Source organism: Bombina bombina, chromosome 4, assembly GCF_027579735.1.
Source record: "Bombina bombina isolate aBomBom1 chromosome 4, aBomBom1.pri, whole genome shotgun sequence".
Classification (NCBI taxonomy): domain Eukaryota; kingdom Metazoa; phylum Chordata; class Amphibia; order Anura; family Bombinatoridae; genus Bombina; species Bombina bombina.
The window spans coordinates 834,258,050-834,391,976 of NC_069502.1; the positions used below are offsets into that span (position 1 = coordinate 834,258,050).

Consider the following 133,927-nt stretch of genomic DNA (forward strand, 5'->3'; position numbering starts at 1 on the left):
CCTTCAAGCCGGGCCCGAATAAGGTCTGCCCTTTGAAAGGAATGTTAAGTAGTTTAGACTTGGAAGTTACATCCGCTGACCAGGATTTAAGCCAGAGCGCTCTGCGCGCCTGTATGGCGAATCCGGAATTTTTAGCCGTAAGTTTGGTTAGATGTACTACGGCATCTGAAACAAACACATTAGCTTGCTTAAGGGTTCTAACTTTGCTCAAGGCCTCATCCAACAGCTCTGTGCGAATCGCCTCTTCCAGAGACTCAAACCAGAATGCCGCTGCAGCCGTGACAGGCACAATGCATGCAAGAGGCTGCAATATAAAACCCTGTTGAACAAACATTTTCTTAAGATAACCCTCTAATTTTTTATCCATTGGATCTGAGAAAGCACAGCTATCCTCCACCGGGATAGTGGTATGCTTGGCTAATGTAGAAACTGCTCCCTCCACCTTAGGGACCGTCTGCCATAAGTCTCGTGTGGTGGCGTCTATAGGGAACATTTTTCTAAATATCGGGGGAGGGGAAAAAGGCACACCGGGTCTATCCCACTCCTTACTGATAATTTCTGTAAGTCTTTTTGGTATAGGAAAAACGTCAGTACACACCGGTACCGCATAGTATCTATCCAACCTACACAATTTCTCTGGAATTGCCACCGTGTCGCAATCATTCAGAGCCGCTAATACCTCCCCTAGTAACACACGGAGGTTCTCAAGCTTAAATTTAAAATTTGAAATTTCTGAATCCGGTCTCCCCGAATCAGAACCGTCACCGACAGAATGAAGCTCACCGTCCTCATGTTCTGCAAGTTGTGACGCAGTATCAGACATGGCTCTCGTGTCATCAGCGCGCTCTGTCCTTAACCCAGAGCTATCGCGTTTGCCCCTTAATTCGGGCATATTATATAATATTTCTTTCATAACATTAGCCATATCATGTAAAGTGATTTGTAAGGGCCTAGATGTACTAGGTGTCTCAATCCTACGCATCTCCCGAGCGGGAGACGCAGGTACTGACACGTGAGGAGAGTTAGGCGGCATAACTTCCCCCTCGTTGTCTGGTGATAGCTTCTTTATCGGTACAGATTGACTTTTATTCAAAGCAATATCAATACAATTGGTACACATCGTTCTATTGGGCTCCACATTGGCTTTTGAACATGATGAACAAACAGTTTCCTCTGAATCAGACATGTTTAAAACAGACTTAGCAATGAAACTAACAAGCTTGGAAATCACTTTCAATAAGTTTTACAAGCAATATAAAAAACGCTGCAGCGCTTCAAAAATACAGATATAATTAAACAATTCTTAACAAGAAGTGTACTATTAGCAGAGGATTGCACCCATTAGCAAAATGATGATTAACCCCTCAATACCCAAAACGGATAAAACAGATATCAATTAAGATTTAACGCTTTTAATCACAGTCAGCACACTGTCACAGATCTGCTGTGACTGATTACCTCCCTCACAAATGAAATTTGCAGACCCCTGAGCTCTCTAGAGACGTCCTGGATCAAGGAGGAAGAAGCAGAAAGACTGTGCAATAATTTTAACTGCGCAACAAGGCGCTAAAACAAGGGCCCTCCCACTCCAATCACAACAGTGGGAGCCCTGATATAACTGTTTCCATGCAGAAAAATATGTTAGCCATGTGGAAAAAAACATGCCCAAAGCGATTTATCACCAAAGTACCTCACAAAAAACGAATAACATGCCAGTAAACGTTTTATTAAAAAACAACATTTTTCAATGTCATGCAAAGCTATCACTAAGCCTGCTACCAGCCGCTACCACTGCAGAGAAGGCTTAGGTATTATTTCAGTGTTAACAGTATTTTCTCAGTCAAATTCTAGTCCCTAGAATATAACTCGACTGTGCATACATTTATCAGCCTGATACCAGTTGCTACTACTGCATTTAAGGCTGTACTTACATCATACGGTAACAGCAGTATTTTCTTAGTCAATTCCATTCCCAGAAAATAAAGTACTGCACATACCTCATTTGCGGAGGACCCCGCATGCTATTCCCAGTTTCTGAAGTTACCCCACTCCTCAGAATGTCGAGAACAGCCAGTGGATCTTAGTTACGCCTGCTAAGATCATAGATAAAAAACGCAGGCAGTTTCTTCTTTCAAATACTGCCTGAGATAGAAAAACAGCACACTCCGGTGCCATTTAAAATAACAAACTTTTGATTGAAGAATAGTTAAGTAAAAACTCCAGCTCCTCTCGCGACCTCCTTCTTTGTTGAGGGTTGCAAGAGAATGACTGGGTATGACATGTGAGGGGAGGAGCTATATAGCAGCTCTGCTTGGGTGATCCTCTTGCAACTTCCTGTTGGGAAGAATATATCCCATAAGTAATGGATGACCCGTGGATTGAACACACTTAACAAGAGAAAACTAACTATAATACACCACTCTCCTCTTACTACGTCCATCTTTGTTGAGAGTTGCTAGAGAATGACTGGGTATGGCAGTGAGGGGAGGAGCTATATAGCAGCTCTGCTGTGGGTGATCCTCTTGCAACTTCCTGTTGGGAAGGAGAATATCCCACAAGCAATGGATGATCCGTGGACTGGATACACTTAACAAGAGAAAAGGGCCTTGAACAGAAGGTCTGGTCTTAGAGGAAGTGACCAAGGTTGACAACTGGACATTCGGATCTATATTGAAACCTAAAAAAGGTGACCTTTGTCTGAGGATTTAAGAAACTCTGGTAAATTGATCCTCCAAACATGTCTTTGAAGAAACTGCAGAAATTGTTTTATGTGCGATTCTGCTAAATGAAAAGATTGAGCTAGTACCAAGATATCGTCCAAATAAGGAAACACACGCAATACCCTGCTCTCTGATTACAGATAGAAGGGCACCTAGAACTATTAAGAATATTCTTGGTGCTATTGCAAGGCCAAACGGAAGAGCGACAAATTGGTAATGCTTGTTTAGAAAAGAGAATCTCAAAAAAACGATAGTGATCTGGATAAATCGGTAAGTGTCCTGTAATAAAAGGTAAGTGTCCTGTAAGTCTATTGTGGACATGAAGTGACCTTGCTGAACAAAAGGCAGAATAGTCCTTATAGTCACCATCTTGAAAGTTGAGACTCTTACAAAACAATTTAAAATTTTCAGATCCAAAATTGGTCTGAAAGAATTCTACTTCTTTGGTACAATGAATAGATTTGAATAAAAACCCCAGTCCTTGTACCTGCTGTGGAACTGGGATAATTACCCCTAAGAGTTCTATATCTGAAACACATTTCAGAAAGGCTTGAGCTTTTACTGGGTTTGGTACATGAGTAAGAAAGAATCTTCCCAAAGTAGGTCTTTTTCTGAATCCTATTCGATACCCCTGAGAAGTTATATTCTGAATCCACTGATTTTGGACAGAGTCTGTCCAAACTCTTTGAAATAGTTTTAGTCTGCCCCCTTCCAGAAGAACTGGCTTGAGGGCCGCACCTTCATGTAGGTTTAGGGGCAGGATTTGGTTTCTTATAGGGCTTGGATTTATTCTAATTCGGAGATGGTCTCGAATTAGAGCCAGAGGCTTAGGGGAAGAAAAGTTTTTTGTTCTCTATTCTGACGAAAGGAAGGAAAATGATTGGGAGCTTTACATTTACCCTTAGATTTCTTGTCTTGGGGCAGAAAAACTTGCTTACTCCCAGTAACAGTGGAGATAATAGAATCCAATTGTGAATACAAATATTTTTACCTTGAAAAGAGAGAGATAATAATCTAGTTTTACCATGTCAACATTCCAAGATTTAAGCCATAAAGCTCTTCTAGTTAGAATGTCTAAAGACATGGATTTGACATTGATCTTCATAACATCAAATATACCATCACAAATAAAATGATTTGTTTGTTGAAGTAAAACAAAGAGCACTGAATTACTGACTCAAGGCATGTATAGAAACAATATATAACAAATTTAGCTAAAAAGTGCCAAATCCATAGCTGAGAGTGTCTTATACAATATAAATATAAAGTATATACTTACTGTATAAGACACCCATCCACAAATAGCAGACAGCCAAACCAGTACTGAAACATATCAACAGAGGTAATGGTACAAGAGTATATTGTCGATCTATAGAAGAAGGCAGCAGATGAATCCCTGCAACCAATTTACAGAGAGCCTTATGAAAAGCTTTCCCATAGGAAAAAACATGGTATCATCAGGCAAAACTCCCTTCACATCCCTCAGACAAACACTGCACTTAGAGAGGAGCTAGGCTTCAATATGCTTAGAAGCGCCTTTCACTCAAGAAATCAAGGAGGCAAAGTTTTTAAAACTGAGGTATGAGTGAGGTTGGAGGTGTATTTATAGGCATTTGAGGTTTGGGAAACTCTGCCCCCTTATGGTAGCAATGTATAGCTCGTGGACTCTTGCCACCTATATGAAAGAAACAATATTTATAAAGCGAAAAAGTAGCAAAGTCCCAGGAATTGATGTATAAAATATCAGGTTAATTAGATCATAGTTAAAACATGAAAAAATCAGAGTAAAAGCATAGACCGGTCTAACGCGTTTCGGCTAGCTCTTGCCGTAATCATAGACCATGTCTATTGTGTGTTTTACAGAGACTTAAATACGTATCAAATTACATGTTAATCTAGATCAGCTGAATACTTAACCCTTACGTGCTGTAAAGAGAGCTCCTTGCTACAAAATGATGAAAGTGCATTATCGCATATTTATATTCAAATCACATATGTACCATTAACATATTGTATAAAAATAAATGTATTGAAGTGTCAGACACTAATAAAATCTAGGTGATAAATGAATCCCTTAACAGCAGTGATAAAGATGTTGAACATTCTTTTTAGAAAGCTTTTTAACACCATCTTTAGATATCTAATTATACTAATAGGACATTTAGTGAATTAAATACACATTACTTCGTCCTGACATTTTTGCGTTTAGTACAAATAGTCAATCAAATGTACATTGCTTAATCCTAACATAGCATAGGCTTATATACTAATGGACCTATAGATATTTTAGAAATATAGTAAAATATCCATGCTTATTTCTATGTGCATAAAAGGCATTTAGCTCCATTTGAAAGTGTTATAATGAAACACATATAGCAATGCTTAGTTATTTAAGTTTAATTTTATATTTTACATTTTAAGTTTTCCATTTTAGAGGACTAGTAATGGATACCCACTCATCATAAGCATGGAATACACCATGTATATAAACTGTGATAAATCAACAAACAAGACTATAGACTGGAGTCTACAACTCGAGAGACTAGCATATGTCAATACATGTACAATCAGATGTTGTGTTATTACATTTCTTAGTTAAGGCAATATCAATCTATACACAAATGTATATGTATAAATACATACGCCAAATACACAGAATGCATTATTCAATTATTATTTCTACTCCCAGAAATTAACAAGATCGAATTCTGAATTGTATCCACTAGGGATTTGAGTTTTTAGTCTAAAAATCCAATAGACTTCCTGCCTACCTTGTGTTAGAGATTTTTTTTTGTGTTTAAATAATTTTTATTAGAATAGGGTTCACTAGGTTACAACAAATCAAAATGTAAATTCTTGACATAGTAGACAAATAAGCAATAATACAGTATTATCAGAATAAGCATTGTCAAACAACAGTAAACCAGTGGCCCAGCTTTTTTGTGGGTGGCGAGGGGGGGGGGGAGATAGGATAAATGAGGGATAAACAAAAAAGGGAAGTATGAAGACTGTTAGGAGAGGAATGGAGAGAAAGGGGAGACATTCTGAATTCAATGAGTTGAGTTAGTACTGCACAGCTCGGTGGTTTGCTCAAGGTGGCTTATGGGGATCGGAATGTGCGCTCAAGGGAGCCAGGGGTCTGGGGTAGGGGAGGGGAGAGAATCAGGTCATACACTGACAGGTTTGTACATGTAGAGTTGATAGCTTAAAGTGATGGTTTTATGTTCTTAACTAACAGCCAATAGTTCGTATGTTTGCTTTTTTAATGTTTAATTTTTAGTACTTCGTTTTTAAACCCAGTAAACGATTCAGAGTGTTCTTCTATTGGTTCCTAAACTGCTTTAAGGGGTACTATGAGGTCTTTGCTCCCAGATAAATTGTACATTAGTTATCATCTCTTGTTTACCTAGGTAGCAGTAGTGCATTTTTTCTAGCAGTATCACATGATTAATCTCAGCTATCCATTGGGCTATTGTGGGAGTTTCTGTTGATTTCCATAGCCTGGGGATTAATCTCTTGGCACATGTCAGCATTATTAAGAAAAGCTTTTTTCTATAGGCGCAAGGGAGTTTTGGAGTATGGTTAAGGAGAATGATGTGAGGGTTTAGTGTGATTTCTATGTTTAGCGTTTCGCTCATCAGTTTAACCACTTGTTGCCAAAATATGGTTAGACTCGAGCAGGACCACCAGACATGTGCCATGGTGCCCGTCTCGCCACACCTTCTCCAACAGCTAGAAGAGGCCGTCGGGTAGATAACCCGCAGGCGGTGTGGGGTCAGATACCAGCGGGCCATGATTTTGTAATTTAGTTCTGATAGCAAGAGGGAGGTTGAGGAGGCGTGTGTGTTACGGAAACAACGTTTCAAATCTTCATCGTCTAGGTCATACGGTATTTCCTCAGACCACCTATCTAGGTAGGAAGGGCGTGTCTCAGGAAATTTATTCCTAAGGATTTTATATGCTATGGACTGGTGTGCTCTCGTGATAACAGGATTGGTACATAGTTGCTCAAATGCGGTTAGTGGTCTAAGGATATCTCTCTTGTATGGGTTGTTATGTATAGCGTGCCTAATTTGCAGGTATGCATACCAGCTATGAAAGGGGGGCCCTAGTTCTTCTTCTAGTACAGTTCTGTCTTTTATGCCCATTGGGCCTACAAAAAGGTATAGAGGAAGGTTCTGCAAGTGTCTTACTGGGTTAGTGTGAGTAAATCTACTGTGTTGTAGAAACAAATGATTGTGAAGTAGTGGGGTAAGTGGAGAAATTACAGTCGATACACCTTTGGTATGCAATATGACATAATCCCACACTTCGAGTGTAGCTCTAATGTATTCATTACGCTGTGCCAAATGTGGTCTAGTGGCTTTAGGGAGCCAGGGTAAATCTCTCATGTGTCTGGTCTGTGTTAAGTGTCCCTCTATCTGTACCCATAATTTTGCTGGAAGTGCGTGATTCCAAGAAATGATCCTTGCTAAATGTGCTGCTCTGTAGTAGTTGGTGATATTAGGAACATTGAGACCCCCGTCCTCTTTGCTAAGGTATAATGTGTTCTGTGCCACTCTTGGGCGTTTGTACGACCAGATGAATGAATTAATTAGCTTTTGTTGTGTCTTGAGGTATGAGTTTGGGAGAGCCAGTGGAAGTGTTTGGAAGATATATAGGTATTTAGGAATGATCATCATTTTAACTGTGTTAATTCTTCCAAACCAGGACAAATGTCCCTGTGAGTGCCACTTTTCCAGTAAGCTCTTGGTGCGCGATTGGAGTGCGAGGAAATTGTCTGTAAAAAGCTTGTCAGTATCATATGATATAGCTAATCCTAAGTATTGAAGTTTATCAGTTATGCTAAACCTTCCTATGTGCGCTAAATTTTCAACTTCTTGTGATGCTAAGTTGATCGGCATAAGGCCAGACTTATCCATATTAATAGAAAAGTTAGAGATTTGTTTATAGTTCTCCAACGTATCGAGAAGTGCTGAAAGTGTGGTCGACGGTGATTTTAAAGTGAAAATCCCATCGTCCGCGAACAAGAGGCATTTCTGGTCTATGTCGCCTAGTTTTATGCCTTGGATATGTAGGTTATTCCTCACTTGTATTGCTAAAATCTCTACTGTTAATGCAAATAGCAAGGGCGAGAGTGGGCACCCTTGCCTTGTGCCATTCGATATAGGGAACGATTGGGAGGTGACATCATTAATCTTAACTCTAGCGCTTGGGTTATGATATAGGGCCTGTATTCTCTTAATGAACGTTTCGGAGAAGCCAAACTTCGACAGGGTGGCCCACATGAATTGCCAGTCCACCCTGTCGAAAGCTTTCTCCGCGTCAGTGGATAGTAGGAACATCGGAGTATGGTTGTCACGGGCAAATTGCAAAGTATGGAGCAGTCTTATAGAGTTATCTTTGGCCTCCCGTCCTCTAATGAAGCCCACCTGGTCCGGATGAACTATTTTAGGCAGAACTGTATTTATGCGGTTCGCTAGGATTTTGGCGTATAGTTTCATATCTATATTAATGAGTGATATTGGCCTATAGTTGCCTACAATATCTGTAGCTTTATTTGGTTTCGGGATCACAGTTATTAATGCCTCTAATAAAGTGCTAGGGAAAACTTTACCTCGGTCTATGTCTGAGAAGAGTGAACAGAGATGAGGGCTTACTTGCTCTTGGAGGAGTTGGTATAGTTTTGCGGTAATGCCATCCGGACCAGGGGACTTCCCACCAGGTAGTGATTTGATTACCAGGACAACTTCTTTTAATGTAATAGGGGAATCTAATATTTGCCTGTCGTCTTCTGTAAGGGCGGGCATAGGAATGTCCGCTAAGAAGGAGTTCAGCTTGTGTTGTGCATCTAGCGCTGGGTCTTTTGTTATATTGTATAGGTTTGTGTAGTAGGAAATAAACTGGTTTGTGATCTCCTCAATTTTAGATGTGTGTTTATCTGATGCTACTTTAAGAGATTTAATAAAAGTAGAGTATTTCTGCTTTTTAAGTGACCTGGCTAGCATTCGACCTGCCTTGTTGCTGTCCACAAAGAATCTAGATTTAGTTGTGAGGGCTCTCATATGCGCTCTTTGTGTTAGAAATTTGTTTAGGTTTTCTCTTGCTTCATTTAAGTCAGCGAGCTTAGCGGTGGACTTTGGATCAGCTTTATGCAAAGTTTCTTGCACGGTCAATGCAGAGGTTAACTCAGAGAATTGAGTCGTATATAATTTTTTCTGCTTGGCGTTGTGTTTTATTAGGATGCCACGTATGTAGCATTTATATGCCTCCCAGTTGTTCGCGGACGACGTGTCCTCTGGTTTGTTCAGGGAGAAGAACTCCTCTGATGACGCTCTGAGCTCATCTACTACCTCCTGGCTAGTAAGCAAGGAGTCATTAAGTCTCCAATTTAATGTGTTGCGAGTCCTACCTGTCCATTGGAATGTTGTAGTAACCATACTATGGTCGGACCAAGTTGTGTGGGTTATTTTGGAGTGTATCATGTTCGAAAGGAGAGCTTGACTGCTCAGGATGTAATCTAATCGAGAGTATGACTGTTGCGGGTGGGAAAAAAAGGTATAGTCCCTCTTAGTTGGGTGTGCTATTCTCCAGGTATCAAAGAGGTTTATGGATTGTAGGGCCATATAGTTATTCCTTAGGGTGTTTTTACGTAAGTATGATCTTCCTGTTGAGGTGTCTAATGCAGGTTGCATTGGGAAGTTGAAGTCTCCTCCAAGTATAATCGGGCCTTTAGCATTGTCTATAAGAATGTTAATTAATGATTTATAAAAGTGAATGGTAGGTTTGTTTGGGGCGTATATGTTGGCAAAAGTTACCGGAGTTCCGTAGCAAAGTCCAACTAGGACAAGTACCCTGCCTTCCTTATCTACGTACCTCTGCAAGAGTTCAAAGGGAGTATTGCGTCTAAATGAGATGCACACTCCATTTTTTCTATTTGGACCTGAGTTACAATAGTGCTGGTCAAAGTATCTCTTGGATAAGGTGGGTTCTTTGTGTCTAGTGAAATGGGTTTCCTGGGTCATTACTACGTCTATTTTCCTCTTGTAGAAGTCATGGAAAGCTATGGAGCGTTTCTCAGCCGAGAGGAACCCCTTAACATTTTGAGTTGCAATTTGGAGTGTGCCCGCTCTGTTGTTAAGCTTTTGGGCCATAGTGTGGTAAAAAACGATGTACTATGATACTGAAAAAGAGCTAATCTAATCTAGTCAGTGTACTGGCTTGAGTTAGAGCAATGAAGGTGCAGTGTATAGAAGTGTGGGTATTGGTAAAAGGGTGTAAGGGGGGAGACAGCTGTGGGAGAGTTAGGGATTGAAATAAAAATAAAAATGAGGGGAATCTAGGGGGTGGAAATGCTGGGGTAGAACCTGCAGTTCAGAGTCCGCAATCTGAGCTCCAAAGTGCAGGGACTAACAATTAAGGTCTGCGGTTGTAAGTTCTAAGTTGGGGGCTTTTTTACAGACCGGGTGTCTAGGTGCTTTTGTTAAAGTTCGGTAATGCGGCTATTGTTTAATGGGAAGTATTTAGCTTAACGTGGAGCTAGCTAGTGCAGTACTTTAATCATGGCCCTCGGTCGCTTTTTGGGTACTATAGGGGAATGGGACGTCATAGTGACGTACTTTGCTCCGTAGGGCAAAGGTAACAATTTTAAGATGTTTGGTTATATATAAATAATTAAGGAACAAGATTTGGTATATTTCTTTGTTACCAGGAGCTTATGTGTTGTATGGAGCTGTCCCGTTTTATACATAGAGGATTATAATAACAGATATAACAGTTAGGTGATTATAGCAAACAATGGCAACAATAATACAACAGAGTTAGATAACAACGTCTCCTTAGTGAAAACTTTTGTTTTTATCCCTTTTTTTTTAAAAAAAAACTAGAGTTCTATAAGTAGAAACACATGTATTAATTCAACATAAGAAAACCAACATTCATTTCAGATCACATTATTAAATAATACGTTTATACAATGTGAGGGGTCTAGATGTTAAGGCAGATTAGTTGGGTCTAAGACCAGTTTGAGATCTAAGTAACTATGGTGGAAATCTATATGAACTAGGCTAAGAGGTCGCCCTTCTAACAGCTGTATATATACTCAGCCTAGGAACACTATATATACATAAAAGTCTCTTATTGGGCAGTTCAGCCTTTTATGTTATATGAGCAGCAAGACTAGGGGCACAAATGGGTAATCAAAAGTACTTATCCAATTGAGTCTGTGTCCATTGTGTCAACCTCCGTCTGTAGTAGTTGTCTTCTTTTGTTCTGTTTATTTAGCAGGTCAGGGTTTGGACGCCTTTGTGATTTAGGGCTACCCTGGATTTTCTGGTTCTCTTTTTGTGATTGGGAGTCTGCAGTAGGGGGCTGTGGAATGTTCATCATGTTGCAGAATCTGTTTATTTCTGATATAGAGGTACACTCTATCTTCTTGCCATTTTTCATTGATATTACTGACGTGGGGAAACCCCATCTGTAGGGGATATGTAGTGATCTTAAATGGGATGTTAGAAACTGAAAGTCTCTTCGTTTTTGTAATGTTCTCACCGATAGGTCTTGGTAAACCTGGATTTTGTGGCCCTGGAAACTTATAGCTTGTCGTTTTCTGGTTATGTTGTAGAGCTCTTCCTTTTGTCTGTAGTTCTGAAAATGTACTACAATGTCTCTAGGCGGGGAGTCATCTGGGGGTTTCGGACGGAGAGCACGATGTGCTCGATCAAGTGGAATAATGGAATCTTCTGAGGTCTCCTCTCCCAGTATTTCTGCAAACAGGGCCTGTAGATAATCCTGGAGTTCGTTGTTTAGAACTGACTCTGGGACCCCCCTAAAGCGCAAATTACCTCTTCTTGAACGATTTTCCAAATCGTCAATTTTGTCTTCTAATTCATTTATGTGTTGGGATTGATGTGTTTGATTTGCTGCAATTTTTGCTATTTTTTGCGCCATCACATATTCGTGCTCCTCTAATGAGTCGACTCTGTGGCCAAGGTCATTCATTTCCTTTTTCAAGTCAGCGCATTCGTCTCTGATGCACGACTTTACTTGCTCGATCAGGGCCACTATAGCCTTGTAAGTAATAGGGGGGTCATTCTCTAGTTCTTGCTCTGTGGGTGGTAAGCAGATAGGGGCAACCAAGGTGTCAATGTGGTCGCTATTGGTGGGAGCTTGTGGTGCGTTCACTGTTGTTTTTTGTACTGTCTGATCCATTTGTTTAAAGAACTCATGTACCGCTCCCTGAGTGACCTGCGGAGGTTTAAGAGCCTTATCCTGCCTGGTGTTTTTCCTCTGTGACATATTGTCTTGCTGTTGTTTTGGAAAAGTCCTCAGTAAGCGGCCAGAGACCTCTGTACCCCCCGGTGAATTTACCCTCACAGGGTGATCACGGAGAAGGAGAGTTGGGTATGACCCGTCACCACGACGTGTGACAGGAAAAGGAGTAGGGGTACAGGGTATAGATAGATACGTGACCAACTCTAATAAGGCCTAGAAGACTGCAAGAATCTGTTTTAGAACCGTTCTGTAAGTTAGGTAGAGATTTTGTGAGAAGAGGTGTTTCTTGCTTATTGCGTGGCTTAAAGCTAGCAGATTCCAGACACTGTAGTGTTTCACAAGATGTTTCGTTCGGTGTCGGTATCAAGTATATCTCCTTATGAAGCTTTAGTAGTGTGTTAACATTGTCCCAGTATATCTATTGCGCCATTTTACTTCAATCAGTCACTTTCAGTTAGCCCAGAAAAAGTTTCTGCTATGCGGGTCTAACAACTCCTCTAGCTTGATAAAATGTCTCTACCAGTAAGGCAATGTGGTGTTCTTTGTTTCACAGTGGGCCCATGTGTTCAAGTAAACAGAGTGGCATTACTTATCTCCATATACTTTATATTCGTTGCATACTTTACATACGTTACCGCCACCGGTAGTCTCCGTATATCAGCGGTGTGTCGTAGCTGTCTCCTTGGGAGACTGTGAGTCTGCTGCCTGTTGCCGATAGTGACCCCGTCTAGGGAACTAGAAGCTTGTGAGTTCAGCTCGGAATCATCCGCAGGCATGCACAGTAGTTCAGCTTACGTCCCACGCGGCAAGTGTCATGCTCTCCGTGTTAGGCCGCAGTTCCTTCTGGTTGTGCCGGGATTCAGTGTTTTACTCGGCTGTTTGAAGGGTCACGTTGTAATGTCGGCTGGGGGTTCCGACTAGATTCTCCGCTGTGTTCTCACCAAATAAAGCATTTTGTGTCGCTTTTAGTGTCAAAGGCACCCAGTCTGTACACGGAGCCTCAGTGCAGTGCGGCCATCTTAGTCGGCCGTTCGCTCCGCCCTCCAGTGTTAGAGATTTGTCTCCTCCCCTATGTGGGGTTCTAATGGCTTCTATTATATTCCAGCTAAATGAACGAACTGATTGATGGTGGACTTCAATAAAATGTCTACTTAACTCAGAGCAAGGGACCTTGTTTCTGATGTCACCCAAGTGCTCCCTTATACGTGTCCTTACATCACGTGTAGTCCCACGTATTGACCCCTGCACAGATTACACTCAGCCAAATATACCACATAGCTAGAACTACAGTTATGACATCCTTGTATATGAAAAGTTTCACCTGTTGTGTATGAACTAAAGGTGCTAGTGACATTATGATATTCACATGCTTTACAGCGGCTACTGCCGCATTTATAGCTACCATTATGTTTAAGCCAAGAACTGTCATTAGTGTGTATTTGTGTGTTTCTTAATACACTAGGTGAAAGTGAATTAGCAAGTGTATCGTTTTTATTGTAGACAAACCTACATCCATTACCAATAACTTCCTTCAGTATTTCATCCCCATACAAAATTGGGAGATATTTTTTCACATTACAAATATCATTGTACTGATTTGAATACCTGGTGATGAATGTTGGTCTGTCATCAGTCTTAACCTCTTTTTTTAGGGTGCAATAGATCTTCCCTTTTGTATTGATCAACTTCATTTTTAATTTTTGCTACCTCATTCTTATTGTAACCTCTCGCAATTAATCTATCTGCCAACTCCTTACTCTCCTTAACATAGTCATCATTTTTCGAACAGTTTCGCTTCACTCTCATCATCTGTCCTTTAATAATGCCTTTAAAGACATGCTTTGGATGTCCACTGGTAGCATAAAGTAATGCATTACCAGCTATGGGTTTACGATATAATGTTGTATTTACACATTTATATTGAGAATCCCCACACAATGTTATATCTAGAAAATTAATTTCTATTTTATTCCAGTCCTTAGTAAAACTTAATCCCATTGTATTGGTGTTTAAATGTTTAACAAATTTATTAGCTGTAGTTCATCTGCCTCCCACCTATTATAAGGTCTTCAATAAATCTATTATATTGGATTATATATTCACGAAAGGGATTTGCATCTCCATAAATGAAGGTTTCTTCGAACCATCCCATCACTAAATTTGCGTATGAGGGCGTAAATTTTGCCCCCATCGCAGTCCCTTGTTTTTGTATGAAGTGGTCATTTCCAAAAATAAAACTATTATGTTCAAGAAGAAATTTAATAATCTTTAGTACATAGTTTTTAAAATCAGCACTAAGTTTAGCATTTTTATCAAGATAGTATTCTATGGCCTGTAGAATGCGGTATTGAGGAATATAATATAGCGTCTATAGTAAGCCAACTATAGTTTTCCTTCCAAGTATAATTCTTAAAGATATTAAGTATATGTGTGGTATCTTTTACATAGCTGGTTAACTTGAAAACATATGGCTGCAGTACATCATCGACCCATTCAGACAGGTCTCCCTTTGACATTTTCAAGTCATTTGTGTGTTTTTGGTAGGTGATAGAATGCAGCCGTTCTCGGATGTTCAACATATAGATATTCAAAAGTAGATTGATCAATGAAGCCATTTCTTCTACCTTCACTCAGTATTTAAAAAAAATGTCTCTGGAAATCTATGCGCGGGTTATAGCTAACTTTCTCATAGACATCTGTATCATCCAATTGTCTATAAGCTTCAGCTACATACCAGGTCTTATCACAGACCACTATACTACTGCCCTTATCGGCTTGTTTTATCACGATATTATCATTTTTTTTTAGGGCTACCAATGCTTCTCTTTCTTTTTTAGTGAGGTTATTGTTTTTTGTTGATGTAATTCAGTTAGATCCTCAACGACCCTTTTTTGAAACAATTCAAGTTGTTTACCCCTGGACTGCAGGGAATAAAAACTAGATTTACATTTAAAACCCACATGTTTATCTTTGCTCTCTTCTCCTTCTGAAGCTGGTTCCCCTTCAGATATTAGCTGTTCAAGATCGTTGCGTGCGCAAAGATCCTGAAAAGTAAAATCATTTATCCTGTCACTTTCTGTAGCATTTTTCTGATTGATGTCAGGTTCTAAGATTCTATTCTCTTTAAAGAAATGTTTCTTCAATGTGAGTGATCTGACGAATTTATTAGTATCCAAAATAGTCTGAAAGAGAACGAAATCCCTTGAAGGGCAGAAATTTAGTCCATAACTAAGGACTTTACGTTCGGTCTCGCTCAGACTACAGGAGGATATGTTAATTACTGTATTTAAACATATTTTCGATTGCTTTTGTTTTCTCTTAGGGGATACCTTTCCTGTTTTTTCTCCATTACAGTTTGTTCTGTTTGGGTTACCTGTACTCCCCCTCCTTTGGGTACACCTGAACCCTCCCGAAAAACCTCAGTGTGTGTTCTATCTTTGGGTTTGGCTCCTTGTTCAGTAGTGCATAGTTGTGTGCCCTCTGCTTGAATATTTTCATTAAAGTGGGTATTAATATCCGTTGTTACTTCTAAATTAGTACTTAACTCGACAGGTGTATTATCCCAGTCAGATGCTGAACTACCTTCTGAGTTAGAAAAGTCTGTTCCTGAGGCAGAACCCTCCTCATCTGTGAAATTACGATTATCTGTATTAAATCTTACTTTTTTTCTCCAGCGTCTATTTTTCTTTTGTGCTGGTATGCCCATGTTAGTTGTATCTTCCTTTAGATGGCTAATATTTTTCTCTTGTGTCTGTATAGAATTTTTTTGATTAGTCTGTATAGCTCTTCTAAACCTCCTACGCCACACATAGACTGTTTTATTAGCATAATCTTTACTGTCTCTCTGATACTTAGTGTATTTTGTTTTCATTATGTTACGTTTAGTGGCTTCAATTGTCTCCTGCAGTATGGTATCAAACTTTACATATTTTTCATCATGTCTAAATTTACTAAGTTCTTTCTGCAAAGCACAGATCTCTTCTTTATATTTAGACATTAAGGCAGTCTTATGTTTAATCAAAAGTCCCATCAATATAATGGAACATTCGCTCAGAATGTCATTCCACTCTGATATGAAATCCTGGTCATCTGTCTCAAATGTGGGGAACTTTTGTAATCTCAACCCACGTGGTATCATTCCTTTAGCAATATATTTAGTAACTGTCCTATTATCTATACGGAGTCTAAGTTCCTTTAATTTATAGTCCTCAAGTATAGAAAACAAATCTCCCAGTCCAGCATTTTTTTTTTAAATTTTAAAACAAGTTTTATTGAAGATAAAATAAAATGGTATACAGACAACATGTAAGCTCTTGTTTGAGTAACAGTTGAAATTTTACATACAAGGTAAAACAAAACAAACTGAGCAATGAAGTCAAGTCTTCACAAGAAGAAATAAAAGTAAGTGTTGTAAGGCATTGGGCTCCTTTTAACGTATGAAAAACACAATTACAAAGGGAGCCAGAGAATATAGTGATACAAATAGAGGAGAGGGGAGAGAAGAGAGACGGAGGGGGGAGAAGAGAAAGAAGAAAAGAGAAGAGAAGAGAGAAAAAAAAAAGGGGAAGGGAGAGGGTGAGGATATGGCTGAGGGGGTTAAATGGTTCTATTCCAAATTGCTTGTATCATCTCATGGGTAGCAAGGTTGTGGGTTTGGAAATAGTGGAATTTTTCAAGGGCAATGAGGTCTGATACTTGGGCTTTACAGTCTAAGAAGGTGGGGGTGTTTTGTGTTTTCCAATGTCTGGGGTTTAACTTTTTGGCCGTGTTTATCATTATTAGCCAGAGGGCTTTGTGTGCCATGGTGCTGGTTTTGGGGATTGATCTAAAGAGAAGGGACTCTATATCGATCTGGATTTGTGTGTTTAACAATTCTGAGGCCTCATGAGAGATATCCCTCCAGAAATGTTTTAGTTTCGTGCAGGAGCACCAAAGGTGGCGAAGAGAGCCCTCAACGCCGCAGCCTCTCCAGCATGAACTTTTGAGTTTGGGGAAGATTTTGTGGAGCCTGGCTGGAGTGAGGTACCATCTACAGAGAAATTTTGGGTGCATTTCTTGGATTTGAGCGGAAACCGATGAACTTTTGGTAATAGCGAAGGCCTTTAGCCATGATTTTGCATCAAAGTCTACATCGATCTCTTTGCTCCATGCCACAGTATGAGGGGAGAGTGTCTGCTTCTGGGACCCCCAGGATTTTATAGAGTAAAGAAATGAGCCGATTAGGAGCGTTAGCAGTGTTACAGATTTTCTCGAACTGTGTCAGCTCCCTACTGAATTGCTTTTTGTGTTTATGATGGGAGATGTAGTGAAGAAGTTGGGAGTAGTGGAGCCATGAAGAAAATATATCGCCATGTGTTTCCTGTAGGCTTGTTAGGGATTTAAGCTTACCTTTGTCTATGAGGGAGTGGATGGAGTTTGATTTGAGGCTATGAGGATTTTTAATTTTGGATCCTATTCTATGGTAGGGAATGTCAGGGTTTTCCACAAAGGATGTTAGGGGACTGTGCCTTGACGAGATATGGGTGCTAGTAGCTATTATTTTGTCCCATTCTGTGAGTGTTGCTGAGACAATTGGGAAGTTGTGTAAAGTTTTGGGTCTGTGGATAGGGGGAGTCCAGGCCAAGGACCCCATGTTGTTAAGTTTAAATATGTCTATCTAGGTCAACCCAAGCCTTACCATTGGAGTTGTGAGACCATTCAACAATGTGTTGGAGCAAGATAGCTCTTCTGTAATTTACTAAATTGGGTACCCCCAGGCCACCCCTGTCTCTTCGGAGATACATAGTTTTTTTTGGAATTCTTGGCCTAACCTCCGCCCAAATGAATTGTTCGATTATGCCTTGAAGTTGCTCTAGAAAGCCTCTCTGTAGGGGGATAGGAAGCGTTTGGAGGATGTACAGAATCATGGGTAGGACATTTATTTTGACCACCCCTATTCTTCCCAGCCAAGTGAGCGGTTTATTTCTCCATGTAGATAAATCTCTAGCTATTGTTTGTTTTAGGGTGAGATAATTGAGTTTAAATAAGTCTTGTGGGGAGGCTGAGAGGAAGATTCCCAGGTATTTAAGTTTCTGCTGGGCTATTGTGACATTAAAGTTGTTCTTGAGGAATTGGATGTGGTGTTGTGGGGTGTTAATGTTGAGGAGTTCGGATTTGCTAAGGTTAAGACTAAAATTGGATATAGAGCCGTAGGCTTCAAGTTCTTTAAGCAGAGCAGGTACAGAGCTCTCAGCCTCAGTTAGAGTGAAGAGAATATCATCAGCAAAGAGAGCCTGTTTGTGGTGATTATCGCCTACTTGGAGCCCTTTGATAAATAACAACACACTAGGTCTCAACTTCACTCACGAATCCAGCACAAATTCTATCAACTATCTAGACATAGAAATAGAAATTAAAAACAAACTAATCACAACTAAAACCTATTTTAAAAAAACTGATGCCAATAACTACATACACAATAAAAGCTGCCATCTAAATAAATGGAAAACAAATATTCCCAAAAATCAATTCACTCGTATTAGGAAAAACTGTTCAGACATAAACCAATACTCTACTCAATCAGAAATTTTAAAACAAAGATTCATTGAAAAAAGATATAATATCCAATCACTAGATAGAACACAACTAGAGGTAAAAGAAATGGATAGAAACTCAATACTTGCACCCAAACAAAAGCCAGAAATTAACCCAAAAATAAATGATCCATTGTTTATACCGTTCATAACACAGAACAATTCACAACATTTTGAAATAAAAAAGATCCTAAACAAACACTGGCATTATATAAAACAAGACCAAGTATTAGGACATAAACTAAAAAACCACCCAGACATCATTTTTAAGAAAGCAAAAAATCTTAAAAACATAATATCACCAAGTGAATTCAAGAAAAAGGTTTCCCATAACCACAACACAATTGATCTTAATAATGAAAAAGTTGAAGGTTATTTCCCTTGCATATCCTGCAAATCTTGCAAACATAGTAGCAAGATAAAAACCATAGAATCTACTAATAATAATCAATACATCAATATCAAAGAAATTATACGCTGTTCTGATAGGAATGTTATATACTGCATACAATGTTTATGTGGTTTACAATACTTTGGTCAAACTAGCCGTATGCTCAGAGACCGCATAAGAGAGCACCTTCATCATATAGAACATAAATCAACCAACACTAACTTATACAAACATTTTACTGAACATCACAATGGCAACACCCAAGACATGAAATTTTGGGGAGTTAAAAAAGTTTTCCTCAATCCTAGAGGTGGTAATTTAGAAAACCTCCTACTTAGAAAAGAAGCGGAGTACATCTACTCCTTTAAAACTCTACACCCACATGGGTTAAATATGGAGTTCGATCTGAATTTTATAATCTGAATTTTATAATCTAAATTATCAAATTTAAGTGTCTATTTATATACTGCGATAATTAGTTAACTAGTATACTTTAAAATATATCACATTTGAAAAAATATTGTCATAATATTATATTAAAATGGACTTCAACAAAAGTTCCATAAAGAACAAAAATACCTGAGACTCCAAACTACAAGCATCTAAAACAGAGCTAAGATTAGCACTATATCTCAACCTTTTTTTCCCAAGTGATCACATTACCTGATTACATATATCCCATTGTTTTGTTTTATCAAACAACAATTTAGTAAGAGGGCACACTCACAAATTTCACCAGATAAAGCATTAGATCACATTTCAAATATTTCAAACTGTTTAACACTTATCACTAACAACTTGTCTATCTTGTAATACACGCTAATAAATGTGAAAAAAATGCTCTAAAAATTGGAGCTAGGATTGGTCACAAATTGACCAATCACTACTCACCTACACCTTTAAAAATGACCGCGAACACTCTCAGAGGCATCTTGATAAAGGCACCCGCCGAAACGCGTAGATTTGCCCTCCTGAGTGTGCACCCTCTTTTGATGCTATATGCCCACACTGTGGGATGTTGAACTTATAAGCGGATTCACCATAACTAACGTTTGAACGCTGACAAACGCAAAAAAGAAGCAATTCACTACAAAGAACCTCTACGGACAGATAAAATTGTCCCGGTCCTCAGAACCTCAAAGTAAATTTACCTGTATCTGAAACTGATATCAGGATCCAAGATAATATCATCCAGAAATACCACAAGCCTCTTAGAGACTCCAGCAAACCCTGAACATCAAATTCACCATATTAATAGGGTAAACAGTCTCAGAGACCAACGATCACGATTTTAACCAAAGACCCAAATACCAACAAACACTACAAGCCTCCTAGAGACTCCTGCAAACCCTATACATCAAATCTACCAAAAACAGGGTAAAAAGTCTCGGAGACCAACGAGTCCTTCCTTTTATCAAATATCAAACACCACATCTACAAGTGAAATTGGCAAAGAAACCTTAAGCACATCGATTTCTCCAGATATATCCAATATAGAAACACCAATTGTCTCTCCTCTTAAAAGACTTGCAAAAATTTGAAACAACGTTACAATTTTTCTTTTCATAAGTTGCAATTTTTGACCTTTTAAGATAAAGAGCGTCTTAAACATAAGACTGTCATCTATTTCCTTTTGTCTCCTCAACGGCCTATCCTGGACATATACTAAGGCCATTTTAAAAGTTTTTTATCCAAGACAAAAACGTGAGTAAAAGTAAAACATTCATATAAAAAACTTTCTAAACAAAAAACGAATTCAATCAAATTAATTGATCAGACTATATGAACAAATTGAAAACAAATCAAAAAGACTGTTCATAATTCTCCAATGTTGTCCTTATATTAATTGTATATTGTTTTTAATGTTTTAAAGTATTAGAGCTCTATACTTACAATTCTAACTTGTTTTAAGTGTTTTAAATAAATACTATCTATATATAAGCTTCATTACTTTTAATTTCATTTCTACTGTGATAATACACATAGTGAAAAACACTCTGACACAACTTTCTTAACCCACACCATAAGCTCCCCTCACCTTGGTTAATTCACGTTTCTTGTTTTAGGGTGAGATAATTGAGTTTAAATAAGTCTTGCGGGGAGGCTGAGAGGAAGATTCCCAGGTATTTAAGTTTCTGCTGGGCTATTGTGACATTAAAGTTGTTCTTGAGGAATTGGATGTGGTGTTGTGGGGTGTTAATGTTGAGGAGTTCGGATTTGCTAAGGTTAAGACTAAAATTGGATATAGAGCCGTAGGCTTCAAGTTCTTTAAGCAGAGCAGGTACAGAGCTCTCAGCCTCAGTTAGAGTGAAGAGAATATCATCAGCAAAGAGAGCCTGTTTGTGGTGATTATCGCCTACTTGGAGCCCTTTGATAGCATGGTTTTCTCTGATTTTTTGTGCCAGGATCTCTATCGAGATATCGAACAGGAGAGGGGAGAGCGGGCAGCCCTGTCTTGTGCCGTTTTTGATGTCAAACGAGTCTGATAGGTTGCTGGCGTTGGGATTTGAATAAAGGGAGAGTGTCATATTAATAAAGGCCTCAGGATATTCATTTCCTGCATAGCTCTTTTTAAAAAAGACCATCTGACCCTATCAAAGGCCTTTTCCGCGTCCGTTGAAAACAGGACCAGCGGAGACCCCTCTGTTTTGGCTTGAGAAATCAGGTTCAACACCTTGGTGGTGTTGTCCCTTGCCTCCCTCCCTGGGACAAACCCGACTTGGTCATTCGATATTAGGTGGGGGAGAACCTTATTGAGCCTGTTGGCAAGGACCTTAGCTAGAATTTTCATATCAGTATTGATTAGTGATATGGGTCTGAAGTGTTTGGGGCTAGTGCGGGGTTTGCCCGGCTTGGGAATAACAGTGACATGAGCTTCTAGGAGGGATCTAGATAGATAAGGGAGTTCTCTTAGTGCGTTGAAAATATGGAGCATGTGGGGGATCAGTATATCTTTGAGGGTTTTATAGTATCTGGGGGTAAAGCCGTCGGGACCAGGGCTTTTTCCCGATGGGGAATCTTTAATGGCCTGGGTTAATTCCTCTACGGAAATGGGGGAATCTAAACATTGAGCTTGCTCTGTCAATAGTGAGAGTAGGTTTAATCCCTCAAAAATACCGGTTAGTTGCCTCTAGCAGGGGTGCGTCTATATTGTATAGTTTGGAATAAAATGAGTGAAAGGCTGCCACAATCTGGTCACTGCTCTTGAGAACAGCATTATCTTTTGTCAAGATGGAGTGGATGTGAGTGTTTAGTTGCTTTCTGCGTAGACAGCGGGCTAAAATTTTTCCCGGTTTATTACCTCCATCAAAATAGTATTGCCTTAGGTAGAGAGCTTTCCTTTGGTGGGCTTCTATGAGGTGTTTCTTAAGGGAGGATCTGGCCTCAAATAAACGAGTTTTGAGGGACGCGTTGGAAGGGTCTTTTTTATGTTCAGCTTCTAGAGAACTGATTTGGGTTAGTAGGGAGGAATATTTTTCTCTATTCTGTCTGTTGATTTTGGCTTTATGTTTGATGAAGCTGCCACGAATAACAGACTTATGGGCTTCCCATTCGGTGAGAATCGAGCTAGAGGAGTGCGAATTGAGGCGGAAATATTCTATTAACTCAGTCTGGATGTCTTTTAGGATTAATGGGTCGTCTAGTAGAAAGTCGTCTAGTCTCCAAGTTCTAGAGGTGATTGGGAGGTCTGGCCACAATACTGTGCATGAGATCGGAGCATGGTCCGACCAAGTAATTGTGCCGATGTCGCTTTGAGTAGTTATGGAGAGGCCGTTAGAGTCAGTGTAAATGTGGTCGATGCGGGTGTAGCAGTTATGAGGGGCTGAGAAGGTGTAGTCTTTTTGGGTGGGGTGTAAAGTTCTCCACGTGTCATGGAGAGTGAGGCTAGCTAAGGTGGCTTTAATTGCTTTCAGGGTTTTAGGAGGGGTACGGGAAATACCCTTCGACGAGTCAAGAAGGGGATCAAAGGAGAGGTTAAAATCGCCTGCTAAGTATGTTACCCCTTTTGCATTTTCCAGAAGTTTGGTGGAAACCTTTTTAAAGAAGGGGGTTTGTGTATGATTGGGCGCGTAAATATTGGCGATTGTGATTTGGTGGTTGTAAAGTGTCCCTGAAAGAATCAGATATCTGCCGTCAGTGTCTTTTTCTATGTGAGAGACTTGTAAAGGGAGGGATTTGTGGATCCGAATTCCGACGCCATTCTTCTTGCGCGGACCGAACGCGAAAAAGGCAGTGGGGTAGTGAGGGTTGTGCCAATTAGGTTCTCTATCTCTTTGAAAGTGGGTTTCTTGATTAGGAGAATTTGGGTGTTTAGTTTATGCAATTCCTTCATGGCAATGGATCTCTTACCGGGGCTATTAAGTCCCTTGGCGTTGACGGATGTTAATTTGAAAGTGTGTTCCTGGAATCTACTGTGTTTAGCCATTTTAGGATGGGGAGAGGGTAGAGGGAGAGAAAAAAAAAAAGGTGCTAAAGAGAAGGGGGCAGGACAGAGGAGAGAGCGAAGGAGAGAAGGCAGGGGAGGGAGAGAAAGAGAGTGTTTGAAAGCAAGGGAGGATAAATAGAAAGAGTTAGGGCAATCAAGGTTATTTACTAAATTAAGAAAGGAAGAATTGAGTTGGGGGAAGTAATCCCAAGACCAGTTATATGTGTTCTTGAAGATTAAGAGTGATAATGGTCTACCTGACAGGTTGGGGGGTAGGGGGGGTTAGATGGAGAGGGAAGGGGTTTATACTGAGGGCTAGAGGGGTGAGTGGTGGGGGGGAAGGGGGGGCTAGCTCCGTGTGGCTATTGCTTATGAGGGTAATAAGGAAGGGCAAGGGGGAAAAACCAAGGCCAGGGTTAACAGAGTGGAAGGATAGAGAGGGCGACTAGAGTATTAGAAGGTCTGGTGGGTAACCCCGTGAAACCAGAGTTGGTGGATTGTAATACAGGTGGAGTTTTGCACAGGGGTAGAAGAAGAGACAGGGGGTGGGTTTTCCATCATGCATGTGATTCTAAAGGGATATTAGGCGAGGACAAAGGAAGGGTGAGGTTTGGGGAAGGTTTGAGACCATGTGGGAATCGATGGGGTACCGACATTCAAGCAATATATTAATCAATATTAATCATATATAGACTAATTGCATAATTAGAAACACAAAGAGAGGAAAAAGGCAACAACAATAATTATCACATTATCAGATAAAACTAAACAATGAGCTGGTAGGAGACCGCAAACCTGAACTAGGTAAAAAACTCAGTGGTTATGTAGGAAGGGGCTGGAAACGTAGAGGTGTCGGAGGGTGGATGATGGTGACAAGGTTAGAGGCTTCTTACGTAAGTGTCTGTGGTGAGAAATAGGTCTCTACAACAAAACACAGGTCTAGGGGTAAAACTGTCAACTGGTGTCAACGTCGTGAAGTAGATTGAGGGGGTGTTATTAATAGGAGAGAGAATTGCGGCCGTCCTGAGTTGTCAGCTTGTGTGTGCAAGATTATAAAGCCCCTTGGTAAGTTCGTTAAAGGATTAGAAAAGAAGTGTCCTGTTAGCTCTTGATGCGCAAGGTAGCATTGACCTATTCGCTAAAGTTTAAACTAGGACTACCTAACAGAGTGGGCTCTGTGATGAAAGCATTAAATGTAAATTAGACATATTGATCTGAAGTCTGCGCTGGAGGGATCTAGGCCTAGTGTTCTAATGTGAGGTCGGGGGGCTATCTTAGAGTGTAGATGTGTGGATCGTAGGGGCAACAGAAAGAAGATAGGGATAGCTTAAAGATAAATGCAGCCATAATTAAACCAGAGTGCAACATCTTAATGACACAGAATTCAAACATAGTAATAGCGGTATAATTAACGTGTCATATAGAAAGGTGAATACAAAAGAGAACAAAACATTGTTATTAAGTTTATACTGCACCAAGTCCAGGATTGCCATCGTCCCCAGATCCCGAGAAGGAGGGTATTGACAGTTCTCTGAAGAAAAAAGCAGGATCAGTTCCCGGTCTATAAGTGACAATTTTGTTGTTATAGTTCACTATTTTGGAGACCGGGAAACCCCATCTGTAAGGAATCTTATGTTCTCTGAGCTGTGAGGTGATGGAGGAAAGTTCTCTCCTCTTCTGTAGCGTAGACTGGGCTAGATCAGAGTAGATATGGATCTCCTCTCCAGCATGGAAAATATTCTTCTTGATTCTAGCGCAGCAGAGGATATCTTCTTTATCTTTAAAACTTGAGAACCTGACAATGATGTCCCGAGGAGGGGCTTTTGGTGGAGGCTTCGCCCTCAAGGCTCTGTGGGCCCTTTCTAGTGGTATATCTGGGGCCGTAGGGCTGTCCTTAATAATTTTGAAAAGGGCTTGCAAATATCCCTCTAAGGCCGAAGGTGAAACTGTCTCGGAGACCCCCCTGAATCTTAAGTTGTTTCTACGGCATCTGTTTTCCAGATCCTCTAATTTTTCATTCAAGATAGAAAGCTTGTCTTTGTGATCGCTGATAATTGCAGCATTATTTTGAATCTTAAGGTTGGTGGGGTTTTGCTTTTCTTCTAGGGCTTGTACTCTGCGGTCTAGAGCACCCAGGTCTTTTCTTAGATCTCCAAAAAGTGATCTCATCTCATGAAGCACCACACTGATGTCCTCTTTGGAGGAGAGCTGCTTGATATCTTGTTTGGTGACATAGGAGGAATGATCCATTGTTGGAGTGGTATCTTGAACAGCTTTCTGTGTGTCAGACATGGTGGCGTCAATTGGCTCAGGGGGGTATCTCTTAGAGTAAGGTATTGTTTCAGAGTTTTACCTGTGCTTTGTACACTTGGCTTGTTGTGTTTTTTGCACGGCATTACCCAGATGGTGGGGGTAATTGTGTGGCCAGGTGAGAGGATATTCAAGAAGCCCTAGTGAGAGAGGCTCGTAGCAATTGCTTAGCTTAGTGGTAAATAGTCAATAGGTTCGTGCATGGGTAGAATTGGTGAGAATAGTTCCCTCAGTGGAAGCCCTGGGCCTGATGCTGTCTAGGTGGAAGCTTGCTGTTAAAGGACAAGTCCAGGGAGGAACCCCAAGCCAAGGATAAGGTGGTTAGAATGCCTTATAGAAGATTGCGCCCTTTGGGCTGTATGGAGACCGTTAGTTTGATCTCGGGTTGCAGGGGCTCTGTTACACAGTTAGTAGGTCAGAGTGCGGTATTAACACCGCATGTCTGGCTGGCAAATACTCGGTGCTAAATCTTGAGTGCGCTCTGCAATGGGTTCACCCGACCCAGTAGCGGCTGCGAGGCTTGCTGTAAAAGGATAAGTCCAGGGGAGAATCCCAGGCCCAGGGTAAGGTGGTAGGAAGGCCTTATATGGAGTCGCGCTCTCAGGGCAGTATGGTATCCGTTAGTTTGATCTCAGGTTACAAAGGCTTTATTTCACAATAAGCAGGCCAGTGTGAGGTCTGGCAGGCAGACCCTTGCTGCTAATTTTTGAAAGCGCTCGGCAGTGGGCCCACGTGGCCCAGTAAAGGCTGTGAGACAGTTGAGGCTGTATGGCTTAAGTGCTGGCCACCGGGTTCGCTGCCAGCGTCAAAGAAGCAAGGTACCTGTGAGACAGTAAATCGGTGCCTGTTTGCCTCCGTCGGGCGTCTGTGTTGTGACCGCTCTCGCGGCACTGGGACTTCTAAGGCCTTGATTGGTCCTGGGATGTGTCGTGGGTGGTGTGCGGCAAGTAATCAGCCTCTCTCCTCTAACCCGAGGTGTCGGGTTGCTTCCGATGCATAGGGGTGAGATGTGGGGAAGGATTGAGGGGAAAGAGGTCAGGTAGAGGGGATGAAACTGACTTGGGATTTAGGAGCCCTCTTAGAACGCGGCCATCTGCAAGCGTGGCCAGACTCCACCCCCCAGTCCAGCATTTTTAATGCAAACTTTTGATAAATCATCCAATTCTATGTCATCCAAGTCCCAGTCGTCATTAGTGCTTAAAGAGTAGTATTGTTTATCAGCAGCTAGCTCCATCTCAGAGCAAGTAATGGTATTGTATAAAAATCAAAGTAATAGAAAGTATATGTATATATTAACTTTCTTTCTTTATAACAAAAATCGGCTGAGCATATACTTATATCAGTGAAAGTTGCAAACGCACTGATATTTGCTGTTATATGACCAAAGTATCATCCATAAAGAGCGTTAAATGAGGAAAATGAGTAAATATAAACAAAACATATTCATTTGTAATAAAGTCTTATACTGTGTATTTATTGTAATTTTTTAAAATAGATATTCCTATATACCGTATTTGCGCGATTATTAGATGACCCTGAATAAAAGACGACCCCCCCAAACTTTCATGTATCAGGGAAAAATGTTTTATATATTTTTTCAGCAATGACATTATAGCACTTTAGTATAAGCAATCACACTTTCTATTTCAAATCAATATAGACACATGTCCCAATGCTGAGCTGTGTGAAGAGAAGTGCAATTCTCAAAGTATTGTAAGAAATACCAATATTGTTAAGTTACCACACATACCGGTATATTATCTGATAGCCTACAGTCTGTGTGCACTTCTCTTTACATTATATGTTGCCTGTAGGACCCCACCCAGTCATTGGTAAGTCTATAATTCCTTTTTGCCCTGCACCCTCCATCAGGTAGGCTTTCCCAGGAAACAACAGACTTAGAAGGTCAGTGCATAGCAGGGTGAATGGTAATGCGCTAAACAGTTTATACGTTTGTGAAAACAGGTAATAGAAGCGCTTTCTCACCCGGTTCCTGGAAATGTTTGCATGTCACCGCAGCTCCTGTGCTGTATGCTCTTCCTGTTCCTCCTCCAACATGGCACCTCTGTTAAGCACTTCTCAAATTTGAAAGTAAAACAACCTTGATTATAAGACAAGGTCATTTTTTCAGAGTATTTTTTTTTCTGAAAAAAAACTTGTCTTATAATCGAGCAAATACGGTATATATATAATATATACACACACACCTCATGTATATACAGTTAGGTCCGTAAATAATTGGACATTGACACAATTGTCATAATTCTGGCTCTGTACGACACCACAATGGATTTGAAATTAAACAACCAAGATGCAAGTGAAGTGCAGACTTTCATCTTTAATTCAAGAGGTTAAACAAAAATATTGTATGAAACGTTTAGGAATTGCAACCATTTTCATACACAGTCACCAAATTTCAGGGGCTCAAATGTAATTGGACAAATCATAAATAAAATGTTCATTTTTAATAATTCATCGAGAATCCTTTGCAGGCAATGAAGTCTGGAACGCATGGACATCACCAAACAACCAAACGTTGGGTTTCCTCCTTTGTGATGCTTTGCCAGGCCTTTACTGCAGTGGTCTTTAGTTGTTGTTTGTCCGTAGGTTTTACTGCCTTAAGTTTTGTCTTCAGCAAGTAAAATGCATGCTCTATTGACTGGTCCATTGCATAATATTCCACTTCTTTGCCTTAAAAAACTTCTGGGCTGCTTTCACAGTATGTGTTGGGTCATTGTCGATCTGTAAAGTGAAGCGCCATCCAATCACCTTTGCTGAATTTAGCTGACTCTGAGCAGACAATATATCCCTATACACTTTAGAATTCATGTGGCTGCTTCTGTCACATCATAAATAAACACTAGTGACCCATTGCCATTGGAAGACATGCATGCCCATGCCATCACACTGCATCCACCGTGTTTTACAGATAATGTGGTATTCTTCAGATCATGAGATGTTCCAAATCTTCCTCATACTTTTTTCTACCCATCATTCTGGTACAGGATGATCTTAGTATCATCTGTCCAAAGAATACTGTTCCAGAACTGGGCTGGCTTTTTTTTTTTTAGATATTTTTTGGCATAGTCTAATCTGGCCATTCTATTCTTGAAGTATATGAATGGTTTGCACCTTGTGTGAAATACTCTATATTTGCTCTCGAGAAGTCTTCTCTTTATGGTACATTAGGATAATAATATGCCTACCTCCTGGAGAGTGTTCTTCACTTGGCTGGATGTTGTGAAGGGTTTTTTCTTTACCATGGAAAGGATCCTACAATCATGCACTACTGTTGTGGACTTCCAGGCCTTTTTGTGTGCAGAGCTCACCAGTGTTTTTTTTTCTCAGAATGTACCAAATTGTTGATTTGGCATCTAATGTTCCTGCTATCTCTCTGATGGATTTCTTTTTATTACAATTTAAATAAACAAGGTTGTAAACAAAACAGTGAGATATTTGTTTCTCAACTCTATAGTCAAAACTTTTGTGGATCTATAGTTATATTAGGCAACATTTCTAAAATAAGCAGAAATTAAAAATAACATGGAGGCTCCAGGTGCTCTCTTGACTATTCAAAACTACATAGGGACCCTGGACCCCCCCAGATGGCAAATACACTGGGTTACACAGGGTGGATAAAAAAATTAAATAGGGTTTATTTTTATTTTTTTAAATGCTTTTTGAGGAAAAAAAAAATCTATAGTTGCTATTCAAGATACATTATAATCCAAAGGTTATTCATCCTGAAATATAGATTAGTTTTAATTATATAGCAAGATGCTGTTTATTCATTACTGTAATGTTTTTTATTAATTAATTCCATTAATCTATTCACAATATCATGCTCTCCAAAAGGTTTCTGTCAGATTATTTTGGACAATTTTTCAATCTTAATGATATTATCACGATTCATTTTTTAGTTCTCGTCCTGGGAACTTGTGTCTGCAGAAATAACATGCACAGCAAAATGTTCTAAAAAATGAACATACAGAGTTGATAAATAGACTTTAAAGGGACATAATTATGAAAGATAACTTTTGGGTTTTAGATAGAACATAACATTTTTAGATTTACTTATATTATGATATTTGCTTTATTCTCTCGGAATCCTTTGTTGAAGGAGAGCAATGCTCTACTGGGGACTGTCTGAATACAATGGGTGAGACCGTGACAAGCAGCTAGCTCACAGTAGTGCATTGCATCTGAGTGAGCCTACCTATGCAGGCTTTTTAACAATGGATACCTAAAGAACAAAGAAAATTAGCAAAAGAAGATAAGTCAATTGGAAAATTGTTAAAAATTCATGTTCTTTCTGAATCATGAAACTGTAATTTTGACTTCACTTTCCTTTAATGTCATTGCTCCCCTGCAAATCTATGTACACAGAATCAACCCATACTAGGTTTAAAGCTCACTGAAAAGAAGATTGTTTGGAGTGGAATAGATTTGCACAAGGACCTAAGTGTGAGGAGGGAGGGGCAAGGATTAAAAATGAAAAATAATATTATTATTATTAAACTATTTATATTGTTATTATTAATTTAATAATTTTCCTCCTTCCAATAAAGTACAGGTGAAAAGTTGATCAAATGTGAAGGATTAATCAATTAAACTGGAGATAATTCACCTCCAAATAATTTCCTTCATTTCAATGATCTATCTATGCATATCTAATGTTATATAACCAATTTAGTAATAGCCTGGTATAACTATAAACAAATAATCTGAAAACTTATTCTAAAAATGAAAACCATGATTTAAATTGGTCTTACGAACTAGTGATTTAAATCATAATTTTTAAATCAAATCCACCCTGGGGTCACCTAATAAATGCTTGAGGTGCAGAAGGGACCTCAAACAGCTCCAAAACTGCATGCCCCAGGGGGTCATCATCAGGATTTGGTATTGTGTGTGTGACAACTACCATATTATTGCTTTGCATTTAGGAGATTAAACTCTGATTTCTTTTAATATGTGTTTTCTGATACCTAATAAGATGTGATTTCAGAGTAAAACATTTCCCACAGTCAGAACATAAAAATGCTTTCTCCCCTGTATGAATTTTCTGATGCATAATAAGAGTTGATTTCAGAGTAAAACATTTCCCACAGTCAGAACATGAAAATGCTTTCTTCCCTGTATGAATTTTCTGATGCCTAATAAGATATGATTTCTGGATAAAACATTTTCCACAGTCAGAACATGGAAATCCTTTTCCCCCCTGTATGAATTTTTTGATGCATAAGAAGAGTTGATTTCTGAGTAAATTATTTCCCACAGTCAGAACATGAAAATGCTTTCTCCCCCGTATGAATTTTTTGATGCATAAGAAGAGTTGATTTCTGAGTGAAACATTTTCCACAGTCAGAACACGAAAATGCTTTTTCTTCTGTATGCATTTTCTGATGTGCAATAAGATTTGATTTCCAAGTAAAACATTTCCCACAGTCAGAACATGAAAATTCTTTCTCCCCTGTATGAATTTTCTGATGTTTAATGAGATTTGATTTCAAAGTAAAACATTTCCCACAGTCAGAACATGAAAATGCTTTCTCCCCCGTATGATTTTTTTGATGCATAAGAAGAGTTGATTTTTGAGTGAAACATTTTCCACAGTCAGAACACGAAAATGCTTTTTCTCCTGTATGCATTTTCTGATGTGTAATGAGATTTGATTTCCGAGTAAAACATTTCCCACAGTCAGAACATGAAAATGCTTTCTCCCCTGTATGAATTTTCTGATGTGTAATGAGATTTGATTTCAGAGTAAAACATTTCCCACAGTCAGAACATGAAAATGCTTTCTCCCCTGTATGAATTTTCTGATGGCTAATAAGATATGGTTTCAGGCTAAAACATTTCCCACAGTCAGAACATGAAAATGCTTTCTCCCCTGTATGAATTTTCTGATGGCTAATAAGATATGGTTTCAGGCTAAAACATTTCCCACAGTCAGAACATGGAAATCCTTTTTCCCCTGTATGAATTTTTTGATGCATAAGAAGAGTTGATTTCTGAGTAAAACATTTCCCACAGTCAGAACATGAAATTCCTTTCAACCCTGTATGAATTTTCTGATGTGTAATGAGATTTGATTTCAGAGTAAAACATTTCCCACAGTCAGAACATGAAAATGCTTTCTCCCCTGTATGAATTTTATGATGCACAAGAAGAGTTGATTTCTGAGTAAAACATTTCCCACAGTCAGAACATGAAAATCCTTTCACCCCTGTATGAATTTTCAGATGTGTAATGAGATTTGATTTCCGAGTAAAACATTTCCCACAGTCAGAACATGAAAATGCTTTCTCCCCTGTATGAATTTTTTGATGCATACGAAGAGTTGATTTCCGAGTAAAACATTTTCCACAGTCAGAACACGAAAATGCTTTTTCTCCTGAATGCGTTTTCTGATGACAAATAAGATTTGATTTCTGATTAAAGCATTTCCCACAATCAGAACATGAAAATTCTTTTTCTCCTGTATGCATTTTTTGATGAGCAACAAGAATTTTTTTACAGTTAAAACATTTCCCACATATAGGACAGGAAAATGGCTTTTCTCCTGTATGAATTTTAAGATGTTTAAAAAGATGTGATTTCTTAAGAAAACATTTCCCACATTCAGAACATAAATTTCCCACATGGCTTCTTTGATTTTGAAGATGTAAAGAAGCATCTGCACTCTGATCATGACTAGGATTATTGCAGTTTGTGAATTCACCTGTCAATAAGAAACACAATGGGAGTAATGTTATTAATTGCATAATTATTTTATCATCAAACTGTTCTGATATAGTCAGTCCCCTACACTTGTAGTAGACACTGTGACAACTAGACCTTTTCCATGCTAAGGCTTAAGGACAGTTTACTGGACATTAGGGGCTATTTCTAAGAATTCACACTTAGTCAAAGACTGAACTAACCTTAATATAATGTTGTTGTTTTTCTACCTAATATATCTATTCCTTTTAAAATTGTGTCCACAGAAACTTTTAGTAATATAAAGATTAGTTTATGGACTAAACTAATTATAACTACTGCTTTTGTGCTTGTAGTTAAAACAAGGATAACTCTAGAACAACAAAACAAAGAAAATGGTGGTGTAGTATATCTAAGCAATATATAAAATCTTCATCAGAGAGAAGAATCTTACTCACGTGTCAACTACACCTTCTGGGATAATCATCAGCTCCCCAGCCAGCTGTATTACTTGGACAATTATTTTTATCAGGTATTTGTAGAGCTCCAGCAGGTTCTGCAGCGCTATGAACATAGGTGGTATATAAAAAAACAAGCTGGTGCTGCGCTTTCTATGTGCCTATGTTGGAGTTTCCGTTGTATTTTAATGGAATAATAAAGTATTGTTTTATTTTTCATCAAGAGGAATCCAGCAATTCTTTATTTCTTTGAACTGTATCCAGATGATTTGGATTTCTCCAGAGACGCTGTTTCCTCAGCTGAATACACCGAAACAGGTGAGACACAGGCAAATCAGCTGTGATTTCTGGTGATCCGGTTTCTCCCTAACTGCTCAGGCTGAGTGTGCGAAAAAGCAAGTGTGCCGCACAAGGAGGAGGAACTCCGAGACTGAGACGTTGTTCCCTCTGTTTACATGCCGAGACAGGTGAGAGACTGACTAGCAGGGATTCCATTCATTCGGCTTCTACCTATTTGCAAGCACTGAGATTCAACCACTACAGGGGAAGTAATCCAGCCACTAGCAGGTAAGATATAGTTTAAACTTTTATTGGGAATAAGGGGTCATTGCAACCACAGGGCACGTAAGAGTGTGCATTCACAATAGTGGATATTGTAGTACTATTAGTCCCTCCAACTGTTTTTGTACATTACAATGTGACAATGACATATCAGACCCAGCCTGTGGAAGTTAACTCATTGCCCTGTGCGTGTAACAGGGTGTGTCTCACTAAACTGAATGAAGGGAGAGACAGGAGCGTGCAGGGACGAGAGGAAAGGAAAGGATCCTGTACTAGTGAGAGCTTTTGGGAGACATCAGAGAAGGAGGGGTCAGGCGGCCATTTCAAAATGTCCAGATGAGATCTAGTAAGTGTATTTTCTGCCAAAGTTTATTTAGATGAAAATTGGGCTACAGTTTACTGTAAAGATCGTTAATTGACTAATCTAAATAAGTTACAGTAATTTTTGGGTTGACCATCCCTTTAAGGGAATAGCAGTGGAGATAAGGTAGGTTAGTGTAGGTTGTATGCGTCCCTGAATAGTAGACTCTTCAGGGAGCACTTGAAGATTTTAAAACTAGTAGAGAGTCTTGTGGAGCGAGGCAGAGAGTTCCATAAAATGGGAGCCAGTCTGGAGAAATCTTGTAAACGGGAATGTGAGAAGGTAACAAGAGAGGAGGAGAGGAGGAGATCATTAGCGGAGCAAAGGGGGCGGGGGGCAGAGTATCAGGAGACAAGATCTGAGATGTAGGGGAGAGCAATGCAGTTAAGGGCTTTGTGTGTCAGAATGAGAATTTTGTTTTAATCCTGGAGGCAAGAGGAAGCCAGTAAAGGGGTTGGCAGAGAGTTGCAGCAGATGAAGAGCAATGTGTAAGGAAAATGAGCCTGGCAGAGGCATTCATTATGGATTGTAAAGGAGCTAGGAAGCAGCTAGGGAGACCAGAGAGGATGGAGTTGCAGTAGTCGAGTCGGGAACGGATGAGTGGATTAAAATCTTAGTTGTGTCTTGTGTAAGGAAATGTCTAATTTAAGTGATGTTTTTAAGGTGGAAGTGGCAGGGTTTAGCCAAGGACTAAATGTGAGGAGTGGAAGAAAGATCAAGTGTGACCCCAAGGCATCAGGCATGTGAGGTTAGGGTAATGGAGTTATCAACAGTTATAGAGACATGGGGGTGGAGATTTTGGAAGAAGGGTGGAAGATAAGAAACTCGGTTTTGGAGAGATTTAGCTTGAGGTAGTGAGAGGACATCCAAGATAAGATACGAGAGAGACAGTTAGTGACACGGGTTAGCAAGGAAGGAGATGGTGCTGGTGCAGAGAGGTAGATTTGGGTATTGTCTGCATACAAATGATAATGAAACCTGTGAGACTTTAATAAGGAACCTAATGAGGATGTGTAGATTGAGAAGAGAAGGGGACAGAGAACAGAGCCTTGCAGTACCCCAACAGAAAGGTAACGGGGCAGAGGATGCCCCAGAGAAGGCTACACTAAAGGTATGGTTAGACAGATAGGAAGAGAACCAAGAGAGAGCTGTGTCGCAGATGCCAAAGGGTTGGAGGGTATGGAGCAAAAGAGGGTGGTCGACAGTATCAAAGGCTGCAGACAGATCAAGGAGGATAAGTAGAGAGAAGTGGCCTTTGGATTTTGCAGTAAGTAGGTCGTTGGTAACCTTAACAATTGCTGTCTCTGTTGAGTCAAGGGGGCGAAATCCAGATTACAGTGGGTCAAGGAGGAAGTTTAATTTAAGGAAATGAGATAGGCGTGCATATACTAGCTTTTCAAGAAGCTTTAAGGCAAGAGGGAGTAGGGAAACAGGGAGATAGTTGGATGGGGAGGTTAGATCAAGAGAAGGTTTTTTGAGGATAGGTGTGACTAATGCATGTTTAAGAGATGTGGGAACTATACCAGTGCTGAGGGAGAGGTTGAAAATGTGTGTGAGTATAGAGGTAAGGGTAGAATAGAGGGAGGGGTGTAGTTGTGAGGGGATGGAGTCGAGCTGACAGGTAGTGAAGAGAGAGGATAGTAAAAGGGCAGAAACTTCTTCAGGGGCAAAAGCTACATTTATGGCTATGTGGGTTTTGAATGATTGTGGACCAGTAGTCTGTTGAGAGCTGATTTCATTTCTGAAGGAGTCTATTTTGTTGTTGAAGTAACTGGCAAAATCTTGAGCTGAGAGAAAAGTTGTGGTGGGAGGTGGGGTTGGGCAGAGAAGAGTATTGAATGTGGAGAACAGACATTTTGGGTTTGAAGAAAAAAAACTAAATTTATGCTTACCTGATAAATGTCTTTCTTTTGCAATGTACAGAGTCCACGTATTCATCCTAACTTGTGGGATATTGTCCTTCCTGACAGGAAGTAGCAAAGAGAGCACCACAGCAGAGTTGTCTATATAGCTCCCCCCTTAACTCCACCCCCCCAGTCATTTGACCGAAGGCCAAGGAAGAAAAGGAGAAACTATAAGGTGCAGAGGTGACTGAAGTTTACATAAAAAAATACCTGTCTTGAATAGACAGGGCGGGCCGTGGACTCGGTACATCGCAAAAGAAAGAAATTTATCAGGTAAGCATAAATTTTGTTTTCTTTTGCATGATGTACCGAGTCCACAGATTCATCCTAACTACCAATACCAAAGCTTTAGGACATGGATGAAGGGACAAGACAGGAACCTAAACGGAAGGCACCACTGCTTGCAAAACCTTTCTCCCAAAAATAGCCTCCGAAGAAGCAAAAGTATCAAATTTATAAAATTTTGAAAAGGTATGAAGCGACGACCAAGTCACAGTCTTACAAATCTGTTCAACAGAAGCATCATTTTCAAAAGCCCATGTGGAAGCTACCGCTCTAGTAGAATGAGCTGTAATCCTTTCAGGAGGCTGCTGTCCAGCAGTCTCATAAGCCAAACGGGTGATGCTTGTCAGCCAAAAGGAAAAAGAAGTCGCAGTAGCCTTTTGACCCCTACGCTTTCCAGAATAGACAACAAACAAAGAAGATGTTTGACGAAAATCTTTGGTTGCCTGCAAATAAAATTTCAAAGCACGAATCACGTCCAAGTAGTGCAACAGACGTTCCTTCTTACAAGAAGGATTAGGACACAGAGAAGGAACAACAATTTCTTGATTGATATTCCTGTTAGTAACAACCTTAGGTAGGAACCCAGGCTTGGTATGCAAAACCCCCTTATCAGCATGGAACACAAGATAAGGGGAGTCACATTGTAATGCAGATAGTTCAGAAACTCTTCGAGCTGAAGAGATAGCAACTAGGAACAAAACTTTCCAAGATAAAAGCTTAATAGCTATGGAATGCATGGGTTCAAACGGAACCCCCTGAAGAACTCCAAGAACTAAATTTAGATTCCATGGCGGAGCAATAGGTTTAAACACAGGCTTAATTCTAACTAAAGCCTGACAAAAAAACAGAACGTCTGGAACATCCGCCAGACGCTTGTGCAACAAAATAGACAGAGCAGATATCTGTCCCTTTAGGGAACTAGCTGATAATCGTTTCTCCAATCCCTTTTGGAGAAAAGACAAAATCCTAGGAATCCTGATTTTACTCCAGGAGAAGCCTTTGGATTCGCACCAAAAAAGATATTTACGCCATATCTTATGATAAATTTTCCTGGTAACAGGCTTTCAAGCCTGAATCAAGGTATTTATGACTGGCTCAGAGAAACCCCGCTTTGATAGAATCAAGCATTCAATCTCCAAGCAGTCAGTTGCAGAGAAATTAGATTTGGATGCTTGAATGGACCTTGAATCAGAAGGTCCTGTCTCAATGGCAGAGACCATGGTGCAAGGGATGACATGTCCACCAGGTCTGCATACCAAGTCCGATGCTCTCTCCTGTTTGATTCTGGCAATCAGACGTGGAAGGAGAGGGAAAGGTGGAAACACATAAGCCAGGTTGAACGACCAGGGTACTGCTAGAACATCTATTAGTACAGCCTGAGGATCCCTTGACCTTGAGCCGTAACGAGGAAGTTTGGCATTCTGACGAGACGCCATCAGATCCAACTCTGGTGTGCCCCATAGCCGAACCAGCTGAGAAAACACCTCCGGATGGAGTTCCCACTCCCCCGGATGAAAAGTCTGACGACTTAGAAAATCTGCCTCCCAGTTCTCTACACCTGGGATATAGATCGCTGACAGATGGCAAGAGTGAGCCTCTTCCATTGGATTATCCTTGAGACCTCTATCATTGCTAAGGAACTCTTTGTTCCGCCCTGATGATTGATATAAGCCACAGTCGTGATGTTGTCCGACTGAAACCTGATGAATCTGGCCGAAGCCAGCTGAGGCCATGCCTGGAGAGCATTGAATATCGCTCTTAATTCCAGAATATTTATCTGTAGGAGAGCCTCCTCCAGAGTCCACAAACCCTGAGCTTTCAGGGAATTCCAGACTGCACCCCAGCCCAGAAGACTGGCGTCTGTCGTCACTATAACCCATTCTGGCCTGCAGAAACACATTCCCTGGGACAGATGATCCTGTGACAACCACCAAAGAAGAAAGTCTCTGGTCTCTTGATCCAGATTTATCTGAGGAGATAAATCCACATAATCTCCATTCCACTGATTGAGCATGAATAGTTGCAGTGGTCTGAGATGCAAGCGAGCAAACGGAACTATGTCCATTGCCGCTACCATTAGTCTGATTACCTCCATACACTGAGCCACTGACGGCCGAGGAATGGAATGAAGAGCTCGGCAGGTGGACAAAATCTTTGATTTCCTGACCTCCGTCAGAAATATTTTCATGTCCATGAGTCTATCAGAGTCCCTAGAAATGAAACTCTTGTGAGGGGGGAAAGAGAACTCTTTTTTTACATTCACTTTCCACCCGTGAGACCTTAGAAAGGCCAACATTAAGTCCATGTGAGACTTGGCTAGTTGGAAGGACGACGCTTGAATTAGAATGTCATCTAGATAAGGTGCCCCTGCTATGCCCCGTGGCCTTAGAACCGCCAGAAGGGACCCTAGCACCTTCGTGAAGATTTGCGGCGCCGTGGCCAACCTGAAAGGAAGAGCCACAAACTGATAATGCTTGTCTAGAAAGGAGAACCTGAGGAACTGGTGATGATCTTTGTGGATAGGAATGTGCAGATACGCATCCTTTAAGTCCACGGTGGTCATATATTGACCCTCCTGGATCAATGGTAAGATAGTCCGAATGGTCTCCATTTTGAAAGATGGAACTCTTAGGAATTGGTTTAGGATCTTGAGATCCAGAATTGGTCTGAAGGTTCCCTCCTTTTTGGGAACTATAAACAGATTGGAGTAGAACCCCTGCCCCTGTTCTGCTTTTGGAACTGGGCAGATCACTCCCATGGTAAAAAGGTCTTCTACACAGCGTAAGAATGCCTCTCTTTTTGTCGGGTTTACAGACAATTGAGAAAGATGGAACCTCCCCCTTGGAGGGGAATCCTTAAAATCTAGAAGGTATCCCTGGGTTACAATTTCTACTGCCCAGGAATCCTGAACGTCTCTTGCCCAGGCCTGAGCAAAGAGAGAGAGTCTGCCCCCTACTAGATCCAGTCCCGGATCGGGGGCTACCCCTTCATGCTGACTTAGTGGCAGCAGCAGGCTTTTTGGCCTGTTTACCCTTGTTCCAAGCCTGATTAGGTCTCCAGGTTGGCTTGGATTGAGCAAAGTTCCCCTCTTGCTTTGCAGCAGGGGAAGAGGTAGAGGTACCACTCTTGAAGTTTCAAAAGGAACAAAAATTATTTTGTTTGGTCCTTGTCTTATTTGACTTATCCTGAGGGAGGGTATGACCCTTCCTTCCAGTAATGTCTGAAATTATCTCTTTCAATGCAGGCCCGAATAGGGTCTTAACTTTGAAAGGTATGGACAAATACCTGAGCCTACATCACTAGCAGTCACATCTGGATGAAACAACTCATTCACATCTGGATGAAACAACCCATGAAATGACATTAGCACAACAGTAAATACAACCTGTGTCATACAGTAAAGGGAGTTAGCTGACTCAGATCTTTCTTTCACTCCTCACATTCAGTCCTTGGCTAAAGCTTGCCGCTTCCACCTTAAAAACATCTCTAAAATGAGACACTTCCTTACACAAGACACAACTAAGATCTGAATCCACTCTCTCATTCTTTACAGTCTCGATTACTGACACTCTGTCCTCACTGTCTCCCCACCTGCCGCCTAGCTCTGTTACAATCCATAATGAATGCCTCTGCCAGACTCATCTTCCTTACACGTCGCTCTTCATCTGCTGCACCTCTCTGCCAATCCCTTCACTGGCTTCCTCTTGCCTCTAGGTTCAAACACAAAAACATAATTTATGTAAGAACTTACCTGATAAATTCATTTCTTTCATATTAGCAAGAGTCCATGAGCTAGTCACGTATGGGATATACATTCCTACCAGGAGGGGCAAAGTTTCCCAAACCTTAAAATGCCTATAAATACACCCCTCACCACACCCACAATTCAGTTTAACGAATAGCCAAGAAGTGGGGTGATAAAAAAAGTGCGAAAGCATATAAAATAAGGAATTGGAATAATTGTGCTTTATACAAAAAAATCATAACCACCACAAAAAGGGTGGGCCTCATGGACTCTTGCTAATATGAAAGAAATGAATTTATCAGGTAAGTTCTTACATAAATTATGTTTTCTTTCATGTAATTAGCAAGAGTCCATGAGCTAGTGACGTATGGGATAATGACTACCCAAGATGTGGATCTTTCCACACAAGAGTCACTAGAGAGGGAGGGATAAAATAAAGACAGCCAATTCCTGCTGAAAATAATCCACACCCAAAATAAAGTTTAATAAAAAACATAAGCAGAAGATTCAGACTGAAACCGCTGCCTGAAGTACTTTTCAACCAAAAATTGCTTCAGAAGAAGAAAATACATCAAAAAGGTAGAATTGAAAAAGTATGCAAAGAGGACCAAGTTGCTGCTTTGCAAATCTGATCAACCGAAGCTTCATTCCTAAACGCCCAGGAAGTAGAAACTGACCTGGTAGAATGAGCTGTAATCCTCTGAGGCGGAGTTTTACCCGACTCAACATAGGCAAGATGAATTAAAGATTTCAACCAAGATGCCAAAGAAATTGCAGAAGCTTTCTGGCCTTTTCTAGAACCGGAAAAGATAACAAATAGACTAGAAGTCTTTCGGAAAGACTTAGTAGCTTCAACATAATATTTCAAAGCTCTAACAACATGCAAAGAATGCAATGCTTTCTCCTTAGAATTCTTAAGATTAGGACATAATGAAGGAACCACAATTTCTCTACTAATGTTGTAGGAAATCACAACTTTAGGTAAAAATTCAAAAGAAGTTCGCAACACCGCCTTATCCTGATGAAAAATCAGAAAAGGAGACTCACAAGAAAGAGCAGATAATTCAGAAACTCTTCTGGCAGAAGAGATGGCCAAAAGGAACAAAACTTCCCAAGAAAGTAATTTAATGACCAATGAATGCATAGGTTCAAAGGGAGGAGCTTGAAGAGCTCCCAGAACCAAAATCAAACTCCAAGGAGGAGAAATTGACTTAATGACAGGTTTTATATGAACCAAAGCTTGTACAAAACAATGAATATCAGGAAGAATAGCAATCTTTCTGTGAAAAAGAACAGAAAGAGCAGAGATTTGTCCTTTCAAGGAACTTGCAGACAAACCCTTATCTAAACCATCCTGAAAAAAATTCTCGGCATTCTAAAAGAATGCCAAGAAAAATGATGAGAAAGACACCAAAAAATATAAGTCTTCCAGACTCTATAATATATCTCTCTAGATACAGATTTACGAGCCTGTAACATAGTATTAATCACAGAGTCAGAGAAATCTCTTTGACCAAGAATCAAGCGTTCAATCTCCATACCTATAAATTTAAGGATATCAGATCCTGATGGAAAAAAGGACCTTGCGACAGAAAGTCTGGTCTAACGGAAGAGTCCATGGTTGGCAAGAGGCCATCCGGACAAGATCCGCATACCAAACCTGTGAGGCCATGCCGGAGCTACCAGCAGAACAAACGAGCATTCCTTCAGAATCTTGGAGATTACTCTTGGAAGAAGAACTAGAGGCGGAAAGATATAGGCAGGATGATACTTCCAAGGAAGTGAAAATGCATCCACTGCCTCCGCCTGAGGATCCCGGGATCTGGACAGATATCTGGGAAGTTTCTTGTTTAGATGAGACGCCATCAGATCTATTTCTGGAAGTTCCCACATTTGAACAATCTGAAGAAATACCTCTGGGTGAAGAGACCATTCGCCCGGATGGAACATTTGGCGGCTGAGATAATCCGCTTCCCAATTGTCTACACCTGGGATATAAACCGCAGAGATTAGACAGGAGCTGGATTCCGCCCAAACCAAAAAAATTTGAGATACTTCTTTCATAGCCAGAGGACTGTGAGTCCCTCCTTGATGATTGATATATGCCACAGTTGTGACATTGTCTGTCTAAAAACAAATGAACGATTCTCTCTACAGAAGAGGCCAAAACTGAAGAGCTCTGAAAATTGCACGGAGTTCCAAAATATTGATCGGTAATCTCACCTCCTGAGATTCCCAAACTCCTTGTGCCGTCAGAGATCCCCACACAGCTCCCCAACCTGTGAGACTTGTATCTGTTGAAATTACAGTCCAGGTCGGAAGCACAAAAAGAAGCCCCCTAAATTAAACGATGGTGAACTGTCCACCACGTTAGAGAGTGTCGAACAATCGGTTTTTAAAGATATAAATTGAGATATCTTTGTGTAATCCTTGCACCATTGATTCAGCATACAGAGCTGAAGAGGTCGCATGTGAAAACGAGCAAAGGGGATCGCGTCCGATGCAGCAGTCATAAGACCTAGAATTTCCATGCATAAGGTTACCGAAGGGAATGATTGTGACTGAAGGTTTCGACAAGCTGAAATCAATTTTAGACGTCTTTTGTCTGTTAAAGACAGAGTCATGGACACTGAATCTATCTGGAAACCCAGAAAGGTTACCCTTGACTGAGGAATCAATGAACTTTTTGGTAAATTGATCCTCCAACCATGATCTTGAAGAAACAACACAAATCGATTCGCATGAGATTCTTCGAATGAGAAGACTGAGCAAATACCAAGATAATCGTCCAAAATAAGGAAATACCAAAACCCCGTTCTCTGAATACAGAAAGAAGGGCACCGAGAATCTTTGAAAAAAATTCTTGGAACTGAGGCTAGGCCAAACGGTAGAGCCACAAAACTGAATGCTTGTCTAAAAAGAGAATCTCAGACACTAAAAATGATCTGGATGAATCGGAATATGCAGATACACATCCTGTAAATCTATTGTAGACATATAATGCCCTTACTAAACAAAAGGCAGAATAGTCCTACAGGAACCATCTTGAATGTTGGTATCCTTACATAACGAATCAATATTGATAGATCCGGAACTGGTCTGAAGGAATTGACCTTCTGTGGTACAATGAAGAGATAAAATAAAACCCTAGTCCATGTTCCAGAACTGGAACTGGCATAATTACTCCAGCCAACTCTAGATCTGAAACACATTTCAGAAATGCTGAGCCTTGCTGTGTTAACTGGGACACGGGAAAGAAAAAAATCTCTTAGCAGGAGGCCTTAACTTGAAGCCAATTCTGTACCTTTCTGAAACAATGTTCTGAAACCAGAGATTGAGAACGGAATTGATCCAAATTCCTTTGAAGAAAACGTAATCTGCCCCATACCAGCTGAACTGGAAAAAAGGGCCGCACCTTCATGGGTACTTAGGAGCTGACTATAGGTTTCTATAAGGCTTGGATATATTCCAAACTGGAAAAAGTTTCCAAACTGATACCGCTCCTGAGGATGAAGGATCAGGCTTTTGTTCCTTATTATGAAAAAAAGAACGAAAAAAATGATTATTACCCTGGACAAAAAGGGAAAACAACGTTGACTTAGAAGGCATATCAGCATTCCAAGTTTAATCCATAAAGCTTTTCTAGCTAAAATAGCTAGAGACATATACCTGACATCAACACTAATGATATCAAAAGATGGTATCACCAATAAAATTATTAGCATGTTATAAAATAATAATGCTATAAAATTATGATCTGTTACTTGTTGTGCTAAAACTTCTAACCAAAAAGTTGAAGCTGCAGCAACATCCGGTAAAAATATAGCAGGTCTAAGAAGATTACCTGAACATAAGTAAACTTTTCTTAGAAAGGATTCAATTTTCTTATCTAAAGGATCCTTAAATTTAGTACTATCTGCCGTAGAAATAGTAGTACATTTTAGCAGGAATAGAGACAGCCCGAAACCTTAGGGATTTTGTCCCAAAAAACTCTAATCTGTCAGATGGCACAGGATATAATTGCTTAAACGTTTAGAAGGAGTAAAAGAATTACCCAAATTATTCCATTCCCTGGAAATTACTTCAGAAAAAACATCAGGGAGATTAAACACTTCTGGAATAACTACAGGAGATTTAAAAACCCTATTTAAAAGTTTGGATTCAGTATCAAGAGGACCAGAATCCTCTATATCTAAAGCAATTAATACTTCTTTAAAATAAAGAATGAATAAATTCCATCTTGAACAAATACAAAGATTTATCAGCATCAACCTCTGAGACAGAAACCTCTGAACCAGAACAACCATTATCAGTATCAGAACGATGATGTTCATTTAAAAAATTCATCTGAAAAAAAGAGAAGTTTTAAAGGACTTTTATGTAAACTAGAAGGAGAAATAACAGACATAGCCTTCTAAATGGATTTAAAAAATAAAATCTCTTATGTTTATCAGGAACACTCTGAAATTTAGATGTTGACGGAACAGCAACAGGTAATGTAACAGTACTAAAGGAAATTTTATCTGCATTAATAAGTTTGTCATGACATGCAATACAAACAACAGCTGGAGAAACAGATACCAAAAATTTATAGCAGATACACTTAGCTTGGTAGCTCCAGCCCCGGCAGTGATTTTCCTAAAGTATCTTCTGACTCAGTTGCAACGTGGAACATCTTGCAATATGTAATAGAAAAAACAACATATAAAGCAAAATTGAACAAAATCCTTAAATGACAGTTTCAGGAATGGGAAAAAAATGCCAGTGAACAAGCTTCTAGCAACCAGAAGCAATAAATAATGAGACTTAAATAATGTGGAGACAAAAGCGACGCCCATATTTTTTTAGCGCCAAACAAGACGCCCACATTATTTGGCGCCTAAATGCTTTTGGCGCCAAAAATGACGCCACATCCGGAACGCCGACATTTTTGGCGCAAAATAACGTCAAAAAAATGACGCAACTTCCGGCGACACGTATGACGCCGGAAACGAAAATAATTTTTGCGCCAAAAAAATCTGCGCCAAGAATGACGCAATAAAATGAAGTATTTTCAGCCCCCGCGAGCCTAACAGCCCACAGGGAAAAAAAGAGTCAAATTTTTGAAAGGTAAGAAAAAATGATTAATTCAAATGCATTATCCCAAATATGAAACTGATTGTCTGAAAAATAAGGAAAGTTGAACATTCTGAGTCAAGGCAAATAAATGTTTGAATACATATATTTAGAACTTTATAAACAAAGTGCCCAACCATAGCTTAGAGTGTCACAGAAAATAAGATTTACTTACCCCAGGACACTCATCTACATGTTTGTAGAAAGCCAAACCAGTACTGAAACGAGAATCAGCAGAGGTAATGGTATATATAAGAGTATATCGTCGATCTGAAAAGGGAGGTAAGAGATGAATCTCTACGACCGATAACAGAGAACCTATGAAATAGACCCCGTAGAAGGAGATCACTGCATTCAAATAGGCAATACTCTCCTCACATCCCTCTGACATTCACTGCACGCTGAGAGGAAAACCGGGCTCCAACTTGCTGCGGAGCGCATATCAACGTAGAATCTAGCACAAACTTACTTCACCACCTCCATCGGAGGCAAAGTTTGTAAAAACTGAATTGTGGGTGTGGTGAGGGGTGTATTTATAGGCATTTTAAGGTTTGGGAAACTTTGCCCCTCCTGGTAGGAATGTATATCCCATACGTCACTAGCTCATGGACTCTTGCTAATTACATGAAAGAAATTCTAACTCTGACATACAAAGCCCTCAACTGCGCTGCTCCCCCCTATATCTCAGACCTTGTCTCCAGATACTCTACCTCCCGTCCCCTTCGCTCTGCTCATGACCTCCTCCTCTACGGTTACCTCATCGCACTCCAGTTTACAGGACTTCTCCAGACTGGCTCCCATCTTGTGGAACTCTCTGCCTCGCTCCACAAGACTCTCCCCTAGTTTTGAAAGTTTCAAGCGCTCCCTAAGGACTCGACTGTTCAGGGATGCATACAACCTATGCTAACCTTACTTTATACCAGTTCCACTCCTCCATTGCTATCCCCTGAACCCCCTTAGCATGTAAGCCTAAGAGTCCAGCTGTCTGTAGATCACCTTCTTAAGAGCTGACTACAAGAGTGCAACTCTTGGCAGGGCCCTCTACCCATTTGATCCCTATAATTGTTTTGTTGTACTCCGCATTTGTTTATAGCACTGCGGAATCTGTTGGCGCTCTACAAATAACCAATAATAATAATCCCTCAGACACATCATACATGTACATTCACCTGTGCCCTGTATCCCTCAGACACATCACACATGTACAGTCACCTGTACCCTGTATCCCTCAGACACATCACACACGTACACTCCCATGTGTCCTGTATCCCTCAGACACATCACACAAGTACACTCCCATGTGTCCTGTATCCCTCAGACACATCACACAAGTACACTCCCCTGTGCCCTGTATCCCTCAGGCACATCACACACGTACACTCACCTGTGCCCTGTATCCCTCAGAAACATCACACACGTACACTCACCTGTGCCCTGTATCCCTCAGAAACATCACACACGTACACTCACCTGTACCCTGTATCCCTCAGAAACATCACACACGTGCACTCACCTGTGCCCTGTATCCCTCAGACACATCACACACGTACACTCACCTGTGCCCTGTATCCCTCAGACACATCACACACGTACACTCACCTGTGCCCTGTATCCCTCAGACACATCACACACGTACACTCACCTGTGCCCTGTATCCCTCAGACACATCACACACATACACTCACCTGTGCCCTGTATCCCTCAGACACATCACACACGTACACTCACCTGTGCCCTGTATCCCTTAGACACATCACACACATACACTCACCTGTGCCCTGTATCCCTCAGACACATCACACACGTACACTCACCTGTGCCCTGTATCCCTCAGACACATCACACACGTACACTCACCTGTGCCCTGTATCCCTCAAATACATCACACATGTACACTCACCTGTGCCCTGTATCACTCAGACACATCACACATGTACACTCACCTGTGCCCTGTATCCCTCAGGCACATTACACACATACACTCACCTGTACCCTGTATCCCTCAGACACATCACACACGTACACTCACCTGTGCCCTGTATCCCTCAGACACATCACACATACACTCACCTGTGCCCTGTATCCCTCAGACACATCACACATGTACACTCACCTGTGCCCTGTATACCTTAGGCATATCACACACATACACTTACCTGTGCCCTGTATCCCTCAGACACACGTCACACTAGTACACCTACCTGTACTTATATTGTCACATATTTCCTGCTTTGCAGCTTCTGGCATATTTGCTAGCCCCTGATCTTCTGTTTGTTCTGTGTTACATAAACTTTTAGCATCTTTTTCACCTGAAAAAATATCAGTAATAGAAATAAATAAATGATTCTTTGCATCGTATCTTTGCAAAAGTTAGTTTAAAACAAATGTGAAAAACAGTGTAATTTAAGTTAAATAAACCTGAGCCTACATCAGTAGCAATCACATCTGGAAGAAACAACCCATGAAATGACATCAGCACAACAGTAAATACAACCTGTGTCATACAGTAAAGGGAGTTAGCTGGGAATCAGTTACTTTACTTGCTACAAATACAGCCTTATTGTAACCAATCAGAATTCCCATATGAGACATATTACAGGGTTCTGAGGTTTTGAAAATAAAATGCATTTTCTATTGGTTATTAAAACCAACTATAGCCCATTTAATTATCTTGACTTGTATTGCCTGTGTGAGAGAGAGTACCACAGTGATATGATCGAGACATCAGATATATAAAGGGATTTATATAGTTCAAGACAAAAGTATTTTCTAATTATTTAATAAAAGAGTAAAAATAATAGAAATAATGCAAGTTATCAAGTTTAACCTTTTCACCACTGAGCCATTTCATACCCTTGTGCTGAAGCAGTTTTCAGTCTTTTGCATTCATTGTATTTAGAATTCAGCCCTACATAAGTTATATCACAATCACCACAAATAACAGGTGAGTTTTCATCTATGTGTTTTATTGAGGGGGAATAGGGACTCTAAAAGTGAGACACGTGACACATACACTCACCTGTGCTATTCTAGTTTTTCAACAGCCCCTGGAAACATGCACACAACACAATCTCCCTCACACACACAGTAAAATCCTGATTATTTTATACAAACATATACAATATTAGAGAGGGGATCGCAGTCTCTTACTAAGGGTCAGATTACAAGTGGAGCACAATTTAACGCTGCGCTAGAAGTACGTTTTTTGCGTGGGTTGCGCTCATATTAGGAGTTGAAAGTAAACTGTTTTAGCTCGTACGCTAACCCGAAGAGCATAAAAAGGTGAAATCAGGATATTGTGCATGCGATAACCTATTCCTCCATAGCAGTTAATAAGCAGGGGGGGGGGGTGGGGGGGGAACCCTGCTGGCGCACAAACCTGACCCCATATTCTCAAGTGCTCTAACATGACACGAAAATATAAATTTTTCACATTCCTATGTTCAACACATGTTTGCAGGGAACACACAGTTCCCCATAGGCTGCAATGTAGAGGCACTTTTCAGTGCCTTTTTTTCGAACATCCCCTAATTTTTATTTATAAAACCTGCTTTGAGCAGTTATTATTTTACAAATTAAAGATGCTCATCAATTTATTTTAAATACTTAACCTTATTTGGGGGGCAATTGGGGAAAATTCATAAAATTAACCAGAGATCTGATCTCTGGTTAATTTTATGAGCACCAATTGCTACCGCAAGCTTGTAATGGCTGGATATTTATCATGCCCATAAACGGCAGATTTCCCCATTTACAGGCACACAATATATTAGCCCTCCACTTGTAATATAGCCCTAAATATGAATATTGCATAAATAGGTTTTTACATGTTTTCTTCTACTTAACTGCAAAGGGCTCCAATGCACATATATATATATATATATATATATATATATATATACACACACACACACACATATATACACATCTTTAGACATGTATAAGTATGTATCTTTATGTTAAAGCCCTTTGCCTGTATTTTTTCTAACAACCGAGACCTTGGGGTCGATTTAACAAGAGGCAAATGGCCCCTGTTCCCCTTGTTTCAGCTCGCTGCTCCTTAACTGTATCGCCACCTCTGAGCGGCGGACAGAAATCAACCAGATCCTATACGATCGGGTAGATTGACACCCCCTGCTAGAGGCCGATTGGCTGTGAATCTGCAGGGGGCGGCATTGCACAAGCAGTTCACTAGAACTGATTTTGCAATGATAAATTCAGACAGCATATGCTGTCTGCATTCAGCAATGTCTGGCAGAGTATCATGTCCGCCAGACATTGGTAAATTGGCCCCCTCATATCTTTTGAGCCCTTATAAGTTTTTTGTGCAATATTTTTTTTAATTGTTTTTATTTGATGATGTTATGAGCGTTGTCACAGATACCAGACCGCCAAGGCTACCCCCACCCCCCTACTACATGGCTCATTCAGTTATACATACATTTTGGCCCGTTCATGGCCTAAGGGGATCTCCCAGGCTCTTGCTATATGTTGGTTGTGCTATGTGTACTTGGTCAGGAAAGAGCGGATATCTGACCGGGAAAACCCTTCTAGGCTAGTCGGGCTACTGGAACTGCCGACTGGCCGCACCACACAGCGTCGGTTACCCCCCTAACCACTCACCGGCTGGCCGGGCTCCTGGTCAGCCGCATTAAGCCGGACACCCGCTAACTTTACCCCCGGTTGCTCCAGTGGCCCTTTGCCCCAGAGCTCCGCTCTTTTGGGGATTGGTAGCCCCTAGGGAGGACAAGAGGTGGGGGAATTACCGGGAGGAGAGCTACTTTGGAAACTGGGGTTTTGGACACCCCTACCCCCCTATATGTAACGGCCTGTAACTCCGGTCCCCAGAAACAAATCACACCTGTGGCATCTGGGGACAGAGCGTTTTCAAATGACACCCTGGAAGTTCCGCCGCTCTCCTGGGATCACCCCGAAAACACCACCTCTGTGTACTGGGACTCTGTGGGACTATGGCTGCTATGGCTGACGCCAGCCTGTCTAGAGGGGCGGGAATTGCGGGAGATTTGGGAGTGAGATAAGACCCTGTGTTTGTGTATAAAAGGAGTGCGTGTTTCCCAATAAAATCAGTTCTTGTTTTCACCTGAATGCTAGTCTGTCTAGTTATTTTGGGTGGGGATTGCTATAATCAATTTCCTCACTACATAGCGGCTTGTTCCAGGTTGTGGGTGTCAGAAGGAACCGTTTGGCAGAGCTACCTAGTCGGGGTAGCCAGAGTCCGCCACTTTCTCTGCTACATAGCGACCTGTTGTCAGGGAGAGGAAGGACCCTCTGGCAGAACTACCCAGTCGGGGGAACCAGAGTCTGCCACAAGGTGGAAGCCTGAATACTGGTGTTGTCAGGTATAAGGCAGGGCTACTGGCTGTAATCACTTGGCGGCTACACAGCTGCAGTCGGCAGGGAGGAAGCAGGACCCTTTGGACGGAGCTACCGAGTCAGGGTATCCGTCACAAGGGAGAATTTACTTAGTAATCATTCTAGCGTACTTTCAACTTCTAATACGAACGGATGCCAGCAAATAGCTGAGATAAAATTCCTTATCACTCATATATAAATGTTAACGTAATCGTAATCTGGCCCTAAATGTATCTAAAATAAATGTTTCACCCACAGGCTGCATCCCTGCATTTGCTTGTGTGTCTTCACAGCTCATTAAAATATGCAATTCAACTGCGTACACTATTGCACATTTTCAAAGTCATTGCTGCTGCCACTTCTCAACTGGGTATTTATCACTAATAATAATTAGTTGGTTCTGTCTTTCATGCTGTAATGTCCCTTTAATTTTTTCCATGTAAAAATAAATATTACAAACATGTTTCTCTGCTGGTCATTCACATGTATTATAGAAGGTTCAAGTACAATGCCCCTTTAACTCAAAATATACAGACAGGACATACAGATGAGTAGATCATATAGTGCTATGGGATTTATTTTATGCTCCTAAATACTCCTAATACTGATGTATCTGCAGCTGATCAGATGACAATAGTAATGATTACACTTTGGCAGATATAAATGACAGCAGCTGTATAGGGCTTGGGTGTCATATGATGAGGATAAATAAACTCTACAAATGTGACAGTCAGTGAGTATCAGGCTATATTGTACTGTGACACTCAGTGTGTGAGTGAGGTGACACCCTGACTGGTGATATACAGGGAGTGCAGAATTATTAGGCAAATGAGTATTTTGACCACATCATCCTCTTCATGCATGTTGTCTTACTCCAAGCTGTATAGGCTTGAAAGCCTACTACCAATTAAGCATATTAGGTGATGTGCATCTCTGTAATGAGAAGGGGTGTGGTCTAATGACATCAACACCCTATATCAGGTGTGCATAATTATTAGGCAACTTCCTTTCCTTTGGCAAAATGGGTCAAAAGAAGGACTTGACAGGCTCAGAAAAGTCAAAAATAGTGAGATATCTTGCAGAGGGATGCAGCACTCTTAAAATTGCAAAGCTTCTGAAGCGTGATCATCGAACAATCAAGCATTTCATTCAAAATAGTCAACAGGGTCGCAAGAAGCGTGTGGAAAAACCAAGGCGCAAAATAACTGCCCATGAACTGAGAAAAGTCAAGCGTGCAGCTGCCAAGATGCCACTTGCCACCAGTTTGGCCATATTTCAGAGCTGCAACATCACTGGAGTGCCCAAAAGCACAAGGTGTGCAATACTCAGAGACATGGCCAAGGTATGAAAGGCTGAAAGACGACCACCACTGAACAAGACACACAAGCTGAAACGTCAAGACTGGGCCAAGAAATATCTCAAGACTGATTTTTCTAAGGTTTTATGGACTGATGAAATGAGAGTGAGTCTTGATGGGCCAGATGGATGGGCCCGTGGCTGGATTGGTAAAGGGCAGAGAGCTCCAGTCCGACTCAGACGCCAGCAAGGTGGAGGTGGAGTACTGGTTTGGGCTGGTATCATCAAAGATGAGCTTGTGGGGCCTTTTCGGGTTGAGGATGGAGTCAAGCTCAACTCCCAGTCCTACTGCCAGTTTCTGGAAGACACCTTCTTCAAGCAGTGGTACAGGAAGAAGTCTGCATCCTTCAAGAAAAACATGATTTTCATGCAGGACAATGCTCCATCACACGCGTCCAAGTACTCCACAGCGTGGCTGGCAAGAAAGGGTATAAAAGAAGAAAATCTAATGACATGGCCTCCTTGTTCACCTGATCTGAACCCCATTGAGAACCTGTGGTCCATCATCAAATGTGAGATTTACAAGGAGGGAAAACAGTACACCTCTCTGAACAGTGTCTGGGAGGCTGTGGTTGCTGCTGCACGCAATGTTGATGGTGAACAGATCAAAACACTGACAGAATCCATGGATGGCAGGCTTTTGAGTGTCCTTGCAAAGAAAGGTGGCTATATTGGTCACTGATTTGTTTTTGTTTTGTTTTTGAATGTCAGAAATGTATATTTGTGAATGTTGAGATGTTATATTGGTTTCACAAATAATTGAAATGGGTATATATTTGTTTTTTGTTAAGTTGCCTAATAATTATGCACAGTAATAGTCACCTGCACACACAGATATCCCCCTAAAATAGCTATAACTAAAAACAAACTAAAAACTACTTCCAAAACTATTCAGCTTTGATATTAATGAGTTTTTTGGGTTCATTGAGAACATGGTTGTTGTTCAATAATAAAATTAATCCTCAAAAATACAACTTGCCTAATAATAATTCTGCACTCCCTGTAATGTACAGCACTTACAGACAATAAGCTATAAAAAACATAATTTATGCTTACCTGATAAATTTATTTCTCTTGTAGTGTATCCAGTCCACGGATCATCCATTACTTGTGGGGTATTCTCCTTCCCAACAGGAAGTTGCAAGAGGATCACCCACAGCAGAGCTGCTATATAGCTCCTCCCCTCACTGCCATATCCAGTCATTCGACCGAAACAAGACGAGAAAGGAGAAACCATAGGGTGCAGTGGTGACTGTAGTTTAATTAAAATTTAGACCTGCCTTAAAAGGACAGGGCGGGCCGTGGACTGGATACACTACAAGAGAAATAAATTTATCAGGTAAGCATAAATTATGTTTTCTCTTGTTAAGTGTATCCAGTCCACGGATCATCCATTACTTGTGGGATACCAATACCAAAGCTAAAGTACACGGATGATGGGAGGGACAAGGCAGGAACTTAAACGGAAGGAACCACTGCCTTCCCAAAAACAGCCTCCGAAGAAGCAAAAGTGTCAAATTTGTAAAATTTTGAAAAGGTGTGAAGCGAAGACCAAGTCGCAGCCTTGCAAATCTGTTCAACAGAGGCCTCATTTTTAAAGGCCCAGGTGGAAGCCACAGCTCTAGTAGAATGAGCTGTAATCCTTTCAGGGGGCTGCTGTCCAGCAGTCTCATAGGCTAAGCGTATTATGCTCCGAAGCCAAAAGGAGAGAGAGGTTGCCGAAGCTTTTTGACCTCTCCTCTGTCCAGAGTAAACGACAAACAGGGCAGATGTTTGACGAAAATCTTTAGTAGCCTGTAAGTAAAACTTCAAGGCACGGACTACGTCCAGATAATGCAAAAGACATTCCTTCTTTGAAGAAGGATTAGGACACAATGATGGAACAACAATCTCTTGATTGATATTCCTGTTAGAAACCACCTTAGGTAAAAACCCAGGTTTGGTACGCAGAACTACCTTGTCTGAATGAAAAATCAGATAAGGAGAATCACAATGTAAGGCAGATAACTCAGAGACTCTTCGAGCCGAGGAAATAGCCATCAAAAACAGAACTTTCCAAGATAAAAGTTTAATATCAATGGAATGAAGAGGTTCAAACGGAACTCCCTGAAGAACTTTAAGAACCAAGTTTAAGCTCCACGGGGGAGCAACAGTTTTAAACACAGGCTTAATCCTAACCAAAGCCTGACAAAATGCCTGGACGTCTGGAACTTCTGCCAGACGCTTGTGCAAAAGAATAGACAGAGCAGAGATCTGTCCTTTTAACCCCTTAATGACCACAATGTATCCTGTATGTCACTGGTCGTTAAGGGTTTTTTCAGGACATAATAGCACAAGTCTAGCAAGAACACGCTATTAATGCTCTCCCTCCAGCAGGCTTTGTGGAATAGAGCAGTCTCAACGCTGGTGGCAAGACCGCGCTATAAAACAAACAAGTCCCCAAAAAAGGCCAGTGACATACAGGGTACGTCGCTGGTCCTTAAGGGGTTTAAGAACTAGCTGATAAGCCTTTGTCCAAACCCTCTTGGAGAAAGGACAATATCCTAAGAATCCTAACCTTACTCCATGAGTAACTCTTGGATTCACACCAATAAAGATATTTACGCCATATCTTATGGTAGATTTTCCTGGTGACAGGCTTCCGAGCCTGTATTAAGGTATCAATGACTGACTCGGAGAAGCCACGCCTTGATAGAATCAAGCATTCAATCTCCATGCAGTCAGTCTCAGAGAAAGTAGATTTGGATGATTGAAAGGACCTTGTATTAGAAGGTCCTGCCTCAGAGGCAGAGTCCATGGTGGAAGAGATGACATGTCCACTAGGTCTGCATACCAGGTCCTGCGTGGCCACACAGGCGCTATCAGAATCACCGATGCTCTCTCCTATTTGATTTTGGCAATCAGTCGAGGGAGCAGAGGAAACGGTGGAAACACATAGGCCAGGTTGAAGAACCAAGGAGCTGCTAGAGCATCTATCAGCGTTGCTCCCGGGTCCCTGGACCTGGATCCGTAACAAGGAAGCTTGGCGTTCTGGCGAGACGCCATGAGATCCAGTTCTGGTTTGCCCCAACGATGGACCAGTTGAGCAAACACCTCCGGATGGAGTTCCAACTCCCCCGGATGAAAAGTCTGACGACTTAGAAAATCCGCCTCCCAGTTCTCTACGCCTGGGATGTGGATCGCTGACAGGTGGCAAGAGTGAGACTCTGCCCAGCGAATTATCTTTGAGACTTCTAACATCGCTGGGGAACTCCTGGTTCCCCCTTGATGGTTGATGTAAGCCACAGTCGTGATGTTGTCCGACTGAAATCTGATGAACCTCATTGTTGCTAACTGAGGCCAAGCTAGAAGAGCATTGAATATTGCTCTTAACTCCAGAATATTTATTGGGAGGAGTTTCTCCTCCTGAGTCCACGATCCCTGAGCCTTCAGGGAGTTCCAGACTGCGCCCCAACCTAGAAGGCTGGCATCTGTTGTTACAATCGTCCAATCTGGCCTGCGAAAGGTCATACCCTTGGACAGATGGACCCGAGAAAGCCACCAGAGAAGAGAATCTCTGGTCTCTTGATCCAGATTTAGTAGAGGGGACAAATCTGAGTAATCCCCATTCCACTGACTTAGCATGCATAATTGCAGCGGTCTGAGATGCAGGCGCGCAAATGGCACTATGTACATTGCCGCTACCATTAAGCCGATTACTTCCATGCACTGAGCCACTGACGGGCGTGGAATGGAATGAAGGACACGGCAAGCATTTAGAAGTTTTGATAACCTGGACTCCGTCAGGTAAATTTTCATCTCTACAGAATCTATAAGAGTCCCTAGGAAGGAGACTCTTGTGAGTGGTGATAGAGAACTCTTTTCCACGTTCACTTTTCACCCATGCGACCTCAGAAATGCCAGAACTATCTCTGTATGAGACTTGGTAATTTGAAAGCTTGACGCCTGTATCAGGATGCCGTCTAGATACGGAGCCACCGCTATGCCTCGCGGTCTTAGAACCGCCAGAAGTGAGCCCAGAACCTTTGTAAAAATTCTCGGGGCAGTGGCCAACCCGAAGGGAAGAGCTACAAATTGGTAATGCCTGTCTAGAAAGGCAAACCTTAGGAACCGATGATGATCTTTGTGAATCGGTATGTGAAGGTAGGCATCCTTTAAGTCCACTGTGGTCATGTACTGACCCTCTTGGATCATGGGTAGGATGGTCCGAATAGTTTCCATTCGGAATGATGGAACTCTGAGGAATTTGTTTAAGATCTTTAGATCCAAGATTGGTCTGAAGGTTCCCTCTTTCTTGGGAACCACAAACAGATTTGAATAAAATCCCTGTCCTTGTTCCGTCCGCGGAACTGGATGGATCACTCCCATTACTAGGAGGTCTTGCACACAGCTTAGGAATGCCTCTTTCTTTATCTGGTTTGATGATAATCTTGAAAGATGAAATCTCCCTTGTGGAGGAGAAGCTTTGAAGTCCAAAAGATATCCCTGAGATATGATCTCCAACACCCAGGGATCCTGAACATCTCTTGCCCATGCCTGGGCGAAGAGAGAAAGTCTGCCCCCCACTAGATCCGTTTCCAGATAGGGGGCCGTTCCTTCATGCTGTCTTGGGGGCAGCAGCAGGCTTCCTGGCCTGCTTGCCCTTGTTCCATGACTGGTTAGGTTTCCAGGCCTGTCTGGAATGAGCAACAGTTCCCTCTTGTTTTGAAGCGGAGGAAGTTGATGCTGCTCCTGCCTTGAAATTTCGAAAGGCACGAAAATTAGACTGTTTGGCCTTTGATTTGGCCCTGTCGTGAGGAAGGGTATGACCCTTGCCTCCAGTAATGTCAGCAATAATTTCCTTCAAGCCAGGCCCGAATAAGGTCTGCCCCTTGAAAGGAATGTTGAGTAATTTAGACTTTGAAGTCACGTCAGCTGACCAGGATTTAAGCCATAGCGCCCTACGCGCCTGGATGGCGAATCCGGAATGCTTAGCCGTTAGTTTAGTCAAATGAACAATGGCATCAGAAACAAATGAGTTAGCTAGCTTAAGCGTTCTAAGCTTGTCAATAATTTCATTCAATGGAGCTGTCTGGATGGCCTCTTCCAGGGCCTCAAACCAGAATGCCGCTGCAGCAGTGACAGGCGCAATGCATGCAAGGGGCTTTAAAATAAAACCTTGTTGAATAAACATTTTCTTAAGGTAACCCTCCAATTTTTTATCCATTGGATCTGAAAAAGCACAACTGTCCTCAACCGGGATAGTGGTACGCTTTGCTAAAGTAGAAACTGCTCCCTCCACCTTAGGGACCATCTGCCATAAGTCCCGTGTAGTGGCGTCTATTGGAAAAAAAAAATCTAAATATAGGAGGTGGGGAAAAGGGCACACCGGATCTATCCCACTCCTTGCTAATAATTTCTGTAAGCCTTTTAGGTATAGGAAAAACGTCAGTACACACCGGCACCGCATATTATCTATCCAGCCTACACAATTCATCTGGAATTGCAACTGTGTTACAGTCATTCAGAGCAGCTAATACCTCCCCAAGCAATACATGGAGGTTCTCAAGCTTAAATTTAAAATTAGAAATCTCTGAATCAGGTTTCCCCGAGTCAGAGATGTCACCCACAGACTGAAGCTCTCCGTCCTCATGTTCTGCATACTGTGACGCAGTATCAGACATGGCTCTAACAGCATTTGCACGCTCTGTATCTCTCCTAACCCCAGAGCTATCGCGCTTGCCTCTTAATTCAGGCAATCTAGATAATACCTCTGACAGGGTATTATTCATGATTGCAGCCATGTCCTGCAAGGTAATCGCTATGGGCGTCCCTAATGTAATTGGCACGATATTATCGTGCGTCCCCTGAGCGGGAGGCGGAGGGTCTGACACGTGGGGAGAGTTAGTCGGCATAACTTCCCCCTTGACAGAACCCTCTGGTGATAATTCTTTTATAGATAAAGACTGATCTTTACTGTTTAAGGTGAAATCAATACATTTAGTACACATTCTCCTATGGGGCTCCACCATGGCTTTCAAACATAATGAACAAGTAGGTTCCTCTGTGTCAGACATGTTTAAACAGACTAGCAATGAGACTAGCAAGCTTGGAAAACACTTTAAAACAAGTTTACAAGCAATATAAAAAACGTTACTGCGCCTTTAAGAAACACAAATTTTCCCAAATTTTGAAATAACAGTGAAAAAATGCAGTTACACTAACGAAATTTTTACAGTGTATGTAATAAGTTAGCAGAGCATTGCACCCACTTGCAAATGGATGATTAACCCCTTAATACCAAAAACGGAATAACAAATGACAAAAACGTTTTTTAAACAGTCACAACTGCCACAGCTCTACTTTTTTTTTTTTTTTTTTATATAGTTGTTTTTTATTGGGTTTTCAACAGCATAAAAGAAACATACAATAGCATTAAAACCAATTGTTGAGCATGACAGGAATCATACACATTACAAACAGGACTGGTGGATAAGATAAACTCCCAGAGTCCAGTAGTCAAGTATGCAGTCCATGTGAGAATTAGTCCATTTATCTGAGCTTAAAGGTTGGCAACGCGAGAAAATATAGTTCCAGAAATAGTACTCATTTCTATAAGTGGACTGCCACTTGTAAATAGTAGTGAAGAAAGTATGGCTGACCAAGCCTCTGCTTGGCAGCCTTGTCTGGTGTGGACAAAGATTAAATTGAAAAACCACCAAAAATTAAAATACATAGATCCCAATAAATCAACCAAGGAAAAAATAATAACAATAACAGAATAAATTACAATATCGATAAATAGACCTTGTGCACTCGGGTGTGGAGACGGGCATCGCAATGGCTCTGAATAAGCTTGTTCGGGAAATTAATGGGGAGGCGCTTTCATGGTTAACCTACCATGGGCTCAACTGGGTGTTGATCAGTTGGGCTGACTATGATTTATATCTATCTAGCTCCCAGAGGAGTAACATGTTCTCATAGAAATCTAATTTGCCAATTTGAAGGTAATGGAATCTTTCTAATATCAAGTCAGAGTTGACCAGTTTCTTCCATTCGCTAATAGTGGGGATTTTAGTGGATTTCCAGCATCTGGGTATCATTTGTTTCGCAGTATTTACCAAAATGTAGAATAACTGTCTACGGATTTTACATGTTATTTGGGGAGTGTCGTGTAGAAGGGCCGTTTCTATGCTTGGGAGGAGTTGTGTGGCAAGAACTGCGTTAATTTCTCGGAAAACTGCTGTCCAGAAGTTTCTTATGGGCACACAATCCCACCATATATGAGCCATACTTCCAGGCTGGCTACAGCCTCTCCAGCATGCATCTGAGCTGCCTCTAAAAATACGCTTAATTTTGGTTGGGGTTAGATACCAGCGGGTAAAATTTTTTATGTTTGTTTCCTTCGCTCTTGAGGAATGTGCGGAGCGTGATAAATTCTCGAATCTATTATGCCAGTCTCCTTTACTTGTGGTTGTGTCTAGCTCCCTGTCCCATCCTGCAGTGTACGAGGGTAATCTCGGGAACCTATTTTCCAACACTAGTTTATACAGAGTGGAAACAGATCTAAGAGCCTTTAGATCGCTCAGGCAATATTGCTCGAATTTTGTTAAGGGTCGCAAGAAGTCAGCTTTTTGTTTGTGTGTGAGTATGAAATGTCTCGCTTGATGATAGTTGAACCAGGAGGTAAAGAAGGGGAGAGAGAATCGATTTGTTGTTTTGGCATTAGCTTATTATTATCTAGCAAGGTATGAATCCGTATTAAAGGATCTTGAGGTGTGTGTAAACCCCTTTCCTGTATGAGTCCCGGCGGGAATTCCGGGTTGGACAACAGGCTTGTGAGTGGAGAGTATTTTGAGGAAATTTTTGGAAGCGCCTTGAGGATAAATCGCCAATCCCTCCACGTCTCGTTAGAGATGGAAGACGTTGATATTTTATGGTTCCCCAATGCTTGAGAGTTCCAGCATTTGCTACCTAGGTGGTTTGTGTCTGCCATGTAAGTTTCTATCTGCACCCAACCCTTAGGTTGGTTCCCATTAGAGCTACACCATTCCAACACCCGTTGGAGAGATATCGCTAGCTTATATGAGTGGAGGTGAGGCACCCCCAGACCACCTAGGTCTGGGGCTTTATAAATCGTGCTTTTATTAATGCGTGGTAGCCTGTGTCTCCATATATAGTCATTCAGTATTTTTTGCAAGATGTCTATTTCTCTAGAGATGTGTTGGGCTGGTACTGTCTGAAGTATGTACAGTGCTTTGGGTAGCAGGACCATTTTTGCTGCCTGAATTCTCCCTAACCACGAAATATTCTTTAAGAGCCAAGAGGAAGTCAGGGATTGGAAGTCACTAATGAGTTCATCATAGTTAAATTTACGCGTTAGTTGACTGTCAGGCGTCAGATAAATTCCCAGGTATTTAAGGCGACTGGTTTGTACCTTCAGGGGGCAAAGGGCTCTGATGTCCTCTAGCATCCGTTGGGGGATCATAACCGGTAAGAATTCTGATTTTGTCATATTAATGGAAAAATTGGAAGCCTCACCAAAGGAGGAAAGTTCCGACATCACATGCGTGATAGAGTTGAGAGGGTCTGTCAATGTCAGTAAAAGGTCATCTGCATAAATGGTAGTTTTGTGTTGTTTAGATCCTACTGTTATTCCTTTAATAAGCAAGTTCTCCCTAATTCTGATTGCAAGGGGCTCTAGGGATATTATAAAAAGCAGCGGGGAAAGGGGACAGCCTTGCCTTGACCCGTTCCTTATTTCAAAAGTTTCAGAGAGTGTCCCATTTACCCTGACCTGCGCTGTGGGATTAGTGTAGAGGGCCATGATTTTTTGAATGAATTGATTTGGGAAATTAAAACGTCCTAAAGTCGTCTGTAAGTAAGTCCAGTCAAGTCTGTCAAATGCCTTCTCGGCGTCAGTGGACAAAAAGAGGGCTGGTGTTTCGGTCTTAGATACAAATTCTATAAGGTTAAGCACTTTCACGGTGTTGTCTTTAGCCTCTCTATTGGGCACAAAACCTGATTGATCCTGATGAATGATTTGTGGGAGAATTTGGTTTATGCGCGTGGCCAGAATTTTAGCATACAGTTTTAAATCAGTGTTAAGGAGGGAGATAGGTCTGAAATTGGCAGGGTTATCAGGCACCTTGCCTGGTTTCTCTAGTACTGAGATATGTGCTTGTAGGATGGTGTCAGGGAATGTGGAGCCGTCTGCTATCTGGTTAAATAAAGAGGTTAAATGTGGGACCAAGTATTTTGAAAAGGTTTTATAGTATAGACCTGAGAACCCGTCCGGGCCTGGTGCTTTATTAGGTTTTAGGGTATGTATTGCATCCAGCACCTCTTTAGAAGAAATTGGTTTATCCAGGGATTCTCTTTGCTCTTCACTTAGCTGGGGTAATTGTATGCTAGAGAGATATTGGTGACATACTTGGTTATGGGACGTGTCTTTCCTGTCTGGGAATAGGTTGTATAACTTATGATAGAAAGATTGGAATGCTTCAGCAATTTTATGGGTGTCCTCAAGGTGCTTCCCCGATTTGTTTTTTATTGAGTGTATATAGGTCTTTTGTTGTCTGTGTTTTAAGGCTCTTGCAAGCCATTTCCCTGCCTTATTACCCTCTCTGTAGAATGTCTGCTGGAAAGACAATAGTTGTCTCCGAGAATCTATGTGCAGGAGTTTATTTAATTGGTCACGCTTACTAGTTAGGTCGACCATAACGTCAGTGTTTTCTGGGGATTGTTTGTGGAGGTAATCTAAATCTGCAATTTCTTTAGCTAAAGAGGAAAACTCCTCTCTCCTTTTTTTTTTCAAATAAGCTTTGACTTTGATGAGTTCTCCTCTTATTGTGCTTTTATGTGCTTCCCATAATATGGGATAGGATATATCCGGTGTGTTATTTATGGTGAAATAGGATTTAATGAGTTTGGCTAAGTGTTTTACTTGCTGTTTCCCCTTGAGAAGTGACTCATCTAGGCTCCATTGATAGGGCCTAAGTGGGGCTGAGGGCCAGGCTATGTCACATGAGACCAGTGAGTGGTCTAACCAGGTAGTATGCCTAATCTCAGCTGTTTTCAAGAAGGATAGAGAGAGATGGTCGATGAAAATGTAATCCAGCCTAGAGTAGCATTTATTTGGGGATGAGAAAAAAGTGAAATCTGATTTCAGGGGATTTATGTATCTCCAAGTGTCGTGAACCCCTAACAGTTTAAGGTTTTTCCATATGTTTTGCATACGCAGGATTTTTTGTCTGGTACATGGGTTGGAGCAATCAATGTGGGGGTCTAGGGGAACATTTAGGTCTCCTGCTATAAACAGAGAGCCTTTGGTTTGTGCTAGAATGGAATTGGTGATAGTATGGATAAATTTGCTTTGGAATCTATTAGGTGCATATAAGTTTACCAAAGTGATAGGCTTGCCATAAAGGAGGCCCGTCACGCATAAGTACCTACCCTCTTTATCATGCTCTACGTGAAGTTTGCTAAAAGCAATTGACTTATGGATTAAAATGCTTACCCCATTGATTTTCTTAGTGGGGTGGGTACTATGAAAATGTTGCGGGTAGTTAGATGAGAAAAACTTAGGTATGTGTTTGGTTTTAAAATGTGTCTCCTGGAGCATCAGGATATGATCTCCCTTCCTAGATAAATCTAGTAATGCCATCCTACGTTTGTTTGGACAGTTCAGCCCTTTCGCATTTTGGGTTAAGATAGTGAGGGTCTGATCTAGTGTTTTATGTGGTGTAACCATTTTTAGACTTAAAGGTGCCATAACTAGACATTACCTCCATGCTCTGCCCACCTCCCCACTCCGAATGCACTTGTATACGCCAATGGTCCATTGCAATCTCGATAACAAAGAAATAAGAAAACAAAAAATAAAAAAGAATTAACAAACAAATATAATAACATTTTACCCCTTTCCTAGGTGAAAGGGTAGAATACATAATTTTACCTAAAGGAGAATTTATCTCCCATCTGACTGAGAACATATATATCACAACATTAGACTTACAACAATATGGTAGTACAACCTCCTGAATTTAACTACTAGGCTGCATGTTAAAGGTTGAACAGCAAGGACTAAATGTTGAAATGGCCAATAGGCCCCTGAAAATGAGAAGGTGATAAACACATGTAAACATATAACAACTTTCTTATAAGGCTAATTGGAGAACAAAAATCTCTAAACTCTAAACAACCTAATGTAGGCATAACAGTATTAACTTGGTTGTCCTGGATCGTCAGCTATCTCGTGACAGTCCTGTGACGATTATCCCTTAAAAAGGGAGTATTAGCTTTGACCTGTACACAATACTGTAACATAGGAAAAGCAGAAAAAAGGATACAGCCTGGATGGCTCATGGACCTGCTCTTTCTAGTGAGGAGTTTTGGCTGCCCACATTCATTTTGCGTGTTTTTCTTTGTTGCACCTGCTGCCATTCTTGCCTCTGTGGGAGGGAGTTATTGCTTGGCCTCAGATTGTGTTGCTCCTGTGTGTCCTTCAACTCCTCTATCTCTGGAGGGATGATGTCCAGAGCCTTGCAAATCTGGCTGACATCTCCTGGGTTGGTGCATATGAATCTCTTTCCTTGCCAGGGTATGATTAATTGAAAAGGGAACCCCCATCGATATGGGATGTTAGACTTCCTGAGAAGTGCGGTGAGGGGTTTAAGTTCCCTTCTTTTGAGGAGAGTTCTCTGTGATAAGTCTGTGAAAAATTGAAGATCAGCATTTTCATATTTGACAGGTTTCTGGTCGCGAGCTAGCTTCATAAGTTCTTCTTTAACTTGGAAGTTTGTGACTCGCACAATTATATCCCTGGGTGGTTGCGAATCTAATGGCTTTGGTCGTAGAGCCCTATGGGCCCTGTCAATATCAATTTTTATGCGTGACTCTGTTTGTTTCAGTGAGTTGAACAGGTCTTGTAAGTATTGCTCTAGGCCAGAGGGAGGGATGGATTCAGGGACGCCTCTGATTCTGATATTATGTCTTCTGTTCCGATTTTCAGCGTCATCTATTTTGTCTTCCAGGCCTAGTATAGTGTCATTTTGTTTGTGGATAGTAGTATGTAAGTCCGAGATTGCTGAAGAGTGAGCGTCCAGTGTATTTTCAGCTGCCTCCACTCTGTGTCCTATGTCCGAAATTTCTTTCATTAGCTCACTTATTTCCTCTTTGATACACTGCTTGACCTGTAACACCAGGGCAGAAAAATCCTTTTTCGAGGGCAGCGAGTCGAACAGGGCTTTGGGTACTGTAATAGAGTCAGCTGTGGTTTCAGAATCCGAGTCTGAGTAATAGAAAGCTGTAGCAGAATCCTGATCCTCAGCGGGATTGAGGTTTGTAGATTTGGCCTCTGCTGCTTTAAAAAAAGCGTTAACTGAGGGGGTCACATGGCTCCTCTGCTTTTGTGTCGCATCTTTTTTATTAGATTTTTTGGTAGACATGTTTACCCTGATTAAAAACAAAGACACTGTTTAAGCGTACCCTTTGTGATAGGTATTGCCTGATAGAGGTCAGATGATTGTTATATGTTTTGAGCAAAGCTTGTAGAATCAACTACAGGTGTGGCCTGAAAAAAACTGCTGTGATTGCAAAGAGAGTCACCTCCATATGAAAAGCTGTAAAGCGTGCTTCCTAGCTTGCAGCCAAGTGTTACTTCAATTATTTTTGAGGCAGTACAGAAGATTAGAATGTGTTAGCAAAATAAACATGTATATACATGTATTTTAGGAGCGATTATGTTTGCATGACATGTTAGATCCCAGGTAGAAAATCAAGTGGAGCTGAACAGCGTGCTTTCATTTTGTGATGCTGCGTCATTTCAAGCCTCTCTGGCCCTGTTTAGCTATGTATGCTAGGGGAAACTTTAGAAAACCTTGCCGCTACATTGAGGGACTTTTCTAATACTCTCCTCTCTCCCTTTGAATGATTCTTGTCCCAAGAAATTAAATTTAGTCCCCCTTATATGTGGGCCTCCGCTCTGTGCGTGTAAGTTGCGTTAAGGATTATAGGGCCACCACGCCTCTCATATAGGTGACCATGCCGGGGCAAGTAAGTAAATGTCCGTTATGGGATTAATCCGGATCGCTTACCCGCTGCCTGTCTCCTCATTGTAGTCGGATGCGATTGTGTGTGGCGGCAAAGGCTGCAGCTGGGCTCTGATGCACTTAGGCCTGTTCCGTTGCGCGGCGTGTCGCCTGTTGTTGAGTATAGCACCGGTTGAATTTTGGCTTCACATTTGATTCACCTCTCTATTATAGTGCTGGACAGCACTTTTGGGCCAAACTTTTCCCCCGGTTAGGAGAGAAAACGTTGCTCAGTCAGAAAGGGCTCAGGAGCACACTCAAGCCGCGGCCATTTCCCTGGCTGGCTCGCTCCGCCCTCCTCTACTGTGGCTTTTTACCTCCCTCAATACGACTTTTGAAGCCTTTTGAGCCCTTCAGAGAAGTCCTGGATCATGCAGGAAGAAGCTGGATGTCTGTGTCTGTAATTTTTGCTGTGCAAAAAAATGCCAAAATAGGCCCCTCCCACTCATATTACAACAGTGGGAAGCCTCAGGGAACTGTTTCTAGGCAAAATTCAAGCCAGCCATGTGGAAAAAACTAGGCCCCAATAAGTTTTATCACCAAACATATGTAAAAAACATAATTTATGCTTACCTGATAAATTTATTTCTCTTGTAGTGTAGTCAGTCCACGGGTCATCCATTACTTATGGAATATATCTCTTCCTAACAGGAAGCTGCAAGAGGATCACCCAAGCAGAGCTGCTATATAGCTCCTCCCCTCACATGTCATATTCAGTCATTCGACCAAAACCAGACGAGAAAGGAGAAACCATAGGGTGCAGTGGTGACTGGAGTTTAATTAAAATTTAGATCTGCCTTAAAGACAGGGCGGGCCGTGGACTGACTACACTACAAGAGAAATAAATTTATCAGGTAAGCATAAATTATGTTTTCTCTTGTTAAGTGTAGTCAGTCCACGGGTCATCCATTACTTATGGAATACCAATACCAAAGCTAAAGTACACGGATGAAGGGAGGGACAAGGCAGGAACATTAAACAGAAGGAACCACTGCCTGAAGTACCTTTCTCCCAAAAATAGCCTCCGAAGAAGCAAAAGTGTCAAATTTGTAAAATTTTGAAAAAGTGTGAAGTGAAGACCAAGTGCAGCCTTGCAAATCTGTTCAACAGAGGCCTCATTTTTAAAGGCCCAAGTGGAAGCCACAGCTCTAGTAGAATGAGCTGTAATCCTTTCAGGAGGCTGCTGTCCAGCAGTCTCATAGGCTAAACGTATTATGCTACGAAGCCAAAAAGAGAGAGAGGTAGCCGAAGCCTTTTGACCTCTTCTCTGTCCAGAGTAAACGACAAACAGGGAAGAAGTTTGACGAAAATCTTTAGTTGCCTGCAAATAGAACTTCAGGGCACGGACTACGTCCAGATTATGCAAAAGTCGTTCCTTCTTTGAAGAAGGGTTAGGACACAGTGATGGAACAACAATCTCTTGATTGATATTCCTGTTAGTAACTACCTTAGGTAAGAACCCAGGTTTAGTACGCAGAACTACCTTGTCTGAATGAAAAATCAGATAAGGAGAATCACAATGTAAGGCAGATAACTCAGACACTCTTCGAGCCGAGGAAATAGCCATCAAAAACAGAACCTTCCAGGATAACAGCTTGATATCAATGGAATGAAGGGGTTCAAATGGAACGCCTTGAAGAACGTTAAGAACTAAGTTTAAGCTCCACGGCGGAGCAACAGTCTTAAACACAGGCTTAATCCTAGCCAAAGCCTGACAAAAAGCCTGAACGTCTGGAACTTCAGCCAGACGTTTGTGTAGAAGAATAGACAGAGCAGAAATCTGACCCTTTAACGAACTAGCAGATAAGCCCTTTTCTAAACCCTCTTGTAGAAAGGACAATATCCTAGGAATCCTAACCTTACTCCATGAGTAACACTTGGATTCACACCAATATAAATATTTACGCCATATCTTATGGTAAATTTTTCTGGTAACAGGCTTCCTAGCCTGTATTAAGGTATCAATAACCGACTCCGAGAAGCCACGCTTTGATAGAATCAAGCGTTCAATCTCCATGCAGTCAGCCTCAGAGAAATTAGATTTGGATGGTTGAAAGGACCCTGAATTAGAAGGTCCTGTCTCAGAGGCAGAGACCCACGGTGGACAGGACGACATGTCCACTAGGTCTGCATACCAGGTCCTGCGTGGCCACGCAGGCGCTATCAGAATCACCGAAGCTCTCTCCTGTTTGATCTTGGCAATCAAACGAGGAAGCATCGGAAATGGTGGAAACACATAAGCCATGTTGAAGACCCAAGGGGCTGTCAGAGCATCTATCAGCACCGCTCCCGGGTCCCTGGACCTGGATCCGTAACAAGGAAGCTTGGCGTTCTGGCGAGACGCCATGAGATCCAGATCTGGTTTGCCCCAACGATGAATCAGTTGAGCAAAGACCTCCGGATGAAGTTCCCACTCCCCCGGATGAAAAGTCTGGCGACTTAGAAAATCCGCCTCCCAGTTCTCCACGCCTGGGATGTAAATCGCTGACAGGTGGCAAGAGTGAGACTCTGCCCAGCGAATTATCTTTGAGACTTCCAACATCGCTAGGGAACTTCTGGTTCCCCCTTGATGGTTGATGTAAGCCACAGTCGTGATGTTGTCCGACTGAAATCTGATGAACCTCAGAGTTGCTAACTGAGGCCAAGCTAGGAGAGCATTGAATATTGCTCTTAATTCCAGAATATTTATTGGGAGGAGTTTCTCCTCCTGAGTCCATAATCCCTGAGCCTTCAGGGAGTTCCAGACTGTGGCCCAGCCTAGAAGGCTGGTGTCTGTTGTTACAATCGTCCAATCTGGCCTGCGAAAGGTCATCCCCTTGGACAGATGTGGCCGAGAAAGCCACCATAGAAGAGAATCTCTGGTCTCTTGATCCAGATTTAGTAGGGGGGACAAATCTGAGTAATCCCCGTTCCACTGACTTAGCATGCACAATTGCAGCGGTCTGAGATGCAGGCGCGCAAATGGTACTATGTCCATTGCCGCTACCATTAAGCCGATTACTTCTATGCACTGAGCTACTGACGGGTGTGGAATGGAATGAAGGACACGGCAAGCATTTAGAAGTTTTGTTAACCTGGCCTCTGTCAGGTAAATTTTCATCTCTACAGAATCTATAAGAGTCCCTAGAAAGGGAACCCTTGTAAGTGGTAATAGAGAACTCTTTTCCACGTTCACCTTCCACCCATGCAACCTCAGAAATGCCAGAACTATCTCTGTATGAGACTTGGCAGTTTGGAAACTTGACGCTTGTATCAGAATGTCGTCTAGGTACGGAGTCACCGCTATGCCTCGCGGTCTTAGTATCGCCAGAAGTGAGCCCAGAACTTTTGTAAAGATTCTTGGAGCCGTAGCTAATCCGAAGGGAAGAGCTACAAACTGGTAATGCCTGTCTAGGAAAGCAAATCTTAGGTACCGATAATGATCCTTGTGAATCGGTATGTGAAGGTAGGCATCCTTTAAGTCCACTGTGGTCATGTACTGACCCTCTTGGATCATGGGAAGGATGGTTCGAATAGTTTCCATTTTGAATGATGGAACTCTTAGAAATTTGTTTAGGATTTTTAAGTCCAAGATTGGTCTGAAGGTTCCCTCTTTCTTGGGAACCACAAATAGATTTGAATAGAATCCTTGCCCGTGTTCCGTCCGCGGAACTGGGTGGATCACCCCCATTAGTAAGAGGTCTTGTACACAGCGTAGAAACGCCTCTTTCTTTATTTGGTTTGCTGATAACCTTGAAAGATGAAATCTCCCTCGTGGAGGAGAAGTTTTGAAGTCCAGGAGATATCCCTGAGATATGATCTCCAACGCCCAGGGATCCTGGACATCTCTTGCCCAAGCCTGGGCGAAGAGAGAAAGTCTGCCCCCCACTAGATCCGTTTCCGGATAGGGGGCCCTCTCTTCATGCTGTCTTAGGGGCAGCAGCAGGTTTCTTGGCCTGCTTGCCCTTGTTCCAGGACTGGTTAACTTTCCAGCCCTGCCTGTAACGAGCAACAGCTCCTTCCTGTTTTGGAGCAGAGGAAGTTGATGCTGCTCCTGCCTTGAAGTTACGAAAGGCACGAAAATTAGACTGTTTGGCCTTTGATTTGGCCCTGTCCTGAGGTAGAGCATGGCCCTTACCTCCCGAAATGTCAGCTATAATTTCTTTCAAGCCGGGCCCGAATAAGGTCTGCCCTTTGAAAGGAATATTAAGCAATTTAGATTTAGAAGTCATGTCAGCTGACCAGGATTTAAGCCATAGCGCTCTGCGCGCTTGGATGGCGAATCCGGAGTTCTTAGCCGTAAGTTTGGTTAAATGTACGACGGCATCAGAAACAAATGCGTTAGCTAGCTTAAGTGCTTTAAGCTTGTTCATAATTTCATCCAATGGAGCTGTGCGAATGGCCTCTTCCAGAGACTCAAACCAGAATGCCGCCGCAGCAGTGACAGGCGCAATGCATGCAAGGGGCTGTAAGATAAAACCTTGTTGAACAAACATTTTCTTAAGGTAACCCTCTAATTTCTTATCCATTGGATCTGAAAAGGCACAACTATCCTCCACCGGGATAGTGGTACGCTTAGCTAAAGTAGAAACTGCTCCCTCCACCTTAGGGACCGTCTGCCATAAGTCTCGTGTGGTGGCGTCTATAGGAAACATTTTCCTAAATATGGGAGGAGGGGAAAAAGGCACACCAGGTCTATCCCACTCCTTGCTAATAATCTCTGTAAGCCTTTTAGGTATAGGAAACACGTCAGTACACACCGGTACCGCATAGTATCTATCCAACCTACATAATTTTTCTGGAATTGCAACCGTGTTACAATCATTCAGAGCCACTAATACCTCCCCTAGCAATATGCGGAGGTTCTCAAGCTTAAATTTAAAATTAGAAATCTCTGAATCCAGTCTCCCTGGATCAGATCCGTCACTCACAGAATGAAGCTCTCCGTCTTCATGTTCTGCAAACTGTGACGCAGTATCTGACATGGCTCTCACCTCATCCGCGCGCTCTGTCCTTAACCCAGAGCTATCGCGCTTGCCTCTTAATTCTGGCAATTTAGATAATACTTCTGTCATAACAGTAGCCATGTCTTGCAAAGTGATTTGTAAGGGCCTCCCTGATGTACTTGGCGCCACAAAATCACGCACCTCCTGAGCGGGAGGCGAAGGTACTGACACGTGAGGAGAGTTAGTCGGCATAACTTCCCCCTCGTTGTCTGGTGATAATTTCTTTACATGTAAAGATTGACTTTTATTTAAAGTAACATCAATGCAATTAGTACACAAATTTCTATTGGGCTCCACATTGGCCTTTAAACATAGTGAACAAAGAGATTCATCTGTGTCAGACATGTTTAAACAGACTAGCAATGAGACTAGCAAGCTTGGAAATACTTTTCTAAATAAATTTACAAGCAATATAAAAAACGCTACTGTGCCTTTAAGAAGCACAAAAAGCTGTCACAGTTGAAATAACAATGAACCAAAATAGTTATAGCAACCAATTTTTCACAGTAAATGTATTAAGTTAGCAAAGGATTGCACCCACCAGCAAATGGATGATTAACCCCTTAATACCCAAAAACGGATAACAATTTAATAATTAACGTTTTTATCACAGTCAAAACACACTGTCACAGGTCTGCTGTGACTGATTACCTCCCTCAAAATGAATTTTGAAGACCCCTGAGCTCTCTAGAGACGATCTGGATCATGGAGGATGAAGTAGACAGATTGTGACTGAATTTTTACTTTGCAAAAAAGCGCTAAAATAAGCCCCTCCCACTCATATTACAACAGTGGGGAAGCTCAGATAACTGTTTCTATGCAGAAAACAAAGATGGCCATGTGGTAAAAATCATGCCCCAATAAGTTTTATCACCAAGTACCTCACAAAAAATGATTAACATGCCAGTAAACGTTTTAAACATACATTTGAAAAGTTATGAAGTGTTATTAATAAGCCTGCTACCAGTCGCTTTTACTGCAGTTAAGGCTCATACATTATTTCAGTATTAACAGTATTTTCAGAGTCAATTCCATTCCTTAGAAAAATACATTCAGTGTATACACACTCATCAGCCTAATACCAGTCGCTATCACTGCATTTAAGGCTGAACTTACGTTACATTGGTATCAGCAGTATTTTCTCAGTCAATTCCATTCCTCAGAAAAATAATTTACTGCACATACCTCATTTGCAGGGGGGCCCTGCATGCTATTCCCCTTTTCTGAAGTTACCTCACTCCTCAGATGAGAACAGCCAGTGGATCTTAGTTACGTCTGCTAAGATCATAGAAAACGCAGGCAGATTCTTCTTCTAATGCTGCCTGAGAACAAACAGCACACTCCGGTGCCATTTAAAATAACAAACTTTTGATTGAAGAAATAAACTAAGTTAAAAAACACCACAGACCTCTCACAGTGACCTATCTTTAGTTAGGCTGCAAGAGAATAACTGAATATGACATGTGAGGGGAGGAGCTATATAGCAGCTCTGCTTGGGTGATCCTCTTGCAGCTTCCTGTTAGGAAGAGATATATTCCATAAGTAATGGATGACCCGTGGACTGACTACACTTAACAAGAGAAAACGATTAAACATGCCAGCAAACGTTTTAAAATACACTTTTATAAGAGTATGTATCTCTATTAATAAGCCCGATACCAGTCGCTATCACTGCATTTAAGGCTTTACTTACATTACTTCGGTATCAGCAGCATTTTCTAGCAAATTCCATCCCTAGAAAAATATTTTAACTGCACATACCTTATTGCAGGAAAACCTGCACGCTATTCCCCCTCTGAAGTTACCTCACTCCTCAGAATATGTGAGAACAGCAAAGGATCTTAGTTACTTCTGCTAAGATCATAGAAAACGCAGGCAGATTCTTCTTCTAAATACTGCCTGAGATAAACAGTACACTCCGGTACCATTTAAAAATAACAAACTTTTGATTGAAGAAATAAACTAAGTATAAAACACCACAGTCCTCTTACGACCTCCATCTTAGTTGAGAGTTGCAAGAGAATGACTGGGTATGGCAGTGAGGGGAGGAGCTATATAGCAGCTCTGCTGTGGGTGATCCTCTTGCAACTTCCTGTTGGGAAGGAGAATATCCCACAAGTAATGGATGATCCGTGGACTGGATACACTTAACAAGAGAAAACAGGCAATACCCCATAAAACAGAAGACACATCACACACGTGTACTTACCTTCATTGTCACACATGTGCACTTACCTTCATTGTCACTGTCACACACGTGCACTTACCTTCATTGTCACTGTCACACATTTCCTTCATTGCCAGCTGACACGTTACACTCAGATCTTCTGTTTTAACATATACGTCAGTATTAATGTCATCTGTAAGAACATTTATTGCAGACAATATTTCATGGTTTAGGATTTTATTTCACCCCAAAGGCAACTAATGTTTAACACAGTAATGGGTTCTTAATTGCCATACACTTAAAGGGAGCATCTACTTGAAAATTGTTATTGTTTAAAAAGATAGACAATGCCTTTATTACAAAATTCTAGTTTTACATAACAAACACTGCTATATTAATATACTTTTTACCTCTGTGATCACCTTGTATCTAAGTCTATGTAGATGGCCCCCGTATCTCAGTTTATTTCACAATCTTGCATTTCAACCAATCAGTGCTGTTCCTGCATAATTATTATTCTACACGGGAGTGAGCACAATGTTATCTATATGACTCACATGAACTAACACAGTATGGCTGTAAAAAGCTAATAAAAGGCACAGAGATAAGAGGGGCTTAGAAACAGGTAAACTGGGGTTATAAAGTATATTAATATAACAATGTTATCCATATGACACACATGAACTAGCACTGTATGGCTGTAAAAGGCTAATAAAAGGCACAGAGATAAGAGATGGCCTGCAGGGGCTTAGAAACAGGTAAACTGAGGTTATAAAGTATATTAATATAACAATGTTGGTTTAGCAAAGCTGGGGAATTGGTAGTAAAGGCGTTATCTATCTTTTTGAACAAAAAAAAAAAAAAAGTAGATTGTCCCTTTAATATTTGGTGCATATTGAGGTTGATCAATAACATAAAAAATGTAATTTTATTAGATTTGTACGTTCAGATGTTCCGTTAAATATTTCAAATATATTGCAAATTTGAAGGTACGAGTATGAAGCATAAACACCCAAAACATATTTCAGAACTGAAAGGAACATTCCAGCCAAAATTAGAATCCACATGGGTGCATTTCAGTTATGAATAGAAGCATCTTTGTAATATAGATGTACAGGTAAACCTCACTTTACAGCGCTTCGCTAATACAGCGCTTTGTGGAGCTAAAGGTTCAACCACCAAGGATTTTGAAAAAGTGCTGTAATCTTCGTGAGATTGAGAGAAAAGTGACTGGCACCATTGTGTTATGCACAGTTCACTCTGTTTACAGCATCACAGTGCAATCTGTGTCTCAGTGCTATAGTCTGGCAAATTTTACTACAGTAATTGTCACTATTTTACAGGTACAGTATTTATTGAATACTGTGCTGTGCTAGTGTTAAACTAAACGTAGCGCTATTGCACCCCTAATAAATGTTAGTTCAAACATATTTTCAAGTTTTTAAAAGCACTGGCAGGTGAAAAGAAAGCTAAAACCGCCTTGTTTCACTTTAAGGCGGGTTTGACTTTACAGCGGTGCTCCGGTTCCTAACGCGCTGTATGAGCGAGGTACACCTGTATTAGCAAAATTGCTTCTAATAAAAGCTATAGCTGTTTCAAACATGTATTTAAAGGGACACTAAACCCAAATTGTTTCTTTTATGATTCAGATAGAGCATGCAATTTTAAACAACTTTCTAATTTACTCCTATTATCAAGTTTTCTTCATTCTCTTGCTATCTTTATTTGAAAAGCAAGAATGTAAGTTTAGAAGCCGGCCCATTTTTGGTTCACAACCTGGGTTGTGCTTAGTGATTGTTGGCTAAATGCACTCACCAATACATGAGTGCTGTCCAGTTATATGAACCAAAAATTATCTGGCTTCTTAGATAGCAAGAGAACAAAGAAAAATTGATAATAGGAATAAATTAGAAAGTTACTTAAAATTGCATGCTCTATCTGAATCATTAAATAAAAAAACTGGGTTTAGCATCCCTTTAAGTATGCCCCATGCACCAGCATTTCAAACACAGCACTTGTTCAGAGAACCTAAGGTGCTTTTACCATCTGGTAATGACTCAATTTGTTAATTGCTGACATGATACAAGCCCCGCAGGCGCTATGAGCAGCTGCTGTATTTAAAATGCTGGTGCACTGAGAATATCTAGCTATGCTTCACATGCACGAGCGGAGACAAATGCTAACACTAAAACAGTGATAACTTTTACTATAGGTATTTTTGCCAATATATTTATATTGCTAATATGTTTCTATTCAAAGATGTAACTAATTTATGTGCTTTTACATTTTGACCAGAATGTCCCTTTAAATTTACATATAATAGTCTGTAGATTAAATAATGTCCCACTACTGTCATCGTATTTATTCCTATATTTAATCTTTATTAATGGCCCAAATGTCTAAGTTCACAATAAAATAAGAGTTTTCAGAAAACCATTTAATGAACTAGAAGTGGGATACAGAGGGCACATGTGTGTATCATTTACATGAAGCAGAGGGTGAGAGAGTGCATGTGTGTGTACCATTCACATGAAGCAGAGGGTGAGAGAGGGCATGTGTGTGTACCATTCACATGAAGCAGAGGGTGAGAGAGAGCATGCGTGTGTACCATTCACATGAAGCAGAGGGTGAGAGAAAGCATGCGTGTGTACCATTCACATGAAGCAGAGGGTGAGAGAGGGCATGTGTGTGTACCATTCACATGAAGCAGAGGGTGAGAGAGGGCATGTGTGTGTACCATTTACATAAAGCAGAGGGTGAGAGAGAAGGGAAGAGAGGGCATGTGTGTGTACTATTGACATTAATCAAAATTGAAAGAGAAGAGAGGGCATGTGTGTGTATCATTTACATGAAGCAGAGGGTGAGAGAGAAGAGAATAGAGGGCATGCGTGTGTACCATTCACATGAATCAGAGGGTGAGAGAGAAGGGAAGAGAATGTGTATGTGTGTGTGTGCCATTTACATGAAGCAGAGGGTGAGAGAGAAGGGAAGAGAGGGCGTGTGTGTGTGTGTGTGTATCATTTACATGAAGCAGATGGCATGTGTGTGTATCATTTACATGAAGCAGAGGGTAAGAGAGAAGGAAGAGAGGGCATGTGTGTGTGTGTATCATTTACATGAAGCAGAGGGTGAGAGAAAAGGGAAGAGAGGGCATGTGTGTGTGCCATTTACATGAAGCAGAGAGGACGAGAGAGGGAAGAGAGGGCATGTGTGTGTACCATTTACATGAAGCAGAGGGTGAGAGAGAAGGAAGAGAGGGCATGTGTGTGTATCATAGGGTGAGAGAGAGAGAAAGGAAGAGAGGGCATGTGTGTGTATCATTTACATGAAGCAGAGGGTGAGAAAGAAGAAAACAGAAGGTGTGTGTGTACTATTGACTTTAATCACATTTGAAAGAGAAGAGAGGGCATGTGTGTGTATCATTTACATGAAGCAGAGGGTGAGAGAGAAGAGAATAGAGGGCATGTGTGTGTACCATTCACATGAATCAGAGGGTGAGAGAGAAGGGAAGAGAAGGTGTATGTGTGTGTGTGCCATTTACATGAAGCAGAGGGTGAGAGAGAAGGGAAGAGAGGGCATGTGTGTGTGCCATTTACATGAAGCAGAGGGTGAGAGAGAAGGGAAGAGAGGGCATGTGTGTGTGTGCCATTTACATGAAGCAGAGGGTGAGAGAGAAGGGAAGAGAGGGCATGTGTATGTGTCATTTACATGAAGCAGAGGGTGAGAGAGAAAGGAAGAGAGGGCATGTGTGTGTGTCATTTACATGAAGCAGAGGGTGAGAGAGAAGGGAAGAGAGGGCATGTGTGTGTGTCATTTACATGAAGCAGAGGGTGAGAGAGAAGGGAAGAGAGGGCATGTGTGTGTGCCATTTACATGAAGCAGAGGGTGAGAGAGAAGGAAGAGAGGGCATGTGTGTGTGTATCATTTACATGAAGCAGACAGTGAGAGAGAAGGGAAGAGAGGGCATGTGTGTGTGCCATTTACATGAAGCAGAGAGGATGAGAGAGGGAAGAGAGGGCATGTGTGTGTATCATTTACATGAAGCAGAGGGTGAGAGAGAAGGAAGAGAGGGCATGTGTGTGTGTATCATTTACAAGAAGCGGAGGGTGAGAGAGAAAGGAAGAGAGGGCATGTGTGTGTGCCATTTACATGAAGCAGAGAGGACGAGAGAGGGAAGAGAGGGCATGTGTGTGTATCATTTACATGAAGCAGAGGGTGAGAGAGAAGGGAAGAGAGGGCATGTGTGTGTATCATTTACATGAAGCAGAGGGTGAGAGAGAAGGGAGAGGGCATGTGTGTGTATCATTTACATGAAGCAGAGGGTAAGAGAGAAGGAAGAGAGGGCATGCGTGTGTGTATCATTTACATGAAGCAGAGGGTGAGAGTGAAGAGAAGAGAGGGCATGTGTGTGTATCATTTACATGAAGCAGAGGGTGAGAGATGTAGTGTTGTGCTTACTTCCTGGTTTGGTCAAAAGGGCCATTGAGGCTTCCATACAAAGATGATGTCATCAAGTGGGCTGTGCTTAGAATCAGTACAGTTCAGAGAAGCCATCTTGTGACAGTTTGTGATGCAGTTATAAAGTACAAGGATTGAACCTGAGCTTTGACAATTGCTGATACTAATAAATGTAATGTCAGCTACAGATCACTGCAGAGGATACAGCATCAGCCAGTCAGGAAGAGTAAGAACTGTCAGTTACACATTATAAGTTATATTGCAGTTATACAGTTAACAGTTATAAGTTTCCCTGGATTACTATAGTGCTGCATACACAGTGTACAGGACTGCTAATATAAGGAGTGCAGCAGCAATTCATTATAAAGGACTATATATATATATATATGTATCTATCCATATTACTGTGTGCAAATCTACAGGAGCACCTTGCTATGTCATGCAGTGAATAAAGTGCCAGTTTACATTTAGAAGTTGCAAGTGCATCATTCATATAAAGAGTTAATGTTTGCTATGTAAGGACATTACAAGAGAGAAGGAAGAGAGGGCGTGTGTGTGTGCCATTTACATGAAGCAGAGAGGACGAGAGAGGGAAGAGAGGGCTTGTGTGTGTACCATTTACATGAAGCAGAGGGTGAGAGAGAAGGAAGAGAGGGCATGTGTGTGTATCATAGGGTGAGAGAGAGAAGGGAAGAGAGGGCATGTGTGTGTATCATTTACATGAAGCAGAGGGTGAGAAAGAAGAAAACAGAAGGTGTGTGTGTACTATTGACTTTAATCAAAATTGAAAGAGAAGAGAGGGCATGTGTGTGTATCATTTACATGAAGCAGAGGGTGAGAGAGAAGAGAATAGAGGGCATGTGTGTGTATCATTTACATGAAGCAGAGGGTGAGAGAGAAGAGAATAGAGGGCATGTGTGTGTACCATTCACATGAATCAGAGGGTGAGAGAGAAGGGAAGAGAATAGAGGGCGTGTGTGTGTACTATTTACATGAAGCAGAGGGTGAGAGAAAAGGGAAGAGAAGGTGTATGTGTGTGTGTGTGCCATTTACATGAAGCAGAGGGTGAGAGAGAAGGGAAGAGAGGGCATGTGTGTGTGCCATTTACATGAAGCAGAGGGTGAGAGAGAAGGGAAGAGAGGGCATGTGTGTGTGTGCCATTTACATGAAGCAGAGGGTGAGAGAGAAGGGAAGAAAGGGCATGTGTGTGTGTGTGTGTACCATTTACATGAAGCAGAGGGTGAGAGAGAAGAGAAGAGAGGGCATGTGTATGTGTCATTTACATGAAGCAGAGGGTGAGAGAGAAGGGAAGAGAGGGCATGTGTGTGTGTCATTTACATGTAGCAAAGGGTGAGAGAGAAGGGAAGAGAGGGTGTGTGTGTATGTCATTTACATGAAGCAGAGGGTGAGAGAGAAGGGAAGAGAGGGCATGTGTGTGTATCATTTACATGAAGCAGAGGGTGAGAGAGAAGGAAGAGAGGGCATATATGTGTATCATAGGGTGAGAGAGAGAAGGGAAGAGAGGGCATGTGTGCGTGTGTACCATTTACATGAAGCAGAGGGTGAGAGAGAAGAGAAGAGAGGGTGTGTGTGTCATTCACATGAAGCAGAGGGTGAGAGAGAAGGGAAAAGAGGGCATGTGTGTGTATCATTTACATGAAGCAGAGGGTGAGAAAGAAGGAAACAGAAGGTGTGTGTGTACTATTGACATTAATCAAAATTGAAAGAGAAGAGAGGGCATGTGTGTGTATCATTTACATGAAGCAGAGGGTGAGAGAGAAGGGAAGAGAATAGAGGGCGTGTGTGTGTACTATTTACATGAAGCAGAGGGTGAGAGAAAAGGGAAGAGAAGGTGTATGTGTGTGTGTGCCATTTACATGAAGCAGAGGGTGAGAGAAGGGAAGAGAGGGCATGTGTGTGTATCATTTACATGAAGCAGAGGGTGAGAGAAAAGGGAAGAGAGGGCATGTGTGTGTATCATTTACATGAAGCAGAGGGTGAGAGAGAAGGAAGAGAGGGCATGTGTGTGTATCATTTACATGAAGCAGAGGGTGAGAGTGAAGAGAAGAGAGGGCATGTGTGTGTATCATTTACATGAAGCAGAGGGTGAGAGTGAAGAGAAGAGAGGGCATGTGTGTGTATCATTTACATGAAGCAGAGGGTGAGAGAGAAGGAAGAGAGGGCATGTGTGTGTATCATTTACATGAAGCAGAGGGTGAGAGAGAGAAGGAAGAGAGGGCATGTGTGTGTGTATCATTTACATGAAGCAGACGGTGAGAGAGAAGGGAAGAGAGGGCATGTGTGTGTGCCATTTAAATGAAGCAGAGAGGATGAGAGAGAGGGAAGAGAGGGCATGTGTGTGTATCATTTACATGAAGCAGAGGGTGAGAGAGAAGGAAGAGAGGGCATGTGTGTGTGTGTGTATCATTTACAAGAAGCGGAGGGTGAGAGAGAAAGGAAGAGAGGGCATGTGTGTGTGCCATTTACATGAAGCAGAGAGGACGAGAGAGGGAAGAGAGGGCATGGTTGTGTGTATTATTTACATGAAGCAGAGGGTGAGAGTGAAGAGAAGAGAGGGCATGTGTGTGTATCGTTTACATGAAGCAGAGGGTGAGAGAGAAGGGAAGAGAGGGCATGTGTGTGTACTATTTACATGAAGCAGAGAGTGAGAGAGAGAAGGGAAGAGAGGGCATGTGTGTGTATCATTTACATGAAGCAGAGGGTGAGAGAGAAGGGAAGAGGGGGCATGTGTGTGCACTATTTACATGAAGCAGAGGGTAAGAGAAAAGGAAGAGAGGGCATGTGTGTCTATCATTTACATGAAGCAGAGGGTGAGAGTGAAGAGAATAGAGTGCATGTGTGTGTATCATTTACATGAAGCAGAGGGTGAGAGAGAAGGGAAGAGAGGGCATGTGTGTGTGTATCATTTACATGAAGCAGAGGGTGAGAGAGAAGGGAAGAGAGGGCATGTGTGTGTGCCATTTACATGAATCAGAGAGTACGAGAGAGGGAAGAGAGGGCATGTGTGTGTATCATAGGGTGAGAGAGAGAAGGGAAGAGAGGGCATGTGTGTGTATCATTTACATGAAGCAGAGGGTGAGAAAGAAGGAAACAGAAGGTGTGTGTGTACTATTGACATTAATCAAAATTGAAAGAGAAGAGAGGGCATGTGTGTGTATCATTTACATGAAGCAGAGGGTGAGAGAGAAGGGAAGAGAGGGCATGTGTGTGTATCATTTACATGAAGCAGAGGGTGAGAGAGAAGGAAGAGAGGGCATGTGTGTGTATCATTTACATGAAGCAGAGGGTGAGAGAGAAGGAAGAGAGGGCGTGTGTGTGTATCATTTACATGAAGCAGAGGATGAGAGAGAAGGGAAGAGAGGGCATGTGTGTGTGTATCATTTACATGAAGCAGAGAGTGAGAGAGAAGGGAAGAGAGGGCATGTGTGTGTATCATTTACATGAAGCAGAGGGTGAGAGTGAAGGGAAGAGAGGGCATGTGTGTGTATCATTTACATGAAGCAGAGAGTGAGAGAGAAGGGAAGAGAGGGCATGTGTGTGTATCATTTACATGAAGCAAAGGGTGAGAAAGAAGGAAACAGAAGGTGTGTGTGTACTATTGACATTAATCAAAATTGAAAGAGAAGAGAGGGCATGTGTGTGTATCATTTACATGAAGCAGAGGGTGAGAGAGAAGGAAAGAGAGGACATGTGTGTGTATCATTTACATGAAGCAGAGGGTGAGAGAGAAGGGAAGAGAGGGCATGTGTATGTATCATTTACATGAAGCAGAGGGTGAGAGAGAAGGAAGAGAGGACATGTGTGTGTATCATTTACATGAAGCAGAGGGTGAGAGTGAAGAGAAGAGAGGGCATGTGTGTGTATCATTTACATGAAGCAGAGGGTGAGAAAGAAGGAAACAGAAGGTGTGTGTGTACTATTGACATTAATCAAAATTGAAAGAGAAGAGAGGGCATGTGTGTGTATCATTTACATGAAGCAGAGGGTGAGAGAGAAGGGAAGAGAGGGCATGTGTGTGTATCATTTACATGAAGCAGAGGGTGAGAGAGAAGGAAGAGAGGGCATTTGTGTGTATCATTTACATGAAGCAGAGGGTGAGAGAGAAGGAAGAGAGGGCATGTGTGTGTATCATTTACATGAAGCAGAGGGTGAGAGAGAAGGAAGAGAGGGCATTTGTGTGTATCATTTACATGAAGCAGAGGGTGAGAGAGAAGGTAGAGAGGGCATGTGTGTGTGTGTCATTTACATGAAGCAGAGGGTGAGAGAGAAGGGAAGAGAGGGCATGTGTGTGTGCCATTTATATGAAGCAGAGAGGATGAGAGAGGGAAGAGAGGGCATGTGTGTGTACCATTTACATGAAGCAGAGGGTGAGAGAGAAGGAAGAGAAGGCATGTGTGTGTGTGTGTATCATAGGGTGAGAGAGAGAAGGGAAGAGAGGGCATGTGTGTGTATCATTTACATGAAGCAGAGGGTGAGAGTGAAGGGAAGAGAGGGCATGTGTGTGTGTATCCTTTACATGAAGCAGAGGGTGAGAAAGAAGGAAACAGAAGGTGTGTGTGTACTATTGACATTAATCGAAATTGAAAGAGAAGAGAGGGCATGTGTGTGTATCATTTACATGAAGCAGAGGGTGAGAGAGAAGGGAATAGAGGGCATGTGTGTGTATCATTTACATGAAGCAGAGGGTGAGAGAGAAGGAAGAGAGGGCATGTGTGTGTATCATTTACATGAAGCAGAGGGTGAGAGAGAAGGAAGAGAGGGCATTTGTGTGTATCATTTACATGAAGCAGAGGGTGAGAGAGAAGGGAAGAGAGGGCATGTGTGTGTGTATCATTTACATGAAGCAGAGGGTGAGAGAGAAGGAAGAGAGGGCATGTGTGTGTGTATCATTTACATGAATCAGAGGGTGAGAGAGAAGGGAAGAGAGGGCATGTGTGTGTGTATCATTTACATGAAGCAGACGGTGAGAGAGAAGGGAAGAGAGGGCATGTGTGTGTGCCATTTACATGAAGCAGAGAGGACGAGAGAGGGAAGAGAGGGCATGTGTGTGTATCATTTACATGAAGCAGAGGGTGAGAGAGAAGGAAGAGAGGGCATTTGTGTGTATCATTTACATGAAGCAGAGGGTGAGAGAGAAGGAAGAGAGGGCGTGTGTGTGTATCATTTACATGAAGCAGAGGGTGAGAGAGAAGGGAAGAGAGGGCATGTGTGTGTGCCATTTATATGAAGCAGAGAGGACGAGAGAGGGAAGAGAGGGCATGTGTGTGTACCATTTACATGAAGCAGAGGGTGAGAGAGAAGGAAGAGAAGGCATGTGTGTGTGTATCATAGGGTGAGAGAGAGAAGGGAAGAGAGGGCATGTGCGTGTATCATTTACATGAAGCAGAGGGTGAGAGAGAAGGAAAGAGAGGGCATGTGTGTGTATCATTTACATGAAGCAGAGGGTGAGAGAGAAGGGAAGAGAGGGCATGTGTGTGTATCATTTCCATGAAGCAGAGGGTGAGAGAGAAGGAAGAGAGGACATGTGTGTGTGTATCATTTACATGAAGCAGACGGTGAGAGAGAAGGGAAGAGAGGGCATGTGTGTGTGCCATTTAAATGAAGCAGAGAGGATGAGAGAGGGAAGAGAGGGCATGTGTGTGTATCATTTACATGAAGCAGAGGGTGAGAGAGAAGGAAGAGAGGGCATGTGTGTGTGTGTATCATTTACAAGAAGCGGAGGGTGAGAGAGAAAGGAAGAGAGGGCATGTGTGTGTGCCATTTACATGAAGCAGAGAGGACGAGAGAGGGAAGAGAGGGCATGGTTGTGTGTATTATTTACATGAAGCAGAGGGTGAGAGAGAAGGAAGAGAGGGCATGTGTGTGTATCATTTACATGAAGCAGAGGGTGAGAGAGAAGGAAGAGAGGGCATGTGTGTGTATCATTTACATGAAGCAGAGGGTGAGAGAGAAGGAAGAGAGGGCATGTGTGTGTATCATTTACATGAAGCAGAGGGTGAGAAAGAAGGAAACAGAAGGTGTGTGTGTACTATTGACATTAATCAAAATTGAAAGAGAAGAGAGGGCATGTGTGTGTATCATTTACATAAAGCAGAGGGTGAGAGAGAAGGGAAGAGAGGGCATGTGTGTGTATCATTTACATGAAGCAGAGGGTGAGAGAGAAGGACGAGAGGGCATTTGTGTGTATCATTTACATGAAGCAGAGGGTGAGAGAGAAGGGAAGAGAGGGCATGTGTGTGTATCATTTACATGAAGCAGAGGGTGAGAGAGAAGGAAGAGAGGGCATGTGTGTGCATCATTTACATGAAGCAGAGGGTGAGAGAGAAGGAAGAGAGGGCATTTGTGTGTATCATTTACATGAAGCAGAGGGTGAGAGAGAAGGTAGAGAGGGCATGTGTGTGTGTGTCATTTACATGAAGCAGAGGGTGAGAGAGAAGGGAAGAGAGGGCATGTGTGTGTGCCATTTATATGAAGCAGAGAGGATGAGAGAGGGAAGAGAGGGCATGTGTGTGTACCATTTACATGAAGCAGTGTGTGAGAGAGAAGGAAGAGAAGGCATGTGTGTGTGTGTGTGTGTATCATAGGGTGAGAGAGAGAAGGGAAGAGAGGGCGTGTGTGTGTATCATTTACATGAAGCAGAGGGTGAGAAAGAAGGAAACAGAAGGTGTGTGTGTACTATTGACATTAATCGAAATTGAAAGAGAAGAGAGGGCATGTGTGTGTATCATTTACATAAAGCAGAGGGTGAGAGAGAAGGGAATAGAGGGCATGTGTGTGTATCATTTACATGAAGCAGAGGGTGAGAGAGAAGGAAGAGAGGGCATGTGTGTGTATCATTTACATGAAGCAGAGGGTGAGAGAGAAGGAAGAGAGGGCATGTGTGTGTGTGTGTATCATTTACATGAAGCAGAGGGTGAGAGAGAAGGAAGAGAGGGCATGTGTGTGTGTATCATTTACATGAAGCAGAGGGTGAGAGAGAAGGAAGAGAGGGCATTTGTGTGTATCATTTACATGAAGCACAGGGTGAGAGAGAAGGAAGAGAGGGCATGTGTGTGTGTATCATTTACATGAAGCAGAGGGTGAGAGAGAAGGGAAGAGAGGGCATGTGTGTGTATCATTTACATGAAGCAGAGGGTGAGAGAGAAGGAAGAGAAGGCATGTGTGTGTGTATCATAGGGTGAGAGAGAGAGAAGGGAAGAGAGGGCATGTGTGTGTATCATTTACATGAAGCAGAGGGTGAGAGAGAAGGAAGAGAAGGCATGTGTGTGTGTATCATAGGGTGAGAGAGAGAAGGGAAGAGAGGGCATGTGTGTGTGTGTGTATCATTTACATGAAGCAGAGGGTGAGAGAGAAGGAAGAGAAGGCATGTGTGTGTGTGTGTATCATAGGGTGAGAGAGAGAAGGGAAGAGAGGGCATGTGTGTGTATCATTTACATGAAGCAGAGGGTGAGAAAGAAGGAAAGAGAAGGCGTGTGTGTACTATTGACATTAATCAAAATTGAAAGAGAAAAGAGGGCATGTGTGTGTATCATTTACATGAAGCAGAGGGTGAGAGAGAAGGGAAGAGAGGGCATGTGTGTGTATCATTTACATGAAGCAGAGGGTGAGAGAGAAGGAAGAGAGGGCATTTGTGTGTATCATTTACATGAAGCAGAGGGTGAGAGAGAAGGGAAGAGAGGGCATGTGTGTGTATCATTTACATGAAGCAGAGGGTGAGAGAGAAGGAAGAGAGGGCATTTGTGTGTATCATTTACATGAAGCAGAGGGTGAGAGAGAAGGGAAGAGAGGGGGCATGTGTGTGTACTATTTACATGAAGCAGAGGGTGAGAGAGAAGGGAAGAGAGGGCATGTGTGTGTGTGTCATGTACATGTAGCAGACGGTGAGAGAGAAGCGAAGAGAGGGTATGTGTGTGTATGTCATTTACATGAAGCAGAGGGTGAGAGAGAAGGGAAGAGAGGGCATGTGTGTGTACTATTCACATGAAGCAGAGGGTGAGAGAGAAGGAAGAGAGGGCATGTGTGTGTATCATAGGGTGAGAGAGAGAAGGGAAGAGAGGGCATGTGTGTGTATCATAGGGTGAGAGAGAGAAGGGAAGAGAGGGCATGTGTGTGTATCATTTACATGAAGCAGAGGGTGAGAAAGAAGGAAACAGAAGGTGTGTGTGTACTATTGACATTAATCGAAATTGAAAGAGAAGAGAGGGCATGTGTGTGTATCATTTACATGAAGCAGAGGGTGAGAGAGAAGGGAAGAGAGGGCATGTGTGTGTATCTTTTACATGAAGCAGAGGGTGAGAGAGAAGGAAGAGAGTGCATGTGTGTGTATCATTTACATGAAGCAGAGGGTGAGAGAGAAGGGAAGAGAGGGCATGTGTGTGTGTGTACCATTTACATGAAGCAGAGGGTGAGAAAGAAGAGAGGGCATGTGTGTGTACTATTCACATGAAGCAGAGGGTGAGAGAGAAGGGAAGAGAGGGCATGTGTGTGTATCATTTACATGAAGCAGAGGGTGAGAGAGAAGGAAGAGAGGGCATGTGTGTGTGTATCATTTACATGAAGCAGAGGGTGAGAGAAAAGGAAGAGAGGGCATGTGTGTGTATCATTTACATGAAGCAGAGGGTGAGAGAGAAGGAAGAGAGGGCATGTGTGTGTATCATTTACATGAAGCAGAGGGTGAGAGAGAAGGAAGAGAGGGCATTTGTGTGTATCATTTACATGAAGCACAGGGTGAGAGAGAAGGAAGAGAGGGCATGTGTGTGTGTATCATTTACATGAAGCAGAGGGTGAGAGAGAAGGGAAGAGAGGGCATGTGTGTGTATCATTTACATGAAGCAGAGGGTGAGAGAGAAGGAAGAGAAGGCATGTGTGTGTGTATCATAGGGTGAGAGAGAGAAGGGAAGAGAGGGCATGTGTGTGTATCATTTACATGAAGCAGAGGGTGAGAGAGAAGGAAGAGAAGGCATGTGTGTGTGTGTATCATAGGGTGAGAGAGAGAAGGGAAGAGAGGGCATGTGTGTGTGTATCATTTACATGAAGCAGAGGGTGAGAGAGAAGGAAGAGAAGGCATGTGTGTGTGTGTATCATAGGGTGAGAGAGAGAAGGGAAGAGAGGGCATGTGTGTGTGTATCATTTACATGAAGCAGAGGGTGAGAAAGAAGGAAAGAGAAGGCGTGTGTGTACTATTGACATTAATCAAAATTGAAAGAGAAAAGAGGGCATGTGTGTGTATCATTTACATGAAGCAGAGGGTGAGAGAGAAGGGAAGAGAGGGCATGTGTGTGTATCATTTACATGAAGCAGAGGGTGAGAGAGAAGGAAGAGAGGGCATTTGTGTGTATCATTTACATGAAGCAGAGGGTGAGAGAGAAGGGAAGAGAATAGAGGGCGTGTGTGTGTATCATTTACATGAAGCAGAGGGTGAGAGAGAAGGGAAGAGAGGGCATGTGTGTGTATCATTTACATGAAGCAGAGGGTGAGAGAGAAGGGAAGAGAGGGCATGTGTGTGTATCATTTACATGAAGCAGAGGGTGAGAGAGAAGGAAGAGAGGGCATGTGTGTGTATCATTTACATGAAGCAGAGGGTGAGAGAGAAGGAAGAGAGGGCATTTGTGTGTATCATTTACATGAAGCAGAGGGTGAGAGAGAAGGGAAGAGAGGGGGCATGTGTGTGTACTATTTACATGAAGCAGAGGGTGAGAGAGAAGGAAGAGAGGGCATGTGTGTGTGTGTCATGTACATGTAGCAGACGGTGAGAGAGAAGCGAAGAGAGGGTATGTGTGTGTATGTCATTTACATGAAGCAGAGGGTGAGAGAGAAGGGAAGAGAGGGCATGTGTGTGTACTATTCACATGAAGCAGAGGGTGAGAGAGAAGGAAGAGAGGGCATGTGTGTGTATCATAGGGTGAGAGAGAGAAGGGAAGAGAGGGCGTGTGTGTATCATTTACATGAAGCAGAGGGTGAGAAAGAAGGAAACAGAAGGTGTGTGTGTACTATTGACATTAATCGAAATTGAAAGAGAAGAGAGGGCATGTGTGTGTATCATTTACATGAAGCAGAGGGTGAGAGAGAAGGGAAGAGAGGGCATGTGTGTGTATCTTTTACATGAAGCAGAGGGTGAGAGAGAAGGAAGAGAGGGCATGTGTGTGTATCATTTACATGAAGCAGAGGGTGAGAAAGAAGGAAACAGAAGGTGTGTGTGTACTATTGACATTAATCGAAATTGAAAGAGAAGAGAGGGCATGTGTGTGTATCATTTACATGAAGCAGAGGGTAAGAGAGAAGGAAGAGAGGGCATGTGTGTGTATCATTTACATGAAGCAGAGGGTGAGAGAGAAGGGAAGAGAATAGAGGGCGTGTGTGTGTGCCATTTACATGAAGCAGAGAGGACAAGAGAGGGAAGAGAGGGCATGTGTGTGTACTATTCACATGAAGCAGAGGGTGAGAGAGAAGGAAGAGAGGGCATGTGTGTGTATCATTTACATGAAGCAGAGGGTGAGAAAGAAGGAAACACAAGGTGTGTGTGTACTATTGACATTAATCAAAATTGAAAGAGAAGAGAGCGCATGTGTGTGTATCATTTACATGAAGCAGAGGGTGAGAGAGAAGAGAATAGAGGGCATGTGTGTGTACTATTTACATGAAGCAGAGGGTGAGAGAGAAGGGAAGAGAATAGAGGGCGTGTGTGTGTACTATTTACATGAAGCAGAGGGTGAGAGAGAAGGGAAGAGAATAGAGGGCATGTGTGTGTACTATTTACATGAAGCAGAGGATGAGAGAGAAGAGAGGGCATGTGTGTGCCATTTACATGAAGCAGAGGGTGAGAGAGAATGGAAGAGAGGGCATGTGTGTGTATCATTTACATGAAGCAGAGGGTGAGAGAGAAGGAAGAGAAGGCATGTGTGTGTGTATCATTTACATGAAGCAGAGGGTAAGAGAGAAGGAAGAGAGGGCATGTGTGTGTATCATTTACATGAAGCAGAGGGTGAGAGAGAAGGAAGAGTGCATGTGTGTGTATCATTTACATGAAGCAGAGGGTGAGAGAGAAGGAAGAGAGGGCATGTGTGTGTGCCATTTACATGAAGCAGAGAGGACGAGAGAGGGAAGAGAGGGCATGTGTGTGTACCATTTACATGAAGCAGAGGGTGAGAGAGAAAGGAAGAGAGGGCATGTGTGTGTACCCTCTGCTTCATGTAAATGATACACACACATGCCCTCTCTTCCTTCTCTCACCCTCTGCTTCATGTGAATAGTACACACACATGCCCTCTCTTCCCTTCACTCTCACCCCTCTGCTTCATGTAAATGATACACACACATGCCCTCTCTTCCCTTCACTCTCACCCTCTGCTTCATGTAAATGAGACACACACATGCCCTCTCTTCTCTTCTCTCTCACCCTCTGCTTCATGTAAATGACATACACACACACACCCTCTCTTCCCTTCTCTCTCACCCTCTAATTTATGTAAATGGACCACACACATGCCCTCTATTCCCTTCTCTCTCACCCTCTGCTTCATGTAAATAGTACACACACACGCCCTCTATTCTCTTCCCTTCACTCTCACCCTCTGATTCATGTGAATGGTACACACACATGCCCTCTATTCTCTTCTCTCTCACCCTCTGCTTCATGTAAATGATACACACACACATGCCCTCTCTTCCTTCTCTCTCACCCTCTGCTTCATGTAAATGATACACACAAATGCCCTCTATTCTCTTCCCTTCTCTCTCACCCTCTGCTTCATGTAAATGATACACACACATGCCCTCTCTTCCCTTCACTCTCACCCTCTGCTTCATGTAAATGAGACACACACATGCCCTCTCTTCTCTTCTCTCTCACCCTCTCCTTCATGTAAATGGCACACACACACATGCCCTCTCTTCCCTTCTCTCTCACCCTCTAATTTATGTAAATGGACCACACACATGCCCTCTATTCCCTTCTCTCTCACCCTCTGCTTCATGTAAATAGTACACACACACGCCCTCTATTCTCTTCCCTTCACTCTCACCCTCTGATTCATGTGAATGGTACACACACATGCCCTCTATTCTCTTCTCTCTCACCCTCTGCTTCATGTAAATGATACACACACACACATGCCCTCTCTTCCTTCTCTCTCACCCTCTGCTTCATGTAAATGATACACACAAATGCCCTCTATTCTCTTCCCTTCTCTCTCACCCTCTGCTTCATATAAATTATACACAGACATGCCCTCTCTTCTCTTTCAATTTTGATTAAAGTCAATAGTAAAACACACACCTTCTGTTTCCTTCTTTCTCACCCTCTGCTTTGTTTTATACCGTATTAATTCTTTTTTCCAAATATGAAAGCATCTGATTTATTTGTCTATTTTTTTTTATTGTTACGATTATGTTTTCAGATGTTATTATTCTTTGTTCATTCTCCAAGGCACCCTGCGTGGTGAGCTGGAGAAGCAAAATGTCAGTTTTGTTTTGCGTACTGTTGGATTATAAATAAATGATTTAAAAAAAAAATAAAAAAAAATTATACATTTAAAAAAAGAAGAATAAAAAAACTGTTTGGACTATATAAATGGATCATCTACAAAACATTTATGCAAAGAAAAATCTATTGTATAATGTCCCTTTAACAAAACAAACTGATTTTATTCTTTATTAGAACTAACAGTACACACACATGCCCTCTATTCTCTTCAATCTCACCCTCTGCTTCATGTAAATGATACACACACATGCCCTCTCTTCCTTCTCTCTTACCCTCTGCTTCATGTAAATGATACACACACATGCCCTCTCTTCCTCCTCTCTCACCCTCTGCTTCATTTAAATAGTACACACACATGCCCTCTCTTCCCTTCTCTCTCACCCTCTAGTTCATGTAAATGATACACACACATGCCCCCTCTCTTCCCTTCTCTCTCATCCTCTGCTTCATGTAAATGATACACACACATTCCCTCTCTAATTTTCACTCTCACCCTCTGCTTCATGTAAATGATACACACACACGCCCTCTCTTCCCTTCTCTCTCACCCTCTGCTTCATGTAAATGATACACACACATTCCCTCTCTAATTTTCACTCTCACCCTCTGCTTCATGTAAATGATACACACACACATGCCCTCTCTTCCCTTCTCTCTCACCCTCTGCTTCATGTAAATGATACACACATGCCCTCTCTTCCTTCTCTCTCACCCTCTGCTTCATGTAAATGATACACACACATCAGAGGGCATGTGTGTGTATCATAGGGTGAGAGAGAGAAGGGAAGAGAGGGCATCTGTGTGTATCATTTACATGAAGCAGAGGGTGAGAAAGAAGGAAACAGAAGGTGTGTGTGTACTATTGACATTAATCAAAATTGAAAGAGAAGAGAGGGCATGTGTGTGTATCATTTACATGAAGCAGAGGGTGAGAGAGAAGGAAGAGAGGGCATGTGTGTGTATCATTTACATGAAGCAGAGGGTGAGAGAGAAAGGAAGAGAGGGCATGTGTGTGTATCATTTACATGAAGCAGAGGGTGAGAGAGAAGGGAAGAGAGGGCATGTGTGTGTATCATTTACATGAAGCAGAGGGTGAGAGAGAAGGAAGAGAGTGCATGTGTGTGTACCATTTACATGAAGCAGAGGGTGAGAGAGAAGGAAGAGAGGGCATGTGTGTGTGTGTATCATTTACATGAAGCAGAGGGTGAGAGAGAAGGGAAGAGAGGGCATGTGTGTGTGCCATTTACATGAAGCAGAGGGTGAGAGTGAATAGAAGAGATGGCATGTGTGTGTATCATTTACATGAAGCAGAGGGTGAGAGAGAGAAGGGAAGAGAGGGCATGTGTGTGTACCATTTACATGAAGCAGAGGGTGAGAGAGAAGGAAGAGAGGGCATGTGTGTGTACCATTTACATGAAGCAGAGGGTGAGAGAGAAGGAAGAGAGGGCATGTGTGTGCACTATTTACATGAAGCAGAGGATGAGAGAGAAGGAAGAGAGGGCATGTGTGTGTATCAGTTACATGAAGCAGAGGGTAAGAGAGAAGGAAGAGAGGGCATGTGTGTGTGTATCATTTACATGAAGCAGAGGGTGAGATTGAAGAGAATAGAGGGCATGTGTGTGTACTATTCACATGAAGCAGAGGGTGAGAGAGAAGGGAAGAGAATAGAGGGCATGTGTGTGTACTATTCACATGAAGCAGAGGGTGAGAGAGAAGGGAAGAGAGGGCATGTGTGTGTATCATTTACATGAAGCAGAGGGTGAGAGAGAAGGAAGAGAGGGCATGTGTGTGTATCATTTACATGAAGCAGAGGGTGAGAGAGAAGGAAGAGAGGGCATGTGTGTGTATCATTTACATGAAGCAGAGGGTGAGAGTGAAAATTAGAGAGGGCATGTGTGTGTACTATTTACATGAAGCAGAGGATGAGAGAGAAGGGAAGAGAGGGCATGTGTGTGTACTATTTACCTGAAGCAGAGGGTGAGAGAGAAGGGAAGAGAGGGGGCATGTGTGTGTACTATTTACATGAAGCAGAGGGTGAGAGAGAAGGGAAGAGAGGGGGCATGTGTGTGTACTATTTACATGAAGCAGAGGGTGAGAGAGAAGGAAGAGAGGGCATGTGTGTGTATCATTTACATGAAGCAGAGGGTAAGAGAGAAGGAAGAGAGGGCATGTGTGTGTATCATTTACATGAAGCAGAGGGTGAGATTGAAGAGAATAGAGGGCATGTGTGTGTACTGTTAGTTCTAATAAAGAATAAAATCAGTTTGTTTTGTTAAAGGGACATTATACAATAGATTTTTCTTTGCATAAATGTTTTGTAGATGATCCATTTATATAGCCCAAACTGTTTTTTTAAATGTATATATATATATATATATATATATATATATATATATATATATATATATATATATATATATATATATATTTTTTTTTTTTTTTAAATCATTTATTTATAATCCAACAGTACGCAAAACAAAACTGACATTTTGCTTCTCCAGCTCACCACGCAGGGTGGCTTGGAGAATGAACAAAGAATAATAACATCTGAAAACATAATCGTAACAATAAAAAAAAAATAGAAGACAAATAAATCAGATGCTTTCATATTTGGAAAAAAGAATTAATACGGTATAAAACAATAAGCGCCTTATTTAGCCCTTATATTACTTCATATAAAGATAATCAGATAATATGTCAATCAGGCTTAAAATAACACTACAATAGCTAAAGATACACTGTTGGGGTATATATATATATATATATATATATATATATATATATATATATATATATATATATTTATATTTATATTACCTATAAATAGCAAAAGATGAGAAGAAAAAGGAAAGAAAAAAAAAAAGGATGTTTCTCTATCTAGGTTCTTTTCAATAACAAAAATAGGGGAACTAAGAAATAGTCTAATATCTTGTTTAACTATTTATCCCTTTAATTTATTCCTTAAACCGAAGGGGTTAGAACTTAATAGGTGGCGTGGTGTGAGGCACAGCAGCTTAGGGCAGGACAAAACAAACAAAAAGACACAAGAGGAGAGAGGGAAAAAAAAAAAGGGGAAAATCCCTCCCATCTCTGCTCCATCACCGGTGCCTGGTATATTTAGTACCAATCTGCTGGAAAAACATTAGATAGAACTAAGGATTCAAAGTAATCGGTTCTACGGAAATTATATATAAGAGAGAATTGTATACCCGGTGGATAGGTTAGAATAACATTAAGCCATTTTGAGAAGAAATCTTTTGTTCTTTCTCTATGTAAAGCTGATATGTTTGCTTGTTCAAATACTATCTGGAGTAAATATAATTTACAAAACATGGCATAGAGGGCGCCTTTTTTGCTTTTCCCAGTTTTTTAATATAAGATTACGGCCTAAGGCAATGGCAGTATTGATAAGGTTCGTATTTATTTTTTTGATATCTGTGAATAGGAAAAAAAAAATCTCTAGATTTCAATTTAATTTTACCTTCTAAATTCTTGTTTATCCAAAATTGTACTATTTTCGGGCACGACCAGAAGCAGTGTATTAAATCTGCTCTTAGATTACAGGGAGTGCAGAATTATTAGGCAAATGAGTATTTTGACCACATCATCCTCTTTATGCATGTTGTCTTACTCCAAGCTGTATAGGCTCGAAAGCCTACTACCAATTAAGCATATTAGGTGATGTAGCATCCTCTGTAATGAGAAGGGGTGTGGTCTAATGACATCAACACACTATATCAGGTGTGCATAATTATTAGGCAACGTCCTTTCCCTTGGCAAAATGGCTCAAAAGAAGGACTTGACAGGCTCAGAAAAGTCAAAAATAGTGAGATATCTTGCAGAGGGATGCAGCACTCTTAAAATTGCAAAGCTTCTGAAGCGTGATCATCGAACAATCAAGCGTTTCATTCAAAATAGTCAACAGGGTCGCAAGAAGCGTGTGGAAAAACCAAGGTGCAAAATAACTGCCCATGAACTGAGAAAAGTCAAGCGTGCAGCTGCCAAGATGCCACTTGCCACCAGTTTGGCCATATTTCAGAGCTGCAACATCACTGGAGTGCCCAAAAGCACAAGGTGTGCAATACTCAGAGACATGGCACAAGGTAAGAAAGGCTTGAAAGACGACCACCACTGAACAAGACACACAAGCTGAAAATGCAAGACTGGGCCAAGAAATATCTCAAGACTGATTTTTCTAAGGTTTTATGGACTGATGAAATGAGAGTGAGTCTCTGATGGGCCAGATGGATGGGCCCGTGGCTGGATTGGTAAAGGGCAGAGAGCTCCAGTCCGACTCAGACGCCAGCAAGGTGGAGGTGGAGTACTGGTTTGGGCTGGTATCATCAAAGATGAGCTTGTGGGGCCTTTTCGGGTTGAGGATGGAGTCAAGCTCAACTCCCAGTCCTACTGCCAGTTTCTGGAAGACACCTTCTTCAAGCAGTGGTACAGGAAGAAGTCTGCATCCTTCAAGAAAAACATGATTTCATGCAGGACAATGCTCCATCACACGCGTCCAAGTACTCCACAGCGTGGCTGGCAAGAAAGGGTATAAAAGAAGAAAATCTAATGACATGGCCCTCCTTGTTCACCTGATCTGAACCCCATTGAGAACCTGTGGTCCCATCATCAAATGTGAGATTTACAAGGAGGGAAAACAGTACACCTCTCTGAACAGTGTCTGGGAGGCTGTGGTTGCTGCTGCACGCAATGTTGATGGTGAACAGATCAAAACACTGACAGAATCCATGGATGGCAGGCTTTTGAGTGTCCCTTGCAAAGAAAGGTGGCTATATTGGTCACTGATTTGTTTTTGTTTTGTTTTGGAATATCAGAAATGTATATTTGTGAATGTTGAGATGTTATATTGGTTTCACTGGTAAAAATAAATAATTGAAATGGGTATATATTTGTGTTTTGTTAAGTTGCCTAATAATTATGCACAGTAATAGTCACCTGCACACACAGATATCCCCCTAAAATAGCTATAACTAAAAACAAACTAAAACTACTTCCAAAACTATTCAGCTTTGATATAATTAGTTTTTTGGGTTCATTGAGAAACATGGTTGTTGTTCAATAATAAAATAATCCTCAAAAATACAACTTGCCTAATAATTCTGCACTCCCTGTATTGCATTTTGGAACAGTTATTACTTGCGTCATTACACCATTTAGAGACTTTCCATGGAGTTAAATACGCGTTATTGAGCAGCTTTAGAAGGGGATTCCTTCCAAGAAATAGGACATGATAGCAGTTTTCATCCACTTAAAGGTTAAATTTAGTACTTCTGACGAAATATCATTGTATTGATTACTCCATTTCTCTACCAAATGATTGGTTATTAATTGACCTTGTTTTGCAAGCATAATTTTATATAGCAGAGCTATGCTATGGTTACCAATTTTATAACTTGATATGTAAGATTTAATTTGCGCCCATCAGTAAGATCTGCATTTGATTTTCTAATTCCCGTTATAAAGTGTCTTATCTGAAGATAAGCAAAAAATTCTTGTTGGATAAACTAAATTCCCTAGCAATGTCTTCAAAAGATCTCATTTGTGAGAGATTATTTAAACATTGATAGACATAGATCAGCCCCTGTTGGGTCCATCTGTTGTAAATCTCACAAGATAGAACGGGTATAAATTTTCGGGTTGCCTTGAATCGGAAGGTATGGCGACAAATTCAAAATTTACCTCTAAAATTATATTCAATTTTTTGCCACGCTTCAATAGAATTATATATTATCTTCATGCCTTTTGATATTATTAGGCAAATGGGTTGCCGTGCAGTGGAGAAGAGCTTGTAATGAATAAGGGGCACATAAATCCTTTTCCAGAGAAAAAAAGTGTAAGGTAGTTAGCTTTCGCTTAGCCATCAAAGGCGAAGCGAGCTAAATTTGCGATATTATACTTTTTGATATCTGGAAAGGACAGACCCCCATTTTCTGGTCTAAGGGTTAATTTTGAATAGATCAATAAATGTCTCTTATTACTCCATATAAAAATTAGTACATTCTCTGTTAAATCTCCTGATATCTTGGTTCGGAATAAAATAAAGGAACATTTTGCATGATGTACATTAACTTCGGAAATAAAATAGTTTTAATAATCATTCACCTTCGCGGATAAGGAACATGGGAAAGGCACTCCATTGTTTCAATTTTTCAGTTGCTTTTCTAAAAAGCAAGGCATAATTTAATCTATACCATTGGGTAAGGATCAATATGAATACATATCCCTAAATATTTATTACTAGAGGATTCCTGGAAAGGGATGTTCTTGGATACTTTTTTTAGTTTTTATATATCCAAAGGATTTCGGATTTACTGGTGTTAATTTTATAACCCGAGAAGGAGCTAAACGTGTCAATAATGTTGAGAGCCTTGGGTATGTTTAACTTAGAGTTTTTGATAAATAATAGGAGGTCATCTGCATAAAGAGATAATACTAGTTTTTGCCCTCCCATCCTAATTCCTTGCAATTCCTCTCGTAGATAAGTAGCCAGGGGCTCTATTGCCACGTTAAATAATAACAGGGAGAGTGGGCAGCCTTGTCTCGTTCCTCTGTGTAATATAAAATCCGAAGTCTGGCTCCCATTTATTAATAAGGAAGATCTAGGATGATCATAAATGGACTTTACAAAATGGCAAAAATAGCCCGAGAACCGAATTTTCCCAGAGCTGTAAATAAATGATCCCAACCCCCGGCGTCAAACGCCTTTTCGGCATCAATTGTTATTAACGCAAAGTCTTGGCTGTTTATCGGTTTAACATGGAATTTGTTCCACAAATGTTCTAGTGTCAAGAATACTTTGCGGATATTCTTAGTTATGGATCTTCCAGACATGAAGCCAGTTTGATCTGAATGAATGATGGGTTCAAGACATATTTTAAAACGATTTGAAATAATGTATGTCAATAGCTTGTAGTCTATGTTGAGTAGTGAGATGGGTCTATAAGATGTAGGGTCTGAAGGATTTTTGCCTTTTTTTAAGATCAGAGATATAATAGATTTTGAAAATATTTAGACATGGTTTGGCCCTGAATATAATAATTATTGAAACAATTGAAGCAGCACATCCCACAAGGTCTATTTTAAGTATTTTATACCAGTTCAGCTGGAATCTGGTCTGTGCCTGGAGCTTTATTACATTGGGCGTGATTTATAGCTTCTGTTATTTCCTCCTTGGTTATAGGTCTATTTAGGGTAGTAAGCAAGTCTCTAGGTAACTCAGGTAACGCGACTTTATGCCAAAAAGAGTCTTTATTATCTATATTAACTTCTTGAGGGGAATATAGTTGTTGATAGTATTCTAAGAAAACTTTTTTAATACTAGTTTGGTCTGTAACTCTATTTACTCCATCCATCACTGCTTCTATTGTATTCACTTTTCTCCTAGCTTTATCTAGTCGTGAAAGAAATTTGGCCGATTTACCATACTGGCCTCTGTACTTAGCGCTTAACTTTATCTCTTCCGCTATTGTTTTCTGTCTAAGAAAAATATCCCTTTCTGTTTTGGCTGTCCTATATCTATCTCTGGATCGTTTAGAGGGTTCATTAATATATTTATGGAATAAGTTCTGAACCTGTCTAGATAACTGGATTTCTCTTTCTTGTCATTTTTTTTTCCTACTTATGTAGGCTTTGATCTCACCTCTTAGGTATGCTTTGGAGGCCTCCCAAAAAATTTCTATTTTTTCTTTGTACGATCTATTTAAATACACAAAATCCCTCCATTTGCTTTTTAACCAATTACCGAACTCCGAATCATTTATTAGGTATTTTGGAAAGAAAAAAATGATTCCCTTCACCTCTTTGATGTGATGTTAGAGATATGTCTACTGAGATAATAGCGTGGTCCGAAATAATAATATCATGTATCTCCGTCTTAACTTCTGTTTTAATTATTGAACTAGAAAGGAGAAAAAAAATCTATCCTGGACAAAGAGCCATAAGATTTAGAGTCACAGGTGAAGGCCTTCCCATCTGGATGTTGTATCCGCCAGATGTCATGGAGTTTCAAAGTTTTATTAATTTGTTTAAATATTTCCGCCTTCTGTTTAGGAAATGAAGAGTTTTTTTAGCTATATCTGTCTAATACTTCTGTCGGTATCAAATTAAAATCTCCTGCCAGAATTAGATTTTGACCAATGTAGTTTGCTAGCTGATAGGTTAAATTGTTCCAAAAGGCGGGGTCAAATTTATTGGGACCGTACACATTACAGATAATCACCGTTACCCCATTTATTTGTAGCTCTAGAACTGCCCATCTCTCTTGGGGATCTAAAATTGTAATTAGTAATATTTATATGATAGATTTTTATAGATCAGAAATGCCCACGCCTCTTTTCCATCTGGAACAGGGGGTGGCTAATCACCATCCCCAACCCATTTGCTGCGAAGTTTAGCAGCTTCCTCTGCTTTTAAGTGCGTTTCCTGTATTAATGCTATATCAGGATTATATTTACCTAGTTGTTTAATTATAGTTTTTCTTTTGATTGGGGAGGTGATGCCACCAACGTTCCAAGAAAGACATCTAATATTTCCTTTCATGAGGGTGATTTAATCTATCTATATATCCGTAAGGTGCCGGGAGGGAGAGAGGGAGGGAAAGAAAAAAAAAAAAAAAAAAAAAAAAAAAAAGGAAAAAGGGGAGAGGATAATATGACCACCACTTACACAGATAACTTGAGAGAAAATAGAATAATAATAGAATAATAAAATAAAAAAACTTTCAATGCCATGTTTATATATACAATTACTTGCTTCAGTTGTTTTTCTCTTGAATGGGTTATGTCGCCTGAGGATCTTTAGCATTACCTCTTCAGAAACACAATCTCATACCAGTGTATAATTTATTTTTAAATAACATTTGCTTTGATTTTCAGACTCCTAACAAGCCCCAAACTTTTAGGAGAATACTGATGTATACCTACTCCAGCCTACTCCTGTTTGTGTAAAGGGTCTTTTCATATGCAAAGGGAAGGGGGCGTGTCTGATATTTCCCACTTGCAAGTGGGTGTTCTAGCTACCTTTTTAACAGAGCTAAACTGGGAGCTTCTAAGTAACTTTTTAAATGGTTTTATACTGAATTTTTAAATCGGTATCTGTGCATATTTATAGTAGTTACAAATATAGTCTGTATCTAAGAGGATAGAGACTAGAAGAATGCACTTGAGTAGCACTTGAGTTCCTATAAATGATATGAGGTTTGTATGAGACTTAAACCACTCACTAGGAGTCAATGGGTCAAAAGGAAAATTAAAACATAACTTTTATTAACTGAACATCAAATAAAAAGTATATGAAGTGTACGTGTTGTGCGTTTTAAAACACATCATAGCAGCTTTGTAAATATAAGTGGCTCTAAATATCAAGGAAATCAGTTGTCTAGGACTAGAGATATAGGTGGATTGTATAAATACTGATTAATGTAAATCTATCTAACTGATAGTTTTCTTATCCACTATAGTGATATCCAATACTATGGAGTTGTTACTCTATCTGATAGGATAATCCTGTGTTAAAAATGGATACAGGATTTGTATCAGTAAAGGATACTGGTAACTTAAAGTATTAAAATATGTTTGCACCTTCCATTGTCATAGTGGATGAATTTCTAAATTGAGCTCGATATTCTTAAATTATTACTTCTATTATGCTAGGTTATATTTTTTTGATATGTGTATAAAGCAACAGCATATATTTATTCAATACTCCATTTTTCCATTCATAAATATATTGCACTAGCTCAAATAGCTAGAATTTATATATATCAATATATACTGTTTAATTAACCTGTTGTTATAACAAGAGTTTTTTAATGTATAAGGCTCAAGTTTATATCTGGCATGTACAGGTGCTTGGTGTACTTTAACCAACTTGGATCTCCTGATAGCCTGCACATCGCTCCGTCATTGAGACCTATTTCCCAAGTGCACCATAAAAGCATGATCACCGCATAACTCTGCCAGAGGGGCCCAGCCTGTGGTTGACAACTACAGAGAAGTTACGCTTCAGAAGACAGAATAACAGCTGAATACAGCCACTGAGGTCGCCGATCTCAAGGTAACTAAGCAGAGTGATTGCACAGGACAGCGACCTCAGTCAGGCACATTGCAGAGCTGCCGTAACATTGATCACAGGCTACAAGTGAATATACACTAAAAATCAAGCAATCCCCCAACGCTGCTCAGAGTAGGACACGCATATATCCTGATTGCCTCAGACACCAACCGTCACAAGTACCATCCATTATGGAGACTTCCATCAATAACATGTAGCGCAGCTTAATCATCATCAGCAAGCTCTCACTCTGGAGATCAGATCTGCCTTTCACTCGTTTCAGGACAGGACAGATCAGAGGTAGAAATGTCAGATGACAGCAGCCAGTTTACCTCTGATTCCCCAACCCTAAGTCAGCTATCTGAAGTCGCTCAATCTGAAGGAGACACAGCTGTTCCTGAGTCATATGAGGCAAGAGGACGGTCTAATAAATATATATATATATGAGAGCTCCTGGCCAGCTCTCAAAGTGACATTTCCGGAAAGATCACATCCCTGGCCCATTTACACCTCTTCTGCTGAACAAACAGCGTTGCTCATGTTTATATGGAATGACTTGGACTTTTGCACAGTATATGACTCCCAGAAAAAATAGTCCGCCTGCCATCCCCAAGAAACTAACCTGAACAAGAACTTTCAACGACTGTTTGAGATCTCTTATGTGAGAGCAGGAGTGGGATAGCTTAACACAGTTTAGATGTTATACCCAACTGACATATGTTACTCAAGAAATCATTTCTATTTTGTTCCCCAATGTTAGGGGGTTATTAAATCATTGCTTTATAATCTTCTTAATATTTGATTGACTGAGACTCTTTTCCTCCTTTCCCTGATCCTAAGGTTGTATAAATCTACCTTTCGTGGTGATGTATATTATGAGAATTTGCAAAGTTTAATGAGTATAAATATCCAGTTATCCTTGCACTTTTATATTTCTGTGTGTTATTGCTGGCTGCCTGACATATTTGCCTTTTAGAGCTCTGTTAATTTTCTTAGAAGTATTGTTTGATTATAGAACCAATAGATTAGCACTAATAACTCAGTATAAACTAATGTGTGTTGCGCTGCTAGCGGCCGGGGTGGCAAGACAATCCTTCTTACACTATCCTAAGTCTGTGGGTGCTAATATGTTTGTAAGAGCTCTGAGAATAATTATTGTCTGTGCGGTAGACCGGCTCACAACTTGATGTTTTGGTAGAAGCTTAGTTGTAGGGTCAGCAATGCTTTATCATAATATAATAAATACCCTAGCGCTTACCTTGCAGCAGTTTACTACTTTAGGGTAATTGTAATGCATTTAACTCAATTCATCTCTATAGCTTGATGAGCCACAACCCCATTTTTCCTATATCTCACCCTATCTTATACTGTTTAATAGGTCATTGAGATAATGCTATTCTGATAGTTATTCTATCTGCATAATTTACACCCTCTAAGTGCTTAATTACTTAATGATATGTATAGGGATGTCCTAGTTATATAGACTTCTGTATGGGAGAGATATTGTTACCTGCTACTATATGTCTACTTACGACAGCCACTGTGATGCCAAATGCAACTCTTAATATCTTCAACGTTAACATGTGGTGCCTAGTATTGTTTTTAGACGCCAGAATCTCTAACTCCTTAATGTAGCATTATTTACCCTAACGGAGTGCAAGTATATGAGGACTGCTTATTATAAGGCTACACAACATCATTAGGAGACTCCTATACATGAACATGGCACGTATAAAATAGCTTTCAATATGTATTTGTGAAAGATTCCAATAGGTTTATCCTGCTTTAGGGGACATGGCCTCACCAAACAGTATCTCTCTAATCCAGAATTCTGTTAATCAAGGTGTTTATTCCTAAATAGTTTAATGCAGTCAGCTCGTGCGCAACTAAGTTTTTCTATACCAGTTCATTGTCCTCTCTAGTACTTTAAGATTCTAAAGTGACCGTATATATATTTAGAGCTTCCGTTTTTATACTCAGTGGAGCACCTCCCCCCCCCCCCCGTTTGACTAAGATTTTCCTTAAAACAGAGACAATACTCTTTATTATTTAGTCTTTATTCACCCATTATGGTGAATTTCTCTGCGGTATTAATCTGCTATGTTGTATTTTATAGTAAAACTTGTATCTCTCAGTTAAAGGGACAGTCAACACCAGCATTTTTGTTTTAAAAAGATAGATAATCCCTTAATTACAGTTATAATTATACATGTTTTACCTCTGTACAATAGAGAGGAAAGGACCTCCCAAAAGGCTACACATATAGCACTCTATGCCTGGACTTGTATGTAGAGAAGTTGGGAAAGTTAAAACATAACTTTTAATACAATATTTTAAAATAAAGGATCAATTAAAATCAAACCAAAGAACTGAGGGCCCATTTCCCCTAGTATTAATATTAAGCCTTTGATATGTAAATAATAATAATGGGAAAGTGCACGGGTGGGCTTTCTAACTCCAAGACCACTAGCTGGAGATACCACTGAGACTAGAGTTAATAGTGTAGAGCTATCTTGTATTTCTACAGACGATAATGTTTAAAATTATTAAGTATAATACAGATCAGAGCTCATAGTGTTGTCTCAGGTGATCTTGTCTTGTAACATCAGTTAAGGATATCAGTAGAGTTTGTGCAATCTAGATGGTGATATGTTTATGTAGACAAAAAGCCTTCCATATTGACTTGGCATTAAACATTAATTTGAGCCACTTTGGAGTCATCAATTTATGGCAAAGTAAATCCTTATTTGTGATTGTGTTATAATACCCAGCTATTATAGGCTGTAGTATTGTATGCTTAAGAGTTGGGTGTCTGTACTTTATTATTTTTTGAAATTGGTGTAACACAGATTAAAGCTCAAAATGTTGAGTCAGGTAATACTATCATGTTATGTGACATAAGTTTAAGATATCAGAGGTGTTAAAATGGGGGGTTATAGAGCTTAGCATATTATAGACATATTTACTAAATAGTGACCTTACTAAAACAACCTATCTAGCGGGAGTAACTACCGCAGCATCCAGACTGCTGATCTCCACAGCGGGGATGCTCACGAATTCAGTTTGCAATACTGAGACCGCATTAAGCGGCAACTACAATGCTTATGTTTACGCGCTCTCTACTCTAAAAATACTATTGAGTTAATCATCAGTAGACTTCTACTTTAACTATTAACAGTACTCTAGTGGTTATACTCTATGATACTAGCATTAAGAGTTAACAGATAGCGTGATATGTTTGGGGTCTAAACTAATCCTCAACATCTTCCTACGTTAACTATACACACCGGCTATACACCGGTACTATAATAGACCATCTAAGATAATTACAAAAAACTAACCGGCAAATATTTGCTGCCAAACCAACTTATTTCATATAGAGCAGCTTGCTGGCTGGAAATTTTCTAACCGGAATACATACCAGTAAAATAAGACAATCTAACCTATAAATATTACTTAGCCATTTACTGGTATTTCTTTACTTTAAGTATTACTAGCATTTAAGTGGTTATATACTTTTGTGGAATTTACATTAGAATCAATAACCGGCGACATCTGTTTGTGGTTCTATTTAATCCGTACATTTTCTATGAACATAATGCATACCGGACATACACCGGTACCATAATAGACCTTCTAAGAAAACTATTATATTTAAAACGAACCGGCAAACATTTATTGCCAAATTAGTTCATGATTCAACAAGAAGCTTGCTAGCTGGAATCTATGAACAGGATTACATACCGGTAAAACAAGTAAAGGAAGATTTTAGTATTTTCAAACCCTAATTATATACACTTTATTCTGGTAATAAAGAGACACTAATATCTAGTAGAGCTCTATTATTAGAATAGCACTATTATTGTGCTGATATCAATACAATTCAAACTATAAAGAGTGAAAACGAGCACTTTTGTCACCGTGAAAATTCTAGTCTACTACAGTCATGTATATTCAAACTGTATCATTATGCTGATTACAGCAACATCAAGTCGTGATACTGAATACCCTAGTATTTAACATCGCTATATAATCACAACTAACACTGCCTTAGACCAAAGATTTCAAAGTGGCTTGAATTGAAGTTATGTACCAAAGCAATATAAATAAAAGGTTGATGCTTGTTTAAATAAACCATGTTAACACCTCTGATATCTTAAACTTATGTCACATAACATGATAGTATTACCTGACTCAACATTTTGAGCTTGAATCTGTGTTACACCAATTTCAAAAAATAATAAAGTACAGACACCCAACTCTTAAGCATACAATACTACAGCCTATAATAGCTGGGTATTATAACACAATCACAAATAAGGATTTACTTTGCCATAAATTGATGACTCCAAAGTGGCTCAAATTAATGTTTAATGCCAAGTCAATATGGAAGGCTTTTTGTCTACATAAACATATCACCATCTAGATTGCACAAACTCTACTGATATCCTTAACTGATGTTACAAGACAAGATCACCTGAGACAACACTATGAGCTCTGATCTGTATTATACTTATAATTTTAAACATTATCGTCTGTAGAAATACAAGATAGCTCTACACTATTAACTCTAGTCTCAGTGGTATCTCCAGCTAGTGGTCTTGGAGTTAGAAAGCCCACCCGTGCACTTTCCCATTATTATTATTTACATATCAAAGGCTTAATATTAATACTAGGGGAAAGGGGCCCTCATTTCTTTGGTTTGATTTTAATTGATCCTTTATTTTAAAATATCGTATTAAAAGTTATGTTTTAACTTTCCCAACTTCTCTACATACAAGTCCAGACATAGAGTGCTATATGTGCAGCCTTTTGGGAGGTCCTTTCCTCTCTATTGTTCAGTATATTAAATACTGCACAGCACCACTTTTCTGAAAAAATTATTACTGTAGACACGTTCTATGTATTGTGTCAGCTAACTTTAATATAGAAAAGATTGCCATTGTGGTGCCACTGTATTTGTAGTATGTTTTACCTCTGTAATTACCTTGTATCTAAGCCTCAGCAGACTGCCCCCTTATTTCAGTTCTTTTGACAGACTTGCATTTTAGCCAATCAGAGCTGTCTCCATGGTAAATTCACGTGCATGAGCTCAATGTTATCTATATGAAACACGTGAACTAATGCCCTCTAGTGGTGAAAACCTATCAAAATGCATTTAGATTAGAGGTGGCCTTCAAAGTCTAAGAAATTAGCATATGAACCTCCTAGGTTTAGCTTTCAACTAAGAATACCAAGAGAACAAAGCAAAATTGGTGATAAAAGTACATTTATTGCATGATTAAGGGAAGGAGTTCCCGAAACGTTGCATGTGTTTGCTGTGCTAAATAAACTTGTTTGACTTCACCATTGCTGCCACATTATTTGGAATCCTTTTGATAAAAGTAAATTGGAAAGTTGTTTAAAATTACTGTCCCTTTAAGATAATGTTATTACTCTAAGTTGTCCAGACTAAAGTATCACTCTACTAGGCAGTATATCTGGATAAAGAGGTACTAGGGTATCCTTCTAAAAAATATAAAAAATCTAAGGTATCAATGTAAGACCTGAAATGTATATATGAGTGACTTACTAGCATTATAATATACCATATTTATGCCATACCTCCGGTGTTCTTTCTGGGGAATTTGATAAGTTAATCTTGAGGTTGCTCATGTATCTTATTCTTATTTTTATGTTTTCTCTTGTTTTTCATTTCTACATCAGTTTGTCATCATATTGTGAGAATAATATTCAGGATGTAATACTATGAATATTGTATGGATAAATACCTTAATAAAAAACTTTGATTATGAACATTGGTGTATACTGTCCTTTTAAATGGATATGAAACAATTTATATATATTTAAATGTATTCAATTAAGAACAAAATAAAGCATCTGTTTTGCACTTAAACATTTACATATATAAAATGAATATACAAATTGATTTAACAGTGATTCCTATTGATCCCTTTAACTGTGTTTTTATTATTTTTGTTGGGTATACAACTAGTTTATAATCAGACAGCTCATTAGATCACACACAACGGATTCACTGTAGATTTGCTCTGTGTCAGTCACGTCAGTAGTGTTTGTGCACTTCCTCAGTAAGATATTTATTACTACACAGCGTTACCTGAGCTCTCATTTCCTGGGATCTCCTTAGTCCTTAGTGCTTGGTGAGTCTCCATCATGACGTCCTTGTAAAGCTCCTTGTGTCCCTCTATATACTCCCACTCCTCCATAGAGAAATACACAGCAACATCATCACACTTTATAGGCACCTGAAACACACACAACTCATTCAGCGCTGACACAGGGACTGGTTCTGTCACACACTTTTACTGAAAGAGCCAGGATAATGTTACTGAGAACATACAGAGGCACAGACAAAAGGCAGGAAACACACAGGGTCAGATGGGTCAGTAAAGGGAGTCACTGTGTATAAGTCACATTCCCCAGCATTACTCACCTCTCCGCTCAGCTGTTGAACGCTGCTGTGGGAGGGCCTCTTCTTCACAATGGTGTATTCCTATAATACATATGAGAAAGATCAGACTTCATTTGCCTGGACTAACAAGTTCTTGTTTACTTCTCCCGATCATCACAAAACATATAAATAAATAAAATATAAATGGATAATTTTGTGGGACCTCTATGATAAAAGCTGCTAAAGACTGAGGACATGAGCTCAAGAAAATTTACATTGCTAGAACATTTTTAGAGGGTGTGATGGGGGGGGCAAAATGTTGAGCCCTTGATTGATAGGGGGTTCCTTCGGTGCTGTGGTAACTTCGATAAGTTTTTGCAATAGAGGACATGTAGTAGGGCTTTTTATGAGTGGGTTTTTTCTTTATGGTGGGAGGGGTCTTGGATGGTAGGATTAGTATATTTTTTTCTGCGGGGAGAGGATTTGTGTTGGAGGGTTGTGCAGGTGAGTGAGCTTAAATGGACAATCTACTTGATTTTTTTTTTTTTTTATTATTTAAAAAGATAGATTACGCCTTTACTACCCATTCCTGATCTTTGCATAACTAACAATGTATATGACACTTTATAACCACTAAACCTTTAAATCTCTGCCTGTTTCTAATTGACTGCAGGTCACCGCTTATCTCAGTGGTTTTTATTAGCTTTTCACAGCAAGACAGTGCTAGTCAATGCATGCCATATAGATAAACATTGTGCTCACTCCTGTGGAGTTATGTCGGAACCAGCACTAGTGGGTGAAAATGCAAGTTTGTAAAGAGCACCGAGATAAGGGGCAGTCTGCAGAGGATTAGATACAGGTAATAATAAAGCAAAAAAGTATATTTGTATAACAGTGATAGTAATGCAAAACTGGTGAATCTTTTTAAACAATATCAATTTTCAAAGTAGAATGTCCCTTTAATTTAGTGTTAGTAAGATGGTCTGGTTAAACTGAAGTTAGGGTTAGTGAGATGGTCTGGGTGAGATGAAGTTAGGGTTAGTGAGATGGTCTGGGTGAGATGAAGTTAGGGTTAGTGAGATGGTCTGGGTGAGATGAAGTTAGGGCTAGAGAGATGGTCTGGGTGAGATGAAGTTAGGGCTAGTGAGATGATCTGACTGAGATGAAGTTAGGGTGAGATGGTCTGGGTGAGTGAGATGGTATGGGTGAGATGAAGTTAGGGTTAGTGAGATGGTCAGGGTGAGATGAGGTTAGGGTTAGTGAGATGGTCTAGGTGAGTGAGATGATCTGGGTGAGATGAAGTTAGGGTTAGTGAGATGGTCTGGGTGAGATGAAGTTAGGGTTAGTGAGATGGTCTGGGTGAGATGAAGTTAGGGTTAGTGAGATGGTCTGGGTGAGATGAAGTTAGGATTAGTGAGATGGTCTGGGTAAACTGAAGTTAGGGTTAGTAAGAAGGTATGGGTAAGCTGAAGTTAGGGTTAGTGAGAAGGTATGGGTGAGCTGAAGTTAGGGTTAGTCAGATGATCGGGGTGAGTGAAAGTTACGGTAAGGGAGATGAAGTTAGGGTTAGTGAGATGGCACAAAGTGCAGTCTCACTAGCCGGTGCGCATGGTTAGCTGAGAGACGAGTTCCATTGGTACCGGGTATGATCTATCAACATCCACGTTCTCTCCAGATAGCAGAGTGTTTCAGGTTGAATATGCAGCTAAAGCAGTTGAGAACAGCAGGACGGCCATTGCTATCTGGTGTAAGGATGGTGTTGTGTCTGGGGCAGAGAAACTTGTTCTGTCTAAGCTCTATGAAGAAGGTTCAATTAAAATGATCTTTAATGTTGCTCAACATGTTGGAATGGCAGTGCTGGACTCCTTGCAGATACCCGATCCTTAGCAGATATAGCTAGAGAAGAAGCTTCCAACTTCAGGTCAAACTACGGTTATGATATCCCAATAAAGCACCTTGCGGACAGAGTAGCTATGTACATGCATGCTTATACACTGTACAGCGCTGTCAGACCATTTGGCACAAGTTTCATGATGGGATATTCCAATAAAGATGATGGTTGTCAGCTGTATATGATTGATCCATCTGGTATTTCCTATGGATACTGGGGCTGCTCTATTTGTAAAGCCAAACAGGCAGCCAAGATAGAAATAGAGAAGCTTCAGATGAAAGACATGACCTGCCGGGAAGTGGTCAAACAGGTGGCGAAAATAATCTACATTGTATATGATGAAGTAAAGGACAAATCTTTTGAGCTGAAGCTGAGCTGGGTTGGAAAAATAACTAACGGAAAACATGAAGTTGCTCCCAAAGATGTCCGGGAAGAAGCAGAAAAATATGCAAAGAAATCTTAAGAAGAAGAAGATGATGATTCGGATGATGACAACATGTAACATTTCATAGCTTCAGCTGTACAAGAACTTATTTTTGTATATAAATTTACAGCACTGGACAGATTGTGTCAGACTGTTTCTGGAAAGGTTTTGTTATTTGCTCATCTTTTATCTCACAAGTAAAAAAAAAAGCTAACGTGCAAAAAAAATAATAATCTGTTAGTGAGATGTCTGGGTGAGATAAAGTTAGGGTTAGGAGATGGTCAGTCTCGGTGAGATGAAGTTAGGGTTAGTGAAATGTTCTTGGTGAGGTTAAGTGAGATGATCGGGTGAGCTGAAGTTAGGGTTAGTAAGATAGGTCTGGTGTATCAGAAGCAGCACAGTAAATAGGACCAGTGTCACATGACATTACCCAGAAGCTCTTACCTCTCCGGTCAGCAGGCAGATGATGCCCAGGGCCTGACTCAGGAACTGCTCTGCCATCTGCTTCCTGTATTTGTTCATCTTGTTTATCGTCAGTGACTGAGTCTGATGCTATAAATGTGACACCTGCAAGAAGAAAGGAAGACGGTTAATGTGAGAGATCAAAAATAATGAGAGCTCTTTCTGTATTTTTATTACAGTAAATAGATGATTAAGTGATATTAAACATGTTTATTTCACTTATGAGCAATCTAACAGAAAATTGTGGGGCCCCTTACTTAACCATTGATCAGCCCCCCTCCCTTGACATGTTTAATTTTTGACCAAGTGACTAAAATGTATATATGCACTTTATTCTTAAGTGCAGTCAAACTTGGAAATGTTTTAAAGGTAGTAACACACAGACACACATAAGGATTCACATATAGACACTCTAGCAAACACGCAAAGAAACACACAAACAATCTCAGACACAGACACTCAGCACTTGTTTACATTGACCTGACAAGTAATGAGGTAGACTACAGTTTTGTCAAAAAAGGAGATTTACAAGACAAAATATGGAATTCTGATTATCTTTTTGTCAAGGAAGATGCCATCTATATGATGACAACAGCATGCAGTGGCTGAAAGGAAGGGACCTGAACTGCCTAAACAATAATTTAAAGGTTAAGTGGTGGATTGGTGACTTCCAGAAAGGTCTCAGTCTCAAAGTCTGTGAATAATCAGCAGTAAGGTAAAAATGTCCTAAAAAGGAACAGACAATGGACACACACATAGACACAAACTTGCTCATACACCCAAGGAAACACCCACCTAGACAGCCTCAGAAAACACACAAAGACATATACACTCACGGATACCCACAGAAAACACACAAAGACATACACACACACACACACACACACAAATAGAGACACCCACAGAAAACACACAAAGACATACATACACACACACCCTCACAGAGACATCCACAGAAAATGCACAAAGATAGACACACAAACCCTCACAGAGAGATCCACAGAAAAAAAAAACATGCACACTCATAGAGACACCAACAAAAGCATAAAGACATAAACACAGACACCCACAGAAACACTCACAGGAGGTAAAATTTCTGCATATTGCCATCCCCTAAAAAAAAAACAGTGTGTGACATGCATGATAAAAGAAATTAAGAGATCACTTTTTAAAGAATCATATTTGTATTTGTGCAAACAAAAATACTTCTGTGAATTCAAAATTGTACATTATTGATCTGTCAGAATGGGTAGATGAAGAAAAGTACTTTTGAAAGGTTGACATATGTTTGGGGTCCCCCCCTATTTGTCCCAACCAAGAGCACCACTTCAAATCTGGTGTACAAATGTTCCCATCTGTCAGCTGTACTTATGGATTTTGAAAATGCTGTACTCTATATTGTCTTGGTGGAACCATAAGCTGTGGCACTAGGTCTCATACCATTAAATCTGGTTAAATGCAGTATTTAGGCTTGTGTGTATGTATTTCAAAATTAGGTCAACTGTAGTGTAAACTGAATAGTGTTAAGTTAACCTGTCTCATTTCAAACACTGAGCAATCTTAGCCTGGGAGAATAACATGTTATGCAGATGTAAAAATCTTAGATAAAATGCCTCCTGACATCTGGAAAGTCCTTGCAGAAAGAGGCAGTAAACTGGAATGTAATATATATATATATATAAAAGGGCACCTACCATTTGTGTATTGAGGAAGAAACATTTCTGCATGGTTTTAAATATAGAATTTCATAAATACACTGCTGCATATTGCAAAAAAAAAAAATGTGCTTTTATGGACCCCTGGCCCCACCACACAACTACCACACTGAAGTTACAATCTGAAATTGCACAAATAAATAAAAAAAACATTTACTAAGTAAGTCCTACCTACTCTGCAAATGAAAGTGATCTGCTGTCTGACTCAGGCACACACTGTACAAACTGAAATGCCAAGTCTGTCTTACACGGTGCATAGTGGTTTAGTGCACACTCAGAAATCCTCTCAAATGCTAATGCTTTACTCCTTGTAATGACATTTCCCATGCTCAATAGCACTCTGCTGTAGCGCCCTCTGGTGGCTGCCAAAATTTATTTTTAAATAATAGGTGTGCTTGCCTCATGGGGCCCGCCTGGCCCACTGACAGGAGTCACCCTATTCACCCCCTGATGGCGGCTCTGCGTGTGACCAGATGCATATGCAGCAGATAACAAAGTGATAAAATGTGACAGTCTTTATATAGCATGTTTGACCCATTATGGGGCATCACATTTATTTAATACCTTAAAGGGCCCAGTAAATACAGTAGAGTTGCATGATAACAAGACAATGCAATAGCACTTAGTCTGAATTTCAAATGAGTAGATTTTTTTCTGACACATTTCAAAGCTATATCTATTTCCACTCCCCTTGTATCATGTGACAGCCATCAGCAAATCACAAATGCATATACATATTTTAGTGACTTCTTGCACATGCTCAGGAGCAGCTGGTGACTCAAACGATCATGAATACAAAACATTTTGTTTATCAAAGTAAATTAAAAAGTGTTTAAAAGTGAATCGCCTCTATCTGAATCATGAATGTTTAATTTTGACTTTAGTGTCCCTTTAAAGCTCATTAGAAGCAAATAAGGTGACTGTACACAGGAATATGCAATGTTATCTGATAAATCAGGAAGCAGATGTAAAACACTAAGTGCCCACAGCCACTGGTTTCCAGGCATCCTGTAATTTATGGGATTATCCCCAAACTGGTAGCTATGTCCTGCCTGCCACCTTAGTTCTTCATCTGCCCCAAATCATATAACCCACATAGTACCTTGATCATAGGATAAAATTACAAATTATGTGAGACTGCTAAACTGAGGACACAACAAATACTGGACACCAAGTAAGTATTTGCCCTACTACATGTGCTGCAAGACTGGTCCATAATTATACCTACTACCCTCTGAACAGCTGTGCTTGTGCTTCATTTATATTATATTTTTTTGCATTACTCTGGGATGTGGTTTCCTCTTCATATTAAGTTAAATGGCTTTCATGTCACCCTTTACTTTTCACCTCTCTTAAATTCATAAAGATGAGTCATAAATGGTCAATTATAGCAACAGTAATAATATAATATCTAACTAGCAAAAGAAACATTTTTTACAAACTTTTTCCCAAGTTATGTCCCATCCTGTTTTGGGCAACATGCAGACTGACTTCCTGTGACCCCATCACATATATCAAGTAATAAATATACAATTATTATAAAACAGGTCAGACTTGTACCTATCACCCTAACACCGAGAGACTGTGCTTCTTCAAGTCCTCACACCCTCAAATACAGCTTGTTCAATTGTATCAGCCCCCTCCACACTGTAAGTCCCTATACAGACTCTCAGCCCCTCTCTGTCTCACACCCCAGTCCCTGTACAGAATCTAAGCCTCCTCACACCTAGCTTCCTGTTCAGAATTCGCAGTCCTCCTCCTGTCTCACACGTCAGTCCTTTTACCAGATTCAGACCTCTCTCTCAATCCCAGTCCTGTACTGGTTCTTAGCCCCCCTTTGCCCTCACACCTAAGCCCCTGTACATAGTTCTCAGACCCCACTGTCTCACCGCCTAGCTCCTGTACTGGCCTGTACAGTCCCTGTATACACCCCCTCCTTCCCTCTAATTCACTCCCCAGTCCCTTTGAAGTCTCTCAACCCCCTTCTGTCTCACACTCCATCCCATGTACAGGCTCTCCGCCCCCCTCTGTCTCACACCGCAGCCCCTGTACAAGTTTATTTGACCCCACTGCCTAGCTCCTGTACTGACCTGTACAGTCCCTGTATCATCCCCTCCCCTCTGACTTCACTCCCACGCCCCATTTGAAGTCCTCTCTCAACCTCCCCCCCCCCCCCCCATCTGTCTCACACTCCATTACCTTGTACAGGGTTTCAGCCCCTCCTGTCTCACACCTCAGCCCCCTGAACAGGTTCTTAGTCTCTGGCTCTCTACACCCCCAATACCTGTACAGGTTCTCCAGCCCCCCTTGTCTCATAATCCCAGCCCTATACAGACTCTCAGCCCCCTCTGTCTCAAACCCCAGTGTAGACTCTCAGCCCCCTCTGTCTCACACCCCAGTCCCTGTGTAGACTCTCAGCCCCCTCTGTCTCCACACCCCAGTCCCTGTGTAGACTCTCAGCCCCCCTCTGATCTCACACCCCAGTCCCTGTGTAGACTCTCAAACCCCCTCTGTCTCACACCCCAGTCCCTATACAGACTCTCAACCCATCTGTCTCACACCCAGTCTCTGTGTAGACTCTCAGCCCCCTCTGTCTCACCACCGCAGCCCCTATACAGACTCTAAACACCCCTCTGTCTCCACACCCCCATCCATTGTACATGCTTTCAGCCCCCCTCTGTATCACACCTCAGCCCCCTCTCTCTGTAATCTCTCCCACACCACACTCCTGTATTGGGTTCACAGCCCCCCTCTGCCTCTCACCTAACCCCCTGTACAAGATCTCAGCTGTCCTCTGTCTCACACCCCAGCCCCTGTAAATACCCACAGCTCCCCTCACACCCCAGCCACTGTATAGACTCTTAGCCCCCCTCTGTCTAACACCCCAGCCCCCTGTACAGATTCTCAGACCCTCTCTCTCACACACCCCAGTCCTGTACTGGTTCTAAGTCCTCCTCTGCCTCACACCAAAGCCCCTGTACACAATCTCAGTCCCCTCTGTCTCACAGTCTAATCCCTGTGCAGACTCTCAGCCCCCTCTGTCTTACACCTCATACCCTGTACAAGACTCTCAGTCCCACTCTCTCTCACAGCCCAGTCTTTGTACTGGTCTCAGCCCCCTCTGTTTCACACCTCATACCTGTACAAGTTATAACCCCCCCTCTGTTTCACACCCCCAGTCCCTGTGCAGACTCTATGCCCCTCTGTCTCATACTCCAGCTCCCCTATAGACTCTCAACCTCTTTTGTCTCACACCCCAGCCCCTGTACAGAATATCAGCCCTCCCCTCTGTATCACACTCCCAGTACCTGTACAGACCATCAGCCCTCTTACACCCCAGCCCTGTACAGGACACTCAGCACCCCTCACAGCTCAGCCCCTTTATAGATTTTTCAGCCCCCCCTCTGTCTCACACCCAAGTCCCTGTACAGACTCTTAGCCTCCCTCCATCTCACATCCCAGCTCCTGTGGAGACCCTAAGCCACCCTCACAACTCAGCCCCTGTATAGATTCTCAGCTACTCCTCTGTCTCACACCCAAGCCCCTATAAAGACACTCAGCCTCACTCCATCTCACACCTCAGCTCCTGTAAGGACCATCAGCCCCAATCACACCCCAGCCCCTGTAGTCTCGGTATTGGTTCTCAGCCCCCCTCTGCCTCACACCTAAGCACCTGCTAAAGTATCTTAGCCCCCCCCCCTCTGTCTCACACTCCAGCCCTGTACAGATTCTCAGCCCTCCTCACATCCCAGCCCCTTTATAGACTCTCAGTCCCCTCTGTCTCATACACCCCTGCCCCTGTACAGACTCTCAGCCCCTCTCACACCTCAGCTCTGTAGAGACTCAGATACCTCTCTCACATAGACACCAGTCACTGTATTGGTTCTCAGTCCCCCTCTGCCTCACACCTAAGCACCTGTACAGTCTCTTACCCCCCCCCCCCCATCTCACACGCACACACCAGTCCCCTGTATTGGTTCTCAGCCCCCCCTCTGCCTCACACCTAAGCCCCTATATAGTCTCTCACCCTCCCCCCTCAGGTTCTCACCCACCCCACCCTGTCTCACCCCCCCCCCACCGTCTCACACACCACACTCCTGTCTCACCCCCCAGCCCCTATACAGACTTTCAGCCCTCCCCTCTGTATCACATGCCAGCCCATGCTCAGCCCTCCTCACATCCCAGCCCCTGTATAGAAACTCTCAGCCTCCTCTCTGTCTCCACACACCCCAGCCCCCTATCAGCCCCTCTCTCTCTCACATCCCCCCAATTATATACTGGTTCACAGTTCTCCTCTGCCCCACACTAAGCCCCCTGTACAGAATATTAGTCCCCTCTGGGTCAAACATCAGCCCCTCTCTGTCTTACCCCCCAAGCCCTGTACAGACCCAGAGCACCGCTGTCTCACATCCAAGCCTCAGCCTGTACAGATACTCACTCAGCTCCCCTCTGTCTCGCACATAAACCCCTCCTCCTCCACTTAACCCCTCTCTCTCCGCATCCACAGCTCACCCTCTTAACCCACAGTCCCCCACCTATAGGCGGTTAATGTTAGTTGTCACGCTTCCTTAAATCACATATATTACCTGGTAGTAGCTAGATCCAGTCCGGTTAAAGGACAGAAGAGGTGAGGTCACTGCAGTATCGTGGCTTCTGTGAGTTCACTGGTCCTTTTGCTGCAAGGGATCTAGCTGCTACTCGAGGATAAAGTACTGGAACTTCTGGAAGGAGGCTGTGTGTGTGAGGCAGAGGTATCCTCTTTATAATATTTATCTGTAAATAATGCACTGGTGAGGTATTTGTATATCAGGCAATTGGTATATCTATATAATATTCTATACCTGTAGATAAGGTACTAGGATTATTGAACAAAAGTATCAACCTTGGGACCCCTCCTCTTCTACCGGACGTGACGCTATGCATACAGCTTCTGCTGCACTGCATGCTGGGAGTAGGTTCGTGGTTTCCTGCTTGAAGATCACGCTGGTACGAAAGCTGGCAATTGTATCCTGGGATTTATAGCACTTTCCCCATGTTTGTTTCCTGGGATGTGGACTCTCAGCTGCCCTAACAACCAAGTCAGTAAATCAGATATAGCCTGATGCGTGTCATATGTGTGCAATGTTGTTTGTGTATAACAGTATTAGTGTGTGTAACTGTGTTTATACTGTGTGTGTGATAAATGTGTAGCTAATTGCGGGAGGGAGCAGCACAATTCTACTGTTCTACATGATATGTAGCTCCATATAAGGTCTATAAACTATGTATTTTGTTCTTTATATTAGATAGCGGAGAAGTGCAGTACATATTAGATAGAGGGAATATTATATATGTATATTAAGTACTGGGGAAGGGGGTTTGTGTGCGCTTGTGCAGAGGGAACCTCTCTATAGTATATGTCTGTATATAAGGTACATGGAGGGGCTTTTTGTGATGCATAGTCAAAGGACTATTATGATGTAAAATTACATAGTGACTCTGTAATGCTATTTCACCCCCCACACATAGGTTAGAACGTCTCTACTAAGGTTTTGTAGAAGTTGGCTCTGTTTGAGTGAGAGGGGACCTGTCTCTGATAATATGTACTGTATATCTATAAGGTACTGGGGAGGGGTCTGTATGTGTGAGAGGCAGAGGGAACGTCTCTATAATATATATCTGTATAGAAGATACAGTGAGGGGTCTGTGTATATGTTAGGTAAAGGGAACTTCACGTGTGTGTGTGTGTGTATATATATATATATATATATATATATATATATATATATATAATATATATATATATATAGGGCTGGGCGATATGGGCAAAACAAAATTGCATTTTTTTTTTTTTAAAAACGCAATTGCGATTTCATCACAATTTTTTTTTATAAATGACTATAACGCTTCATTTTGCATTATAAAATTATTTAACACTACATAATCTTAATGTACATGTTTCTCAAGCCCAATACACTCTTGGAGCATAAAATACAAACCACAAAATAGTTCAAATAAAATTTGCTGCCTGTGATTAAATAGTAGCCACTAGCCAGTTATTAAGGTCTTATGACACACAACATTGTCATGTTTTCTGAACAAGAAGAAAAAATGGGGTTTATTTAGCAGCGCTAAAAAGCTAGGAAATGATGATACCAATCTAATTTAAGTTTTATACAATCTTGTTTATTTAAAAATTCTTAGAACACATAAAAACAACAGCAAATGCTATTCCTAATTAATAAAGGGACGTCTCCCTTATACAACACTTATAAAAACAGTCTAGAACCATATATTGATAAACCCTAGAATTCCAGGTATAAAGGAATTAATTCTCTAGATAACATATGGCAAGCAACAATTTTATAGCATAAAATGGTGAATGAATATTTAAAAGGCACAAATGTATCAATCCTAATATATTAAAAGCAATAGATTCAGCGCTAATTTTCAAATTGATTCAACTGTAATTAGAAAGTCGAGCGTAACAGCTTTGGTTCAACTGTGGTTAGAAGTTGAGCGTAACAGCTTTACAGTTCTTCAGTAACAAATACCGTTATAAAGTGACACAGTTACTTTCCCTTGGACATATAATTGGCTCAGGTGTGCTGGATAGTTAAAAAGGCAAAAACAGCCGTTTTTCTGATTTAGGTGCCAAAACAATCGTGGTTAATGGAAATGGTTAATTTAACATATGAATACCTTTATGTCTTTAAAGTTCAGTTTGCATGTTTTAAAAACCGTAGTGCAAATTAGTGTAGAGGTACCTTAATCTGTCCCTGGTTGCAAACCGCTGATATTCTTCACTGTGAGGGATTCACAGACTGTTAGTTCCTGGTGCTTCTGATAAGTCACCTGACCTTCTCTTTGATTCAGAGGTCAGGGGTGATGACTCCATTCTGGTGATGTAGTTATCCTTTTTTTGTTTTACCTTTCTTCTTATAGCCCAAATATTGTTTTCATCTGGGTTCCCTCAGACTTCTTAAGGTATGAAGAACTCTTTGGTCAGTGTTTAGCAGTAACACCGTATTCCCCTGAAGTAACCAAAGGTAGATTTTAACTTGCAGGGTCAGGAGAAAAGTTTTAAAGTTGCAGGGTCACACAAGCTTTGTGACAGTAGTAAATGATGTTTAGTAGAGTGTAGCAGGTCCCATAAACGTGTTTCACTCTTCTGGGCTTTATCTTTATCTTGATAAAGCCAGAAGGTGAACGCGTTGAATGGACCTGCTACACTCTACTAACTTCATTTACTACTGTCACAAAGCTGTGTGACCCTGCAACTTTAAACTTTTCTCCTGACCCTGCAAGTTAAAATCTACCTTTGGTAACTTCAGGGAATACGGTGTTACTGCTAAAGGTAGATTTTAACTTGCAGGGTCAGGAGAAAAGTTTAAAGTTGCAGGGTCACACAGCTTTGTGACAGTAGTAAATGAAGTTTAGCTAGAGTGTAGCAGGTCCCATTCAACGCGTTTCACCCTTCTGGGCTTTATCAAGATAAAGCCCAGAAGGAGTGAAACGCGTTTAATGGGACCTGCTACACTCTACTAAACTTCATTTACTACTGTCACAAAGCTGTGTGACACCTGCAACTTTAAACTATTTCTCCTGACCCTGCAAGTTAAAATCTCACCTTTGGTTACTTCAGGGAATACGGTGTTACTGCTAAACACTGGACCAAAGATTTCTTCAAACCTTAAGAAGTCTGAGGGAACCCAGATGAAAACAATATTTGGGCTATAAGAAGAAAGGAAAACAAAAAAAGGATAACTACATCACCAGAATGGATCATCACCCCCCTGACCTCTGAATCAAAGAGAAGGTCAGGTGACTTATCAGTAGCACCAGGAACTAACAGTCTGTGAATCCCTCACAGTGAAGACTATCAGCGGTTGCAACCAGGACAGATTAAGGTACCTCTACACTAATTTGCACTACGGTTTTTAAAACATGCAAAACTGAACTTTAAAGACATAAAGGTATTCATATGTTTAAACTTAACCATTTTCATTAACCACGATTGTTTTGGCACCTAATCAGAAAACAGGCATGTTTTTTTCCTTTTTAACTATCCAGCACACCTGAGCCAATTATATGTCCAAGTAAAGTAACTGTGTAACTTTATACGGTATTTGTTACTGAAGAACTGTAAAGCTGTTACGCTCAAACTTCTAATCCACAGTTGAACCAAAGCTGTTAACTCACTTTCTAATTATAGTTGAATCAACTTGAAAATTAGCGCTGAATCTATTTGCTTTTAATATATTAGGATTGATACATTTGTGCCTTTTAAATATTCAATTCACCATTTATCCTATAAAATTGTTGCTTGCCATATGTTATCTAGAGAATTAATTCCTTTATACCTGGAATTCTAGGGTTTATCAATATATGGTTCTAGTCTGTTTTTATAAGTGTTGTATAAGGGAGACGTCCCTTTATTAATTAGGAATAGCATTTTGCTGTTGTTTTTATGTGTTATAAGCATTTTTAAATAAAACAAAGATTGTATAAAACTTAAATTAGATTGGTATCCTCATTTCCTAGCTTTTTTAGCGCTGCTAAATAAACCCCATTTTTTCTTCTTATCCACCATTTAGTTCTCTTTGAGGGAAGAACTTTTTTAGCAGCAGGAATCCACCTTTAGGCGCTCCTATCACACTACGCATGTTTTCTTGAACAGTCATTCTAACTGTGGACAGTGGTATGATTAATGTGTATATATGTATATGTATATATATATATATATATATATATATATATATATATATATATATATATAATATTTGTTTTCTTCTTTTTTTAAAATTTTAATTTGACTGAAAATGAGCCCTTCTCCTGTCCAGGAATCCATTACAGGCATATAGCAGTAGGGGTGGGGGCTGCTCGTTTCAGAAATGCTGTGCCTTGCTGATATAAAATACATTGTAGATGCAGTTAAGTTACCACAGCACTAATAGCAGAGGGGACTGCAGTTTTAGCCTTTTTGGGAGCCGTGGGGTTAACTGCATCTGCTATGTATTTAAAGCCGTTTCTCAGAGAGCAGGATATTGTGTGGGAGGTTCCATAATGTTTACATACCTAAGTTTCAGACTGCAGACGTCCCTAGGAGGAAATATAAGTAAGTGGCTTTCTCTGCTCTTCATTCCTGCATGGGCTCCTTTTAGATTTCTAGATTGATCGGCTGCTTCTCAGAACAGAAAGTGAAAGTAAAAGAGCCATTTTACAATGTGTGCTAAAAGTAACCACTAGATGGAGCTGAGTTTGCAAGAAATCACAAATAAATGAATGCATTACAGCCACTTCTAAAGGAATTTTTTATGTAGGAAAAATTTGCTACTCCTCGCGGGTTTAAAATCGCAGCGATAATCACGTTTTTAATACCAAAATATCATGTATAGAGCGGCTTACTCACCAGGGTCATAGGAACCAGTAAGGAGTGTCAGATTACTGACCAGTTCTCACCCGTGTTCTTGTATAGGGCTGAGTAGTCTTCAGTTAAGTGGCCGTTAGAAGCAGTGAATCCGCCCGCCGGCTGGTTGTTGGTCTGGAGCAGGCCCGTAAGCAGGGAGCACAAAGATGGCGGGTGTTCGCGCCTTATTTACAGTTTTGCGCACCAAGGAGTCCCGGTCGAGTTATCCCCTGATCTTTAGGGGCCAGATGTTTCGGCACACACCGCAGTGCTGTCCGTGCCTTGAGAAGGTGTAGAGGGTGAGTATGGGCGCTCTCGGCAGAAGCCTCTCCAGGGTCGGTAACCAGGCAGGACTTTCGTTCAGATGCAGCCTCACCCGCTCAGAGAATGTTGGTAGTGGGTAGCTCCGGAGCGGATCCCCGGCCCTCCAGAGCGGTGCTGGCAAGAGGGGACTGGCGGCAGGTGATGGTTGTCAGAGGAGCAGGCTGCTACTCCGGAGCGGAGCCCCGACCCTCCGGAGTAGGGGGACAGTAATAGCCAGCAGTTGAGGTCCAAATCAGCTTGTGCCCGTCGAGTTCAGATCAGCTTGGGTGGTGGTAGTAGCGGGTGAGCTGTGTCCGGAGGTCCAGGCAAGTTTGAGTGGTAGTGGGGATGTCCGGGGGGTAGATCTCCGATCTTCCAGGCTGAAGCTAATGGCGGCCTGTGCTCTCAGCAGTGGCACTGCTGGTAATCGGCTCCGTGGTCATCTTAGGTCAAAGTGGCTAAAAATAGGGCACCATACCAAGGTATAATGTCTCCTCCACGACAGCTAACCACCCAGGTGGACTTTGAGGCCAAAATGTATACTTAGTATAGCTTTTTTTAGCTTATTTTAAACTATTAGTCTGAGGAGCTCGGCATACACACATCCATCCAGTACAGTGGCTAACTCCGCCCCCCTTAATCACGTTTTTAAATTGCATATGCGATTAATCGTGCAGCTCTAAAAATAAATATATATATATATATTTATATATATATATATATAATATATATATATATATATACCGTAAGCTCATCAAGTTTATTTTATTTAAAATGTTTAGTTTTATGTAATGAAATAACTTTGCAATATATTTTCATTCTTTATTTTGAACTTTTTTGTGTCGTCTGGTTCAGAAAATTAAGCAATTTCTAATTCTATGAACTTAGATGCACCCTGCTGACTTCTCAAGGCTAACTCAGCTACATATGTCTCTAAGTGGCATTATCATATAACAACTGCACTTTATACTAACATTATGACTGTAGCTAGCCTTGTTGTCTCTAAATAAAGAAAATGATGGGTGGAGTTTGGCTATTGAAAAATAACTGCTGTAAAAAAAGGATGTTAATGTTAGACTTGGCTGATATGTTATTCTATAGCAACACAACAGGAATGTCCTGTAATTACAAGTTGTTTACTGTCTTTTTAAAGGGACATTATACACTCAAACATATGGGCTAATTAAATAAAGCATTAAAAGAAAATAAAAGTTTTTAATTAACATGTGTTATCTATTTTGCTGCTTAAAGTGAAGGTCACTTTTCATGTGAAAGTGCCCGGTTTTAGAAAAACTATTAAAAACTGGCACTTTCATTCATGAAAATTGACATAGCACCGTATTTTAAAAATTCTTACCTTGTTCTTCTGAAACGAAGGATCGGCCTTCTGAAACGATGCCCCGCCTGCTGCTTCCTGGTTTACTTACCCAGCAATGGCGAAACTGGCTTCCTCCAATCATGGCATTGCCTCATGCAATGATTACCCCGGGGGGAAGGCCGTGATTGGAGGATGTCAGAATCGTCATTGCTGACATATGAAGAGGCTTGCGACGGGCTGGTGAAGCACTGGAGCGGCTTCAAGAAGAAAAGGTAAGTATAGTTAAAAAAAAAAAAAAACGGCTGAAATGTCAATTTTCAGGAATGAAAGTGCCCTTGTTTTTAATAGTTTTTTTAAAAAACAGGCACTTTCGCATGGAAATTGACCTTCACTTTAAGGTCCTTAAAATGATGTTAAAGTTTGAAGTCCTCTGACTTCATGAGAATACGTTTGTAATACCCAGTAGCTGAGAAAAAAGAGAATAATATGGAGTCTAAAAAGAAACCATAAAATTCAAATAACACAGGCGCTAAGCAGCTTAAAATAGAGAAATTTAAAAAATAATAATTATTGAGCATATAACGCCAAATATATGTGCGAGTGATAACACCTGGTGCGAACTGGATAGACCAAAAAGTGCTAACAACAAAGGAATAAAAAGTGTATAAATTTAATTACATAAGTGATAAAAGACAAAAAATATATTTTAGCAAACATGATAGCGCTGATCAGACGCAATATTGAAGTGTAGTATACAAACAGCAACAATGTGTCATAATATACAATGCAAATGTAACATTATATAGAGTGTGGTTGTAATCGATCTCCTGATGTGATTCGATTATGGCGGTTTTCTAGGAATAAGCCCAGAATTGAAGAAGGATTTTAATCTTCAGTTGGAGCTGGAACGAGATGAGGAAGACCAATAAAACGACAGAAAAGGCAACAGCATAAGGTTAACACTTATACTTACACCGGAGGTCGGTGGTTTAGTCCTATATGTTCCTCTCAGTGGCATAAATCTCCAAACCGCGGGGAAGCAGCAAATTCAGCCCAGCAAGGATAGTTGCAAACACCTTTGTACACAGGTAACTGGGAAACTGCACCTACGGAGGCCAGAGAAGAAACAAAAACAGAGCAGAAGCAACGCGTTTCAACCCGTAAGCAGGGGTCTTTTTCAAGCTCCCAACGATAAGTAAGTATGCTATATATAGCCGTTGCAATCAGGCTATTGGTTAATTGCTTTAGTGTGCGTATATTCGGAAATCATTTTTCAACACTACTATTCATAAATATCAGTTAACTCAATGGTTTAACATATCTATTTCATGTGCTGTATCATACTTAAAAAACAAATTCATGTATATATATGCACGTCTTTTGAGATGCACAACTCTGGTTATACCCAATCGCACCAAAAGCTCATCGAACATACAAAGAGGCACCATACGCAATACAAAATGTTTGCCGAAAATTGAATTATATTTTAAAAATTGCTAAAACAGGTATATTAAAAAAATATATATAAGAAATTTTTATATAGAAAAAAATATATGTATAAAAAATATATATTAGCAACAATAGAAAAGATATATTTTGAGGGAAACAGCAGATGACCCTAGAAAGATATAAATAAATATAAACTAGGGTTATAGATAGAATAGGGGGTCAGTCGTTTAGGAAGCAACCAATATCGAAATCGACATTCAGACCCTGGGGTTTGTAGAGTTTTTAAATCAAAGATCCATTTACTTTCTCTTTTTAAAAGATCATTAATTATATTTCCTCCTCTCCATTTCTTTTTTACCTTTTCTATTCCTAGGAAAGGAGAAATGGCTTAAATTCCCGTTATTGCAAATGCCAAAGTGTTTTAGCAATTGTAGGTCTTTATTTCTTTTGAGTGTAAAGTTTTCTATAGACCACATATGTTCCCTAATACGCGTACGTAGGGGTCTAGAGGTCTCGCCTGTATATTGGAAACCACATTTGCAAGTTGGTTAACACTGTTCACAGAATTTTTTGTACTGTGTGTGGGGGCCAAAATAGTCTTGAGATTTTTAGTTTTTTTTATAAACTATTTGTGGTCTAGGTGGAAGGACAGGACCTAGTATTTCATCATTTTTAAGTAATTTCCAATGCTTGTTCAAACTTTTCTCTAGCAAATTTTTATTTTGACTATAGTTTGTGATAAACGGAATGAATGTCTGCTCCCTCCCCTCTCTATCTTTGTGAATAGTGTATGCGGTCTGTTTGCATTTGGGGATTAATAAGGAATTTCTGTCAACTAATCTGACCTCATTGAGAGTTTTGTCTATATCACTTTCCCCATACCCTCTCTCTATGAATTTTTGTTTGACCATATTTGACTGATTTTCAAAATCTGTCAAATTTGTGCAGTTTTTACGAATACGCAGAAACTGCCCTTTAGGAATATTATCCAACCATTTTTTGTGGTGGCAGCTTGTGTAATGTATGTAGCTGTTAGCATCAACTTTTTTGAAAAACGTTCTGGCATTTAATTCATTGTCCTTTACAAAGATTTACCCATACATTGTCCTTTACAAAGCTTTTACCCATACATTGTCCTTTACAAAGATTACCCATACACGTGACAAAACACTATCAACTTTCTTGATTTGGAAATCTTTGTAAAGGACAATGAATTAAATGCCAGAACTTTTTTCAAAAAGTTGATGCTAACAGCTACATACATTACACAAGCCTGCCACCACAAAAAATGGTTGGATAATATTCCTAAAGGGCAGTTTCTGCGTATTCGTAAAAACTGCACACATTTGACAGATTTTGAAAATCAGTCAAATATGGTCAAACAACAATTCATAGAGAGAGGGTATAGGGAAAGTGATATAGACAAAACTCTCAATGAGGTCAGATTAGTTTACAGAAATTCCTTATTAATCCCCAAATGCAAACAGACTGCATACGCTATTTCACAAAGATAGAGAGGGGAGGGAGCAGACATTCATTCCGTATTATCACAGGACTATAGTCAAAATAAAAATTTGCTAGAGAAAATTTTGAACAAGCATTGGAAATTACTTAAAAATGATGAAATACTAGGTCCTGTCCTTCCACCTAGACCACAAATAGTGTATAAAAAAAACAAAAATCTCAAGACTATTTTGGCCCCCACACACAGTACAAAAAATTCTGTGAACAGTGTTAACCAACTTGACATAAAAGGCAATAGTCTATTGGGCTTTTACCCTTGTTTAACTTGCAAGTCTTTTGAGCATTCAAGTAAATGTAGAGAATTTTAAATCAAACGTAACAGGAAAATCATATAAGATAAAAGATCTTATCAGATGCTCTGATAGTAATATTATTTACATCATCCAGTTCAAATGGGGTTTGCAATATACAGGCGAGAGCTCTAGACCCCTACGTACGCGTATTAGGGAACATATGTGGTCTATAGAAAACTTTACACTCAAAAGAAATAAAGACCTACCAATTGCTAAACACTTTGGCATTTGCAATAATGGGAATTTAAGCCATTTCTCCTTTCTAGGAATAGAAAAGGTAAAAAAGAAATGGAGAGGAGGAAATATAATTAATGATCTTTTAAAAAAGAGAAAGTAAATGGATCTTTGATTTAAAAACTCTACAACCCCAGGGTCTGAATGTCGATTTCGATATTGGTTGCTTCCTAAACGACTGACCCCCTATTCTATCTATAACCCTAGTTTATATTTATTTATATCTTTCTAGGGTCATCTGCTGTTTCCCTCAAAATATATCTTTTCTATTGTTGCTAATATATATTTTTTATACATATATTTTTTTCTATATAAAATTTCTTATATATATTTTTTAATATACCTGTTTTAGCAATTTTTAAAATATAATTCAATTTTCGGCAAACATTTTGTATTGCGTATGGTGCCTCTTTGTATGTTCGATGAGCTTTTGGTGCGGATTGGGTATAACCAGAGTTGTGCATCTCAAAAGACGTGCATATATATACATGAATTTGTTTTTTAAGTATGATACAGCACATGAAATAGATATGTTAAACCATTGAGTTAACTGATATTTATGAATAGTTGTCATATTCCTGTAGCTTTAAGAACTAAGACCAACCCACTCTTTCACCTCCCTTTAAAGGTGTGATCAGTACACCTGTGCTTTGCTTGATAATTGAAGTTTGTAGTTCCCACTCTGCTTCAAGCTCTAAAGCTAAAATCTACAGATCCTGCTTTTGTACCTGTTAAAGGAAATCCTTGTTGTCATTTCTCCAGCTTCTAAACCTAAGAAGTATTTCCTGCCGCTTTACATTTCAGGAAACAGACTTTGGCAGCAACTCTTGCAAGTCTGTGTTAACTCTGCAGTCTGATTTTCCAGCCAGCTCCGTTACTGAGTGTTTACCTCTACCAGGAAATAAGAACAGCTTCCCTGCGGTGATACATTTTGACTCAGTGCCAACTTCGCTCTCTGCAGTTCTAAACTCACTCGCAAGTATCATTAATTTTTATATACAATTGTCTCTAGCTGTATATTTTCTTATCCAAAGATCTGCTGGCATACAAACTGTTAAAGTGCACACAACTGGTTAAATCTGTCTCTCTCCTTCTCTCTGTATCACACACTCTGCCTGCTGTAACCTGATACCTCTTGATATATGGACATTGCAGACTGCAAATCAGTTTCTCACTTCTTAGCTTAACTAAAAAGAGACTTTGCTATAAAATTCTGCTTTTCTCAGACAAGTACCAATAAGCTGCTTGTTTGCTGCAGTCTATCTTTAAAGAACACAACTCTTTTCAAGTGTGTAAAATATACAAAGGCTTCATTTCATCTGTTTTATTCACTTTATTTTGATTTTGTAAAGTGTTATAAAAAGAACTTGTACTAAGTAAACCAGCTATCTCCCTTGGTAATAACCTTTTTGTATAAGCCTGTTTTACTTAAGGTTCTCTGGGAATAGCTACATTATACAAGCTTATAACAGAATTATCAAGCCATAAAGAAATTTACTAACATATATACATTATAGTTTAAAGCTTGTATATAAAAAAAAATAAAAAAAAATAAATCATGGATCCTGCCTCAATGGCAATTGAAATAGCTTCCTTAAACCAGAAAGTTGAAATTTTAGCACAAGGTTTGACTGAAGTTAAAAATGAAAACCACACCCTGAAGAGGTTAATGAATGATTTCTTTTCAAGGAAAGAGGCTGATCACCCTGAACCACAGGTTAACCCTCCACGTATTTTTTCTGGTGAAAGAACACGCTTTCGTGAATTCAGAAATGCATGCATGTTGATGTTTTCCATGAAGCCCAGGACATATTATACTGACAAGATCAAGGTTTGTACTAACATCTCTTATCTAACTGGAGATCCCCGTTCGTGGGCTGATAAGTTTTATGAAACTGATGATCCTATTTTGAATTCTATCAGTGAATTTTTTAAGGAGATGGCTGTCTTATATGAGGATTGCAACACCCAGTTAACCACAGAAACAAATTTGCGCACCCTGAAGCAAGGCAAACGTCCAGTTGAGGACTATGTGGCAGATTTTCAGCTCTGGGCTACAGATTCACAGTGGAATACTGTAAGTCTAAAAAACCAATTTCGTTTAGGTCTCTCTGAACATCTTAAGGATGAGATCTCTCGCATTGAACCTCCAGACACCATGGAATCCCTCATAAAGATATGCATAGCCATGGACAGACGATACAGAGAGAGGAGAGCTGAAAAACAACACCCTGAGACTTACCTCAAAAGGTTTACACCCTCTCATTCTGAAAAGACCTCCACAGCCCCTGTGCTCATGGAAATTGGGGCCATCCGTGGACCATTATCCCAAGAAGAGAAACAGAGAAGGAGGATATCAAACCTCTGTATGTACTGTGGGAATAAAGAACACAGTGTCTCTTCCTGCCCTATTCTGAACCGGCAAAAAAGGGGTAAGATTCTTATAGTTAACCCAAATACTGATAACATTCATGAATCACAATTAACTTTCACATTGTCTTTACAGTGGGACCAGCATCTTCTCAAGACTGAGGCGCTGATTGATTCTGGAGCTTATGGAAGCTTCATTGACAAAACCCTTGTAGATACTAATAAAATACCTTGTGTGCAAAAGCAAACCCCTATCTATGTGAAGGTTATTGATGGCTCTACTTATTTAAAAGGCCCAATCACACACCATACTGTTCCTTTACTTGTCTCTTGTAACATGGGTCATACAGAATACATTACGTTTGATATCATTCCTAGCTCACTACACCCCTTAATATTGGGTTATCCTTGGTTAAGAAAACACAACCCTCAAATAGACTGGAGCAGTAACACATTAACTTTCTCTTCTCCATACTGTTCTGCTACCTGTTTTCCCTGTGTGGAAATCAAAACTCTACACCCTCATATACCATTGCAGTATTCAGACTTTTCAGATGTATTTGACCTTAAGGAAGCCGAAAATCTACCTCCACACAGATCTTATGATTGCCCCATTGATACTAAACCTGGGTCTATCATACCGTTCGGCCGAATTTTTTCACTCTCTCAAAAAGAATTAAAATTTCTCAGAGAGTACCTAGACGATAATCTAAGGAAAGGTTTTATTTCTACCTCAACCTCTCCTGCAGCAGCGGGCATATTCTTTGTCACAAATAAAGATGGGACCTTACGCCCAATCATTGACTACAGAGCATTAAACTCTATTACGATTAAAAATAGGTATCCACTTCCTTTAATACCTGAATTACTTGAACGGTTAACAGATGCAACCATTTTTACCAAACTAGATTTGAAGGGAGCATACAATTTAATCAGGATAAAAAGCGGTGACGAATGGAAAACAGCATTTAGAACCCGTTATGGTCTCTTTCAATATAATGTTATGCCATTCGGCTTAACTAATGCTCCGGCCACATTTCAATTTTTCATAAACGATATTTTCAAAGACTTAATGGATGTGTGTGTTGTAATATATCTAGACGATATTTTGATATACTCCAAAAATCTAACTGATCATGTAAAACATGTAAGATGGGTTTTTTCTAGATTAAGAGAACATCAGCTATACGCCAAGGCTGAGAAATGTGTATTCCATGTAAAGACAATAAAATTTTTGGGTTACATAATTTCCCCTAACGGTGTAAACATGGATCCAGAGAAGGTTACATCCATACTCAAATGGCCTGTACCTACCTCTGTGAAATCACTTCAGAGGTTTCTAGGCTTCTCTAATTTTTATAGGAGATTCATCAAAGGATTTTCATCCATTGTCCAACCTCTAACTAAGTTAACCGGTAAGAATCGACTCGTATGGACTGTAGAAGCCCAACAAGCTTTTGAGCATTTAAAAGAATGTTTTACTTCAGCTCCTATCCTACAGCTTCCTAATCCAGAATTTCAATTTGTGTTAGAGGTTGATGCTTCTACTGTTGGTATTGGTGCTATTCTCTCCCAACAACAAACCGATACTTCAGTCCTACATCCTGTAGCTTTTTACTCTCGACTCCTGTCTATAGCTGAAAGGAATTACTCCGTGGGGGACCTGGAACTTCTAGCTATCAAATGTGCCCTGGAACACTGGAGACACCTACTGGAAGGGACACTCAAACCTTTTACAGTTCTTACAGATCATAAGAATTTACAATATCTTAGAAAAAACAAGACCTTGTCATCAAGACAAGTCCGATGGTCTTTATTCCTGGACCGATTTAACTTTCAGATCACATATAGACCAGGTTCAAGGAACATCCAAGCTGATGCTCTTTCCCGTTCTTTCATTAAACATAATGAAAAGGAAGAACAACAAACAGTTATACCGTCGACCAAGTTTATAGCTGTAACTTCTAGCCTACAAAAAGACATTTTATTAGCTTTACTAAAAGATTCTACCATTCCATCATGCTGCGTAAAGGACACCACTTCAGGTTTATACTTCTACAACAATTTGTTATACGTTCCTCCTTCTGTAAGAAAGGAGATCCTACATCTACATCATACGAACCCTATGTCCGGTCATCCTGGAATCACTAAAACCCAGGATTTATTAACAAGGAATTACTGGTGGCCTGGTTTAAGACAAGATGTAGTTACCTTTGTGTCAGATTGTCATGTATGTGCAGCTTGCAAAAAAGAACACCACAGACCTTTTGGTTTACTAAAACCATTACCTATACCTGAAGTCCCTTGGACCATGATTGGAATGGACTTCATAGTCGAATTACCACCATCTAATTCATTCACAACCATATTAGTGGTTATAGATCATCTAACTAAACTCTCATTTCATACCTCTTAAGAGAATTCCAAACGCTCTCACAACAGCTAAAACATTCTTTGATCACATCGTGAAACTCCATGGTTTACCGACCTCTATAGTCACTGATCGAGGGACTCAGTTTACATCCAGGTTTTGGAAGGCACTATGTAAATTGTTAAGAATCTCCTCAAGAATGACAACAGCATTTCATCCCCAATCTAATGGCCTTACTGAAAGACTGAATCAGACTTTGGAGCAATACTTAAGGTGTTATATCTCACAGAACCAGGATGACTGGGTTGAATGGTTACCGCTTGCAGAGTTCGCATACAACAATTCCATCAACTCTTCTACTAAAGTTTCACCCTTCTTTGCCACTTATGGTTACCATCCAACCACTGTACCCAACTCCATCTCCACCTCGAAATCACCTTATGCTCTGGATTATGTCTCTAATTTGAAACAAACTATGACTTCCCTAAAGATTCACTTAGAGAAATCTAAATGTACCCAAAAGAGTTATTTTGATAAAAAACATCTAACTCCACCTCAATACTCAGTTGGCGATAGAGTTTGGCTCTCAACAAAAAACCTCAAATTAAAGGTACCAAGCAAAAAACTGGCTAACCAGTTCATAGGTCCGTTCAAGATAAAAAGAATGATCAACCCTAATGCAGCGATTCTTGATCTACCTGTATCTTACAGGATACACCCATCCTTCCATGTTTCTCTATTTAAACCCTATCAAGGATCTGATGTTTTTATTCCTCCAGTCATCAAGGACTCTCCTCAGCTGATAGAAGATCAAACGGAATTCGAAGTGGAATCAATTCTGGATTCGCGCCGCCGGGGTAGAACAATTGAGTATCTGGTACATTGGAAAGGGTATGGTCATGAGGAGGATTCTTGGATACCCCTTAGGGACTTACATGCTCCCCAATTACTCACATCCTTCCATCGTCTACATCCTGACAAACCAGGTTTGGATCCGGGAAGGGGGCGCCCCTGAAAGGGGGGATCTGTCATATTCCTGTAGCTTTAAGAACTAAGACCAACCCACTCTTTCACCTCCCTTTAAAGGTGTGATCAGTACACCTGTGCTTTGCTTGATAATTGAAGTTTGTAGTTCCCACTCTGCTTCAAGCTCTAAAGCTAAAATCTACAGATCCTGCTTTTGTACCTGTTAAAGGAAATCCTTGTTGTCATTTCTCCAGCTTCTAAACCTAAGAAGTATTTCCTGCCGCTTTACATTTCAGGAAACAGACTTTGGCAGCAACTCTTGCAAGTCTGTGTTAACTCTGCAGTCTGATTTTCCAGCCAGCTCCGTTACTGAGTGTTTACCTCTACCAGGAAATAAGAACAGCTTCCCTGCGGTGATCCATTTTGACTCAGTGCCAACTTCGCTCTCTGCAGTTCTAAACTCACTCGCAAGTATCATTATTTTTTATATACAATTGTCTCTAGCTGTATATTTTCTTATCCAAAGATCTGCTGGCATACAAACTGTTAAAGTGCACACAACTGGTTAAATCTGGCTCTCTCCTTCTCTCTGTATCACACACTCTGCCTGCTGTAACCTGATACCTCTTGATATATGGACATTGCAGACTGCAAATCAGTTTCTCACTTCTTAGCTTAACTAAAAAGAGACTTTGCTATAAAATTCTGCTTTTCTCAGACAAGTACCAATAAGCTGCTTGTTTGCTGCAGTCTATCTTTAAAGAACACAACTCTTTTCAAGTGTGTAAAATATACAAAGGCTTCATTTCATCTGTTTTATTCACTTTATTTTGATTTTGTAAAGTGTTATAAAAAGAACTTGTACTAAGTAAACCAGCTATCTCCCTTGGTAATAACCTTTTGTATAAGCCTGTTTTACTTAAGGTTCTCTGTGAATAGCTACATTATACAAGCTTATAACAATAGTAGTGTTGAAAAATGATTTCCGAATATACGCCCACTAAAGCAAATTAACCAATAGCCTGATTGCAACGGCTATATATAGCATACTTACTTATCGTTGGGAGCTTGAAAAAGACCCTGCTTACCGGTTGAAACGCGTTGCTCTGCTCTGTTTTTGTTTCTCTCTGGCCTCCGTAGGTGCAGTTTCCCAGTTACCTGTGTACAAAGGTGTACAAAGGTGTTTGCAACTATCCTTGCTGGGCTGAATTTGCTGCTTCCCGCGGTTTGGAGATTTATGCCACTGAGAGGAACATATAGGACTAAACCACCGACCTCCGGTGTAAGTATAAGTGTTAACCTTATGCTGTTGCCTTTTCTGTCGTTTTATTGGTCTTCCTCATCTCGTTCCAGCTCCAACTGAAGATTAAAATCCTTCTTCAATTCTGGGCTTATTCCAAAACCGCCATATCGAATCACATCAGGAGATCGATTACAACCACACTCTATATAATGTTACATTTGCATTGTATATTATGACACATTGTTGCTGTTTGTATACTACACTTCAATATTGTGTCTGATCAGCGCTATCGTGTTTGCTAAAATATATTTTTTGTCTTTTATCACTTATGTAATTAAATTTATACACTTTTTATTCCTTTGTTGTTAGCACTTTTTTGGTCTATCCAGTTCGCACCAGGTGTTATCACTCGCACATATATTTGGCGTTATATGCTCAATAATTATAATTTTTTTAAATTTCTCTATTTTAAGCTGCTTAGCGCCTGTGTTATTTGAATTTTATGGTTTCTTTTTAGACTCCATATTATTCTCTTTTTTCTCACTTAATCATTAGAGGTTGGGAGTTTCCTCTTGTTTATCACAGGTTTAATAGGTTTCCTTTTTTTGCTCAGTTAACCCTTTGCTCTCTCTTTGTGCATCTCAATACCCAGTAGCTACAGAACAAGGCTTTTTACCACACTCCCTAAATAGTGTTTACAGACAGCCCTCCTGCTGGAGCGGTCTGTGTAATGTGCTTTGTGCAGTACTATGTTCAAAGGCAGAAACGATGCAGATATACACAGAAGCTGCAGAATTCCACTTCCCTTTCCCCCTCCGGTTACCACAGATCTCCTCCAGTCTCTGCACAACCTAATTAAATGCTGTGGTAACCGGGAGGGGGAAAGGGAAGTGGAATTCCTGCAGCGTTAGAACGGACAGAAGGGAAAATATGCTACTGAGTTTAGCAGCTTCTGTGTTTATCTGCGTCTGCTGATTTCACACAGTCCATTCTAACGCTGCAGGAATTCTACTTCCCTCCCTCCTCGCGGTTACCACATCATTTAATTAGGTTGTACAGAGACTGGAGGAGATCTGTGGTAACCGGGAGGGGGAAAGGGAAGTGGAATTCCTGCAGCGTTAGAACGGACAGAAGGGAAAATATGCTACTGAGTTTAGCAGCTTCTGTGTTTATCTGCGTCTGCTGATTTCACACAGTCCATTCTAACGCTGCAGGAATTCTACTTCCCTCCCTCCTCGCGGTTACCACATCATTTAATTAGGTTGTACAGAGACTGGAGGAGATCTGTGGTAACCGGGAGGGGGAAAGGGAAGTGGAATTCCTGCAGCGTTAGAACGGACAGAAGGGAAAATATGCTACTGAGTTTAGCAGCTTCTGTGTTTATCTGCGTCTGCTGATTTCACACAGTCTTTTCTAACACTGCAGGAATTTCACTTCCCTCCCTCCTCCCGGTTACCACAGCATTTAATTAGGTTGTGCAGAGACTGGAGGAGATCTGTGGTAACTGGGAGGGGGAAAGGGAAGTGGAATTCTGCAGCTTCTGTGTTTATCTGCATCGTTTCTGCCTTTGAACTTAGTACTGCACAAAGCACATTACACAGACCGCTCCAGCAAACACTATTTAGGGAGTGTGGAAAAAAGCCTTGTTCTGTAGCTACTGGGTATTATGAACGTATTCTCATGAAGTCAGAGGACTTCAAACTTTATCATTTTAGGACCTTAAAGGGACATGAAACCCACATTTTTTTCTTTCATGGTTTAGATAGAGAATATAATTTTAAACAACTTTCTAATTTACTTCTATTATCTAATTTGTTTCATTCTCTTGGTATAATTTGTTGAAGGAGCAGCAATACACTAATGGTTTCTAACTGAATACATGTGTGAGCCAATCACAATCAACATATATATGCAGCCACCAATCAACAGCTAGAACCTAGGTTCTGTGCTGCTCCTGAGCTTACCTAGATAAACATTTCAGCAAAGGATAACAAGAGAAGGAAGCAAATTAAATAATAGAAGTTAATTGGAAAGTTGTTTAAAATTGTATTCTCTATCTGAATCAAGAAATAATTCTTTTAGGTTTCATGTGCCTTTAAGCAGCAAAATCAAACTCCAGGTGCCTTTAAACAATTTTGATGACGTGGAAAAATAATAAATGAAGTATAGTGTAAAACTGTGCATGGGTACACAAGGGAATTGCAGAGAATTATCACCAATTTGGGCTTATATTTTCATTAATTAATTAATTAATGCAAACTAAAGTTGATTTCTGAAAGTGCTAGGTCTATTGAAAAGACAGCATATAGTTTGCGTGGGTAACTCACAGAAGAAATAAACACAATGGAATTGATATTCAAAAACCATAAATGTAAATGGTTGGAAACAGCTTCAGCACAAGGTTGTCAAAGGATTAAAGGTTTGTAAATAGTAACAAAAAAAAGCTATGTATTGTTAGAGAAGTTAAAGGGACGGTCTGCTCCAGAATGTTTATTGTTTTAAAAAGATAGATAATCCCTTTATTACCCATTCTCCCTAAGAGTGATGCGAGAAGCCAGATATGGACCCGTTGCTTAGTGTGCCTAGAGCTTTATTACCCATTCCTCAGTTTTGCATAACCAGCATGGTTGTATTGATACACTTTTTACCTCTGCGATTACCTTGTATCTAAGCCTCTGCAGAATGCCCCCTTATTCCAGTTGTTTTGACAGACATGCATTTTAGCCAATCAGTGCTTACTCCTAGGTAACTCCATGTGCACA

At 40.7% G+C, this 133,927-nt stretch overlaps 1 protein-coding gene and 1 pseudogene across 2 annotated transcripts; one reads left to right on the forward strand and one right to left on the reverse strand.

Moving 5' to 3' along the window:
- Positions 1 to 28,010: 28,010 nt before the first annotated feature.
- On the reverse strand, positions 28,011 to 114,599 carry LOC128657185 (gastrula zinc finger protein XlCGF26.1-like). Of its 2 annotated transcripts, XM_053711434.1 has the most exons (8): positions 114,548 to 114,599; positions 114,293 to 114,479; positions 107,974 to 108,096; positions 105,257 to 105,316; positions 104,921 to 105,068; positions 71,875 to 71,967; positions 47,025 to 47,132; positions 28,011 to 32,416 (listed from the first exon to the last, which is right to left on the reverse strand). In XM_053711434.1, the coding sequence occupies exons 3-8, from the start codon at positions 108,049 to 108,051 to the stop codon at positions 30,960 to 30,962; spliced, it is 1,944 nt and encodes a 647-aa protein (XP_053567409.1). In that variant the 5' UTR covers positions 108,052 to 108,096; positions 114,293 to 114,479; positions 114,548 to 114,599; the 3' UTR covers positions 28,011 to 30,959. The 2 variants fall into 2 exon arrangements, with proteins under 2 accessions (XP_053567409.1, XP_053567410.1); XM_053711435.1 differs by having other exon boundaries at positions 114,293 to 114,593.
- Positions 106,672 to 107,607, forward strand: LOC128655573 (proteasome subunit alpha type-3-like; annotated as a pseudogene).
- Positions 114,600 to 133,927: the final 19,328 nt, after the last annotated feature.

Coding starts and splice junctions, on each gene's coding strand:
- LOC128657185 (XM_053711434.1), bottom strand. CDS start 108,051: ATGAACAAATACAGGAAGCAGATGGCAGAGCAGTTCCTGAGTCAGGCC. Junction 105,317..107,973: donor TCTGCCTGCTGACCGGAGAG/GTAAGAGCTTCT, acceptor TATGTATTATAG/GAATACACCATTGTGAAGAA. Junction 32,417..47,024: donor ATGTGACAATATAAGTACAG/GTAGGTGTACTA, acceptor TCTTATTGACAG/GTGAATTCACAAACTGCAAT.